We start from the raw sequence: 144,179 nt of genomic DNA on the forward strand, positions 1-144,179 counted from the left end.
GTATTCATACAGTACTGAAAGTACTGCCTAACTTAACTTGCCATTTGTACTTTATGAGGATGAAATGTTAAGTACTGCATAACCACTTTTCTGGATTTGTCCAAACCTGCCATAAAACAGTACTTATTGACAGAAGCACAAAAAGTTTAACACACATCCTACTTTCTACTAAATTAGCCAATCGTAATGGTATGATTACTGAATGTATTGAGGCGGACACTACAGTGAATCTATTTCAGGCCCTCAGTGTTTGTGGAGGCTTGGAGAGGAACATGCACATCAATAAAGTCTGTACTAAACAAAAGCTCAGCTGTTTCCTAAATTAGCCGAATCGTGGCGTTTTCCCTGAGGCGGCAGGAATCATCAATGATTTCTTGGTAAGTGATGAGTTACTGTAGATGTGGATAGTTTACAGCAGCATGACCGTCACTTCGTTTTCTGATCCGCTGCAGGATACGGCAGACGATGAGTCGCATTTCTGAAAACTTGATGACGGTCCTGAATGATTTATGTGGTTTTGAAAACGTTCCTGTCCTGCCTGTCACCCCGAACCGACCACACGAGGGCACCAGCTTTATGAAATACACCCCGCTAATGTGTTGCGTCAACAAAGCGAGGCACCTCAGCTGAAGCATCGCTCTGTCATCTCCTCAGTGCTGTGCCCCTAACCTTCAGGATGTGCGTTTGAAGTCTGAGGGATGTGTGGGCTCATAGAAGGAATTGCTGATCAAGTGTGCTTTTAAAGTGCATCAGAACTGCGCAGCCGGCCTGCATCTTCTCGCCTCGTGCGTGCGCTAGTGTGCGTGTGTGTGTGCGCGTGTGTGTTCTTGTCTCTACAGAAGCTGCACGAGTCGCCCTTGAGAAATCTTGAACAAATATTTCTCTCTCCCCTCTCACACCCACACACAATTATGCATGCTTCACAAAATGTACTCGTGAAACTCCATAAAACATACAAATGAAATCCGCTGCCGGCTTTAACTTCTGTTCCACGCTTCACCCACTGGAGCTGATCAACAAGTGACGAATAACTTCAGTCCCCCGCTAATTTGTGGCAACACAAAAAGAGCAGTGGAAAATATTAATTTGCGAACTAATTACTTTCATTTCTTAATCAATCTCAACACATTTCTTGTGAGCACGCGTCATCTCCGGGCTCCCTGCGTGCCTACACCCTCGACACTTGGTCATTTGCATTTTGAGTGCATACTGTAGATAAAAAATGAAGTCACTTGAGACTTAATGGAAGAAGATGAAGTTCTGCTGCTGGATTAGATTTATAAAAAAAAAGAAAAGTGACAGCAAAGTTAAGTTTGTGGAGTATCAGTAAAGACATCTCAGGATAACTTGAGCTGATATTGTTGGTCTGGGTGTGTGGGCTCGTGTGGGCCTCGGGGACTAAAATAAGCTGGCTCTAATCAATAGTAGACTTGACTCATCATTAGCTTGCCATTCCTGCACTCTTGCTGATGTGAATACCAAATTCCCAGCTCTGTGTGTTTGGGCTATCATTTACCGTGGCACATTGTCAACGTTTTCACAAGTTTGGCTGGGAAAAAACTCTGCTGCCGTCAATTTAATGTTCTCCCAAGGTGTCTCATCAGTGCAGCCCGGTACACAGAAACTAAAAATCCTAAGACAGAATGCATTCACTTTTCCGCAGTCATGATTACCATAAATCTCAAGCCAAGGTGCTGTGGTGATATAGTGAGCCATTAGAGATATGACAAATACATTCATTAGCTTCCTTACAGTACCTCAGCTCCATGCTGCTACTCCCTGGGGGAAGTATGAATAACTTTGTTGTTGCCTCTAAAGGCAGTGGTATCGACCCCCCCGGGGGGTTCCAGAGGAATTGGATGATTGAGAAAGATGGATCGACATGTCTCACCTTCAAGTACTATTCTTGGCCTATTGATTATGATTATGACAAATGTCTGACAGGCGAGGGTTGTCTCACCTACGGGTCAGAAAGATAAAGAACAGCTGGGAAGACTTTTGGAATGGAAATCTGTGCCAGCTGCAAACTTGTGTGTGCAGTTTGTCAATTTAGAGCAAAAATAAATCAATTTTTACTCAAGGCTTACAAAGTTGCCTTGGTGAATTAATTCAGTGAGATATAGGTGACACGGTTGCTACTAGTCTTAGCTTAGCATACAGCAGCCATTGAAAAACCTGTGTGTATATGTAAGTGTTTATGTCAGAGTGGATGGTTCAGTCAGATCTATTGAATGATGCGCATCATGCAAAATGGAAAAATTGATTTTAAAAAGGGGTGAGAGGGATGAGGGACTGCAATGAGTACTTACATCACACACTTTTTATCGACAGCCTGCGATGCAACAAGCACAAACTTTGATCAACAACCGCCGTTAAAAAGCCACAGGGAGGCTTGAGCTCATTCAAAACTCTGCAGCTCAGCTATGAACCAGAACCAGGAGAAGAGAGCACATTAGTCGAGTTTTAGCTCTGCACTGGCTTCCTGTAACAAACAAAGTTTATTTTAAGTCTTTGTATACAAAGCCCTTAATGGGCTACCACCAAGCTACATTTCTACTTTTCCCTTGTTCACCGTTTGCCTTCAAGAACACTGATCATCTGCTGCTGGTTTATTGGAGGTTCCCAGCAGCAGCTGAAAGAAAATCGGGGATGCAGCCTTTGTCAATTACGCCCCAAAGCTTTGGAACACACTACCTATAGATACCAGGGAAGCCAGCACTAAAGAAAGCTGAAAACTCACTTCAGCTTTCAACTAGCTGTGACTTTCCTGAAACAGGCCTGAAACTTTTCACTTGCTTCGTACTTAAGCACTGCTGCACTTCTTTTAAATTGTTGTGTTTTGCTTGATTTTATGCACTTTGTTTTATAACTATTATTCTGTGGTTTCACTTTCCATCTTATGTCCTTCATGCATGTTCGTTCTATGTTTTCTAATGTGATTTCTTTGGTGTGAAGCACTTTGAGCTGCATTGTATGAAAGGTGCTGTACAAATACAGTTTATCATTATTATTATTAGCTCTCCTGCTAAAGCCTCCCTCTTATTTAACCTACAGAACAAACAGACATCTTGACCTCAGCTTGTTGAACGAGCGACTGAACAAACATTAGCAGGGTAAAACTGCACTGCCAACATCAGCTTGCAAGCTATACAGCTAAGCTAATAAGCTAGCTGCTCAGCTGCAGCGCAACTGCATTTAAACCTGAAACAATCACTTAGGTACGTCTAGTTGCTGGTGTGGTCCTTACTCTTCAGCGCCACAGCTAACAACATGCTGTCTGTCACTGGCTTATAAACTACACCACAAGTTTGTTGACTTTGTTGTTCCTCTGCTGGAGTTCAGTACCGGTGCCCAGCCTGCCAGCTGCTGTCAATCAAACCCTGACACGGACACGACCCTCCAACCACTGGCATAGGAGAGGAGCTGCTTCTTCTTCTTGGAGGATTTATGGCAGTTGGCATTCATGATGCAGCTTTATTGCCACCCCCAGGTTTTACTCTCCCTCCTTATCCATTTTAAGGGGAAATACTATATTGTCCCCTTAGAGCCATCTCTCCAACCCAGTCATCCTTAGAAAACTAAATAAACATTTCCTTCCTTCTACACTTCCCCCACATTCTAATATACTTTCCACGTTGTCCTCTACCCGTCCTTTTTTCCAGAACTGTGCCATCATTTCTTGCACATCATGTGTTCATTTCCTACATGATATAAGCACTCAACTGTGTCAGCCTCATGACACTGATTGCAAAGTTGAATGTTTTCCTGTGATGAAAAGTGTACTTTAAAGGTCGCTGTGCCTAATTCTCAGCCTGCTTATTATAACTTGCTCTCTGCTTAATAGCAAAGCAGCATCTCCCCAAAAAGGATAAAAAAAAATAAAATACTGCCGATAAATACAGAACCATGAACATTATTTTTTATTGCCAAGGGATGACTGACTGAAATGTGATTTCAGTAGGACTTGAAGCACCTTTAAGGTGGGAAAATCATATTATTTCTCACTGCATCACACATATATATTAGTGCTGTCAATCGATTAAAATATTTAATTGCAATTGATCTCATGAATATCATAGTTAACTCACAATTAATTGCAAATTAATCACACATCTTTTCAAGGGACTATTCTAAATGTCCCTTGAATTATCATTTTAATGCTCTTATCAACATGGAAAAGTGGATAGGCTTGCTTTGTGCAAATGTTTTTTACTAGAAAAAAACAACAACAACAACAACTAACCCTAACCCACATTTGAATGAATCAAATCTCACACAATTTAACACTGTCAATAAACAGATGACAAAAAAATAAATATTTACAAAAAAGCCCCTTCAACAACCCTTTCTAAGGGATCAAAACAGGGTGATACAAGATAAGGTTACAAAGAGCACATTATTGCAAACTAGGACTCAGGCTATAGTGCAGTTAAACCATGGCTTAAACTTTCCTTTCTTGAGTTTCCTTTGAACATAATAGCATCCATATGCCTCTGTGGAAAGCCATCCATTGTCGTCTGGTTTTGACAAGGAGGCGGCGGAGAATTTGCATTCGCCGTGTGTTTGGCCATCAAGTGGTATTTCAGACTGGATGTACTACGGTGATAACTCAGTTCACACCAACAATACACACAGATAACTTTGGTCTCGTCAGTCGACCCATCTGGCAACTTTTTGAAACTGAACTTTCCATTCAGACTCTTGTTTGCATCCATTTCGGCGTTTCGCGCTTGACATCCACACAAACTGCTAGCCTACTCTTTTACAGCTAGCAAGCAGGCAAGACCAAACACGTGCGTGGGGCATGCCTATTGTTTTGTTTCCAATTTACAACTGGATCCTGTAGTTTTTCTTACGTTACTAGCAGTGGCCACAGCTTATAAAAAACTACAAGTTCACTAGGTCACAAAGAGCGTTAATCTTGCGATAAAAAAACATGACGCCGTTAAAATTGATTTGCGTTGATATTTTTTGACAGCACTAATGTATGTATAATCCTGTCTGTTATGTTAGAACAGTTATTAGGAAAGTCCTCCTGATTACGTTGTTACCTAAGAGTCTCTGAAATGTTCTGATATTGTAAGCCCTATTTGATACATCAGGATATGCAACACAGATTAGCTGAACCATGGAGGCATTTGCGGAAACTGAACTATGAATAGTTCCTTTTTAAAGGTCAGTCACGCCTCATTTACAGAACATAATTGAATTATTTGCCAGGGGAATACATATGAATCTCTCATGAATGTCTAATTGATTTAAATTAGAAAGAAAAAAAAATGTACATTAACCTAAATGTGGATAGACAGAGGCCTTCGGAATAAACACATCCACTGAAACGGCTGATTGTGAGACGACGACAGTCAAAGAAAATCCAGGGTAGTTGCTGAGTGACAGCTTTTAGAAACAGCTGATGTACACAGACTGCTTCAATCTGTCCTAATGCAGAGCAGGCTGACAGCAAATTTGTCCCACCTAACCTGCTGCAGTAGCTGAGTGTAATGAGGGCGATGCCACCCCTGCTGTTACCGCCTTAATGTCAGAGACAATAAGGTTGACTGCCTGCAGTCATACTACTTCAGGTCACTGTCGACTTCCACTGCATTCAAAATGCCATTTTCTCCATTGCATTAACATTGCTAACAATACTGTGAATGAAGCAAACCACATGCTTAAACTTGCTCTGTTGACTTTGTAAAGAGAATAGTTCCACATTTTGAGAAATAAGCTTTCTTGGCAAGAAATAAGCAAGAAGATCGATACCATTCTCACATCTTTGCATTATGAAGCTGGAGCTGGGAGGTAATTAGCTTAGATTAGCGTAAAGATTGGAAGCAGAGGGAGGAAAAAAAATTAACCTGTTTTCTGTCCAGATACAACATCTTAATAAGCAAGCCTTTTGAAAGCCAGGCTGCTTTCAGTCTGTATGCTAATCTGAGCTAAGCTAATCGCTGCCAGCTCCAGCCTCACAGAGAAAGAGAAGCTCATTTCCTAAAGGGTTGAACTTTTCCTTTAAAAGGAATCCCACATGTTTACATGGACTACACTGTCGGTCACGGGCATACATGGATTCAAGGCTTTGTGGAACATGCGAGTATAAAATTACTTTCTCAGCAGCCTGAACACATCCCACACAATGGTTCTAAGTGATTTAATAAAAGTGCCATATTTCTTTTATCATGCTCTTTCTCCCTCAACCCTGGGAGCTCTTTCCTTGAAAGAATAGATCCAATCTGTTTTTACAATACCCACACCAAGGCCATGCCAGCCCTTGGCACAGATCAATCTCTGAGGCTTGAGCAGTAGAAAGTTAATCTGGTAGAAGGGCCTGTTTGTCTATGCCCCGACATACCTGGCTGTCAGTCAAAGATCTCGGTGCACCTGTCCTGACAGCTGTAGAAGCTAACATCCCGAATGGCCTTCCCAGGACCTGTCCACCATCATCCCTTTAGCATCCCATCGGACCAGAATTACTGAGACAAAACTGAAAGGTGACCCAGTATGTGACTGCTAATCTGCTGTGGGTTTTACATTTATATTTTACACACATATCCTGAGCAATTTACATTATGATCCAAAGCTTGTGTATGCAGCAAGGAGCACGCCACCAGTTACTTATGAGTCTGCCCATATATGTGATGCTCTGCTTTAACATTTAACATCTCTATTTTAAAGATGTGTCAGCAGTGTGCCTAGAAAGTAAGTCAAGTCCAACCCACAGAGGGGCGGATGAGCTCTGACTGGCCAGCTGTTCATGTCATATCAGAATTATTGTAATTACAAGTTCCAACTTCAATAGCATTCATGTTGCCATCTTAGCCATCATAACGACTCAGACACTGATTCTTCTGAAAGCTCAGACATCCGACTTAAAAATATGGAAGTGACTGAAAACCGGAGCAAACATGGAACGCCTTGCATCAGCCAAAGTTTGTGGTTCAGCAGTGTTTCCCACAGATCAAGGATCTATCTGTGGGGGGGGGGGGGGTGTTAAGATTAATAGATATACATAGTAATAACAGATATGAATAATAGCTTGTATTTAGTTTTTACTGGAGTATTTATTTAGTTTGTACTAGATATACAAGTATATTTACATTTATAGTGATGGAAGACTTGTCACTACTCCATGCGTTTCTTAAGCGTCTTTTATCGTTTTGATAATACCCCGTGAGGTCCGGAACCTACCTCCTCTTCAAGACGAGGTCTTTTCTTCTTTAGAAAATATTTTTCTATACTCATCTGTGTAAAGGAGTGAACATCCAAGTTAATTACTAATGAGCAGAGATTATGATTACGGCAGCAGCTCTGATGCCTGTCAGCTAACATACACTAACAGTTAATGTCTCTGCACATGTCTCAGCTTCCAGGTATGATACAGACACAGGCTGATATAACATAATGAGTTAGAGTTGTTCGGACCACTTTTGGGCTTATTTGACCACTTTGTACTGGCACGTCTTACCTTCGTCGTTCGAGCCAGGCCTCTTCCACCACGACTTTTTCTTCTGCGTCTTATTAATTTATAGGCGGCGTTAAGGGGCCTTCACATGATAAAGGCCCCTACACATGATCAGTGGTAAAAACGCTTTGCGCCGGCTGTCCCATTGTTTTCCTATGGAGAGAGCGCTGGCGCCCGACTAAGCGGCACCGCTACCCTCGGCGTGGCGCACCGCTCGGATCTGCCCCCTCCCGCTGCACTCAAAGTTCAAATTACTTGAACTTTGACCTCGTTTGCCGCTGACCTTTCAAAGCGCAACCAATAAGATAACAGCTCCAGGCAGCGTTTACGAACTACCGTTAAGCTAAATACAATGCTAACGTTAGCTTAGCTGTTTGTGTACGTTCGCTATTCCAGGCAGACACAGTGACTTCTGCGTCTGCCTGGAATAGCGACTACTACTACTACTACTACTACTACTACTACTACTACGCTACTGCAAAGGCCTTCTTTTGCGACAAACTCAGATACATTGTGTGTAATAATTTACAAACAACGATTAGCTTTCCGGAGTGAAAGGAAGTACTTGCGTTGCCTAGCAACAGTGAATCGCTCGCACTTGTTGATGACGTATACCTGAGCTCCGCCGCCTCCGCTCAGCGCCTCTGCGCCCTACCTGGCGGTGAGCGAAGAGCACATAATACATACCGCCACCCAGTGCGCCAGAATTGTAACGACACGCGACATTCTCAAAGCAAACAGTCCGGAGGCGAGGTCGAGTCAAAAGCCGAAAAATGTATTTGTGGCGGCTAAAATTTATTCGTGGCGGGCCGCCACAAATAAATGAACGTGTGGGAAACACTGTTCAGTGTAAGTAAACAATCCTGATACAGTGGGATTTTGACAATACACAGTATTTTAACCTCTCAGTCAGTTATCATACAATCTTCCTCAGGTGTAAGATTAAATAAAAACTTGCAACTCATGAACATGGGAACGTTTCCTATCATCCATCCCATAATCAGGGGGGCTGAACTTCATCCAACATCCAATAGTTGCTTAGACACTTCATTCAAAACAAATGTCAACCTCACAGGGGTGTTGGAGGAATGTCAGGAAATTGCCAAACTCATTAGGATTCATCACCTGGAAACCTTAAAAGTGTGCCATTAGATGCTGAGATATTTCATTGGATAAGAGGAAACTTTGACCCGCTGGTGGAACTAGATGAAAAATCAGGGGATCAATAAACTGAATGGGATTCATCATGGATACATCGCACAATATATCAGCACAATCCATCCGATATTTGTGGAGATATTACAGTCTGGACCAGTGGTGGGCTACCCTCAATCCCTCCTCCCACTGAATAATTTCCATAAAGTCCCTAACTTTATAAAATTACAGGGTCTTACCTTGGTGGTTACAAACATGGCGTATGTAAAGATATCTCTAATTTAGGCATTATTGTGTTACTGGGTCTTGTAATAGAGACCAGCCAGTCAATTTGGGAGTGATAGCAGCAGCACTGTTCAACAGACTTGCATTTAGATGAGCAGTGAGGAGCTGATGAGCAGATGACAACCCTACAATAGAGCTCGACAAGGTTTGAAAAGGCACAGACGAAGGCACTGCTGTCTTCTTCAGCTTACTGAAAGTAACAACAGCTGAGTCCAACAACAAACAAACGCACTATGTTAAGTGACTCTGTTTTCGAGGTGTTGTCATGTGTGGGCAGAACACCAAACCTGTAGCCAAACTGAAGCTAATAAAAAGGATGGATCGCTGAAACATGAGTCAATACAGAGTCAACAAGTCTGGGCTGTGACAGGTTTATTGAGCCCATTCATTCAGAGAGACGAAGCCTCAGCTGCTGTGCACACCGATAAGAGATGATTGCAGAGGAGCGCAGCCACATACAGAAATGCAAACCTGAACAAGCGGCATTGAAAATTAACAGAACTGGGGTGGCGCAATGGTGTGATGGACAAACATCTTTCTGTCTCTTCATCTGCATATCCCGCCATCTATCTCCATCTACCGTAATGACAGAATCTCAGTTTCCATAAATTCACAAGTACCCTGCTTCTCTTTCCTCTCACAGTGAAATATCTAAGACGAGCTCAGACGATAATTCCCGCCTCTGGGTTGAATAATTCTGTTTGCTGGACAAACAGACCAGAGTTTACAGTAGCTTTGATCATCCGTAACAGCTTGAGGGGATGCGACATTTATACTGCTCATTTTGTCGATAATTGCTGTTGGAGACATTATAGAGCAGCGCTGTGAAGAAAATGAGGGGAAGTGTTGGAAACGTGTCCAGCAATTTGGCTGCTGCTGTGCCCTTTTTTAATGTTTGCTTTTGATTTGTTCAAGAAGTGTAGTATATATCTCACTTTAGAGGTAGACTAGTAATTTGATTCCCACTGTGGCAACTCTTGCATTAAAAGTTATGCAGTATTTACTCTGTGAGTATATAACTGTCTCCAACTGTTATAATTCCATTAAAGTGAGGTCTCTGAAGAATCTTCGGCTGACACTTTTAATCTAATCATTGTTTACAAAAAGTGGATTGCCCTGTGGTTTCAAAAGCAGATGCAGACAAAATCTTGCCATTTTCAAGCACTATTTGAGAGTTTGTTGACAAGCTTGCTCAGAAAAGACAACTTTAGATTAGGAATGATCAAACATATGACACCTGCTCCGCCTCCATCATAATTACTATGACCACTGCCCAAGAATAAACCTTAATATGGGTTGTGACAAACTGCTTATGTTGTTGACTTGCTTAAAGGTGCAATATGAAAGAACTAGCCACCTGTTGAAGCCCACTCCAAACACACAGGGGGCAGCATATCACCCGAGTGACCGCTAATGTTTCCTCAGGGTACCACAGTACTTATTTCCCCTACAGCTTGTTCAGAAAATATAACTAAGTCACATGACACAACCAGTGTCTCAAAGGTTGCATGTCTAAATCCTGCATCCAGCCATACATGCAGATATATTCAGTAGATAGTTTTCGAGTATTGTATTGATGTTTAATGTTTTGCATTGACGGTTGAACATATAAAAGATAAACTGTAATTGATTTTTCTGGGGTAAATGAAGCAGGTTGAACACCTCCATCTATTTGAATATTCAGCTCATTTGTGTTATTATGTTTTTGATTTCTGTAAATGGGGGCACTGGGAGCAAAGAGGGTGAAGAATATCTGCTTTTTTGGTAAATATCCAGTCGGATTTTCAATCAAAAACAACTTCAACCTGAAAACAACAACATGATTTGTTAAAGTATCACGACAATGAAAGCACAATTTCCATTTTTACTCGCCTGGAAACAAACCCAATTATAAAGTGTGACATACAAAGAGAGGCCTCTGATGGAGGCTAAATCTAGTCTTGTTATACTCCTGCTTTAAATGTAAAGTCTAAGTGCTCCCTGCCACCAATAGCTGTTAACTTTAATGACTTCAATCACCACAGTTGACTTGTTTTAGAGACAGGCTGTGGCTCTATCTTCAAGTCAAACTGTTTCCACTGCCCTCAAACGTGCTCGGATTGCATGAGCGAACGCCTGACATGATCGAAACTGAATTGATGTTTAAAAGCAACTTCTTCCCTCAGTTAGGTCTGGCACAGGACCTGAAACTGCTTTTTAATAATAAGATTTCTCAGGAATGTCATTTTGCCTTTTTTCCCATCATCCGTCTTTAAGAGGAAAGATCTGTTTCCCTTCTCTACTCCTTCCCTGGTTTTCCTGATGCAACGTCTGTCTTTTGTGGCTGTCTTAATGCAGCAAGAAATGTCTGAATCCCACTTTAACACTCACTGATATGGTGATCTCCCACTCTTCACGGATTAGCTCACAGCTGTCAGGATGATTTGTAGCATCACATACTATAATCAAAATGCTCAAAAACATGCTTTGTATTTCAGAAAAAAGATCACACTTCCCTGGTGCTTAACATATCCTTTTATTCTAATCCTTTTGTGTTAGCAAAGCTGGACTGACAGCTAAAGTCATTCACACTGATGGTCAGCAGATGTTAATGTTTATACTGTAATAATGATAAATAAGGGTTCCCAGGGGATGCTCATGAAATGGCATCATGAAACGGTCCACAGTAATTATATTTCTCATTTGGATGATGGGTAGAAAATATTCCCTACGTGTTAAGTACAGCCTCTGTTTCATTTCTTTATACTATTTCACATCCAGCTTTCTAAATTAGTCTGAGTTCATTTCCTGTTGCGTTGTATAGAAGCATCAATAGCTGACAGGAAATAAATCACTGCAGCGGTGGTTTTCAGATCCTTTACTTCAGTAAAAGTATCAATACTGTACTATGGAAATACTTCACTACAAGTAAAAACCTGCTTTCAAAACCTTATTTACGTATGTGAGCATTAGCAGCACAATTAGAGTTTCAAAGTAAAAGTACTCATTATGCAGAAATATGGTCCCTGTCAGTGTTTTACTACATGACATTTTTTGATTGATAGTACTCCTGCATTAGTATGTATGTTGCATTTTTGCTGTAATAGCTTAAGGGTGTGCTCGTTTTAATTACTTTATGGACTGTTGTCTAGTTTAATCTATCTACAGTATATACAATAATGCATGAGTATGTTTACTCGCTGATCATGTGAGAACGGCAGAACCAAGCTCAGAAAAACAGCCACTTTCAGCTTTGTGACAATAGATTTTCCAGCTAAAAATCCAAAATCCAAAATCACTAAATCTGGAGATGTGTGGTTTTCACTGGCCAGGAAGGGAGTGAATCTGAAGAGTAGTAACTAAAGCTGTCAGAAGAATGCAGTGAAAAATAAACTAACTCTGGCATCCAAGGCATACCATGTGTCAGCTGAAAACTAGCATACCTGCCTTATCAAACTGCACCAAGTCGCCTATTTAAAACCAATTACTCACCTTGTATTGTTGCTAGCTTTAACCAAAAGCGCCTGCACCCAAACCCTCACTGCTTTACTCCTCTGTCTGCATGCATCCTGGAGCGTCTTTATTTATAAATCAATCCCTGCTGGGGTTCTATTATCTTTAACGCTCCCTGCATGTTGTTTGTCGTGTTGCTGTGTGTTTCATGCTGTTATGTTGTATTTCTTCTGTAGGGACCTTCTCCAAGAGTAGAGCAATGCTGAATTTGTTGACATTTTCAGTTAAATTTTGCATAATTCCTACTGAATTCCACCTGAAGTGAACACTGATAGAGCCAAAGCTGCAGTAATGTACAGAACAGTTCCTCAGTGTATCAGGCCATACTAAGTTACTGAACACACATATCACACTAACCTCTGTGGTGTCTGGAGTTGCTTCTCTTCAGTGAGGCATCTGATGTCAGGTGGATGTTAGCTGGTTGTCCAGGTTTGGGTCAGTGTAGGCTGGATCTGAGTCTCTGTAGAGTCAGTTTTGAGAAGGGACGCTCACAGTAGCAGGTCGTTGCTTTGCAGCTTGATGATTCCATGTTGTTGCACGTCAGCTGGCTAATTTCACTTGAGATGATTTCACATGAGAGTCGAGAAGCTGACTGGAGCTTGAGGATCAGCTCTGAGAGGTTCTTGGTGATGTCCACCATGAAGGCCAAATCACACAGACACTTGCTATCATTGAGTTTCCTTCAAGTTTTCCTTCATTTTTAAGAATTATTCCAGACATTTTGGAACAGCTTAACTTGTCTGACGCTAGCAGCTCCGCAGCTCCAACAAGGCACTTCTTCACAAATTCTCCTTCTGAATGAGGTTTTAGCTTGTTAGCTATTAGCTGGCTCACCACAAAACTCGCCTGCTTCACTCGGTCTCTGTCAGATGTTATGTGGTCTTGTCAAAGCTGCTTGTTGGGCCTCAAAACTCCGCAGAAGAGCGTTAACTTCATCCAAGCGCATTCGTCCTCGCAGCTAATCCTGTTAGCATGTCTGTATCTGTAATGCCGCTTGAGATTAGCCTTCCGTGTCACCGTGAGAAGCCGACAAACTAACCGAGGCACGCAGGCTTCTGTTTTATTTCAGCCAGAAATACGTCAACTGTTTGTTAATTAAAAATGAAAAAAACAAAACAAAACAAAACAAAAAAACTGTTAATTTCCGCTGGAAAGCGCGACACTTCAGTTCTACTTACGTTAACAGGCGCCATGGCCGCGCCATGGCTTAGTGACGTTATATTAACTGCCGCATGTGTTCTGTTCAGGGACCGCTCGGAAAAACGAAATTCTTTATTGCTGAAATAAAAACCCTCGGATTCACGAACATTCATGAATTGTCTCACAGGCCAGAACAAACTGTCTCGCCGGCGGCCCGAGGTTCTCCACCAATGCCTTAGAGGGCATTTTATCACATTTCCACTGAAGTGGCATCCCCTCACCTGTGTCCATCAGTGAACCTTGTCATCTATTGTATAACTGTCATGCTGTGCAAGACTTGCAGTGAGAGCAGTTCAATAATTACAGAATCAGGATTCAGTGCCTCTTGATGGTATAAGAAGCATTTGAGTTAATGCATGGGGGAGTCTTTGACATTGGTGCACTTCAGGGATCAATAACTCAGGAGATCCATATTGTGTTTCCTAAGGCATGGAGTTTCTGTGGCTGCTTTTCTGACCTTTGAGATGCTTCGTGTCTGGCTGACTGGCATTGATCTGACCTGGAGGAGAGTTTCAACACACAGCCCGGCACAGATTGAGCTGTGGCTGCTCAGTGCTCTTACAGCGGATATCAGTGTGTCCATATAAATGTGTGTGTGCATGTATATTTCTGTGTGTTGTGTGTAGTGTAGCAACACCTGGTCCGACGCTGTCACCTTTGGGCATCCAGCAGTGGATGGCTAAAAAAAGTCATGAAGGTCATGACACACTGTGCAGTCACACCTCGCCACAAAAAGGCTCCTGGATAAATCAACATCCACGAGTCAACAGACCGGTGCTGCAAAAAGTGTGAATCTTTACAAGGAGAGTTGAGCCTGTACTGAGCACTTATATGCTGTGAGCAGGGGGAAGACTCTGAACGCCACCTCACTTGTTTGCATTAGTTAGTGTCTTATTTGTCACATCACTCGCCCCAAAACATAGTTCACAATATTACGACCTTGGAAGATTAATTTTAGGACTCAGGGCTACGTTAAATTACTTGGAACCTTGCAAATGTTTCGCACCATAAAAAGATCTGCCTCCCTCATTAAACTTGTTTGGGTCAAATCTGGCTCCTTGAGAATTGTGTTTGCCTCATAATTAACTTCTGTTGTTGGATTTCAGCACGTCCACAAAATGTTATCTGAGAATCTCGTGGTTCACCACAGAATTCTTTCCCAGTTCTTCTCTTACTATCTGTTCATCTGGCATCCATTATCATATATTTAGCACAAGTCATTTCGGCTAAGGCGTGACATAATCTGACTTGTTTCCACAGCACATCAACTTGTTTGACTGAACTTTGAGTGCTTCTAGAATCAAATGAGAGGCTAATGTTATGTATTCTTGTTGGGTTTTATTCACAGTTATTTTGTATCTCAGTTTTCATGCATCTGAGTTAAGAGATTAGTCAAGCTAGTAAAAGGCTGACGATTAAAGGTCTAACTTTTCAGGCCTGGCTGCCAGTGGTTAATGATCCTGTTTTTACTGAGTGGGTTTATCACCTATAATTTGCACCGTTTATGCATCCTCTTACATTTTATGACAGACAGTTTTTTGAAGAAAAAGAAGAATAAAATAATGATGCCTCTGTCCGTCCTCATTATATTGTCATATTATCAAACTAAAGATTGATCTCTGCCGGGGCATTCAGGTTCATGTAACACAATGAAATGTATTGGAATTGATATTCAGCACAATGTAGTGCATGCATAGATTAAGTTACTTGAAACGCTGTGTAAAACCTAAAAAAAAATACAGAATGCAGTCATTTGCTGACATTTGTTACTGACAACAAAGTGTTCCTGAGCACATGTAGTAATATCCTTTGTACAATCATGTGTTCACAAAGTGTTGAACCATCCTCACTTGTGAATGACTGAGCCTTTCCAGGACGCCCCTTTCATACCCTGTTTACCTGTTGAATGTTGCTTGAAACATGTTGCTGCATCAAATTCAGAATAAGCAAATATTTACAAAAATCAGTGAAGCTGATGATGAAAACATTAAATATACTGACTTTGTGCTGTTTCAGTTGAGAATCTGACAAAAATGATTAGCACATTATGTTTTATTTATGTTTTACACGGCGTCCAATCTGTTTTGCTCAGTTATATGATATATATGTCAGCATTTTCAGCTGCCAGAAGGACAGCATAGAACATATTTTCAAAGACTTCACTTTATCATAATATGTAAACATAACATACAGAACATAATCCACCACTTTAGGCAAAAACTGCATTTATTTCTTTTTTCAGTATCTGACCAGTAAGATTTGGCCACAAACGTTTGAATTTTGTTGACTTCACTGTTCGCACTGCAAATGCTCTCTGCTCTTCTGTGTCAGTGTTTTCCTCATGATGGTATTCTCAGTCGATAAAATACGTTTATTGGCCTCACTCATGAATAAAGGGAAATATTGTATAAATCATGGTACGACTGACAGACCCTGACCTGCCCTGTGTCATTTTTTCCTACAAAATGCTAAAAAAAACATGTATTTTTGTATAATAACTGTCTCTGTCAATATAAGTACACATAATTTTTGCATTATTGTACATAATGGAATTTGTCCAGTAAACGTTCTTCACTAGAACCCACAGCCTGAAGCCGTTGTCATCAAGCACAAAGTGATATTTACGTCTCAAAGATGCCTTTCTGAAAGTAACCAGGAAACATCTCTTAATGCGATAAAAGCTCTGACAAAGAGTTGGAGTGATGTAAAACGAGAAAGGTCACAGAAAATTAGAAAAAATGTCTGTCACTTTGTCCCTTTAGAGGACGATGAAATAACTCTTTTTGTTGGCAGAGAAGCATTCAGTACGTTTACATGCATTCAAATATTGGGGTTATGGTCAATATTCCGGTTTCTGAAACATTCGGAATAACCTGTTTACAATGCCTAAGCAAACAGGGGTAATCAATTGGGATATCCTGATCAAAACTGATCCTGATCTTCTTCAGCTTCTTCTTCCTGTATCCAAAAACAACAACAACAACAGCAGCAGCACGGCGGATAATGAACAGCCTGGGGCTGGTGCCGACCCACCACGAGTACTTAACACTATTCTGTCTCACTTTCTTCATTCATGGAAGGCGAGAACGTGAAGAAATAGGAAATGGAGCCGGAGCCGTGCCATCCATATCCATGCTACCTGCACTCAAAAGACCAAGATTCCTTGCAAATAGAACATGCACAGAACACAAATTAATGTTCCGTTTGATGGGGATATTCCCCATATACATGACCAAATATTCGGGTTAGAAAAGGAGTAACCCAGGGGTTATATTTCGGTTTTCAAAAGGGTTATTGGTGTTTACATGGCTGTATGTTATTGCTGATATTCCAGTTATGAAAGGGTTACTTGACTGCATGTAAACGTAGTGACAGTCGCACTCAGGTCTGTGGATTTAAAGTGACAGTCGCACACACACAGGTGGCCAGAGAGCAAACACACCGAACCTGAGAACACAAACACGCAGAAAACTGACTTAGTGAAAACAATACTTTTATTTTGGTTATGTAGAACTTCTTATTTACACAAATGAAAGCTTATTAAAGTTATCTACTGCTGTCTGTATAAATGGATCTTCACCATTAATATAGCTAGAGAGGAGGAGAATGGGATGTTGTGCAGATACAAAATACACAGATATACAGTCACAGTAAAAATGCTATTAGGATAGCCAACATTCATGCACGAGAGCTGTTATCCTTACAGAACGTACCGCACTGAATAAGGCATACAAACTGTTGCTGAAGTTACAAAAAAGCCAAGATCTCAAAGCAGTAAGTCAAAGGCAGCCAGATTTACTGTTTTCTGAAGAACTTTAACTTAGTAATTCGAGATACTCTATGACCTGGATGGCTGAGAATCTTCATAGACACAAAAAAGCCAAGTACAGTAACTACACAGGTGCATTATGGTTCACCACATTTCTCGTTGTCTTGAACAAGGTCAAGTGCCACATGTTTGAAGGGAAAAGTACAAAGACAAATTGAAAGCTGAAAGGAGGCAGTGAAAGTCAGGAATAAATTAGCAGATGATGATGAATAAATGGCGAGGGAAAGAATGGGAACAAAACGAACAATTGGCGAGCACAGTCAAAATATGAATAAATTAGGGGTCATGAATAAATGCAGTTCTGAACGGGAAAACCATTACGATTATGAAGACTTCATTTTTGAAGAGCTTTCACTTCCGATGGAAAAGCATCAGCGATGACTTGAAGTTCACAGTTTTTTTAAGCTGCTGAGTAAAAGTGTTATTTAGTTGAATGCGCTACCTGCAATACAGCCTCATAATGCACCGAATTTACTTCTATTTTGTGCTGTCATTTCATTTTTTTTATAGAGAAAGTGTCACGTTTCCATATATCTTAATTGACATTCATATGAAAACAGGGAAAGAGCAAGATGGTAATTAAATTTGTATAAAATGGCCAAAACTAATCAGAGAAATAACATAAATAAATAAATAAAATTCATTAGAACATTCAGGCGCAACCATCCATTTTTCATGTACAGTATGTTCCTCTGCTTAAGCATCGTCCTCAGTTTTAATGATGTGGAAAAGTGTGACGTTAAACAGCACCTGGTGGCCATTGTTCCAGCCGTAGAGGGCGCGGTCTCTGGCGTTGTAGTCCAGCATAGACATGTGGAAGTACTGGTTATGAAAGGGAATGTCTGTATACTCGTACGTGGAGGTTTTAGTGGAGTAAGCGTAGTACACTTTGGCGCCGGTCAGATGGGAGTTAGTGATGTAGAGCGTCCCACAGATCATGAAAGACTCGCCGGCGTTCCTCTTCGAGTACTCTGTGTTCCACGTGTTGAGGATCTGGAGCGTGTCCGGGTTCAGCTGGCTGATGACGATGTTCCCAGCGTTCTGGTTGGTCGCGTACACGGCCCACAGGCCCAGCTCGTCCGCCATCAGGTCGATGTCCGAGAAGCCCCCCCAGGTGTAGGGGTACACGTTGTGGAAGCCCGCCGACTCCAGAGCCCTCTGGGTGACCACACGGCCCGTCTCGAAGCTGTACCTCACGATGATGTTGCTCTGCATCTTGTTGTAGTACAGGGAGCCGTTGTACACCACGTGGTTGGTGCCGGCCCATTTGAAAGGCAGGTTGTAGGTTCTCGACTCGACTCCCGACACAAAATCAGCGATGGATTTGAACTCTTTCACTATCTTGTTGTTGGTGTAACTGTCCATGTACCAGACCTGAGGACAAATAAACGCAGATAACAGTCCTGTGACGTTTAATTTACTTGAGGATATACACTCATTCAGACATGGGAGGAATCATACACGACCTAATCACCTGTAAAAGAATAAATGTCACCTGTATGAGAACATATCCATGAACAAGCGATAGGAAACAAGGTGTTAAATACAAAGGAGACACAAGAACAACCAGTGGCCACACATTTGTTGGAGACCAAACCTTCAATGATGGACTTTTATTCTCTTTTATTGGTATTGATAAGGTCAGACTGGAACAGAGGGAGGGGGACGTTAACTGCCCCAGGAAACAGGAAGAGACTTTTTGGATTTATAATCTGAGGATGCTGCATCCGAGAGGGATGAATGAGGATTTTAGTATTTGTGAGCCTTTATAGTTATTTAATAAAACAGTAGTTTTTTTTAATATTTCTTTAGGGGTTTAACATCCGCTGTGGAGTTTTCTCATCTGCTGCTAATGCAATGTTTTGAAAAGTAGGCCAAATCTGCGTTGCATTTGTACAGAATGCGTTTGTTTGCACCTGTTTGTGTGCAAGCAGGCGACTGACTCAATGCAAATTCCCGCCTCGTGCCGTTACGCTGAATGACAGTTGTTGATGATAACAGCCAGCAAGCGGCAAAGTGTCAGAGAAAGGCAGGAAAAGAAGGCTGAGCAGTCGTTAGGAGGCGCACACGGATGTAAACAAACTAAAAACACTAATTTCACTCAAAGAAAACCTTCAAAACAAAGAGACATATTTGTGTTCAAAGCTGTAAAGTGACTGACTCAATAAAGGTTTTTTCTCTGCTCTGACTGCGTCTTTAACTTCAAGAGTATCTGATCCTGGACTGTGAATGCAGCATTTCTTTTTGTGCTCGGAGAAATGGCTCTGCAAACACTCACAGGGAGGAAATGCATTAACATGTGCGTTCAGGTCTCAAGGACACACCTAATTTAGTTTGGTGAGTCAGGTCATGCCGAACGTTGTTTTTTGTACATTTGAAGCTTTTTTTTGAGGCTGTCTGTCGTTATATTTTATAACGTCATCACTCTAAAATGTTGTAAAATCCTCAATTTGAATGAAGTGATTCATCATGTTTTAACGTTTTGTAATGAAATCATCTTCTTCAACTCGTCAGTTTTGTCAACCTAAATACATTTAACACTTGTACGTATATATTTAGAGCTCTGATACAGCTGTCTGTCTCTCTCTCTCCTTCTCTCAACGTCCCGCCCACAGCGCTATCTGATTGGCTACATGTCACAAGTAAGAGCCTATCAGCACTGAAGGCTACGGTGCCAAAGAGCACAAGCACAGACTGGATCTGCTACAGCTGAAGTGTCTGGAAACACAACAATCTTATGATCTATTAAATATTAATTTAGAATTTGAATTATTATCATTATGAATGACGAAGCTTCGAACTAGCTCTGCTGGTTAGAAACACTGAATGGAAACAAAACGTGTCTTTACATGAAACCTCTATTCCTTGACTGCTTAATGGTAGTTTTTACTTGCTTGTTCTTTTATTTTGAAATGTCTGTGCAGCATCCTTCACATGCCAGCCGTTAATGTCCCTGGTGCTAACTGGATAACTGACCAATCCTCAGCCATCCTGTGGCATATGCAAGGGCTGAGCTTTTATCCATTCTGTCAAAATGCAGATGAAGGCCGTATGGGAAAAACATTAGGGAATGATATGCAAACTTTTCCAGTAACTCAGTTATTTTTCACATTCAGTCAAAAGAATCAAATCTCGGAACATCAAAATGTCCTGCAAGCGACATCGAGTTTTTCCGCTTGATCTCAGCAGTCAAGCGCAAAAAAAAAAGTTTTAGTGAGTATGATGTTGTAACTCAGCAACATCTAATCCCCCCCTGAACAACAGGAGGGAAGCAGTTGTATGTAAATCATTAAACCGCTCGCTGTTGCTTCAAAGGCTTGAAACATACAGCAAAGCACATTAACTCGGCTCACCCTGTTGTTTTTGGGAGACGCCTGTGGGTCAGTCATCCAGGCTCCGAATCTGGTCCCTGAAGTTTTCACTGTCAGCGGCCCAGTGATCTTCATTAGCTTGCCACATGCTGCGAAAACATCACACAGCTCTGGTCACGTACAGGACAAGCGCCACATGATAAAGCTACAGCCAGTGTTTTGATTGGAAAGCTGGAATGAACCACAAAGCGCAGGGTTACTTGAATGGCTGCGGCTCCTTTCAAAATATGGAAAAAAGTTGGAGATTTGGACATATGCCTCTCTCTGCTGGTATAGAAATAACCAGATGAACTGGCACAGCACAGCCAGTAAACTCCCCCCCTGTGTGCCAGAGCTGGGTTAACATTTACCCCACATGGTTTAATATTTGAAGTTCTTCAGCTGCACTTAATTCATCTCGCCAGACACTTTAATTGTGCCAAATGACAGTAGGCTATCACTTACACGCAAGCTCGCAAGCTCCCTATTAATTATTTAACTGCTATTTTTCCTAATCAATCAATGCTCATGCACAATGAATGCTTAAGTAATCATCTCAGACAGATTTCCAGCCACATCCCATTAGCATTCACGTGTTAGCTATTTACGCTGACACTTTGACAGGCTGCATCAGTGCTGATAACCTGGCAGTTGGCAAATTGGGGTTTAGTCATGCAAACCTTTATCAGAGGAGAAGCTGCTCTGGAGGCAGAATCGATCTAAGTGGATGAGCGAAGCCTCGGTGGGTGGAGCTAAGGAACCATGGTGGGGCCAAATGGCGATGAAGGAACTATTTTACCACCACCTTTGACCTCTAGCTTGGAAAGCCGCTCTCTCACTCTTCAAAAAGAGTCAAGCCTCATCATTATTTCTGCCTCCAGTTGCAGCTCTACTCTGTCCCCTCCTCTGTAGCTGCAAGAACAGCGCCAATGATCCCCCGTGCCATCACATAATCTGGGGTCAGCGTTTCTGTTGAGGACTTACTGAGTTTATTCATACAGTTGCGGAGCCGATTTTCCAGGTTTAACACCCTCTGCTGCAGCTCCTCGTAGTCGTAGGCTCCCATTTCCTCCTGGATGCCCATCAACACGCCAGACAGGTTCCTGATCTCCTCTTTGAACTGCGAGATGAGCTTGGCGTCCGTCTTGTATTGCTCCAGGACGGGGATGAGCGGCTGCAGGGACTCCATCTTCCCCTTCAGCTCCTAGAAAACACCAAGAATACACCGCTGCACAGATACCTGTCTTAAAAAATCTCCCAACCTGACAAGAAGAGTTCAGTTTGTTTCCAGTGCAGCTTTTTGACAGTGTCAACATCTTCAACTAAGGCAAATATATAATTTAAGAGAACCTCCTCCCTTTGGCACTTGCAGACAGATTAGAAATATATTGGTACAGCGATAACTACATCTTTTCATGCTCATGGGTTGATATTTACGAAATGGAGAAGTCGCCGTAGATTCTTCTTTCCCATATAATTTGGCATAATTTGGTTTTCTCGCATATTCACAGCAAAGATTGCATATCAAAAGTTAATCATTAGACAGAGAGCATGCAGAGCTGCGACTAAAGGAGGAGGGAGAGGCTCCACTCCAGACCCAAACAAATTTCACTGATGGATGATAACAGTAATGATAATTATAGTAACTGCTTTTATTAACTGTTATGCAATGCCAGTCTCAATTAAGACAGTGTCAAATTAAGTGGAAAATCTCTCTCCTCTGTGGCAAAGTCTCCACGTACATCAATACTGATACCTGTAAGGGCATTACGTGGTATCGGATTGAGAACTTTCCTATTTCTACCTTCACTTTTTTCAGTAAAGGCTGCTTTTAGTCATTTTTTAACCTTCAGCTGTTACTGATCACGCTGTAAAAAGTTAAACATTCTTCGCCAACACGCCGTTTTTAAGGGTTAAACAAATGAATAATGGAAACGCTTCATGTAACTAAAAGGACTTGTCACGCTCAATGATAAAGAGTTTTAAGACTCCATGCTAGATGCTGCTTTCACAGCCCGTCTGGCTTTTGAGGCGGTTTTGTCCTTGGCCAGGCGGTGGTGGACCTGTATTGATCTTATCAGCAATGAAAGTTTATCAATTCAGATGCTTCTCAGGTATCTTTAGAGGAGAACCTCTCCTGTGATGTTCCTCTGAAAGTTAAACATCAAACAAAAAATATACCTGAAAGTTCTTGTTGACGAGCGTCTTCCTGTCCGACTCGATCTGTCTGAACTTTGACCGCAGCCCTTTGATCTGGCTCTCCATTCTCATGATATACTGAAAGTCCCTCTGCGTCCGCAGGTTCAGCACCTCGATTGACTGCGACATGTTCTGCACCTTTTGAAAAAAACGAAACAGCGCGGCATTGATTTTTCCGTCCACGGCGTGATTAAAACGTCCCCCGTGTTCAGCCGCTCAGTAGCCTGCCATGCTCCGACTTCCCGAGGAAGAAATCAACATTTTGACCTCCAGCGTGATTGTCTTCTAACCATCCATGCGCGAGATGAGCAGAGCTTTGAATGGATTTAACACGGACATGGAACTGTCACGTGGCACTTTTCTCTCTCTCTTCTCAACATGTGCTTCACTTTATCAGATATACCTCCCGTTTTTAAATGTCATGCATAAACTCATGAATCTGCTCGGTGTGATGGCATACTTCAGACAAGGTATTTGACACAGAAACAAACAGCGCCTTTCTCTGCTTTAACAAAAGCTCTCTGGGTTTATGGGGCATCAGAACAAGAAGAAATGCGGCCCTTTCTCTCCTCTTTCTTTGGCTCTAATTGTAGCTAACCAACAGTATTGGAGCACATCACTAGCAAAGTGGCACAACACTCACACATTGTGTCCTGCATACTTTTCTGGCTCTGGTAGAGGGATCCTGAAATGGCCTCACTGAAGCCCTGAGGCAGCTTAGTACATTAGTGTCAAAGGCCCCAGTGAATGACAGAGAACACCCTTTGGCATACAACATTAAAATGTAGGCTAGAGAAATGCTTCCTTATATGGCATACTAATTGAGAAAAGTGACTCCGGTGCTGTGCTATTTATTTGTTTGTGGATAATGCATTAAATCACGACTGAAAAAAAAAAAAAAAACCCAAAAAACAATTTCATGAGGAATTAGGAGTCATGTTTCTACTTCGACTCACCATGCTGTTTTTGTGAGATCAGTTCAAAATGAACGATCCACAGGGGTAGATGTGGGGGGAAAAAGGGAAAATAAATCCTTAAAAATCTGATTTTCCAACAGAAATAACATTCTTAATCAAATGCTTAAAGCCTGGTGACGCTCCAAACATTAACAGCAGCCCTGAACGGTGAGTTGCAGAAAACAGGGGGCACTCCGGCTCTGTTAAGGTGAGATGGAGAGCGTTCTCATCTTTTACAAGCAACCATTCAGCTGATGTCATGCATGTAATATATGCAGAAGTGGAAAATAGGGTTATGGACCTGGTTGGTGCAATCTCTCAGCGGATTCGGGCAACAAAGGAGCATGAAAAACGATAGAAATCGATGTTATATGTCTATACGGGTTTAGGTGTGCTGGCTGCTTGCAGGGCGTCACAGCGAGTCTGCGTATTGTCATGAAAACAGAAATGTGTGCGGCTGCGAGCGCGTACCTTCTCCAGGAGCTGGCGGAGCTGTCTGCCTTTGGCATCTCTGGAGCACAGATTCTGTTCAGGTGCCACCACTGTGCAGATACAGCGCCCATCTGCATCCTGAGCCGAGCTGTACACCTGCCACCCCTCCTTTGGCCGGATGGTCTGCATACAGAAGCACAGTCGTGAAAACGCAGCCCACACACCGACAGACAGACACGCTAAGTAAATTCAACACAGATGATATCGCGCCCGTGAAATTGCAGCAAACGGCTGTTGTGTTTTCTTATTTTTTCCTCATGGGTCATCCATTCTTCTGCCTTGTGAACCCAAAGCTTTGACACCAACCAATTCCAGTGACTTATAAAAAAGTTCTTGCTTTGAAAGTGTTTTTGCTTTAAGATATTCCTCCACAGTATATGCTCTCCAGTGAATTTCCTCTTCAACAATAAATAGTGTTTCCTGGCCTTGATGAATAACCCGAGCGCTCGGTTTCTCCTCACTAGGCCTCGCAATGCCTCAACTGAGAGTCCTGCTGGGAGACACAGATAAACCTGATTTGTGGGAGCTTTTCCCGCTCTTTATTACATTCAATATGCTCCACAGCTCCAGAGTATAAAGCTTAAAGAACATAAAGTTATGCATCATAAGCCAACGCAGCATATTTTAATGCAGCACCATCAACTAATGTCGGAGTATACGCAGTAAAAACTGGTTTTGCTCTGAATGTTGCTCCTGAAGTGCTGGAAAAGTTGAAAGCTATCAGACACGCAAACAGCATCGGTATTTGAACAACGCTGCTGTTTACTGTCAGCATGGGAAATTAACACAAGCCTCCAGCCAAACACTGGCAACCTTTGACTGCGGATGGTAAATTTGTCTGCACTACCAGCATCTTTGGCAGACAACCAGCTCTTATTTGGATTGTGTTTTACATCCTAAAACTCGGCCCGGCTGGAGGATAACATGTGGAACACGTGAACTCTGGCTTCCGCCAGCGTTTCCGCGCTCGTGGATATGAAAGCGAAGCGTCCTGTTCTCGCAGCGCAGGCATCCTCCCCTTCTCACGCTCATCCTCGGCCATCAGTCTGAACAGCTTACAGAGCGTTTTGGAATCAGCCATGAACGATCACGTCCCCTCTGAGCAGCCGGCGACGTCACGCCAAGGAGAAAGCTCAGTCTTTGACTCATCATTTTCACCTACTGAGAGGCGGCTTGTTGTAGGTAAGACGTGAGCGTGCCACTTTATGAGTATCACTGCCTTAAAAAAAGCCCCTCTTTTAAGGATTAAACACTTAATTAGTGTTTTGCAATGCAAAATTTGTCTTATTTTCTATGACCTATTCCAGGTTTTACACACCCAACCTGTCTGCCACATCAGCTTTTTGCTTTCTTATCTTCAAATAAAAAAAAAATAACCCTCTGTGCTATCAATCTCCTGAGCTTTCATTCTCCTCCCCAGCACAACTCTCTTATGCCGCCGTTATCAGATTGTAAGAAAATTGTTTCAGGTATTATCAAAGCACTGCAGCTCTGATCTTTGTCCACCTGGCTATTGGTGGCTGGTAAAGTTTTTGATCTAGAAATTAAAGTGTGTTCTACTGATGCCCTGATGCGCCCTGATTATAGCATCGGATAAAAGCCGATTAATGTCACCTTTGCAATCTTGTCCTTCTTAATTCTGAGCCACCTCTGAACCTCTGAATGAACGACGGTGAAAAGCAGCAGGAGAAAAAAAGTGCTGTTGCATTCACATATCTGGAGGTCTTGTGGTACATTGTGGTTGTCTAAGAAATGATTAGAGATACTGGATGGCTTGGTGCACCATGACTGTCTCTGGAATCTGCCTCTCATGGCTGAAGGGGATAAAAGAGGAAGGAAAAAAACACCCTCGGCTCTTCTTCTTCTCCCTTACTCTGCTTTTGAAAGGCTCCTAAAGAGAAGCAAGTTCCACTAATCTGTTGAAACGGTCTTTCTCCTCTGTCTCTTGAGTGACGCACATCCTTTCCCCTCTTCTCACTCTCACATTTCCTCATATTAAAACGAGTCTGTAGCTCAGCCAAGCCAGATGCACTCTCCAGCGAGGCCTCTTTTCTTTGCGAGGAACTCTGCACAAAGAGTTTTTCTCTCATTAAATAATACAGACAGCTGCTTCCTCTTTTGTTTTTGCCGTTCATTTCGACTTTCTGACAGACCTCTGCACAGTTTCGAGCACCGACTCAGCCGGTAAACACTTCCTGCTTTTGTGAACAAATGAGAAACATTAATTCTGCACACCACTTTCAATCACGGCGAGGTGATAGTATGTGAGGACACTGCAATCAAGACACTGGCACAGGGACTGTGCTCTGCATGGGTGGGATGAACCTAATCGACCATTGTTCTTGTCCAAATGGCTTGGTGATCTGCAAGCTGCTCCTCCTAATTTGCGATAATGCCCCCGAATGCATTCCCATTTCGGAAGCTTAAACCAGGCAGGACGAATCGCATCACATTTAAAACACAGAATTAAGAAGGCGAATCAACGGAGAGAGCGAGCACTTATAATGCTACAAACCTGCATCAAACATTAATGATCATTCCAGTCAAAGTCAGTTTTACAGAGTGAGCGAGAGAGAGGATGAAGCTCTATCAAGACGTTCAGTGCAGCTCCTTCTGTCTGGGAGGGGGTCTGGATGTAATTCCCAGCAGGAATGTTTTTCTTTCTTTCTTTCTTTATTTTTAACAATGATTGAACTCTCCCTTAAAAGTGAGTTATAAGCCTGGCAATACTCCAGGATCAATATTACTGCTATGTGGTTGATGTAGGCAATAAACATGAGTGCTGGGAGGGTGTCTCCTCCTCTGCCACCACCTTAAACTCAGAATTTTGCTTTAGCGCAGATTATTTTTCACAAACATTTCTGCATATTTAGTGTGAATTAACCAGGCAGGCTGGAAACGGGCAATAATTCCCGGACACTGAAATGACTCATGTCTGTGTTGTTGGTCATCCAGCAGCCTGTGTGCAGTGCTCCACCCTAATTAATCCTAAATCAAGTGAAGTTTAAAACAAGGACACTGCATGGCACACTTGTTCCGTGCTGAACTTCATCCTCTTGTGTTGTAAGAGAAACAGGAAGGACTCACCGCTGAAGGGCAGTATCCGAACAGCAGCAGGAACAGCAGCGGGTTCAGGACCACGGACAGCGACCACATTCTGTCGGCTGCTACGACGTTTTCCCTCCTCCACCTCCTCCGCGACGGGGAACAACAATTTTCACGCAAGTTTCTGCCCGTGGGCTCGCGCCACCTCGTCCACTACGCGCTGGTAAAAACCATGGCTTCCTGGGGAGGAGGGGGGCACATCCATCCACTCGTCCCCGTTACGCATGCCATGTGGGCAGCGGGGAGAAACCTCGTCACTGCAAGGAGGAGAAAAGTTTGTGGACATGCACGCAGCGAAAATCCTCGCGGCGTTTCAGGCTACAGGGACGCTCCTTCGCGGAAATGACATCACCCAGCTGCCTCTCTGCACTTTTTTAAGGGATCCGGCTTGTTGGGCGCGAGGAGGAACCACCGGCAGCTGCGCGGTGACTAGAGTCGCAGCTGGCGGGATTCACCAAAAGACGGGAGACAGAGGCGCGAGACCCGCGCCGCCGCCGCTGCGTGTTTGTGCCGGAGTGCGCGCGCAGAGAGAGAGGGAGAGGGGAAAGAGCGCGAGAGGACAGATTGATAGCAAAGTGAAGCTTATTTACCTTTGCACACTAACAAGATTTTTATTCCATTTTGGTGAACTACTGAAGTGTTTTAGTGCAGATGTGACATTAAAGGCTCAGCCGAAACCATTTTCCATCTCACCCCACGTGGTGTTATATGGCAGCCTGTTTATGACCAAAAAAAAAGTAAAAACAGTAAGGAGTGATGAAAATAAACATAATCAAAGTAGGTCAAGTTGCTAAAATACATCAAAATATAGACTTTTTAGGTCAAAATATGCCACAAGTCAAAATTTTGAGTTGTTTTGATGTTCAGCAGCTGGAGCTCTGATTGGTTAGCAAGAGTCCTGGCCAATCAAAGCTCCTGCTGCAGCTTCTTCATTTAACTTTTTAATTTAGATTTTTTCCTTTCACTCATCATGCTGTTTAAATATCTTTACATCAAAGCCATCATGAAACAGAAAATAATTAGACCAGGAGATGGATGACGTGTAAGATGGTGTATGAATAACAAGCATAGAACAAAAAAAGTTAAATGTAAAGGATTTTTTTAAATTAATTTTACGATTCTATTTATTTAAGAAATAATAATTTAAAGACAGAATAGTGACAGGATTATTATTAACTGTCAAATTCAATTTCCCTTTTTTTCTATAATGTTACATTTTCACAATTTTCTGACTTAAATTGAGTATTTTCATTTTTCTCAGTCCTAACATATTTATTTCATTTTCTACCTTGAAAACTTTTAATATTAACTTGTAATATTACTAAAAAAGAAAAAAAAAAAAGAGTTGTTATAAATCTGGGCATTCAAAGACTTTGCTGTAGGCGTTTTTATTGGAACTCATTTTTTACAGAAAAAATAGTCCCTATGAAAGCTACTCACAGTAATGCCTGTGGATTACACAGAGTAAGAGGGCCACCCTGTCTGGAAATGAAATTCTTTTTAAAGCGGTGACCACTACAGACAAAATCCCATTTGGCTTCATTGTATTAGGATACTGTCAGATATCTCAAAAGCTCATGAGAGACCAAAACGTACTGCATAGCTAGATCGCATGTGAGACTTTCATATTTTGAGAGAAATTCCTGATTGCCAAGACCTCATTACCATACAGAAATCTAAAATCTGTCATGTCACTGAAACAAATGACACAGAGCTTTCTGTGGTAACATAACGTTCCTCTCCGGCCAAAGCCATTAGTCACATACTCTCGTGTGACACAATATTTTCAGTGCTTAAAATAAGTGATACGAGGTATTAAATAATGTGTGCAGTGCTCAATATGCATACAAATAGGGTTCACAGTTTGTGCAGGAGTATGAGACACATGGCTGTTTACTCAGCTTCGGTGCTCAAGCTGTTTTACCTCAGATGAGATTTATAAGAGACCACTGGCAAATTTTTTGTCTGAACATAAACCTTCAGACTTTGCTGTTTTGAAGTACGACTTGAAATATGTTGTGAAAAAAGTGCTTCAGGCTGCTTTTGTTTGACATTTATCTCATTTCTCCTTCGCATTTTTTTTCCCCCCACAGTTGTTCAAGAACGTTTTGCTGCAGCATTTGAAGAAGTGACTTTGATAATACTACATAACCATTGGAGAAAAAAGGTGGCAGTAAAACATCTGGATTCGTAGTCTTAAAAACATTAGTCATCAGTTTAGATATTGCGCCTTAGTGACAACAAACAGCAGCTTGTTAAATGGATATCTCTTTTGCAAACAAAATAGGTAGATTTTATCATTTATCTCGCCTTTGACTTATGCTTTCTTCACCTAAAGCGTTCTCGACTTGAGCCCGAGTCACGGCTTCTGTACTTTGACTGCCATTCAGACCTTTCCCTAGAGGATGGGCTCACTGCAGGAGTCACCTTCAGCAGAGTGGGAAGCTTTTTCACTTTGGTATGCCAATCAATGTTTCCCCTTTTCCGAGGAAAGTGGAGAGACTGCACTTTTTGTCTTTGCTTTTTTAAGCAGCGAAGGAGACAAGAGGATGCAAAGCGCTGTCAGGGTTGGTGAGCTGGGGCACATGTTTGCTTCCACGCATGGGGTGGGTGAGGCGGTCAGCTTTGCAGAGTCTCTGGGCACTTCAGGCAATGCTAATGCAAGAACACAGCTAATATAAACGGGAGACCCGAGGAGCAGGGGTGTCTCCAGGCTCTCTCCAGATCAGCAGTCTGCAGCAGGTTGGGATGAGGTGATGGGTTGGGCAATGAAGCACAGTACTGTTGGAGCTTTTCCCAGAGAAACTGTTTGAACAGGGAATACTTAAACTCAAGGAGTGCCTCTGACAGGAGAGGGAGACAGAAGTTTCTTGGCGTACTTGAACAAAGGGTTTTTGTAAGCCGTGACCTGCATTCCTGATGAGATTCTCTCCAGCAATAACAGTGGCTGCTGCCTGCTTTGTGGCTCAATCCAGTTCAAATTGGTTATGATATATGATGAGCACTGGGTATCTTTTCGCAGGTCCACATTCCTAATTGCTACAAAGAATCTCTTTGCTGAAGTAGTGGGGAAAAAATCAATATACTACTGAAAAACATTCATGCTGTAAACATAGCAGATGTGTCTGTAGGAATTCTGTCTTTTCAAGAAATATCAACAGAGAGAAGAAGCAATTATCTTGCTACAAAAGAGACTCCAGTCAATACAGGCTGTTTCTAGTGTTCCACTCCAAACAGCTGAAAATTACATGGTGTTAGTGATTATGAACAAGTCAGCTTTATCTTCCTTTATCCATGCTGGCACGTGTGCACTTGTTGTACATCCAGTATCTTTCCAGTCCGACAGAAGTTTTCTGCACTTGATCTCTAAGCAGTTCTGCTGAAGCAGTTAAAGGGCCTTGGTCAAGAGCTGCTTGAAGTCAATTAGCTTTCTAGATTTTGCTCCCATCTGTCAGGATATTAATACACCTGTGGGGAACATTCCACAGGTAAACAGGCTCATTGGTAGCAGGTGATAGTGTCATGATTGGGTATGAAAGGGGCATCCTGGAAAGATTCAGTCACTCACAAGCAAGGATGGAGCGAGGTTCATCACTTTGTGAACACATGATTGTGTAAAGGATATTAGTTGGGAACACTTCGTAAAACTGTTGTCATTAAACACAGTTTGCAAATGATTCTGATTTTATTTATTTTTTGCATGTTTTTGGAATCAGGGGTGTAACACGACTGTCTGATTGTAAAGTCCTTTTGCAGCCAGTTCATGTTTTGTAATTGGGCTAATCAAATAAAATAATCTCGACCTAAAAATAGGTAAGAGTTAAATTCAACACTATTTCATACTGGAACTGGCATGTTAATGGTTGCTAACATTACTACCATACAACCTCTGTTGCGCTAGTTTTCTTTGAACATTAAATTGCTAGGCTAATTTTTACTAAACTACAGTTTTTTCTTCTTTTCTTAAAAATGTAAAGCCTATGAATTGCCCTTTATGAATGAAAGAAAAATGCACAGTAAAAGCCCTGATGTAACATTAACTTATATAAAATAGCGAACTTTCTCAGTTAGCTGCATTACTAGGCTATGCTAATGAGCTAAGCTAGCTTCATCTTCTAGCTAACCTAACAGGGTTGCCATACTGATGGTTAAACTTCCGATACATAACATTTTAGCTATTTTACTCAATTTCTGGATGTTACATTTAAGCTAGCAATTTAATTAGCCAATTCAATATTTAACGAACAATGAATGAGTGAACAGTAGAAAACATATGAAGTTATACTAAAACACTGCTTGTGCCACAAAAAGCAAATACAGGAAAGTATAGAAAGGGCTGTAATGGGCTATGAAAATAGTGAAAGCAGTATTTATGCCTGTAGAAGTGGTTTAGTCTATCTTTTGTTTGTGTTTTTTTTTTTTTGCCTTTACTGTTTCTTCTGATTTAAATCACCCAAATAAGATGAACCATAGACGCTAATTGTCTTATTGCCTTAAATGTGATTGTCTGTCTCTCCATGTTAGTCCTCAGACAGAGTGGAAACTTTTCAGGGTGCTCTCTTGTCCTCTGGCTTAATTCATGCTGCAGCAGGGTCCAGCCTTTCATGACCCTGCCAAATGCATAAGAATAGTGGATGGAGGATTTAACAGTTGCACAGTAGAGAATAAAAAAAAACTCCCCTGTTTTCTCTTTTCTTTGGAAGCTGCTTCTCATCAGATGTGACTACAGCCCACGGCAGCCCTGGAGTTTTGACAGAAATTTTTAGGCATGTTGACCAAAGTGGGCGTCCCAACAGATCGGCTGTGACTAGCTGGGTTTAGGCATAGGTTTGCAGTGGGTAAGCTTAGAGTAAGCAAGCAGCCCCTTACCCCAGCAACATCCTACTGTTGGATTGCAGTCTTTTTTCTTCCTTTCCTTATTTTGATTCTGCAGCCATTTTCACCTAACAGCAAAACATGTTGTTCTGCCTTCGACGATGAAAAACAGGTGGCCGTGTATTAATTCAAAAAAACAAGGGAAAACAAAAACATGACTGGCCATCAGCCCAAGCACAATCGTCAGGAACACAAACTTAATGATTACTCATCACCATATGTGCTCCCCCTGACCAAAACATAATGGCGGCATTCAGGTTTAAGAAGTACACACAGCTCCACGAACAGATGCAATGATTCACACAACAGAAGGAAAAACAGTTTTGGAATTTGTGCAGAAAGCCAAAACGAAACAGATCTCACCAAAGTCAAATAGTTGTTTTCTGCATGGAGGTTGAAAACATTGCTGAGACATGCGGGATGACAAGGCTGAGAGATGGAGGTTTGTTTATGTGAGTATTGTTGTTGCCAATGAAAATAAATAGAGATTTGCATGTTGTTCACTACCAAGATTCAAAATACAGACAACTGATTCTGAATGATATGTCTGCCACAACAAAGGTCTCCTGTTACATCAAGGATTGCTTAAAGGTGAAATTCCAATCAAGTGACTTGAAACACGCAGGCCTAGTTTTTATTGAAGATGTCTAATATGCGCCTATTTCCAACCTGCTTCATATCAATATGACGAAATGGACACAAAACTCACATAGGTCCTGCGAAATATGAAAATATAACTATAGTGGCTTGGAAAATAGTGATGTGGGCCACTGAATTTGATGCAAGTGGCATCCAAACACAAGTTAATCCCCATAGACCCCCATATTAGAATTAGCAGAAATAAACATATTTACAGCTTGGTGCAGAAACCACCAAGTGTCCCTGTTCATGACTGATAAATTATGCCAGGGCTTAAAGTTCATCATGGGCATGGCTCCTTTGAGTGACAACCAGCAACCAGGCGTCATTCATCCTGCCTCAGCTCCACACACGCTCCACCTCTTTGTCCATTTTTGGATTAGCTGGGAGTTGGCGCCAAGATGGCAACAAAGGAGACAAAAATTAGCTAGCGTGCTTTTTCCTAATTGTGAAAAGCGATAGATTCAAAGGCCTTTTGTTGTAACGGGTTGGTTTAGGATCCAGTTACAGTACCACCAGCACACCAGTTGCTTTCACTGACTTTGATCTCAGGCGTGACAGAGAGGGATAAGAAGTAGTACAGATCAATGTCCAGTTCGGAACTATTAAGAGTCTCCTGAAATGTTTGGCGAGCCAACAGTCACAGACAGGCAGAGATCCAGGAAGTGCAGGACTAAACACCGAGACACTGAAAGCAGAAGAGAGAACAGAAGATCAGGTGAAGGCAGGCAGGTCCGGTAACGAGAGATCAGTCCGATAATGAACACTGGAGAGTCTTCATGATGCAAAGATCAATGTGGCACTGAGTGTTAGTTTGGCAGAGCAGCTTAAAAATTCCACTGATTGAATGAAGATCAGGTGGGCGAACCAGTGGGCGTGGCTGGCAAGAGGAGTGACAGTGGAAAAGTACTGCCTGCTCAGGTGAGCAGGTGAGAGAAAATGTAAGCAGGTACGAGGCTGAGACATGCTGTGACATTTTATGATGTTAGCTTATTATTAAACTTTGTGTACGGCTTGTCAGCGGCTGTCCTTCATTACTTTTGATGCTATGACAGTATATAAAGCCTGCCATAACATGTTCATGGAGTTGTCACGACAGATCTTTATAGACAAGTGGTCACAGAACAAAGGTCATGGACATTTAGAAATAGTTTGAACATGTTTTTGAGCCTTTTAATCATCAGAGGTATTCGTGTGGTCATAGTTTTATCACTATTCTCAAAGATGAATCAGAGCTGAGTGTTGAAGGCCAAAATCGTCTGCAGCTAAAAAAATTATTAGAATAGCTCCATGCACTTTCATGGTGAAATCATTTTAAGATTTGCCTTTTTATTCTAACACTAAAACTTCTAAAAGGAAAAAAAAGTCATATTTCATTCACCATCATTACAGGAAGACATGCACAAAAAACATGGCGGATTTCTTTGTTGTTACCGTTTTTGAAGTGATGGAAAGTCATCGTCACTGCTCCCTAACATCTACTCTGTAAAATCTATCCCGCGGATTACATCCTTCATTATCATAAATGTAATCTGTTCCCTCACGCTCGCCGCTGCTGAAATGACAAACTCCCCTGTGAAGAAAAGATAATTACGGTCAATTTGCATTTGTTGTGGACTCTTCAGCAGCACAGACAAGCACTCTGTGAGCTGTTATTATACATGATTATGTAGTAAATAACGCCTCATGAAAGCGAATCATTTCACTGTAAAGATGGAGGAAATCACACACAACACGGAGATCCGAGAACACAAGCCAATCTCTACTGTATGTCTGCGTGTGGATAAATTGATGTGAAGTAATTGTTTGATATATATGTAAATTGCTGGGTGGCAGCGTCTCAGAAGTGTGAAAGCTTTCGTGGTTGTGATGCTTTCAATTGAGGTAAATGCTGCACAGAGTTTTCACCTTAAATCCGTCAATAGAACATCAGCAACTGATGTCTGACATGTGGTCTGGCTGTAGAAAAGCCAGTGGTGCAGTCAGGAAGCCTACCCAGCCTGGGGAGCGCTGTCGTCATCCAGTGCTGGCACGCGAGGTGTCAGCGAGCACTGTGTGCATTTTGGCTCGATACACTGCTTCTAGGGACTCAATTCGCTATGAATGTATATAATTGTAATCTGTAAGTGAATGCAAACGATTGCAGTGTGCATTTGGCAAAGCACCAAACATTTATTTCAGTTGTACATAGGTTGTAAACATAGTGTAATTACACAGGTTTGAAAGCGGCTCTGAAGTCTATGCTATCATAGCTTTAGGCTAAAGAGGTGGAGATGCAAACAGATGTTGATCAAAGTCAAATCTGAGTCAGAGAAAGAAACTCGATATCTGGAGATCACAGCGTCCGGGCTCAGCGGAATCAATCACATGAGCCCAGAACCGCTAATCCTCCCGGTGTTAAATTATCATGGCGAAGGAAGGTAATATGTATAAAAGAAGGGCAGAATCACAAAAAAGAGCGCTGATCATTTCCAACAATACAGACATTCAACCCGACATTTTTCAGAATCCAGTTTTAATATTTTTGAATGAACAATTCAAGGCACATGAAAACATTTTGTTCATTGTTACAAAGAAGAAGATCAACAGGGCTTTTCAATTTGACAAACATAGAAATATTTTTCTAAGTAAGTTAACACCACAAATAATATTCAAACTTGATTGGGTCATCAAGATATCGACAGGGTTGAACAGCCACACTGAGGTACAGTATAACATCTGGGTGACTAAAGGTGGGAAGAATAAGCCCTTTCTTACAATACTTATATTACTATCTCACTTTATTATGGCTTAATATCCTGATGGGCATACCGACCGGTATGTCTGAAAAAGACAAAATGCTTTTAGAGTTAGGCGTTGTGTTCCAGTTTGGTTTGCTCTCATAAAAATCAAATATTGAAAGTTATATTATTTACAAAAGGATTATTTTATACTTACAAATTGGAATGTTTTCAAAAGACATTATACTTCTTTGCAAATTTGTCCTCAACACACGTCAAATATATTCATTGGATTTATTTCTATATAGTTTACCAAATATTTATTTAAACTTTACGAGCTGGGGCACATGCAAGTCTTTAAGAGTGGATTCGGAAAGGAACAATATTGTACAAAATAATAATAATAATTACAGTTTTATCAAAAAGCACTTTTTGTAGCACCTTGAGTGTTTTGTGATTCTGCACAAAAGCACCTCTGTGGTTGTATTCAGAGCAGCACCTGGAGCATCCAGAGAGGGAGGCGCGGTGGGAGGGAGGGGAAGGACGAGGGAGGGTGGGGCTTGGGGTGAGTGGATCCTCTCTCTGCTGCTGAAAGTGCGCCACTGTCCGCCACGGCATCAAATGTCCTTTTCCTGATGTCACTCCCATTTCTACATGTAAGTTAAAGTCAGGTGATTCTGGCCCTACAAGGGCGAGGAGTAGTTTCCCCCGGTCAGCGCTTTCATGACAGGGCCGAGGGGTGCTCTTCTTCTCCGGGCTTGGGTGGATCTTCTCGGCAAACACAGGTTTCTGCTTGGCGGGGAGAGAAGGCAAAGGTTGCGGGATCTCAGCGTGTGGGTGGTAATATGTACCCTCTGACCCTGTCCTTCAGCGGGGAGTCGGGGCGTGTCTAGCCGAGGAAACAGACGGGGCCGACCTCGAAGCCAAACCTCTGGTTGGATTCCCCAAAGTCATTCAGCATGACGTCAATGATGGGCAACTGGTCGATGCGGGGAGTGTTGATCTCCAGCACTGTCTTTGAGTAGCCCTGCTTCAACTGCGGACACAAAGGGCAGACAGGAAGACGCTGTTTCAAAGTACGGCTCAGAAAGTGTTTTCAAATGTTTAATAAAGAGGACTTTTAGAAGAAGCGCCGCAATCACCTTGAAGAAGCAGGTGCAGAAAATGGAAGAATGGATGAACAGATTAAACAATATCTAAGGCTTCCCTTTGATTAATGTTATCATTGTTGTAATCGACAACAGGATTGATAAACAGCTTTTCAGATTTGGTGCTTTTCTCTTCTTTGTATCATTTTAAATTCAACATCTGGGAGTTTTGGAAAGAATCAAATAATCCATCAAATGAAATCATCATGGGCTGTGGAGAATTGTTATAGGCATTTTTCACTATTTTCTAACCAAATAATCGTCTGTTAAAGTGCCCCAACTGCCCTTAAATCAACCAAAAACTCTGAATAAATATCATAGACTTTCCACTAGGGCTGCAGCTAATGCTTGTTTTCACAAGCGATTTAATTAATGAGAGATTCAATCCATAAAATATCATAAAATAGTAAAAACTTTTCCTCATAGTGGCCTAGTTTTCTTCACATAGCTTGGAGGGTCTGACCAAGATTCAAAAAAGTAAAGATTTTCTTTTCAATATAATAAAAATCCAGCAAATATTCACATTTGAGAAGGTGGAAACAGTGAATATTTGTTGTTTTAAACCATCAGTGATCAAACAAAAAGATACATTTTCTGTGCATCAACTAATCAGTTAATCATTTCAGCTGCACTTCCACATTCAGTAAAAACCCTTAAATTCTGAAAATCTACAGCAGATAAACTGCACATGCTTTCTAAATCAAAATCAGCCCCTGATCCTTTGATTCTTCTGGTCTGTACCTGTCTAAACTTTGCTGAATGACGTTCGTCTGCAACAGTCTACATATTTTGTAAGGATTAATGGGATTTGCTGGGATTTAGGCACAAAGTTTAACTGCAAACTGAAAGTCAGAAAATGAGTGTTTACCGAGCAGCTGTCCATCAGCGGCTTGATGAAGGGATTATTGTCGTAGGACATCTCCTCGTCGTTGGAGCCCAGGAAGCGCAGCGCCTTGTCGTAGTTGTCGGCCTTGGCGTCGTACCAGGCAACGGACTGATGGCAAATGTAGGTGAAGTTCTGCCGTGCCGAGGAGCTGAGCAGCTTCAGGAAGGTCATCTGCACTGTGTTGATGGTGTTTTCCGCCATGTCAACGTAGTTCAACTGGGGCAGATAGATGGAGAGGAAGGCAAAGGGAATGAGAGGGGGGAAAGAGGGGGTTTGAAATGGAGAGGAGCGATGAGGAGGTGAAGAGGAAATGAAGAAAAGGCAGGGGGGGAAGGTAAAGGTGGGAGACGTATGGCAAAGGAGCGTTAATGTAAATGAGACAAAGTGATAGAGCAGCAAAATTGAGAAACTTATCTCAGGACGTCTGCTGGGAGTTAATAGGAAAGCAAATAAGTGAATAAAAAGCGAGTTGACTCACAATTTTGCCTCGTTTAAATTCACTGAACCATGAACCTGGAGCCTCCTTGGGCCAGTTGGATATTCTAACCTGAAATTAAAAAGAAACAAACAAGTTAATGACAATTAGAGGAGCTTAAAAGACGTCACTGTGGCACCAGCTGCACACAGATCTTAGTTAAATAGCTGCAAACAGCTCCTGCATGTTTTTTAACCTCGCAGAGTTTCATCAATATGTTGATTTGAAGAGTCTTTAAATCGCCATTACCATAAAACACCGTTTGACTCGGGCCTGATGCTGTATCTAAAAAATGTCAGCACCTGCCCATTACTTACCCCTGCGGATTTCTTATCTGGGTAGATGCACGTTTCTCCGCCTGCTGTGAAGTTGCAGAACACTTTGATGGCGTCTCCAATGCAGCCCTGGTTTGGATCAATCCAGTATTCACCTGAGAAACAAACACGGGAGTGAGACAGAGCTGAGACAGAGGTATGAGGTACAGCTTTGGACGTCTGCTGCTTGTATTTGATGTTCACATCATCCTGGACAAGAGGTTAACGCTGCTGTTTGTTCTGGCTGAAGCTGCAGCATTTAGTTGTTTCATCTGTCAGACGAAAATAATTTCAGAATAAAACTATTTTTTGAAATCAGGAAAGTATAGTACAATATATCAGTCAAGCAAATAACAATGCAATCAGCTGCTGTAACAAAAGAATTGAAATCCTGTGTAACATTGTAATTTATTAAAATTTTATTACAATCACATCTGGCTTCCTCTATAGACACCTGACACCTCATAGAAATAATAATAATAAACTTTGAACTTTACCACAAAGAGCTCTTTCACTTTACTGCCTTTGCTAATGTGTACATGAAGTATCCCTTTTTTCAACCCTGATTAGAGCCTGCAGACTTTCAAGCAGGCTGAACAACCTCCAGACTTTCGACAGGCCATCTTGTAAGCAGCCTGAGAGGCAAAACCCAGGGCAGAGTAGTACTGTAAAATCACTTTGTGCTGTTTGTAAAGCTGGATTGCTGCGAGCTCGTGGTGGTAACTGACAGCGAGCAACATTTTTATCAACTCCTCCCTTTCTTCAGGGTTTTGGCAGCTGGACAGAAAGAAGACGCTGCTCGGAGAGATTTTAGCGAGCAAGTCGTGGCGAAGCTGTTAACGTAGGAGGGGAAACACACTTAGAAATGACATGGAAATTCCTATCACTGATGCAAAGCGTAGAATATTGAGAAACACTTGACCTATGCTCTATGTTTTCCGTTTGTTACGCCTACACCTGAAGGCCTATTATTGACGAATTCTGCCTCATTAAAACTCAGATAAACACCGTCTCCATCCTACCGTCTGGGTAGTCAGGCTGGCTCAGGTGCAGGTCGTTGCAGGTCCTGGCAGGATTGTCCTGGGTGCCCATGGGGAACTTCATGCGCTCGATGTCCTGTTTCAGGTTGTTCAGGGATCCAAAGACGTCCTCCATTCCCTCCATGCCGTAGTCTGGCATTGCCTCGTCTCCCTGCATCTCCGCCTGCCGCCTGGTCTTTCTGGCAGCCTGCTGCATGGGCAGCGGCTGGATCACGTCACCGGGTGGACCCTGCAACACGGAGGTCGAGGTCAAGTACATTTTTGCAACTGATACATATTCATCAAAACCCAAAGATGTTCAGTTTACAATGATGCAAAGCAGAAAAAACAGCTTATTCTCATATTTCAGAGGCTGCTATCGGCAAATGTCTATCTTGACTATTTATCGCTAATCAATCAGTTCATTTTCTGACGAATCGACTAATCGCTCAATTGTTTCATCTCTGAGTGAGTGAGTAATGCTGTAGTTAATGCACATTTAGAGCAGTCTTAAAGTGTGATGTGTTTGGTACATTAAAATTAAAGACAATGAACAGGTAACTTACGGGTGGTCCAGGTGGTCCCACCAGGCCAGGGTCTCCCTTCTGACCTTGTGAACCCTGACAGAAAACAAGGTATCATGGACATAATTAAGAAGGAACCGATTCTCATGACACACATAATGAGCAACGAATGACGGCAAAACACTGAAAAGGATGAAAACACAACTTACATTTGATCCCTTGGATCCTTTTTGTCCTTGAGGGCCCTGATGAAAAAGAAACACGAGGAGATTAACAACAGTCACGACGGAACAAAGTGGAGAAAATACATGTTTGATCAACGAGAATGAAACTTACAGAAATACCCGGGGGACCAGGAGGGCCGAGAGGACCGTGGGACCCAGAAGCACCCTTATAACAGACAGCAGATGAAAGCATTGAATACATGAGAGAGATGATATTTAATAGATGTGCTTGTCCAACATGTCTTGCAGTTAGAGCTGAAAGATAAGGTTGAAATACTGGTTGATATGTATTTCTGCACGGCGAAATCATCTAAAATAAGCAAACCGACATTCAATGCAATGAACTGGACTCCCCTGTTTAATGTAAAAAGAGCTTACTGTCTTAGTTTCTGTTTAAACATGAAAGATTCACACGCCTATGGAGAGCATATTTTCAGACAGCATATTCTGCCTGACACAGAGACTGACTTACAGGATCACCCTTGCCTCCTGCAGTACCCTGAGGTCCGGGCAAACCTCTGTCTCCTTTCTCTCCAGGCTCCCCAGGAGGCCCGATCAGACCAATTAGACCTGGATGACCCTGGAACAGGCAGAGAGGGGAGGAAAGAACAAAAAATGAGACAAAAGTGTTGAAATAAATTCAGAGAACACAACAATATTTGTACTAATTATCCGTTTGACAAAAAGCAATTTTCAGATCTACTAAAGTGTAATTTCTGTTCATTCATCACCTGCGGAAAATGAAGGCAGTTTTTCAGCGAAAAAATAACATGCAAATTCACCTGAAAGTTTACGCACAATGTCTGGCCAGCGGACCTCACTACTGTCTTATTTCTGCCTATGAATAATTAGTGTGTTTATAGTGGCCGTCATATTTAACAATGGTGGTCTGTCTCTGCACCTGCTGCTGGGCAGAGTTATGACCATCTGCTTCTGACTGCTGCATCCTGGCATTAAACCAATAGCCATTAGAAAGATGATATTATTGGACTTATACATATTCATTCAGTGCATTAAATCACTGCGAAAGCTCCTCGCACAGCTGAACCTTTCTTCATCTCACTGGGAGAGAGCGAACAAAGAGATAGAGGCAATAGGCCTAGATGTTTGCTCACTGTGGAAACTTCAGATAAGGGCATAAGCAGATATGAGAAATATACAATAAAGCTATTTGAGATTAGCATCGTAATAACGTTTTACCTTCTCTCCCTTGTATCCAGAATCACCTTTCATACCAGGAAGTCCAGGGGGTCCCTGTGGAGGGAAAGAAGCAGACTGTCAAGCATAATGTGAAATGGATTCACATTATTTTACGGTGAGAGCCATCACAGATCTCTGCATTCACGGTGACTATCCTGCATTTATCCCGCAGAGGAAGAGCAACAACTGCTCTGAGCAACACTTCAGGGGCGCAACTAACGAACATTTTGTCCATAAAATGTCAGCTGACATGTTTTATCTGCACAACAGTGCAAAAAACAGGGCTGTTTAATTTACACTCAAATATGAAAGCATCAAGTTCCCTCACTTAAGATGAAATATTGCTAATCAATTTTCTGCTGATTGGCTGATTGATTTATTGGCTAATCGTTGCAGCTCTAAAATACTGGTGTATTATACCATAAAAACACACTCTCCTTCAGATGAGTCATTTCTGTGTCATTTACTGGCTGAAAAGCAAACTTCTTTAACAAGGCGTGGGCAGGCAGCGCTGCAGTATCAGCAGTCAGCACATTTTTTGACTTATATACAGTAAGTGCAGCGAAATGTTTTCAGTCAGGAGATCAGAGGACGTGTCTTACAATAGGTCCAGGAGGGCCGTCCTGGCCAGAAGAACCAGGGAGTCCTTGTTCCCCCTGAAAACAAAGAAAAAATAATTACAGAGGTTGGTGAATAACACGGGAATAATTCAAATATTAGATATAAACTAAACTGTGTATTTTAAGAACCATATTAGAATAGATGTTTTAATACAAGAGTAGTTGAGCTGACATGACTTGATGTGAGGGCGCTTTCACACCTGTAGTTCGGCTCATCTGGTCCAGGTTAAAGGGTGAAAAATGGTGCTTTTTAGCTCTGGTTCGGCTGGACTTTTTACGAACAAACCAGAAAGAGTAAACGTGAAGCGATACGGGCTGACAGGTGACTCATACTCATCTCTTGATTGGACAGTTTTGCAGAGTGTCATCCAGTCAAGTTTATTCATTTTAATGCCTCTGATGTGGACATTTATGCTTTTTGAGGACAGAAAGAAATAATTGATTGTAAGCACTATTAGTATTGTAAGACTGCAGATCGACTCGTGTTACGAATAATAACTAACACGAGAAGGAGGCTCATTACTGTGGGATCGCTGTCATGCACTTTGAATGAACTGACAAAGCACACAGAGAAGGATACAAGCACAGCAGTTTTAACAGCTTTGCTATTAATCCGGGAAAATACCCGCACTGATATATGTGTTACCAATCGATTTGCATAAATATATACATGGATTACACAGGTCAATTATGAGATCACTTCCTGAACAGATTTTACTATCAGCAGATGTTTTTATTTGTAGTTTAGCTTTTGAAATTGTGCTAAAATCACATATCTGCTAACATTAAATGCTGTGGTTGGTTCTTTCCCCCTTGACAGTAGACCAGGATCCAGCTTTTCAAGTTTTACCAAACCCAACAGGTTAGATGTGAAAGCACCCTGAAACACAACAATCTGTACTCACAACAGGGCCGGGGATTCCACGCAGTCCCTCAGGACCGGCCTTTCCGGGAGGTCCCTGAGGTCCCACAGGTCCAGTTTTCCCAACAGGTCCCTCTGCTCCAGCTTCTCCCTGTGAAGCATTTGCACAAAATAACACTTAGCAGAGTTTTTTTTATAAAGAAAAGAAAGTGACATTTACAAGCAGTTTCTTACTTTCCTTGAATGCTACCAAGCTCACTGAATGCATTCCTCAAAAAACACTTGAAGAGGTGATTTTTTGACACTCTTTGTGCATGTATGTACGTCCTTGTGCAGCTGATATAAACAAACACGGAGCTCGCTCTTGAAACTTGCTCCGCAGGGCTGCAAGTGGTCAAAACCTCCACACGTTACTGTAAACTCTGATAGTTTGCGATGCGGACGGTCTTTGCGCCTTATGTGTTTGGATGAACGTCAAATATTCATGTCTCTCCACAGTGAACCCAAGACCTTCATCCAACGTGATAATTAAAGCATCTGAAAGTCAAATTGTTCAATGTATTGCAATGTTTTCCTTCCACGAAACCTCAGACTGGAAGGATTCAAGGATTTGCCACATTGAAGCAGATCTCGACTGTCGTCTCTGAGCGGGAACATCGAGTTTGTATGTATTGAAGTTCCAGAGATGTCATATCGACTAGGCTCATAGGAGGAGGGGATTAAATTGTTCTGACAACCAATTAGGCCTGGATTTGACACTCTAGGATCACCACGCAGGCTTTGTCTTGTCTCCATCAAATCAACTCTAATCCCTTACCTCCATGTGAATAAAATGTGCTCTTTGTGTGTGTCTGCGTGACAGTCTGAGAGATGGAGGACGACAAAGAACAAAGGGACGCGCGAGGCTGTGTCTGAGATTTGTCAGGTTTTCTGTCGGTGCATCGCTCTGAACTGAATGATCTGGAGACAAACAATTTCTTTAAGGCTTACAAAGACTGTTCCTATTCGATGCTCCTCAACCGCGCAAACACTAGCATGTTGTGGATTTTGACAAAGCAATCAAATCCACTGGAACTAGTCTCAGACACCCCGCTGCTGCTGCTTCTGTGAGACTCATTCAGCAATTTTTACAAACATACGGGAATCTGAGGGGAGCTATTAAAGGAGAGGGTTTGAATCGGTGTTACTTTGCCCTTTATGTCTACTGCACATCTATCATCCCGGACGTTTCATTCAATTTGGCCAGGCTGCAAAGTCCGGCAGCCACGTGCGGAGGCAAGAAAAGCCGTACAGATCTGAATATTTCACCTAACTTAGAGGCTCCCTATGCTGCTCTTTTCTATGTTGTTTATCTCGACCAGTGGTGTTACGAGACACGCTGCAATGTCCCAGCAAGGACAGTTAAGAGGAAGGTGCAAGTTAAACATGGACGTAAACAATGCTGGATTTAAAATACTCCAAAAAAAACTGGCTTTGTAAATGTTTTATGGGGAAGGAAATGCACTCGACATGTTTGTTTAAGCTCGCAGACACACAATGCGTTTTGACTCAGACTGTATAGAAAACTCCACAAGGCCCCTTTTTATCCCTAAATGTGAAATTTTAGCACCAGAGAAAACTTCATGTCGAAATTGAAATATTTTACTTGTTATCCTTCAGGTACATCAATTCCTACAAAGTTTCTGGGAAATAATTCTACACTTTGGCACGAATTATTAGGAAAATAGCAATGTCCCTCAAAGAACAGCTCCATTTAAACACGTAAATATTCATTAATTATTGGGAAGTTTATTCACCATACTGTGCCTGAAGACAAATTTCACATTTTGGCAGTTTCAGCTGAGCTGCTGAGCGCTGACTCTCAAGGTTATACAGCAAATAATTAGAGGTACTTTAATAATTGGACACGAAGTGATTGAACACACTCTATTTTCCCTATAATTAATTAATTACATATAAATGCATATATATTTTATATACATATGCTATTAACATGGAAAACCAATGATTTAAATGAAGTGAGTTTGTTTGAATTCACCTCTTTGACACTTTCAGAAAGTAATTTTAAAGTTCTGGAATCTAAAAAGTGTAATAAATTGATCAGGAAAGTTCAGCTGACAGAGCGTAAGCTGATTGGACAAAAGGTGTGAACAAAGTCACCGAGGCTCGACTGGCTATCCTCAGCATGTGCTTTATGTCCCAAGAGTGATCTATACATCAACAATCTGACCTGAGCGTCTGAATAATTTGACTTGACTTACAGCTGTTTGAATCACTGGTGTTTACATTTCACACTGAGTATTTAGTTGCTTATAAGATTTCCATAAAGACCTTTTTTTGCGTCCATTTAATTATCCCACCCTCATCCCAGCAAGAATGACTTGTACAACTTCATCAGCTGATGCTAACGGTGAAGTCAGGCGGTTGAAAAAATTACCTTGGATCCCTTCTCTCCTTGTCTGCCCTCTTTACCTGCTCGTCCAACAGGACCCTGAACAGAACAGCAAAAAATACAGACACAGTTTAGCACATGAGTACATCAAATATATAAATATATCACTGTAATTAACAAACTTGACTGCACTCCCTCATGTCAAAACCTTTCACACAGACCTGTTCAAGAGGACAGAAAACGGCTAATTATTCTCTAAAAGGGAAATTAGCCAACATTCCCTCACACGCAATAGCCTCATGTATATGTTGCACTAATTGTCCAGCTGATGCATGCTCCGACCTTGAGTCTTTTTAAAGAGGGAGCCTGACGCAGGGCCAGACAACATCAGTGCGAGCAAATTGCCCTACATTCTAAACATACTGAGCTAAAAGCACATCAGCGTTTTCACCAAACAGCCTCTGGTCAGGACCTTGTAAGTGGGCTGTCATTTGCCATTAGAAACCATAATCAAACAGACCAAACAAAAGCCACCGGTCTTCAATGTAGGTTATGAGCTCTGGCATCCGTGTATGTGCATTAGTGAATGTGCGTATGTGTGTGTACGCGGGCATGCGTGTGTGCGTGTGTGTGTGCACCCGTGCGTGCATGTGTGCTAATGTCGTCAAGCGGCTACATGCATCAACGAGCACCAAACCTGAGTCAATTTCGGAGAGATATTGGGAGGGAGACCAGCCCAGAATTACCTTGGTGAAGGATGAAAAATCATATCGCAAAGTCCATTAATATGGACATGGAACTGGACTCTAATTTGCTCTGTGGCCTATGTCGCCTGGACGCCATCCCTTGGAATACAAATTGTGGTACGCTTTACCGTACTACTGTTTTTAAAATGTACGATCAACCGTCTCATCCTTCGTTTCAATTCAAGCTGCAGAACTGGAGGAAAACATGCAAACTAAAGAGCCTTAACAAGGAATATTTCAGGCAGTGAAGCACCACCACAGGTAGATATTGTTTTAATTTAGAAGACTTTTTATCTCTTTTATCTCTGCTGATGATCATCTTCTGTCCTACAACGTGCACGGTATCTGACCACACGCTGTGCGGTCAGGATAAGCTTGAGAAATTAACGTGTTTAAAGCCACAACAGGCAATATTGGAATCATATTTTGAAATCAGGGAAATGGCAGAGCAGCACACAGCTTCTTTCTCTTCACAGTGGTGGAAGAAGCATTCAGATCCTGAACTTATATAAAAGTTCTCCAACAAAATGACCCCTGTGACTGATAGTATACTTTTTCCTCTTTGGGCCTCAAACAGCGAGCAACACAAACCCGTGTGAGAAGTTTAGAGGAGAAATGTCTCTTTGGTGGAACCGCTGACGGCTGGTTAAATCTTTAGCAATCAATGCAGAGTATTACATAAGCTTTGACGGTTGTGTAACATCAGACTGAACTGAAAAGTGACTACTAACTACAGCTGTCAAACAAATGCACAGAGTGAAAAGCAAAAGTAGAAAGTGGCATAAAATGACTTCAGATGTGTTCAATATTTAAGGTAAATATAACAGTAATTTTCTATCGCAACACAAAACAGTGTTCATCACAGCTACACTTCTGCAACATGCAAGAGCTGTTTATGTGCTGACTGTGATGTTTGCATTAATATAGAGCAGAGGTGGCGGCTGAGATGGTTGATACTGATGCTCTGGAGGAAAAGACTGTCTCTGCTGAAGTACACAAAAGTGAAATAATTCACTTTAAGCATCAACGTCTCTATTCTCTGCTGCCACACTGAGCCAGCCGTTCATACAGTACATGAATGGCATGCTTTATTGCTCACTGTAAAACATTATCACAGTAAATGGAAGGCATCGTAAAAAATGCTACGCTACTGAAATGAAATAATATCAACTCAAGTCCGATGTGGCAGAGAGGGCATCGAGTGCCAGAAATTAAAGTGACAAGTTAATTTCCTGACATTAGCAGCGGCAGCGGTCCTGCTGCTTTCACATTACTGCAAGTCAAACTCACAATATGTCAATATTCTCTTACAGGATGATCTCTATCTGCAATTACTGCCTATTCCAGACACTCGGTGTAACTAATGGCCATCATTTCCTGTCAAACACGTGCATATTAATTCAAAACCCAAACATATAGTGCTATCATAAATGTGCATCATGCTCCAGTGGGTAATAACCCGGAGCCTGTCGGAGCATTGCTCATCTAAAAATAGAGAACATCTCGAGAGCTTCGCACAATCTCATGGATCATTTTGGAAGTGTACTCACCCTTTTGCCAGGAGGTCCTGGTACTCCAGCCTCACCAGATGGACCTGCAGGGCCCTAAATCAGAGGAGAGAGAACACTTGACTTCAAGAAACCTGAGGAGTTTTGTTACATCATGAGATTTTGTAAAAGAAAAGATCATTAGATGCTGCATGTAGCCTCAGCAAATACAAATTCTGCATCCTCGGGTTATCGTACACATGAAGGGATTAATGCTGCTGCATTCATGCACATCATTGTGTACATGGGAAATAATTTTTAGTGGCTAAATGTGAGCAATTGATCATTTTGAGTTCATCACGTCGGACTTACAGGCTGCCCGGCCTCTCCATCATCTCCTTTGTCACCTGCTAAACCGTCAAGGCCCTAAATAAAATAAAACATGAGAACATTAGTCAGCTTGTATACTTCACATCTCACTGTATATCAAAGAAAAATATACATAGATAATGTGGCATTTTTAGTGCTTTTGCTTCCAACTGTTACAGGTATTTAGTCACGGTTAAAGCTACACAAGGATCATTAATTCAGCACATATTCACTGAATGGTATAAAATCCTAAACGTGAACACAAAATCCACTGAGGGATAAATGTAGCACTTACAGCAGCACCGGGCTCACCGGGGGGACCAGGGTCTCCTGGGAAGCCGACAGGACCCTGCAGACAGATCCAGACATGAAGACTGAGCTCGGCTCAGATATTTGACATCACATCAACAACAATTCTGCCAGGCAGACTGAGAAATATGACACTATGATTCTGCCGCTGACAGCTGCAGTAATGCATCAGTCATGACTGTGTGTGTGACAGTGCGGCTGACATACAGGGTTACCCTTGGGACCGTCATCTCCAGGGGGTCCGCGGCCACCGGCGGGTCCAGCAGCTCCGGGTGGGCCGGTTTCTCCCTTCTCGCCAATCTCTCCTCTGGGGCCCTGAGGAAAAATGCATCACAGGCTTGTCACATTGAGGACCACATGAGGACCATCCAGCCTCTTTGATTCGTGTTATCAAATCTGTCACTCCGACTGGCACCAGAACGGCACCAAACTGGCTCAAAGTTTGGAGCAGAAAAAAGAAAGTAAAGCTTTAAACTGTTCAGATCATTTGCTCCAGAGGTTCGTCTTAAAAAAAACAAATCGATCACACCGAATAGTCTTTGAAAATGTCATTTTTTGCTCTAGTAATAGCAGCAATGCTGTCTTAAAGTGTTGGCTATGACTCAGAGCAGCAGTTGGAGCATAATTACAAGCCCAGAATCGTTAGTTGGTCCATTAGAGCAAAGCGCGTCTCTAGTCGATGCCAGCGTGGCACCTTTGGAATTGACCTCGATGTGATGTGCAACACTGGCTCTATCTGTCACTGTAAACAGATAGGCGGCAGCAGACGGATACGTCAATACAGCCTGATGGACTCAAGGAGGGCGACTGGCTCGTAGCCATTACTCAGGTGAGGCCTCCCTGGTCTACTCAACCAATGTCGACTGCTTACCCTGGACTAACAGCACGGCTCTGAACTGAGATATTATCAGGATGCCTGCTGTCATGATTCATACCAGAAATTGAAAAGCAGGAAAACACGGGATGCTGTGTTATGTGGATTGATGCGTGCAATGCTCATGTAAATCAATGTTAAAGACATTTTGAGGAAGTGAACTTTCTGTCATTTAACAATACTTTTGGAGACATTAAAGAACAAAATGTTACTGTGAAGAACTCCATGTTATTGCAATGCTTTTCCAACACAAATCAACTCCTGGGATATTTTGACTTCTGCATCTAATAGCAGCCTCGAACAGGAGGTTAGATTAATGACACCGCCGACAGCGGAGGTGCCCAAACGTGGCTGAGCTAATTATCTGCTGAAAAGCCCTCAGGTTGCTGGCACTGCTGCACATCAGCCTACAGTCATATGGAGGTAAAATAGACAGAGGTGGAACAGCCCCCACAGCTGATTTGTCAAACAACAAACATAACTTAATTAGCTTCACTCACAGATGAGCAGACAGTCACAGTTACACACGGGACGAATCGTCCACAGAGGCGCGTGGCTGGACTGTATGTCATGCTACTTGCCGTGCATCTTAAGTGCTGTTGACGTGTGTGTAACCGTGACATTGCCTTGTTTTTGAAAATGAGACATGCTTTCTTAAATGAGATGATAGGTACTTTAGCATGATAGCATACTTACTGCGATACCAGGCTCTCCATGTGGTCCCGGGTTGCCAGCCTCACCAGTTTCTCCCTGTTGTGACACAGGGAAAATGCAGATTGATATGTTAAAATGTGGATCATCCGGGTAGTGTTATCAGATGGCTAGCTTGTATTGGTCGCCAGCTCAGTACTTTTGAGGCAAAACGTGTTGGTTCTTACCTTCTCACCAACACCTCCCATTGCACCAATGCCACCAGGAGGACCTTGTGCACCCTTTGGATAAATCACAATGAGGACAAGATGGGGATTATTCACAGAAATTAAGAGTCATGCAAGAAAAATATGTGTTTTTTGACAAAATTTGAATTTTTAAAATTGACTGTGACTCAAGCCTTGTCAGAAAGAAATAAAACAAAGAAATTCAGACTTACGCTGGCTCCGCTGTTACCCTGAGGACCTCTGGGGCCAGGAGGACCAGGTGGACCCTGTCAGCAAAAACAAACGTCCTGCTCAGTATAGAATAACGACAATAAGGTTTTCTATGTGTTGCACAAGGTAAAACGAGTGTATGCTCGGCCACAATAAATCCAAATGAATCACATTGTTGTGTTTTTAAAGAACCTGAATCGGAATCAGAGTTTTGTTCCAGCTGTCAAGACAGCACAATGAAGATGGCAACAAAAGAGAAAAATAATATTAGCTGGTTGAAGATTAAACATTATACATAAAAGGGCAGAAAAACATTACATGTAATTAACTTCACAGACACAAAGCAAGCTTATGTGTGATGAACAGCTAAACAATAGGGCAAAGAAGACTGTTGAAACATGCAGAATACGTACGTGTGTCTTCAGTACAGTGAGTCATTTTTAATATGCGGTCTGATAATATATCTTCCATTTAAAATAATGCGTTTCCAAAACACAGCAGCCAGACAAAGATGAGCAGCAGCAGCAGCAGAAATAAATCAATCAAAGCAGATTTGATTATCTTCAGAAACATCTCTGACTATCTGCTTTTGCTCTGTTTGAAGACACCTGCTGTGTTATAGAAACGGAGGCTGTGACTGATCACTAAACCTGTGCGTGGCATCTTGGCAATACTCACTAAGGCCTGGGCCAAGTATATAATACCACATTCTCCTGCAACCACTGAGCTCACCCTTTAGTGCTATATTGAGAGCATTTCAGTCTAACTATACTAAAGAAATTAATCCATGTGAGTAGATAAAAACTTGCTGCAGAGCCTTCAGGTTTCACAACAGAAATGTTTGTGTCAATACATCTTCCACAGACTTCAAAAACATCTGTCAAGTGGCTGGTGGAGTTGCCAAACTCAGCCACCAGCCAAAACTTCAGAACAATCAACACAATTTCCCACCTCACCGGGCTGTACGTGAAAACAATGCGAATCGCTCTAACAGAGGAAAGTCACAGAAGGAGCTAAGCTCACCATCGCTCCGACGTCTCCATTCTCTCCCTTCTCACCGGGAGGGCCTGGCAAACCCTGCGAAGAAGATGAGAATGCTTCAGAACAAAGGAAAGGGTCATGTGAGGCAGCACCGGAGACACGACTGCACATTAAAAAGAATCCACAGACAGGTGCATAAATACATTTCTTCTGCTCATTAGCAGGCCTTTTCAGATGATGTGCGTTGCATAGTGAGCTTTAGGATGTAATGTGATGGAGACTGCATTAATACAAGCAGAACCCCTGATTGTAAACACACAATTAGTCAAAAAGGACACCTACTGTAATTAAAAGGGTATGGGAGGCTTGGGTATAATCAGCCTGTGTAAATTACAGGGTGGGAGCTCCATCCATCTATGTCCACAGGAAGGTGGAAACAAAGGGGACAGCACAGGCGGGGTGTATTATCCAGTTTTGGGATTCAATCATGTTTGACTAAAACAGTTTGAATACAACTTGTGTGACGGTGCAAGGTATCAGCGACGGAAATGAAGGAGCTCTCACCTGCTATTGTTGCTCATTGTCTATCTGCATAATTGGAGTTATTATTTGTTGTGCTAGTTAGGCTCTGATGATGGAGCGTGCATAATCAATAGGTTTGCGGAAAGCAGCACGAATGATAAGTTGCTGTGAAATCGGAGTGGCGTGGACATCGATCACCGAGATCACATGTGTGTAGTTTCAGCCCTATTTCGTTGATTTACTGTACCTTTGCAGCGGCAGAGAAGGCTACTTCATAACAGATTCTGAGTGGAATTTTAGTCACGGTAATAAAACATGAGAGCAATAAGAATGGAAAAATAAATAAAAAATTAAATTCATGTATAATGTTTGGGTGTGACGTCCTATTGATCAATGTTCTGACAGTTTAAAGGCTGGAAAGAGGAGGCGAACTTTAGGGCTGCATGATGAGAAAAATAAAAAATCATATTACCATTATTGTGACAGATAATGTACAATTGTGACATAATTCATGGTTAGAAGAACGAGCCTTTGGAGGATGCCCCTTTCTTATCCAATCACCTGTTATTGTAAGACGAACATGCACACACATAAATCCACACAAAGCACACATCAGAGCAAATCAACACGTTTACTTATGATCTGGCATTTCCCTCTGTTTTCCACACTAGCCTGGAACTATAAGGACACTCTGGTGCAATCAAATCTGATATTTGCTGTCATCTACGTCCACATGTTAACCTCTCCATCTGACGAATTCAGCGAGGACTCCAGTGTGCCACAGCAAACACGGCGGCAGACGATGGAAGCCTTTCAAACCGAAGCCATTCATTCCCCACAGTCAAAAATCATTAATGCTACAGATAATTGCATTGAAGAGCTGAGCTCGCAGTGGCTGCTGCCATCTATTGAAGGGCAGCTTAGCCAAACATAATTAAAAGAGTGGAGATGGAGTGCATCATGCCCAATTAAAAGCCAATTGCACTTAATAACAACATTATCTGGCCCTATTGACCAGCAGGGCTTCGCTCTAATTTCATCCTCACTAAGTCCTTGGATAATTGACTTTGAGATATTCTAAAATGTCCAGTTTCTTCATTCATTTCCACCAAAGCAACTTTCTTTAACTTTGACTTAAATGAACTGACGCTTTGCTCTTTTGCTCCTCTTTCAGTCTGTTGCAGTTTTCAGGAAAAGGGAGCTGAACAGCACAAAGTAGAGTGAGGGGCAGTAGTCACGTAGAGCTTAGTCTTAATCTTAGCATTTCATCCTTATGGGACACCAAAGATCTGGTAAAAGCAGAATATGCTGTATACAGTTCAGTTAGTTTCCTAAAGTAAGTTTTCCCAAGTAGCAAAAACTGTGAGCCAAAGTGGCAGATTCAAGAAAATAATAATAATGCTAAAAGAGCAACAATGTCAGTGAAGTGACAGCAATATCTACCTAAAGTTAGCTAACATTAGCTACTGGATATAGCACACCAAGAGAGGATGCATCTGCAAAAGCCCCAGAGTGCATTGCACTGAGGAAGGCTGCTTTTCATTGGCAAGAGGAAGAATATGGATCATCTCTTCTTAAAAGTTACACAGAATCAGTTTAATACTGAAATTGGGTGCTATACTCTGTGCATGATTCCAAGAAAAACACTCTCTATGAATCAATGATGTACAACCATTAAAAATGAGATAAATAGCCGCAGATCAATGTGTGTTGAAGTGGAAAATAAAACTGCGGGTCATTTATCGATAAAAGCCCTCGAACATCACTCTTCTCCACAGCCTTTAATATGCACAGTCCATGTTTGTGGAGGCAGGATGTACCGGCGGTTAGGCCATTTGCAGGGTCACAGGTCTGATACCAGACACAACAAATGTCTGCATCTTTGTATCAAAAGCAAAACCTTGAACAAAACTCTGCCTGCTTACCTGCTTCAGACATGGAGCCCCTTTTCTCTAAACCCTCCAGGAAATGAATACTGCATGTGCGTTGTAATACGTCTATAATGAGACGTGTCTGCAGAGGATAAATTAATTTATACTACTCATTGATTAAAATATCCGATCAAATATAGGCTACCACAGCAGCTGGTCTCTTATTTGGGCCTGGGAGCACTGCAGGGAAGCGGTTTACTGCATGATAATGATGCAGTCTGAGTGGAAAACCAGCGGCCGTTTCCCCTCCACCATTAACACCACGGCAAAATGCCAAATGCAAAATGTTAGCGATGGTGATGGATTTTTAGCACTGTCTATGTTAAGGAAAGTCCTTGAGGGGGGGAAAAAGCATTATTTGCCCAGGAGCAACACAAAGTGTTATTAGGAGCCGAGGCTGCATTAATAAATTATGCTCTGTTTTGATGTAATGTAAATGATGTAAGGAGAGATGAAATGTTGTCGGTTTAAGGGGTGTGGAGGAACTCATTCTGCTCGGGCTGGCTTTGACAGAGGGAGAGCGATGTGCATACCTACTAGGCTGCGTTCAACGTGATCTGGTTCTCATGTGTTCAGAGGGTGAGAGAGAGAGACATCATGTGTGCGTAAAAAGAGATTCAGCGTGGACTCACCTGCAGTCCGATGGGTCCTGGTAGACCGGGGAATCCTCTGGGTCCTTCGTCTCCTTTCTGGCCAAACATACCCTGCTGTCCTCTTGGTCCAGACTCTCCATCACTGCCCTGTAGGAGGTCAAAGATCATTAAATCCAAATATCTTTATTCTGATCCCAATTAGCCGAAGCCTCAGGTCCACAAACACTGGTATCTGTGCGGAGTTTCTCCTCTGGGATTTCTTTGTCCTCTTAATCCCTTTCAAGGTTGTGGCGCATATTTAAGCGCACGTGGTAGAGGGTGAGTTGATGCCCATATTTAAACACAGATTAGGACAGACATTTACCTCAATGCCTTTTCTGAAGGTCTTTTCATGGCAATTTCGTCCATCCATCAATTCTCTACACAGTCATGAGGGGGCTGGATCTGTTCCCAGCATGCACCCAGGACAGGTCAACAGTCTATCTCAGGGCTAACGCACAACCAGACATTTGCACTCGCACACCATTTAGAGTTCAGAGTCAGCCTGCAAATCTTTTGAGCCGCTAAAGCCTATTTGAGCGTTTGGAGGAAAATGCAAATGCAAAACAAAAAAAAGGTGCAAAGGTGAGGCAGTTCTAGCCGCTGATCCACCGTGCTGCTGGTCGACCTGGGAAAGCAGCAGCCAGATTACCAGAGCTCCTCATCGGGGAGTGCAGGATACGGTACAGTACAGCCACGGGGTTATGGTAAAGAGGGTATGTGAAAGATGCTGACTTCATCTGTGAAGTCAGAGGTGCACAGGGCTACAGAGGATATAAAGGGGAGACTACAGGGAAGGAGTGAAGTGCTGACAAACTGGGAGTTTTCAGTTCAAACACATGTCAGCACTTGAAAGTGCTTGTGGAGCTCTCGCTGAGCCCTGGGACATGTACTGTAGGCAGCCTTGGGCGCTGGTACTGAATGCAGAACAGTTTAGAGGGAAATGCTTGGTGATTACAGGTAGCGTGAGTAAAGCTTTGAACTGACGAGACGAGGTGGACTAAAGTTAACTTCAACCAACACAAAGTCACAAATTTGACTGGCCCAGCGGCTCCTCAGGGACACCGGAAGCAGAATTATGAGCGGCTGTCGAGTTCACCGTGTGCACAACTCACTCCACTATTTCATGCTGTTTTTCTTTTTGGTTTTGAAAATTAAATTACAGTTAATTATTATTAATTTGTTTACAACAGAACTCAGTCATCCATGATTTGGACAACACAGTTTGGAAAATCCAGCGTGTCCCTGATCGGATATCCAGCAAAGCAAATTCACACAGGGGCGCACTAGTCTGTTACTGTCATGACTGACTTCTGTGTAAAGTCATGACAGGTTTGTATATTTGTTATATGCTGCAGTTAAATCCCCCACTGACAAATTAGATTCTGAAAAACCGTTTTCTGGGTGAAAGCTGGAAGAGAGAAGAAACTGCAAACACACGCGAGCATTCAACACACGCTGAAGTTCTAATTAGTGAAACGCTTTCTTCAGGGTTTCAATCATCAAGTCTATAATTACTTGTTCTAAAACTTCCACAAACTGTGGCCGTTCACTTTTCAAGACTGCGTCTACCTGAAATTTGAAGTGCAGCTGATTATAATTGTAATAACTGAATGAGATATGATTCAGCACAGACATGTGAATCGCGCCTGTGGGTTTGATAGATGCTTACGTCTGGAGGCACGTGTCATTCATGACTCATCTGATGTGCATCCAGCTTAAAATATGTTTAGATTGTCCCTAAAGAAACTAAAATAGTCTATTTTGGGACGTTTGTTTGCCTCGTGTTATTTTAGATATGCTAAGATGGCTTCATCATGCCAAACATATCTGTCTCTACAGTTTGTTTTAGCGCTGTGTTGGTGCTGGAGAGAGATCTGGCTGAACCCATTATTATTCTGAAAAAAAACAAACAAACAGTGGCTTGTTTGTGTTTCTTTAAACCAATCACAGCCGTCTTGGGTGGCGCTAAGGCCAGGATGCCACAAAGGTGCCCTTGAAAAAACAGTGCAGAGGTGGAACTTATTCTGGTGGGATATTTGCACACAGGGAGGCGAGCCCTGCCGTTAAAATGGCTAACCCAGCCGGTCTGCCTTTTTGCACCGCCCAAATCTTCATCAAAACTTTCCATTTTCAGCGTGAAGGCTGGTTTTTTGGAGATTGTTATTGTAACGGTAACATGCAGATAACTGAAAGGGAGACGAACGGCAACTGAAATAGCCGACTTCCTTTGAGTCAGACTACCTGCCAAGTGACATTTCAAAAACTGCTCTTATGCAACATTTATGTCTTTTTATCAGATTATGCCGAATACAAAAACATACTTTGCTCGTCGCAAAGGAACTTAACCCCATCCTGATGAGGATCAATAACGCCCTGCCATCACTGCAGCTGCTAGACTTTAGCTTCATCTTAAGACAATGCTGCAGACTGAGCTGTTGAAACCTTGTTAGGCCTGAGCTGAAAAAGAAATTGGATCATTCATTTTCCCTACAAACACCACCATTTTTCCTGGATTGAGAGAGGGGTGGAGAGTATCAAAATTGATAACAGCATTAGGACTTGAAAGATAATAAAAACGGCAGATTATGTTGAAACTACACAGCGCGAGTCAGGCCTCAGTTATGAAGATATGAATACACATGAGCAGACTGACTCACCAGGACAAACAACTGTTAAATAATTTGTTATTCAGCTTGGGTGCACTACCTGCTCGCGGCAATCCGTCTCACCAGGTCTATTGTAGCCCCCACAGAGCCCTGCAGATGCTGAATTTTTGCTAGAATGGTTGTTAAGGCCTGATAATTTACAGCAATGAGCTGTTAGTTGCCCTCGGGCCATCAGCTATTGTAGAAACAGGACTGTTCCTGTTGTGTTAATGAGACGGATGAGCAGAGGATGTTCTGCAGCAGCATTTTCAGCTAGGTGCCACATGAGGTAAAACATGGAAGTGACTGATGGGTTGATGCATCATTGTAGTTTGGGGGGGTCACAAGTTGACAATCGCCTGGCTGCTGAATAGCTTTTCACTAAACTATGAGCTGTTAACAACAGCGATGACAAAACTCTTTGTGGGGGACGCTGATGTTAATAATTTGCCTCAAGTAAAAGCTGTGATTAAAATTAAATTTGTGTAACTTTACAGTGATAAAAAGATTGGGATTCTTAAATGAATGCAACAAGCAACACTGCTTGGATAATGTACTTCCGTCCCGGCTGGAACAGAACAAAATTTTTGCCAATCCAGTGAATAAGACGTCGTTTTTTAAATCAGGTTTACCTTGTTGTAACAGGGGTCTCCAAATACGCGCCATTAAGAGCCAAATGTTCTGTTTTCCAGTTTATCTAAATACTGTACCATCTCATTTACATGATTATCACTCCATCAGCCAGAGATGGCAAAGGAAAAATACAAAACCTGCAGAGTGCACGTTGCTCTCTGCAGAACACGGTAGGAAACTTCAAAATAACAGGCCGTGCTGCACAAAGAGATACGATTCTGACACTGACACTGCGATAACAGTTAAAATCTACTATTGAGAGAAAAGCACTTATGTTTTCAAGGCATCTGAAATGTTCCAAACCAAAGGTACAAATTCAGTGTCTGCTAAATGAAGGCTGGAAACATTTTTGAAAAGCTCTCCTTTCTTTGCAGGTTTTAGTCCTGTATATGGCATCCGTTAACAAAAGTGAGCTGAGAGGGGAAAGAGGGAGATACTCACAGCTGGTCCAGGAGCTCCGACCACACCCTGAAGACCGCTTGGGCCTGGTGGACCCTAAAAACACAAGGAAGATTTATTGTTCACTGGGATCCACATTAGTTGCTGGCAGGTCCGTAAGAAAATAAAACCCATACGGTCAACAATGTTTTCATAATGAAGATTAAAAATCAAATTCCATCAAAACCACACATAGAAAAACATTAAAATGAAGAGAACAAGTTCTGTTCTAATTGCAGTCTGACTCTGAGTAAACACAAGATAAACCTGCTGTTTCCACTTACACCAGAGATTAGTGGAAGTTAATGAAAACAATTGCACGCTAAAGCTGTTTGCCTACGAACCGGCTGTGCAGCCCAAGGAAGGAAAATATATTTCAATATTTCATTTAATTTAAGTGATGCTTTTGATGAGTAAAACCAAAGTCAACTGAAAAATACACGTGTTTAAAACGAGGACAGAGCACACTGGTATTTTTATTGGAAACTAAGTAACCATTTAGGAAACACAGCAGCACTTCGGTTAATATTTCATACGCTGCAGACTGTTTGGGGTAAGATAACCTCGGATGAGTCATCACTAAGTAACCTGTGGTTTTTGATTTATTCAGCTCATACGAGAATTCAGCAGCTAAGATTAGTGCGTGTTGCTCAATTAGCGTGGATTATCATTCACAACTCACTGCCTTATGTAAAAAGTAAAAGACAGAGGAAGAGAGAGAGAGAGAGAGGGAAAAAAAAAGACTCACAAGTTCACCCTTGTCTCCTTTGCTTCCCTTCTGTCCAGGTCCGCCAACTTCTCCCTGTGGTGCAATACAAACAGCAGAGCTCACATCTCTCCTTTCCATCTTAAAAGGCTCCCTTGTTTTGTCAGTTCAATATCTTTAAATGTCACCTTTACCACAATCAAGCAGTAAATATTTCTCAAGAGATTCTAATTTGATTGGCCCACAAAGACCTTGGTCGAGGGTTTGCAATTAATTGATTGGCTCTCTTGACTTGATTGACAAAACGGCGTGATGGACAACGTGACTTGGATCGGAGAGGCGTGAAGGTTACAACATGAAGCTGCAGACGTGCGCTTCAGTGGATCAGCCGTGGATTTGCTGGCCTGAGGGTGAACAGGTAAGCGATGGCTACTCCAGTTTGTGTTCAGAAGAGTTTTAATGATTCCAGTTTGTTGCTTTACTGAATGCAACAATCTGATAATAGTTCCCGTCATTGTAGGCTCAAGGCTAAGCTAATTTAAAACGTAATTGGTATTAAATGTTGTGTTTTCTGTATGTATGCTCTTTACATTTAGACATGACATTGCAGCCTGTGTGAACTATCCACTGTGTGTCATTACAGCAATAAAGCATGAAGTATGAAGGTGAGCCAAACAGTGCATCCTCACATTTCTTGGCACATTTCGTAGATACTGACAGCTGCAGTCATGTGCTGTATTCTATGATGCTCCCATTGTATTTTTGTATTGTGCTGCAGAAAACTTTGGAGTTGAACTACATCGTTCTGATCTCATTAGGATGGAGCTGATGGTTACAGATGTCGAAGCAGAACTCTGTCTGATCTCCACCTGTTTTGCTTTCAACGAGTGCAGAAAGAGCTTTTGTTTTAAACATAACTGACTCTCTGGGGTTGATAATTAAATAAAGTGTTCGCATCTTTACTCCACCTTGTCACCGTCCTCTCCAGGGGGACCCTGAGGACCAGCGGGACCAGGAAGACCAACAGGACCTTGAACGCCATCGCGGCCGGCAGGCCCCATGGGGCCTTTCTCTCCCTAAACAGAAAGAAATGTTGCATTACCAACACCAAAGACGTGTTCGACAGAGTGGGAACTGGACAGAAATACTTACAGGACCACCCTTTTCTCCAGCAGGGCCAGGTGGTCCTTGGGGTCCATTGCGTCCCGTCAGACCGATAGGACCTCCAGGGCCAGCAGCACCTCTCTCTCCAGGTGAACCCTGTAACCAGAGAACAAAGACCCATCAGTCATTGCTGCATTGCGTGGCAGCCAACTAGAGAAGTCAATTTCCTGCCGAAAAGGTGTGAAACTGCTGAAAGCCGCAGACGAGCGTGCTTGGTTAGACCTGAAGCACCTCATTAGAAAGGCTGCCCTAATTAAGAACACTTTCAAGGACTACCTTTTCCACAGACGTCAGCCAATATAACGTGAAGTTTCCTACACGTATCAGAATGAGTAAGCCTCGTTGTTTTCATTTGTTTTTCCTGTTTCACACAATAATTCCCATTTAAAAAAAAAAAGAAAGACTTCATGATTTCATGTGCCCACACACTCCACCCAAGGACACCACTCATTAAAGAGCAAATGTTCCTTCTGCAACATGCACACAATAGAGTATTTAGAATATAGCTTTTATATTTGTTTCTATTTTTATTGTATTGCTGTAAAAAGCTGCAACAACAGTGATGAAGTAACCTGCCAACGTACACAGAATGTCCTTTCTCCTCAAAACAATGAAGGCAGAACACATAGTTTGATGACATTGTCTCCGTTATTAAGCGACCACCTAGCCGATGCGAATCTATCTATTGATGTAACTACAAGTACAACACAATATATAACACGAGTGTTGTTGTTTTTGGACATTTTAATGCAGAAATGTTACACATTAAATAAAATCATAAGAACAATAATAAAACTACACTGACCCTGCTGTCGACTTCAGAGCGTCACTCTGTGCCGACGAACTCTTGTCTCACTAAAAGGATTCAGCTGCTTGCCTCTGCCAAGGCCTTATGGGAGGTCTTTCCTTTCTTTCGAGCATCAGCACGTCTTATTACCCTGCTCTTCACTACTCCCAGGTGGATGCTCATCACTGTGTAGGTGGCCCAAATCACGTAAACTGCAACCACATCTTTGATCAGCACTTCATTACAGCATCCTCCTACCCGGGGAAGGTCTCAGGCTGCTTTCAAATACAACACGTGCATGTGTACGAGCCAGAGATTCACCCTGATTCGCACACAAACACGCACAATGATTGGGCTGCTGATGTGAGCTGCCACCTGGCACTCATATGCCTGGCCCATTTCATGACACACACACACACACACAGCTCCAAACTGTCATCTCCAGCCTGCCAACCTGCCCACCAGGACAGTCACACACACGCGCAATCACACACAAGTTTGCATGACTCATATCTGCTTCCCCCCATCTCATTTTGCCCGTGTCTTTTCTCCCACACACGTGATTCTCTGGCTAGAAATCAAAACTGCGACACAAAAACATGCACACATCCAAAGTTTGTGACTCAACTTGTCGCATTCTTTCGTTCTGTTCTGTGTTTTTTTTATTTCCCTTTCTTGGTTCGTCTCACACAAGGCACACAACCCTCTAAAAGGAGGATGAAATAGCAACGCACACACACACACACACCACTCACAGACTTTCCCACAGCAGCTCAATCTCTGGCAGGAAATCGATGGAGGAAAATATCAGATCTCTTGTGTGCGTGGGCATTGCACACCGGCCTCTTTTTCAAGGAGTTTTTCAAACACTACCAAAACAGTCTATCACATGTTTTCAGCCAATGGCTCACTTTCAAGCCAATTTAAGAAAACTATCTCATTTCGCAGTGGAAATGGTTTCACTCATTCAGAGAACGCCCTTCTTCTCGCTTTCATCATCTTTTCATCCGTGCTCTGCATATCCGCTGTCATCTAATCTGGTGTTGCTCTGTCGCTGGCGAACAGGGGCAATTATCGGGAGCCTGCGTTTAACGCTTGAACAAAATGTCAGACAGTTCAAAGCTGCCTGTCAGTCAGCTTTCTGTACAGATTCACCACCGGAGCTCCCGAGGCTTTTCATAGCATATATTGCTAACTGAGGGGCTCAGAGACAAAGGCAGGAAAAAAGTGCCCCACTTATTTATGGATTATCCTGCCATTCGTGCTCCTTTTCAGGGTCCTAAACTACGTGAAAGCAATGCATCTTCATGCATGTCGCATCTACGGGGACTTCCTTCACTGTGATCAAGAGCGAATCAGTGATGCAGATGATGCAACATAATAATCACTGAGAAAAACATCCCAAGTCTTTTAAGTCTGATTATTAATTGAGTGAAAAGTTTCTCGAAAAGTAGCGGCCATGAAAAAATAGCACGGGTGCAGAACGAGGCACGAACAGTTTCTACAATAACAACTAAATGGGTGAGGAAAACATCTCAGATCAATCAAGTTACCGGGATGAAAGTAGCTGTTGTTCAATTAGGCAATTAAGCGATGATTAGGCCGTGCTTCAAAGTGACGCTGACACACGGCACCAGTTAACTTCACGCCTAAGAATATCTCTCAGCTGGTCTCAAAAGCACAATAAATCAAGCAGCAAATTGCTTTTTATCAAACCCTCAGCACACAGTTTCACGAGCCTCTTATTTTAAACTGCTAAAAATGAATCTTCATAAAACTGAAATGTTATCTTCTCCTGTAAATATATATAGAAAAGAAAACAGAAACACAATAAACTGAAATCTAGATTTTTAAGTAAATGTGTTGCATGATGTTGTTTTTATCAATGCAACTGAGTGAACAAAGAAAACACATTGAAAAATGGCATTTAACCCTGCCGTGTATATTCATATTGACATGTTTTGAACTGTATTGTGTCCCTCTACACTGTAGTGTACATTACACTGGAGAACGGCGTGTGCAGCCTCGCTCTCCGCGAGCACAAGTCACTTCTCGCTGCATCTCTGTGGCAGAAGAGATGAGGTAACCATAGTAACAGGCTACTTACGATGGGGCCGGGGGGACCCTGAGGCCCTTCTCCTCCCTTTAAGCCAGCTGGACCCTGAAAGCAGAGGACAGGAGAGGGTTAGATCTCATTCACAGCGGGCCGCCACTCAATGCCATTCAAAGAGCGGTAATCACAGCTGTCAAATGGGCCTTTAAATGTTACCGTGTGCGCGTGTGCGTGCGCGCATGTGTATGTGTAGATATGCGTATACACGTGTATGTGTGTATGGATGGCCTGCATCCAGAAAGGCATACAGTAACTTTGAATGTGTGCTCAATACAGAGTCAAAAAGGAAGAACTTGTTTTTGGATAGAAGCGATGATGCTACCAAAGGTCCACTTTCCTTTCAGATTGACACACATGAAAGTAAAGGGCATATATGTGCTTTCTTTGTGTTATTAGGCCCCAATTAACTGAGGCAGCAGGTCATTAAAGGGTCAGTTTGCCCAGAATAGAAAACACATATATTCGCACGCCTTACAGATAGCTTTGGTTTTATTTGTTCAGGTCCTGCTTTGTAAGTCTCGAATGTTTCTTCTGTCATTTTTGAGGTGAATGGGAGCAGCACAGAGTTCTTTACGATTAATTTCCATATTAAACTTCTTGACGTGTCACTTTTTTAAGGCTGTGAGCACCACAAGCTAAATCCTATTCACATCCATTGTGTTGGGGTGAAATCCCAGAGACAGGCATCTTGAAATTTCAGCACATAAAACCAAAAAAAGGTGAGCGAGGAAAGACACTTTTGGGGGAAAGAGGTGACGCAAACCTTTAAGCAGTCAGGTAATACTGAATACATTCTGTTAATGGGGTTGGTAGATGGGAGTTCAGTCACTGGATTTATCTAAAATTGCCAAACTCAGAAAATAAATCACATAATAATGATAACAATTTAATGATGCAGCACAGACATACTCATTAATAAAATACCAAGATTTCAAAACATTTACTTAGGCTGCAGTTCAACTCCACCAGAGAAAAACTGGCGATTACTTAATAAATTATGATACAGCCTAATCTGTAGGCATATTTACATTACTAATGCAAAAGGAGCCATTAAACGAGCTTCAAAGCAAATGAAAATGGGCCGATAAGGTTCTGAAGCCCGCGGTGGGCCACGAGTTCAGGTACAGTCCATCTATCTCTGGACGCCCGTCATCTCCTGGAGATCCCGGCCCTTGAATGGCAACGCCTGTGCTGCTGAATCGCAGCGCCAGGAGGCTGAGATTGCATATGGAAAACACAGTTCACTAGAGGCAGTAAAGACTTTCATTATAATAACTAATTTACAGACTCCGACAGAGCCAGCGGGTGCAGACGCTGCCAAGCAGGCTCTCCAGCTCCCCGGCTTCCACATTTCACCACGGTGCATTAGAAGGCTGGAAGGATCTTTCTTTACCGGACACACAAAAAGTTATTTATTGGCTCATATATTGCCACTGTGCCTTTCCTCAAGACTGAAAGATGGGATTAAGAGTGTGTGTGTGTGTATGTGTGAATCTCTCTACGTCTGTCGAGAAGAGGAAAATAAATCTGTGTGTGTGTGTGCTCGCACTCTCTCAGCAAACATGAGATTAAATTTATTGTTCCTGCTCATACAACAGGTGCACACGCTCATGTATGTTTGAGCCTGTGTTATTGGATGCCACCACTTTAAGAGCGAGTGGGAGGCTGTGTTTGCTCTTGTAGTGTGTGTGTGTGCGCGCGTGTGCGTGTGTGTGCGTGAGTGTGTGTGTGCTGCCGTTATGAAGAGAAAGCCATCCCTCTGCACACATGGGACAAACATAACGGTGGTAATAAGTCTGGGCAGTGCTGTCGTGCGCTCTCTTAATGGTCAGCCTTGAAATGAGCTTCAGCCTCAGTCCCTCAAGCTGATCCTCAGTCAGCCTTATAACAGCCATCCGCTTTCACCTTGAACTTTTTCTCACCCACGCCCAGCTCTTTTGAGAATTAATTCGGGTTACTCAGCAGGCTCAGAGTGCATGTGATGCACTCACAAAGTCGTGGGTTTGAATCAGGCTTTGATTGAGAGCAAAACAGGAATTTCCTATCGAAGAAAAAAATCTGCAACCAGTGCAGCTCTCGATGCGGAATTAAAGATGTTCAGCTGATCACAGAGACATTCTGCGGTTAAAATACCAAATTGCCAAAGCCACACCGACAACAGACTAGAACCTACTCCAACCTTGCTGAGATTAATGACGAAAAAACATGTCAATATTGTGCCTGGCTCGGTCCTCTGTGTTACTTCTGTGCAAACCAGGTCTGCACCCTTCAGTCTGGACCGCTGCCAGGCCTGACATTTGGTTTAACAGCAGGTAGTTAGCCTGGTAATTGGAGTTCGGAGCTAAATTCAACCGGGTGTGTGCTCAGGATGGGGGATGACACACTTTGCATGTGTGTGGTTGCATGTGTCAACGTGTGGGTGGTCTGCGCGTTACCATGGCCCCTGGAAGACCTCTTGCCCCCTGGAAGCCCCTCAGGCCAGCAGGCCCTGCCTTTCCACTATGACCGTGAGGACCTGGATCGCCCTACAGAGGGAGGAAAAATAACATCCACTTAACTGACATCCGATATACCGTCAGCTAATCATTAAACACAGAACTGCTGCGGGTGAAAACAATGAGCGGGGCTGAGTCCGCGAGAGTGGCAGAGGAGAGTCAGAGAAAAACAATTAAAGTGATTGATCTGTTTGATAAAAAGCTGGAATTATACTGTATTGTGCGGGAACAAAAGCAAGTGATTAAGAAGTGAAGGCACAAAAGGACAGATGTGCCGTTTTTTCACAAACAAGCATCAAAGCAATAAAGAAGACTAGAATACACCAGATTTTAAACAAAAGCGCCACGTCTATCTTTTAATTGCTGAACCGTCGAGCCTCAATTTTCCTAAACACCACTGGACCATTATTTCAGATTGTAAAACTGATAAACTGGAGGAAGACATCCTCTTCAGTTCCTCTGCAAAAATGTGTTCAATTTTTAATCCTTTGAACCCATTCAGGTTTAACAATAGTGCAGTTTGGTTACAGTGGAAATAAAATCAAATAAAATCTTAAAGACCTTGAAAAAGTGTCTTAAAAACAACTTCTTACTGACATGTGAAGTGTTAAAAGACTTAATTTCAATTAACACAAGTACACTTGCAACCTTGCAACTTCAAGTGTTATTGCAGTTTGATGTTTAATTATAAGATAACTGTATGCAAAGTGTATTTCTCTTTTTAGACTCATATGAGAATAAATCTGTTCAGGTAAAATCCAAAGTGTAGTTCAGCTGTAAGATAGAGGTGGTCCTCTTTTATGGCATGATACCTGCAACTGCGTATGGCTGGTGCATTTTGCTTCTGTAGCACAGAAAACACATACTCATTTACCTTTCCACCCTCCTTTCCAGCAGCTCCAGGTAGACCCTGCTCACCAGGTGGACCTGGAGAGCCTGGGTGTCCTCGCTCTCCGCTGGGTCCTGTCTCTCCAGTTGGGCCCTGTCAGGGACAACAGAGACATATGAAGGAAAACGCTCTCTGAAACATGTGTCCTAAAAATTATGCGATATGGAGACAGTCGTGGTGCTGAAGTTGTTTAAGATATCACATATTTGATCCTACATTTTCACATACTTGTGCTTTTTTGCCAATGCAAATGGAAGTCTTAATGAGATGGAATAATTTATTTTCAGCCCACGCTTCAAGACTTTCAACAGACAGGAGATCTCACTGAAGGCATCCAAAATTCTTATCAAAACCATTTGATGCATCCTGATTGCTTTCGGGACTGTTTTTCAGGATTCAGCTGTTGTTACAGGTACATTTCAGCGTCTCCAGCTCTCTCAGCAGCACACACAGATTAAGTGAGGAGGTGGATGGGAACTGTTGCAGTGCTCTGTGCTGTATATCTACCTGTGGTCCAACCACCCCTCCGGGTCCTGGAGGTCCTGTCTTTCCTTGGAAACCCTGCAAGGGAAAGCAGATACAGCTGACTGAACACAGGGAGGGTTATATAGTATGCACTGTTTGCTTTGTGCTATACAGTACACAAAGGGTCTGAGCCACATTCTTAATGTGGTGACATCTTTTGTTTGTCACTAACGAAGTAATACCAGTAGAAATACTCATTATGCAGCAGAACAGAGTGTTACAGTAATATATTATTGGCCTCTTAATGATGAATTCATGTGCATACAGCCTTTTATTGGAATTGGTCAAGCTAGTTTAATCCGTTAGGGATTGAAAATAGACTAAATATCTTGGATGGAAAGTTTTTGCAGTAAAAAAATAAACACAATAAACATGTAGAGCTTTACTTAGCTCAATTAAATTCACTCCAACTTAACTGACATTGAAATAAAGAGCGTGCACAACAGATTATGAGCATTTATTTGCTCTAAAAATGCAGTTTTGGACATGTAATTAAAGAGATGCATAAAAACACGTACTATGGAATCTAATCGGTAGTTAGGTTTCAGTCTAAACGTGTTGCAAATGTTAACTGAATTTTGAGAAAGTCATCAAAAGGAAATGCTTGTTTCCACCCACTTCTGTGACGTGATTATTAGGAGTTGGTTTACTAAGAGAGAAGGAGTACGCGGAGCCAATTCTTCAGTAGGAAAAAACCATTACACCACTGGAGAAGAAGAGGCGGACAAGACGACGCGGTGGATGGAAATGTGACGTTTCTGTTTCTTTTATGTATTAATGTGAGAAAGGTGACATCAGATCTGTGTGAAGCGTCTCCTTCTTCTTCTCTTGGAGTGGAAACAGCTGATGAGTCATGTGAGTTAAATGTTCTTTACATCAGAACTTCTTGAAAAAAGGTGTTTCCATCGCCCATTTAGCGGATTTGCTCTTTTCCAAACCGGGCAAAAACCACCTCAAGGGAAGGTAAAAACTTTTTTGGGGAAATTGACTTCTTTCAAATTTTGCTGTTTCCATCAACCTTTCCTAATGAAATACCTCAAAATGTGCATAAAAACACGTTTATGGTACGATCAAATAATCAGTCATCTTGGCTGAAATAAGTGACCATCAGCTGTTATGAGTATGTACTAAATCAGCTCAGCATATTCCATTTTCTGTTACTGGTGCTTTACTTTCAGCCTAAGAACACAATTTGTATGCAATTTCAGTTTTCCTCCTCCTCGGCTCACTTTTTTTTTTCCTACAACCTATCTGAGAGACTGAGTGGGGAGTGAGTGGGCACTGATGCATGATGTTCAGGGTCATATGGCACAACACAATGCATTCACGGACGAAACTACCCACTCACCGTCTCTCCCCTCTGTCCAGGATGGCCGGGCAGCCCGTCTTTTCCTGGCGGGCCCTGGGGGTGAACAGGTGTATAATAGACAGTTCATAAAAGACATAAGGTCGTAAGTGTGTATTAATATTTGAAAAGCTTATATGGAAAGTGTCAACGTGGGTTTGTTGTGGACGGCGCTAACTCACAGACACTTTGACAGCAGCTACTTACATTGGGTCCTTTAGGTCCGGGGAAACCGACGGGTCCCTGTGGTCCTTGAGGTCCCTTAAATGGAAAGAAAATGAATGAGTGAGTAGTGCGAAGAATGGATAAGAAGCACAACACAACTTGAAGCAGTCATTGGTATTTAATTACATTTTAGATGTCAAATCCAGCTTTCTTACCGCATTTCTATTATAGATGCATTTTTATTATAACTGTTAATGATTTTATGTCACTTTAAGCTTGATGAGTACACAGAATTGGGTCCCTTCAGGTAAATTAAGGATACATTTATAATTGTGAATTCAAAGCTGCTAACCAGCAGCTACTGTAGAGCACATATGCCTCTTGTTTTAATTCTGATCTGGTAAATGAAGCTAAATAAAGCTCTAATTCACTTTGAGTCATGAGTCAAACTCAACGCACCTGATGTGTCACCAACTCAGTGCACGAAACTTCAACATTTCAAGAGGCTCTGATCAAACAATATCTGATACTAACCCTCTCTCCTGGCGGGCCAGGAGGTCCATCATTGCCTGAGGTGCCCTGAGGAGAAAGTAAAGGCACAGAGAAACATTGTCAAAACTGTCAAAGTGTGAAGTGTGAATAAAATCCATGTGAAGCACTGACAGTGAGGTTATACAGCAAGCCTGTTTGCACATGCACATTTCAATTTTGGCAAGAAGAATTATGTTTAATATGACTGTTTGGATTTTTACAATTTTACATGATTCAACAGAGCCAAAGCGATGTGTATCTTGTGCAGCATGTGAGCAAATTAGCCTGTTAATTTCTACTGTTTCTGTGCTGTAACAAAGCAGGTAGATGTTACATTCAAAGCATTCTATTTGTTCTCTTGAGCATGTAGACACATTCACATTGGCCCAGCCGTTATAAAGTGACTCTGGCTCTCACCTTTGCACCTGGCTTTCCTGTTGGTCCTCTAGCACCGCGGCCACCACGTGGACCCTAAAACACAGTATATAAAACAATTCAGTGATTGGAGGAAGAGCATTTTCAGTGCTTTGTTGAGTATCAGAAAACACAACAAACAATAAAAACGCAGAAAGTGATCGTATAAAAGGCTGGTAATCAACGTCCAGCACCTTCCCCACCCATCTGATCCAAAGGACTAGAGGAACAAGCCCGTGCAGAATGACACAGAGGAAGATTTTTTTTATTTGAACACAATAAATCATTTATGTGGAGGGCTGGGGCTGAGCTGGCAGACAGCTGAAATGCCTACCGTTGGGCCTCGTTGCCCTCTGGGGCCTGCTTTGCCAGCGGTTCCCTGAGAAAGAAAAACAAAAGCTTTGATTTAGGACAAAATCATTCCTTGTACCATCAGCAGATGTGAGTGCTTTTTTCATCTCTTCTCAGAAGTTTGAGCTAAAGCAATTCTATAATAGCAAATACACTCAAACATCAGACAGACGCAAACGCTGAGGGGGTTTGAGTGAGGGATGAAACAGAAGCATCGGAGCATCTTTGGGCAAAAATAAATAATCAAATTGTTGCGGTAAGTGGTTACCCACAGGCACTTGACAGCTTGAACTACCTGTCAGTTGTAGAACGCCGGGGCCAGGGGTGTCTGGCTCTCAGTGTCTGCCTGAGAGCAAAGACGAGCGCGTCTCGTCAATAACACCCCTCCCCACCATTCTGCAGCCCTCAGCCGTCATCTGCACCTTGCACATCTGCAGAAGGCTTTAAACGTGGCTGTTCAAAGGCCTCATTTCAGATCTTGTTTTAATTGATATGTTTTACTCTTGTTATTTCCTCCGGAGTGTAATGATTCCTCTGTATTCTGACGTTTAGCTGTCATTTATAAAGGCTGATAGATGTGTACCCCTCTTTTATAGTTAGACAGCTTATTTGCATTCGTCAATCCTCCCGTTGATTGCTAAATCCTGATGACGCTATTGTTTTGTTTGGGGATGTTTTTCAAGCTTGTCAGTCCATATTAAGGGAAATCTTAATGCTAAGACGTATGAAGATATTTCAGCAATTGTGTGTCTCAAACTTTGGGATGAGCTGGAACCACCTGATCGCCAGATATCAGCAGATATGGCTGATTGGCTGAAAATAGCTGGTTGCTACAAATGGTAATATACACATCCAAAGTGACATTTTAGGGGCTCATTAATAAACCTTAATGCTCCTTAAACTGTTATTCTGTACACATGACAGCTACTGCACGTCCGATTGCTCCTCTGTTGCTCGTCCTGAGGTTTCTTCCATTTTTTACTGTTTTATGGGAGTTTTTCTTTATCCGGATGAAGGGTTTAAGTACAGAGGGTGTCATACAGACTGTAAAGGCCTTTGAGGCCAATTTGTGGTGTTGAGCCACACAAACAAAACTGACTTTACTTGTGAATGATATACAAGTCGCTGTCTCTCAAGAGTTATTATACACTTTAGACAAATGGCTCTAAATGGATCTTAAATGAAAAATTAATGATAATTTTTACCAAAAGTGACCATCCTGCATTTCAATATTCTAATCTACACTTAATCCATCTGCACACAGTGACGTCATGTCTTTAATAGGTCCGAGAATGGATTTTTTGGCTCACCCTCGCCCCTTTCTCGCCGTTCGCCCCGGCGAATCCAAGGAAGCCGTTGGAGCCCTGCAAGACAAGTAAAAAAAAAAGTTAGAGACAGAAAGAAGTGACAGAAGGGGGACTATATTAGAGAGCCGGAGGGTATAAAATAAGAGATGTCTGTGTCCAGTAACAATGTGACAGAGAAAATATCACCAGTCCTTCTGTGCTTTACTGACCACGGCTAATTATCTGAGAAACCGTGAAGTCCGAACATAAGTACTGCCATACCAGGCAGAAGGTTGTTATCATATGGCTGCAGTTTCTAGTGAAAGTTCCCATAGATAATGACAGCCTCCTTTTAAAGCTTAACAGGAGCCCAAAGGGAAAGTCTGGCCCTCGCCACTTAGAGGCTTTCTGACACACAGACAGAGGTGCTGCTAGGTTGTTAGCACAGTTAGGGAGCAAAACAGGAAGATAAAAAAGTCTGTGTGAGCAAATAAAGACAAAGGAAGGGGAAACAGCAGATCCCCCTTGATACCCATCAGCAATTTGGTTATTGGACTTTCGCAGGCTGTGCCCTCTGATAGTGGCGGTGGTGCCAGTCAAACAAATACTAGGAGGGAAAATCACTGTTGGGTGAATAAAGGGAGTACCAAGCAGCTTACCAATACAGCCTGACTCTATGCAGCATTAGGTAGTGTAAATATATATCAAACCAGTTCAAGTTCAATATTTCTTTGTCTCTTCTGCTCTACAAGGTCATGTGCAAGCCGGGGTGTTTTCGAGTTTAAAACGTCCTCTGATGCAATGCACATCTATAGTGCTCATTACCGCTCACATGCATATGTATACGAGGCATAATACTGAGCAGTATGAGCAAGGGCAGCACAACAAGGCGGCGTGGGCAGAATTGCAAGAGGTAAACAGCACCGGCATTGTGGAGACAGCAGGAAGGGAGATCTATGCTGCTTAATTTGTTTTTCACAGAGGTGCAGTTATGGTAAACTGAAAGGAGAGCTGGTACTGGACAAGCCTGACTTGCGCCACAGAGATAAGACAGTCCACTGAAGCTGTTGCTAATGGCATGCAGAATTAACGGTGTGGGAAAGCTGTTAACAGAGAGTGATGGGGTGAAGCAGCCAAAAACACAGCCAGTGGAGGGATTCGAGCACGAGCCGATCGACGGGGATAAAGGCTACAAATGGGCCAGGACTTTGACCCTGAACCTACTCACGAGGACAATGTGACAGTTTATAACGCCGATGTTTCAGTGCAATGGGAACATATGTGAGCAGCACTTGATCGCTTCACTTCTATGAATCAGTTTCAGAGAAAAGCAAAGCTGCTGTTAAATATAAAGTACCTATCGAGAGAGCAAATGTCAGCAGATGGCCGAGGAGTGCTCCTTCACAAAGGAGGAATCATACAGGTGAGGTTAATAAAACAGCTGCTCCCCAAGACCCCAAGAAGAGAGACAGAGAGAGGGTCCACTTGTGCTTTGCTTCCAGATCCAAAAAAATACAAAAGGCATACTGCTTTGCAAAAATTAAATTAAAAAATTACAGTTTGATCACAAAGCAAAGTACAAGTCTGACTCCTCTTCCTTCTTTCTGTTATTGTGGTCTCAAGTAAGCTTCATGCTTTGTTTTAACGTTGAGTGAATGTCACACATTTTAAATGCTTGTTATCTCTCTGCTGCTTTTACAAAGAGAACTTCAAATGCAGCAGACTATGGCACAGTTCATATACTGTGCCTTCATTGTCTCTACAAAAAAACGTTTTTTGAAGTATATAGTCTAGAAAGAAGAGCTCATCCTGGCCTCCACTGGGAACCTTTGAGGGCAGCCTTTGTTTAAAATTACTTCTAGATACAAACAAAGAAATAACCTTTGTGTTTTTGCTATCTTTGCTTTTACAGCATACTTTCACGACATATTTATAACACTGATTCCACTAGTGGGAAGAGTAAAACGTCCAGTAATTAAAATAGATGCAAATTACTGGACAGAATACTGTGCAGTGTAATTATGACTCTGCAGCTCGTATCGTCCAGGTCTCTTATTTAATCTGTGTGCCGCGCTCAGCCCAGATCCTGCTGACATTAACAGACAGAGCGGGAGACTTGCCTATGTGGACGATGCGAGAGTAGGTGTATCTGACCCGTCATATCGGTGCCAAGCTGTCAGCGCTGACAGCAGCATGGAGGAACCAGCTGCAGCAGCACATCTCGATAGTGGAGCTGAGGCACAGCGGTCAGCGCTACAGTGCAATGAATGCCAAGACTGTTAGACAATGCCTGGAAGAGTGTAAGGAGGGAGGACAGCTGATGACTCCAGCAGGTGACCGTGCCACTTAGGCTCGCTGTAAGAGCTGTGGCCAGAGTACAGTGGGTGTCTGCATGGGTTTGTGTGAGTAAGTGTTCGTCAGCAGGTCTTAGAAAGAAAGCAAGTTTAGATAACTGCAGGCTCACATACTGAAGACAAATATGGATAGAAGGTTTTGTGGTGTTCAGTAAACATTTACATACAGTATGCATACACACAAATTCATCATGTGCACACATATAGCACAGCGGCTTCACTGGAAGGCAGTGTAGTGAGCAGCGATTGCCTTGCTGCTGGCAAACGTCTCCTCTGCTGAACTTCCATTAACCAATATGCTGAACACCTAGAGCCGGCCCTGACCTCTGACCCTCGGTGGAGTGGGGGCTCGCACGGTGAGAATTTCTCTGCATTGATCAGTAGAGTGCATTATTACTCTCATCACACACCTTGGGGCCTTGTCTGCCAGGGTACCCAGGCAATCCAGGGAGTCCAAGTTTTCCCTAGAAAGGAGCAAAGACAAGAAAACAAAGACGATGAATTCTCATTGTGTGTCACCAGAGACATCGTTGGAGACTGCAGTAAAGTTCACAGAAGTGTTGCAAAAAGCAATAAACTTATAACCATAAAGTTTTACTTCTAGAGTGGGAAATATTTTAATGCCATGTTTATGAACATGACATCATCTGTGCAGAGGCCTCGTCTGCTTTTAATCCCAAATGTGAATTCACTTTGGTTGTTTTCGACAGTGCATTGGTCATTAAGAAGGACACGGGATGTGATGTAAGTTGAATATTCTTATTTTTATCTTCTATTTCTGTTATGAATCCAATACTTCTGACTCTTCTATTGTACTGTTGTACTAACATAAAGCAAATCAGGATGAGGGAAATGCATAATTAGCATTGAAAGGGGAATTAAATTACAGTTTGTATTTGCACCAGGTGGGATTAGCTCATCTGTGTTGCAAAATCATGTAAAATTACAGAAAAACTTGCCTATTAACTCTTGAGCTGCAAGTAATTTCAGCAAGTTTCCCTTTTTTACATAATTTTGAATAATATTTTAAGCGTTTTCCATCTGCAGATGCTGAGATCAGAATTACTCTGATCATTACTGTGCTTTTATGATGCCATTTCAGCCCCAGAATGGACTAATCGAAGCCTATTTACTGAACAAGAAAACAGCTCATTGATCAAATCTCTGCTAAAGCTTTCGTAAACTATTGTCTTCAATGTCATCACTACTACAGTAATCCTTTAATCTGAACTGCAAAGATCTTGTTGTGTCCTTTAATACTTGTATTTGTTCGAGTATAAGTACTGCAGCACCACAAAGCAAGATGCTCTGTGGCGAGATCAAAGCTCCGTGGAGAAATGTTGGCAACATAAGGCCAATTAAATGGGACTGTTGTAGAGCTGAAGGGCAGTGGAGAACATCTTATCAGGACAGCTGTAAATCTATAGTAAACTACTCTCTTCAGACTGCTTTCTCTCTACTTCATTATAGGCACCTGTAAGGAAAGAGCTATCTTGACCCTGGTCTAGTTTTTAACAGCACTGAAACAGACCTTGCTACATCTCTTCATACATGAGTGTTTACTGATGTACGTTGCAACCTTTTATCACCCTGTAAAGCATCAGAATTAGATTTGTATGTAATTATCACTTTCAATGAAACCGGAACTTGAGCTTGAACTTCAGTATGTCAATAAAACACATCACTCAAAATAGAAATACACAGTTTTACAGTTCAGGCTTTTCATTATTTACCTTCTCTCCGGCTAATCCTATGGGACCGGCTTCTCCGTTGGGTCCTGACTTGCCCTTGGGGCCCTCGGGGCCGTCTTCTCCTCTGGTTCCCTGCACACCACTCTCACCCTTGATGCAACGAAAGCAAACGTAAAGTGTGTCATTATCTTTACCGCCCTATCACTCTCTGTGACTGCAAACATCAGTATTCTCTTTAGAGGTGATGATTCACCTTGTCGCCCTTGAGACCCATGTCACCTTTGAAGCCAGGGAATCCATCCTCTCCCTGAAGATGAAAGAGATGAAAAAGATCATTGTTTAGAGCTCAGTGTTTTATCTGGTATCACAGAAGCAAATCTGTCAGATTCCTGTAAAATAGGTCACATCTAAAATACTTTAAACAGCTAAAAAGAGGAATACTGATGGACCACTTGGGGGACAAAGTCATAGAGAAACTTTCACATCATCATCATGTAACTTAATGTGATCCAATCTGTGCCGTTAATTTTTCTCATAGGAAGCTTCAAATTCCTCAGTTTTTGTTCACATTGTCAGAGAGGTAATAAATCTATTTTACATTTATTTCTGAGGTTGTAGCAGCTGGTGGTGTTGTACTGGAGTGTGCTATATTGAGCAGTGTTTCTAATATTCTGCTATAAAATTTTTGAAACACCTCTAAATATCCAGTCCAGTTCAACACCACTGCACCACCACACAAAGCACAACCTCAATAATAAACATGTAGTCAAATTAATACCTCTCTGACAGTGCCAACAAAAACTGAACATTATTATCTTTGTACAGGCAGAAGTGATGGCAGAGCTGTAGTGCTGGATCACATTAGATTGTAGTGTACCTAATAAAGTGGCCAGTCAGTATACGGCGTTACTGGCAGTCAGAAGTATGAGGACTCCTTTGGATAGTTTAATACTGACACCTAGTGGTCACTTAACTGAGGCATTCGCTTACTCAGTTTTGCACTGTCTCTGTTTCTCTGTGCTGTTCTACTGACATCTGGTGGTTGAAATTGAGAATACAGTCTTCTGTCTCTTCCCAGGCTCTGTTGTCATTGGTTCATGACAGCTGTGTTCTCCACATTGCATACTGATGCCAATTTTGGGCCATATTTTTATGCATGCAACCACTTCGATTCTAAATCATAACACCATAAAACGTGATAAGCATGTAACACAATCTGTAACTTGGGATTGGTAAAATACTTGTCTTCTGGATTTTATGAGCTTTTGACAACACGTTCAGAATTTTCAGGTCATCTCTGAAGAGTTTCAGCTTCCTCAAAGCTGACAGGAAAATGGATTCAGTGACTCTGAGGCAGCAACAGGCTGAGCTCAGCCACCGCGATCCAAGAAAACAATGGCAACACATCGGTCTCCACTGAAACCTCCTGACAAACAGCATCATTCTGGTTTAATGTTCCACACTCCATTACAGCTGAGTGGCATGAGGATTTAACTGCCAGCCTGATGGGCCTTAGAGAGTTTTTCCACTTGCTGGATTCCCGGGAAGCCTCATTTGAGACGGAATTGCAAGTCTCCATTTTTAGAGAGAGGGCATCTGTCAATCATGCTGAGGAAGAAGAGGAGCCTGCTTACCTTTTCTCCTTTGCCACCTTTAAGGCCTCTAATTCCCTCAGCACCCTGACAAAGGAGGAAAAATAGAGTCAGGATGAGAATGAGAAAATGGAAATTCATCATGGCAGGGTGGCACTGTATGACTAAGATAGTGCTTACTTTCACGCCGCGAGGTCCAGGGTAGCCGATGGATCCCATAGGACCAGGAGGACCCTGGAAGATTGAAAAAAGTGTCATGAGCTGTGAATCAACCTTTACTGCAACGTGTCTTTGTTCAACAGTGATTCCTCGAGCAGCTATTGGACAAAGTCATGCATATGAAAGCAAAGTTAATCAACAGCGTCATCTTCTGTGGTGCGCAGCTCATTGCAGTCTAGCACAGAGAACAACAAGGTGGCAAACACAGAAAATCACAAGATTAGCTAAGCACAGGAAAGACTGAGCAAGGCAATTCAGAGTGTTCTATTTCTGCTACCGCTTTACAGATATTATCTAAATTGTGTGGTTATATTAAACCTCGCCCTAGTGGCACACAATGCAGGCCAAACAAATGCTAAATCTAATTATTTGCAAGGTCCGCCCGACCCAGGCTTCTCCCTGAGCAGTGACATGTTTGATGAATCTTGTGCACGCTTTCCGGCAAAATCCAAATTAACCACTCATACTTACAGCTGCTCCTTTCTCGCCTGCAGGACCTTCTTTTCCAGGGTGACCCTGTGAAAGAACAGATTCAGTTCATCAGCAGCTGATTGTGTAGGTTGTATGTATTTTGACTGAAAGACATAAAAATGAAAAAGGAGTGAGGTGCTTTACTTACAGGGGGGCCATCAGCACCAGCAAGGCCATGCAAACCTTGTTTACCTTGAGGCCCCTACAAAGAGAGAGCAATAAAAAGGAAGTGAAATAGACAGACAGACAGATAGTGGAGAGGTGCGTGCATGCACACACCCCGTCTATGACAGGATTATGAAGGCTGCCAAAAGTTCATCTGCTTGAAATACTATTAAATATCCACAAAACCACTAAGAAAATACTTTCAGTTAGACAAAGTAAGTGCTTATGCAGCAGTAGTCTTATGGTAATATGCATACAGTGTGTGTGTGTGTGCACGCGCGCGCGCGCGTGTGTGTGTGTGTGTGTGTGTGTGTGTGTGTGTGTGTGTGTGTGTGTGTGTGTGTGTGTGTGTGTTTTAGCCTTCAGAGAAGCCAGTAAAGGCCTTTAAGCCTCAGACAGCAGCAGATCTGCAGAATCACTTATGAGGTCCTGACTGATTCACTTATCGCTGCAGCAGAGCTGAGCTGCTGTGGGAGGACTGAAGGAATCACTGGGCTCCCTCTTTACTTACTTTTTCACCAGGTGGCCCGATTGGACCTTGAGGACCAATAAGACCCTGAAAGACAATTAAGACAGGTCTGTTATTAGAGCAGTCATTTTCAATAACCAGGCGTACATGATTCTGACAGAAAATGAAGCGGTGCGTTTGGGGGATATTTTGACGGTGTCCTGTATTTGTAATGTGCTTATTTTGTAATGCATTCTTCTTCTTCCTCGTACAATTTGATTTTTCTTGCTGAACTACTTCATCCTGCTCAGCCAGATACGTTCAGACAGTGTATGTTCATTCAGCCGTGCAAAGCGAAGTTCTTTGTTCTTTCCTACAAGTCACGCATCTTGCAGACTTCTTGAAAATTTGCGCCATGTAGAATAAAAAAAAGCTATAAACAGTTAAAATAAGCGAGCCTTGTTATTTTTCTATGGGCCAATGCCTTCCCTGGAAGGCATCAATCTGCCTCTGGCCAGGTATAACTAAAATGAAGTTATTTATTCAACCTGTATACCATCAGGACAGGTCCCTGCTAATACTTTCCAGTGGAATGACGCCATCCTGTCCGTGCTGTGAGCGTCAGTGGGACTGAAAATCTTACCTGGCAGTGGTCATTTTGCCCTGGCTACAATGTTGGGTGTACTGTTTTGTATTAAAGATGACTCCAAAATGGAATATTTTTCACCGTGCCACCAACTGGACAAAGTAATTGGGTTAAGTGCAATCAAATCAGTACAATATGTCTCATCTCAGCAGGACAGAGAGGATGTTTTTCTGCTTCGTAGCCGCAGAGAAACAATGTTGGTGAACACTTGTGAAGTTCTTTGCTCTGTTTTGGTGTTAGTTTTGTGGAATGCCCCATAGAGAGACTGTGACTTCTGGAGTGAGGGATGGAGAGACAGAAGAAAAGGACAGGAGAGCAAAAGAAAAATGTGTCCACGATGGTTTGATTGGTTTGATGGGAGTTCAGAGCTCTTCCTGCTGCACAGTGGATATGAGGATGGAGCATTAAAAGGACAGACTGAGGCAGAGAGATGACAAGAGAGGGATGAAGAGTTTGGGGAAGAGAGGAGACAAAGTGGAACACAGCAGGAGAGATGAAGTGATCAGACGTAGCATAGAGATGGATACAGGGAGAGAGAGAGGAAAGAGGAGAAACTTACATGTGGACCAGGCAGGCCCTGTTGTCCGGGAGGCCCTGGCTCTCCTTGTGGACCCTGTTCATCACAAAGACAAAGAGGATGCAATCAATTTTCTAATTGCTGCAAGTGATTCCATTTATTTATTCCATTGTTTGCTTTCGATCTGTGAAATTACTGAAAAAGAAACAACATTGCCAAAGAATTCAGACTGTGCTGGCAACGAGGAGCAAACCTTAAAAAGCCCCGTGGTGCTGTGGTTCTGGCTTAGATGAAAACTCTGGGTGACCTTGCTTGGATATATTGGTTGAATTTATCCAATCTATGTCAAGAATGTGAAACAAAAAGGTACAAATGTTGGGGAGAAATGCGATACACTGGCTCATAAAGTGGAGCTGCCTGTGTTCTGGCCTTATCCAAAGTTATGTTCCTATCAAAGCCAGCCCTAAAAACTGGTGGCTGGGCAGAATTTAAGTTTGGCTATGAAATACAGCTTTCTCTAAATACATGCTGTGGGGCTACACAGCCATCTTGGTATGGATTAAGGCTAATAGGACAAACCGGAATGACGAGTTGTTTGGTATCCCTGCTGAGATTTGGTGTGTCACAAACCAAACACATACAAAAAGAGACAAGACCCCTGTGAGGCAATCTGCTGCAGCTGTTACAACAAACACTAAATACAAACGCTGGATTCAGTGAAGTTTAGGTTGCCTGACTGATCGTCTGCAGGGCCTTGAGTGCAGAATGTAAAGCTGGGAATTCATTGAAATGCAGTCAGTCAGGCATTTGGGTTCCTCACTCGTAAAGGATGTCTTAAAGACATCCATATGTTAGAGGCCGGTGTGAGTGCCAGACGGGTTTCGAAGCCCTTTGGGAAGCTCTACTACTGTGGATACTTTGATTTGATTTTCGAAATCAATACCAACTTTAAGGGAATTAATAAGAAACACAATGTATTCCTATTGTTTTGTGTCCCTCCAACAGCTGCTTGTTTCTCCGGCTCGGTGATTCAGTGACCACAGACAACGAGTGGGCTCGTCCAGCTGTCCCGACCAATGATATGTTACCCTCAGTCAAACATCCCACTGAGACCCTCCGGGAAGCTGAATGTGCGATGGGACCACGCACAGACTGGCCTTCCTGTTCCTTTGCTTATCAAAACTTGAGGCCTCTTCATCATGGCCTATCCAGTCCACAGACTTTGCAGTTCAAGGAAAAGCTCTAACAGCTTTTGTAGGACTCCCCCTACCTCCATCTACTATCTCTCATCAGCAGATGACCTATGACCTCCATTCTTGTCATGTTACACAAGCCTAAAAGGTCACTGACCTGCAATCAGCCTCAAGCCAAATTACATACTGATTACTAATATGCTCTCTTTGGGACCTGATTATCCACCAAAACACATATTTCTCACCATGTTTCCTTTGGGACCAGCTTGTCCATCAAGTCCAGGGAGACCCTAAAGAGACCAGAATTGGACAGTGAATCTTATTGAGCTGGATCACGACTTTTGAGTAGTGTCAGAATGAAGTGATATGGGAGGTGTGCTTACACGCTGTCCTGCGGGACCTGGAGACCCTCTGGGGCCGAGCAAACCTCGAGGACCCTGCCAATCAAGACAAACATGAGTTAAAGAAAATTCTGCAAAATAATACCTAAACATATCAGCATTTGTGCGAGTTTGTAGGCAGGCAATAAAAAGCTAGCATAATGTACGGAACGTTAGGTGCACTGAAAAGCCGTAAAACTGTTTTGACTTGAGTGTAAAGAGCTAAAATACTGACCCCTTGTGATCACATATGGTAACTGCAGCTGCAGAACAGTCATGAAAGTTGTTCCTTATCTCAACAGCTTAAGTTATGCACTTAAAATCACTGCACTTACTGCGCTCTTTCATCGTACGGTTGGTATATGTGATGAAATGCCGTGCAACTATTTCTTTAAAAGGACAATGTTATTTTGGGTATGACGGGGAGGAACTATTTCTCATGCAGCTACGTGGTCCATTTGAACTGAGCTAAGCAGCATATGGCAATTTCTCATGGGTCATGACAGAACAACACGTTTCCCAGTTCTATTTTCTGATCTATTATTCAGAGCCGTTCTGTCTTGGCAAGGTCGAGATTACAAATGCAGTGGTCCTTGCAGACAGGAATGTCCTTACAGCTCCAAGACAAGAGGAGGGCAAGGCTGTGGATTGAAATAATTGCCAGAATGAATGTAGAAGGAATGAGGGGATGGTGCTTGTAGTAGCACAGGAAGTTAGAGGCCTGATGATGATATATTCATCATATTCTTATCTTTGTCCTGATGTAATAAGATGCAAGTGAACAATCCTGCCCAACTGCGTCATCAGATAATAATAAATACACTTACACTCTCTCCAGCCACACCTCTCTGTCCAACCTGGCCATCTTCACCCTTTGGATAGAAAGAGAAAGAGTGTGTTACAAATGAGAACGGAGTAATGTTTAAGACTTTTGGAAACAAGAGTAAGCTTTGTCGTGACTGATGTGCTACTTACTCTTGGGCCATCCTCTCCTGGAGGTCCCGGAGAACCTGTAGGACCTTGTTCTCCCTGGAGGGAAAAGATCACAGGAAAGGAATATCAACAAAGAGGGGGAGTGGCAGGTCACAAGGGAGTCCACATGCTTGATCCCTGCTGCCAAGAGAGCAAAAAAAATCTCCAATGTTTACTTCCCAAAAAAATATGATATGGGTCAAAAATTCAGAAAACATAGAGGGACGATGTTGAAAAGTCAAAGGCAACAAAAAGGGCAACTGGAGTGCCTTTCATCTACAGTAAGCATCGTCACCACAATCTATGGTTTCTACTATTCATAGTGCTCTATATGGACTGGCCTACCTCTGCCGGCCCTGTAATTACTCAGTATAGGATAAGGCCTGACTCCCTGTCTAGAAATACCCCTCTGTGATCTCTCTCCTCTCTTTCGGCTCTCTACACGGGCCTAAATTGTGCAGAAACCAAACGCAGCGCTCCTTGTCCGCCTCCAGGTCTGGTTAAGTGGTTCTGGAGTCGGTCCCACCTCGTAGAAGTGGGTCAAACGCCCTAATGAGTTCCACTGGTTGAGAATACATATCTGTCAACATGAGATGGATGGGAGGTGGCCTTTGAGCTACCAATCAGCCCCGATGCTGCTGTAAGGACAGGGTACAGAGCGGCGCTGACTGTGATCAATGAGGATCAAGGTCTAGAAATAAGAGACTGGAGAATCTTATTTTTGGACACAGATAGAAGCCTTTAATGATGCATGCTCTCCGACCTTGTTCAGTCACCAAACCCAAAACTCTCTCTCCATACTTACTCTGTGTCCTTTTTCTCCAGGAAGACCAGGCAGGCCGTCAAAACCTCTGTCACCCTGAAACACACAGCCACAAATGGTTCGTTCTGTCAATCTCCTCAGCACAGCACTTTCAACACATCCCAAAGGCACTCAGTGGTTTGATGGAAAACCTGGGGTGTACTTTACCTTGGGTCCTGCCTCTCCTGGCATTCCTCGAGCTCCATCAGCTCCATTACGACCCTGAAGAACACGTAAATATCATGTCAGGCTACATGGAAATCCCATTAGAAAAATAGTCAATTATCTTGTATGGCTTTAGAGAATAAACAGAGGAAAGATGCAATAATTTTTCTAACTAGTTTACAGTTAAATAAACATGACTTTATGAATTTACACAACGTGAAGAGACGATTATTGGGTGCAGCTGACTTATTTGAAAAAAAGCCATGTTTGAAACTAAACGGGCTCGTCTCTTTGGGCACTGCAGCATTGATCCTCGCACTCTTGTCAGCGTGAAATATTGGAAATTTGGGAATTTAAACTTAATCTCCCGTTGCAACACAGCGCTGATCGGGAGGGGATGAATCATTATAAAGTAATGAAATGTGAAAAGCTGGTTGATCCTGGTTGGAAAGAACTCTTACCCTCTTTCCTGGTTTCCCTGGTGGACCAGTTGCACCCTGAAGACCTCTGGGTCCCTGTGAGGAAAACATACGAATGAGACACTGAAGACTAAAATATTATTTAAGTTACGATTTCTTTATGCTGAGATGCACACAGGTGAACAAATTATGCTTATTGCACAAATCAAGGAGTTTGACCAAATGAACACAGATTCCTTGTGTCAATTCTCACCTGTGGTCCAGAATCACCGCTGTCACCTTTAAGTCCAGGAGCACCAGGACTTCCCTATTAAAATATATACACAGGTTAAATGAATAACATGTTTGCACAGAAGCCAAATACTGTATTTAGTCATCTGATCATTTGGCAAATCCAAACACACTAAATATAAGATTTAAAACTTGGATTTTATGAACACACAACAGAAAGACATCCTGGATGATCTTTCCACGTGTACAAAACCCCTCCAGTATCCTAGAAGTGTGGGATAGGTGCAACATTCATGTGTTGTGTGGAAGAAACTCCCAAAGAAGAGAACGTGTGGCAGGTGATCCTGAAGCTATCATAAATAATCCGCCCTATGTGCAGAAACAGTTTTTGCATTCGTCTTTTATCAGTCACTCAAGCTGCATATCATACGTCGATGGAATAAAATCAAATGTGCTCACAGTCAGAGAGGGAGGAGGGTGGTGTGCGAGTGTGTGCATGCATGTAAGGAGTGTGTTTTAGGAAATGATAAAATCTTGAAGTTGAAGCCTTCACAGGAAGAAGCGCTAATCATTAAATGTGTTTTCCATTTCATTTTCATTTCAACTGTGAAACGAACGGATGTTACATTAAGCACATCAATGCTGTGGATGCGTCTGCATGCAGATGGTTTTCAAAAGCTACTCACCAGAGGACCAGATCTTCCTGCCATGCCCGCTGGCCCCGGAGGACCTCTCATAGCCAGCTGTGGATCAGACAAAAACAACACGTAAACCGCCGGTCAGCTCACAGTGTCAGCACTCTTGCGTTTATACCCGTCTACACCAACTGAATGCGCTGAAACACAGTATTACCTCTTCTATCACAAGGAGTTAGGATAATGTATGTTTTACATTAGGAGTGCAGCCATGTTCTCTTTGCAGTCAGCTTATTAGCATCCAGTGATCTTCAGAATCGGAGAATCAGAATGAGGCTTATTGCTAAGTAGGATTTCACATGCGAGGAATCTGACTTGGTGTTTTGGTGCATAACAGACGTATCAGGAAAACAGATAAAGAGAAAGTAAGAAGAAAGTAAGTAAGTAAGAAAAATATTATAAAATATGTACACAACATGATTTAAATGAACAACATATGAGCCCCTGTTTTTAGTCTGATGGAGATACTTTCAACGGACAGAAACTCGTTAACATAAGTTGCTCTTATTTTCCTTTTTTTATTCTCAAAAGACCATCATGTGCAAATTCTTGTTTGATTCATTCATTCAACTGACTGAGCTTAATACTGAAAGGAATAAAAACTGAAGGAAACACTAACTTGGGTATAGCATGGAGCCTTACAATGTGCAAACTTTACTTTGTTCTTGTTCAGGGTTTACCACTCTGGTATTTGTTCCGGTTCATGGTTGACCACAGGCTTACACTGCCAAAAAGGTTGCCTGGGATTTATTTGCAGCCTGATTATTGAATGAGTGAATTTGCTAAAACCAAAGGCGATCAATTCATGCCCTGTGCTACGCTGAGGACTGAAACACACACATCAGGTTGCGTGCATGCTTTGTGGTTGCTAATTGCATCTCCAGAGTGCAAACAGGTTAAAGAGAATTCAGCAAGTTCAAAAATGTCTCCCTTCAATTCCCTTTACATTTTGAAGACCTTACAACTCCTGCCATGTTTTTTTCTGTTTCCTGCCTCGGGCCAAACCTCTGGCATAAAAGACACACACAGAAAGGTGACAAGTGCTTTCAAGACATTACTAAACACCAGATCACCAGTTTTGACAGCCCTCCTGCTCCACAGAGCGTTGTGAACGTGTGAATATTCAGTGTTTGTGCAACTTAACGATTTTCATGTGGCCTACTATAGATCACACCTTGCTTACTGCCACATAATTCAACCTGTTTTTCAACAGTGCTGCGGCTATCCGGACCCCTGAGTGAGTGTGAACATCTGGTGTGGCTCTATATACTACCTAACCTGACCCAGCTCCATATTTTTGAATTTAGACAGTTTATAGGATGAGGGGGACTTCCTCCATTCATTATTTAGTACACTTTCTGGGACATTTAAATGCTTTCTTTTAAAACTTGGAGCACAGTATTTCTTATGAATTAAAATCTGAGTCGTATATCAGCCCTTTCGGAGCATTCAGTCGAAGTTAAAGGCAGCAAATGAGAGTAAACTGAGACACAGAAAATCAAAATAAATGTCTAAACCGAGGAGCGTATTTGGCACTGATACTCACCCTGGCCTGAGACAGGATGGCCTGAGCCTGAGCTTCCTGGGCTGAAACCACAGGTCCCTTGTGTGATTCACCGCCCGCACGGAACTGTCAACCACAACACCAAAAAGAAACACAATTAAAAACAAATGGACTCGCTCCTTTTCACAGAGTGCGACATCTAATGGACTCCTATGGTGAGTGTGTTCACATCTTTCTTTTTTTGTTCAACCTATAAAGCTGTCACCATGCCACACACATACAATCGCACATGCATGGCTTACAAGCACACACGGTCATGTTTCCATCACTTTTGGGGACATTACATAGACTTACATTCATTTCCTGGAGACTTGCCCTAACCATAACCATAACCACTACTTGTCTGACCCTAACCGTTACGCTAACCTTAACCTCATTCTAACCTTCACACAAGTCTGCATTGTGTCCCTACAAGTAAGGCAAGTCCCCACAATGTGACTGTGAGAACAGATTTATGTCCCCACAACGTGAGTAATACATGGGCACACATCACACACACACACACAAATATGTGTCACAAGCCTTTCAAAGCCTCAGTCACTGGTTCCACTCCATTGCGCTGGCTGACATTTACAAGGTAAGTGATTTGTAATCCAAAGAAAATAAGGTTGTGATCCTTTGGCCTGCTGCTGAAGCCATGAGGTGAACTTACTAAATGAAGCAGGTTGACGGGCAAGTGCCTGAAATGAAGCGTGTACAGTATGTGAGGGGAACGAGGCCGACAGCCCAGTGGGCTTGTGGAAGGCAGCAGGACTTACTGGAAGCATCAGAATGGTACCTGGAGGCCCAGGGACACCGTCTGAGCCAGGAAGACCAGGACGGCCTGGAGGACCCTGGAGAATCAGAGGAGAGAGAGAGTTGGTTCAAAGTGCACACACATCATGTCTCGATGTGAATGTGAAATCAATAAGAAAACCAAAAAACGTGTACTACAATTAACTACAATAATGCTATTCTTCGTCCTCAAAGTATTGAACTTGATTCATCAGTTATTGTTTTGTTAACCTGTGTGCTGGTATTTAACATTGCCAGGAATAACTAATAGATGTGGCTAATAAGCAAGTCACATATTTTCCCATGGGATAACATGGTTATTTCTCTATAATCCCTTCCAGGTGCTCTGCAAATTAAAATACGAAAAAGAATGACAACAATTCGAGTGGGAAGATACTTCACTACATCGTTGTTGCTTATTTCAAATTGATAATTTACTAATCCTACTGAGAGGAATAAGACAGAGGATTCAATCATGTGAAAAGATGAAGAATGGATTTTTTTCTGGCCTTGGCATATTGATGGCAGGAGAGCACTGACTTTATAATAAGACTAGGAATCCACAGCCGTGGCCATGTGATGCTACAATGCTCACTATATTTCAGAAAGCACGACTGTTTGATGGGTGATTAGTGGAAAGTTTGATTGCTATGGACATTCTTAATTTGCCAATGGGTCGGACCATAATAGAGATTACACTGTTATGCAAATTAAAAAGGATTTCTTCTTATTTACAGTGGCTATTTTGGGACATCTCAGGCTAACTGAGGCTAACTGACAGACCTTTATCAGTCTTAGCTGTGTTTTGTCTGGCTTGCGTGACCTTTGTCAGCCTTCACGTGTATTTCTCATTGTAATCTACACTTTTGCAGTTAAATTGGACAATATGTCCAAAAGTTGATGTTGAGATATTTTGACAGCCATGCTGCTAAGTTTAGCTAAAAACTACTTAAAAGCAAACTAATTGCATTCAAATTGCTCATATTAAATAATATGAATAGACAATTAAATTAGAACAGAGAATAAGCTGAGCAAAAAACTACAAAAATCTACAAATCAGGACAAAGTAGTAGCCAGAGTTTCCAGAGAAACCAGTCCATTTAGCAGTCTTGTCATGTGCAGCAATCTCAGGCTGCTGGCTCAAATTGATGCCATGTGTTCCCATCTGCCTTTTCCCAGAGGTGGTAAACACTCTCCAGCCACTGCTGTTATAGTAAGCAGAGCGACATCTAGCGCTAATGATGGTCCTGTATGGCTGGGAAAGTGCTGTTTGAGTGGAAAGGAGGGAGACCATGATTATGCGAGAAATGAGCCGATCAAACGTTGAGTCTAGGCGGATACTGCGCAACGGAAAACCACAAGACTACAGAAACGAGTCACTTTTAATCCCGCTGTCAATCTTTAGCAAGACTGCTTCTCAGGGGAGGAAACGAAGGGGGGGTTTGGACTAACAAAATGTTTTCTGATCAGCTGTGGAACAATAAGCCTTTTGTATGGGCTGCTAGTCACACTGGAGGAGGCGTGTTAGGGTTGGTTTTTTGTTAGCAATTAAAGGGTTAACCTCCAGAGACAGAATACGTAGATGTGCTAAAAGGGTGATGAAAGAAGGGTGCGGGGCAATCGCCACATTTGGGAAAAACAAGCTGAGAGATCCAGCCTTCTGGAGGAGACAGGCACTTATTCTGTATCATCCAATCAATCAAATAAATGACTGGAATCCCACAGCGCTGGGAAAAAGGGTTTGAGAAAATTTAGGCTTCTACATATTTTATAGCAAACTCCTTGAACTCCTCCTCACAAGTCCTGTAGCATGTCAACACAGCTGTTTCTCAGAACTTTGTTGGTATATTGACAGTTTATGGGCATCTAATTTCCCTGCACCACTCCTTGCTAATCCCCCCTACTGCTGCAGTAGCAAGCTGCGTCCAATTGTATTATTCATTCCATGGCATTGAGACTATACTTCACTGCTTTCCAGCAAAGCAGAACCCATACAGGGGCGTTTATATATATGCTGACTCCCATAATTCCACAAGTAAGATGAATGGCTAAGGTTAAAGTATCAGTACATTCTGTATGAATTATAGCCTGAAAAAACATGTGTTTTGGTTGACAATTTAAATTAATTGGTACAAATATGTTTTATCCTTCTTTTTGGTAAAATAAAAACAGTTTTTAAACTCTAAATGTTCACGAGGAGTTGGGAATGAGTGACAGCACTTCTCAGAAACATCTGTAATCAGCTGTGAAATGAGGCCAGGCTTTTACTCACCCTCTCACCATGATCTCCTGGGGGACCTGGGGGACCCTGCAATCCTGGGGTACCAGGAGTACCCTGAGATCGCACACACAGACATACATACACTTAGCATATTATATCCCAATATGCTGCTAACCAGCGTTCCCACCACAGTCAGTCCAGTACTTCACATGCCAACAAAGACAGAAGCAAAGACGCGGGTTCAAAAAGAAATAAGCCTCAAAATTAAATAGCCCCCAACCCCCCTTCTTTCTCTCAGTCACACACACACACACAGATGTACACACGTTCATGCACAAATACACATTTCAACTGTCTCTCCCAACTCAAGCTTCACTGGCGATCAGGGCTGATGCTCTTTCCATAAAGACATTTTTTCCCTCTTTAGCTGTTCTCCATCTGTGGAAAGCAGACAGGAGTGTGGGAGAACGTGATACTCACTGCTTGGCCGGGGGCTCCTTGGGGTCCTTCTATAAGCATCCCCTGAAAAAGGAAAAAGTGGATACAGTAGCATTATGGGGCAGTGTACAAATCCACAGGCGATGGAGAATGGGGGGGGGGGCAGCGTGTGCTTTGCGTTTGAGGCTGAGGAGTTAACTTCTAGCTTCAAGTTCAAGAAGTTAAGAGATCGTCGACTATCTGGTGTTCTGTTCTATAATGTGTGTGTGGTCAAAGGTCTGGATGGGAGTCTGTGGTGGCACAGATGGTATGGGAGGAGAAACCTTAACTACAGCTGCTATTTCAGTAGGCTGTAGTGGCAAACTCTATAGGATGGCACTTTAAAGAACTGATGAAGTGTGGCACAGTGTTTTGTGTGTGGCCATATGGGCCAAAGTAATGTGCTAAGCCTCATTAGGAGGGAAGAAAGTCTTGGTTGCACCTACTTCAGTGAAATAAACATCGCCAAGTGAAATAAAGGAATATACATAAATATTGATCCAAATCAGATATGAAAGGGATATCTGCTCTTTCATACGTTCAAGAGAACAGATGAAAGAAAACATATGTTTCCCAGAAACTATGCAGAGAATCTGATTTCGGACTTTTATAGACTTGTAAATCATCGTGCGCAACTGTTGGAAAGTCTCAGCTGATAAGAAAGCCTGTCACTAAGTTTAAAATATGACACTTGTCTGAACATTTTCTTGGCTAAAATAACAGACCAAGCAAGAATCAGACAGAACCAGACTATTTTTCTGGCTAGCTAGTCCAGATAGCTAAACAGCTAACAAGCTAGCTAACAAGCTAACTGGATAGATAGGAGGTTGCTTGCTAGCTATTTACCAACTAGCTAACCTGCTGAAGTTATAACTAAATATACTGTTTTATCTTGAAGTGTGAACCCATTCCTATATACATTATATATATATATATATATTTCTAATACATTATTTCATTTGGGGATTTTGTGAATGTTACTTTCAACATTTGAATGTGGTAGATTTTCACTTACTGGCTCAATGACAGCAGGTTCACCCTTCTCTCCTTTTTCTCCCAGGTAACTGTGACCTCCACTCACCTGCAGACATAATACAGACCAGGTGAGCTTTTCACACAGTAACAGGTTAGGTTGAAAATGCAGAGCAACGATGGTACCAAAATGGAAAAACTGAAGCCAATGAGCAGCAGATGTCTCATCGTGTTGGGTGTCTTCTTCTTTTAAGAGGTTGCTTAAAACACCAATGAAAATGTTAAAAATAGTCATTAAAATGCTGACTAGTGTTCTGCATGCTTCAAAAGATTTAGATAGTATTCAAAGGCGAAAAGAACTTTTTTTCTTCCTGCTGGAAAAACAAACCTCAGGAATAATTTAGGAAGAAGCTATAATTTAGACTATGGTCTGACTCCTATTTATTAAGCTTCCTTAAAGCCAGGAACTGCAAAAAAGACCCCAACTGTGCACAACTGCAGAGGTCGTTACCTGACACTATCCATACAATGACTTCACATGAGAAGAATTCACAAACCACCTACACTGTCTCCAAAAACCACAAGATTGTACAATTTAGCCTGAAGAGGAAACTCTTTTTGAGAAAGTCATGGAGCAGGGCTGCGGTGTCCTGAGATCCGAGAGTGGAGTGCACTAATAGAGTGGTTCAGATTAACCCCAGGCAGCCATATCTCAAGCCAACATCCAGACAGGGACCGTGTCACTTCCTGCCTCTGAGAATCTGGATCCTGAGGCAAGGAAGGGGGCTGGAAACTAGCCATGACAGACACTGGCTCAGCACATATTTCTGTCTGCTTTTATATATTGAACTAGATCATTTAATGAAAAAACATTTGCAAAGACTTAGTTTGTCATCAGGTAATCCAAACAGATCATTGCTGAGATAACCAGGGAGGATGTCTTTGATAAACAGCAAAGGTCGCTGAGGCCAAGAGGTTATGGAGGGCGTGTCTGTACTGACAGCTGGGCCGACATCTGTTTATCTGCAGGAGACTTAGATAGACAAGGTGTGTGTTTGTGTTTGTGGGTGTGTTTGTGTTCGCCGCATGTGCATGCAGAATGCTCCAAGCTATAACCTGATACCATTAGAAACAATAAACAAAAAGGGCAACGCAAATAACCCATCAAACAAACGCCACCAGCATCTTTTCCATCTTTCCACATTCCTGACCACCATCTCCATACTCCCTCCCCCCGACCATCACTCCTAACCACTCCAGCACTTACACTGCTCTCTCTGATGTTGGTCTCCGCTGGAACACCAGGACCAAACTCTTCCTCATATGCTGCAGATGTGGGCTTGGCATCAGTGGGGCCATAATCGCCATAATCGCCATAATCGTACGGCTTCTCAATAAACTCCTTGTTGTCATACTCCTTCAGGTCGTACTCCTTAAACTCATACACGTCTGTGGCAGGATCCACCTTCTCTTGGGTGTCCACAGAGGCAGCAGTTTCCACAGCAACAGTGGGGTCCACCCCGACCTGTTCCACACCGGTGATGTAATCATCCACTATTTCCCCGTCGTAGTTCTGGGATCAATCCAGGCATCGCAAACAGGGGGAAGGGGTTGTCAAGATGGGAAGGAACATGGAGGTTTGGTTAGAGAAAAGAAACCATGTGAACAGTTTGAATGATTCACATGTTTGTTGTGGCATGATTCACAGTAAGGGCAATGGTATTTAGCACTACTCCAAAATTATTGGACACCAACTAAGTGAAATTCCTCTTTTTCAAAATGTTCAGCTTAGTTGTGCACAAATCAATGTGTCTAATATGGGACAGCATCCAAAACTCAACATATGTGAAATTCCACATATGTTTAGTCAGCAGGCACAAGATTTAGTCATCTTTTACAGGAATGTGAGATGACCCAGACACAATGATGTTTTAAAACAGTCACAATATGGAAAAAATAAAGAAATACAGTACATATATGGTAAAGTAATTAAATCATAGTCAAGAGGTTAAATGCAAATGTTTACACAAAGAAACATTTCAAGAACTATTAAAAACCCAATGAAGTGAAAATCAGAGCTGAGCGTGATTGATTGACTGACAGTGTCTTGAGGGAGATTGCAGAGAAAATATCAAGGCCTCTCATGCACACGTGTTTCAGCTTTCACTGCAAAAACTCGCAAAAGTTATTCACTTCATGGGATTTCATCATAGTTCAAGATTTGGCAGAATGATTAGAGGTTAAACTTTCTATGACAGTGCTTCCATGTTTTAAACAGTTAATGAATCGGGTACCTTTTTAAAGATTTACATGAGCTGAGCTTAAACCCTACTAGTAAATCACTCGCAAAATAATCTCTCATTTTATTCCACAACTGGGCATCTAACAAACCACAATCCATGGCTAAAGCCAGGTGAGACTTCAGCAGCATGCTGAACCAGCAGAAGATGCAGAAATAATATAACTTTAGGGCTTCAGCCATCCACTGACAACACAATACTGCAACACCCGTTTATTAAAGGCATCCACCAGTAGTATTTTGTGTATTGAGTTAGATCTATGAAGAGTACGACCCTGTGACAGTGTCTTAAAGTTGTCCAGTCCGTCACAGTCCTCAGTAATCAGCAGTGTTCCAACGTGGGACGGCATACGTATGTTTACTTTCAGTGGTTAGGGCTCTGGCCTGTCAGTTTAATAAGTCTCAAGCTGACTGAAGCTACACAATGCACCTTAAAGTACCTCACAATGCAATAGGCAGACATTTGGCTGGCGGAGCACATGGGCGTATTGTTCTAGTTTAACCCCCAAATGTTCCTCATTATGTTGTGTTTTATGTGATGGTTTAGCACAAATTAAGACAGGATCTGCCAAATTCAGGATATGGCAGTAACATAGGGGGATGCGTCTGTCTACTGATTTTCCATTGGTTACGGCTCATTAAATGACAAAATTTTCCTGCGTCAGTCTTTATCCGGGTTCCAGACTGTTTGATGGAGGTGGTTTTTCGTGGAAATCAAGGAGTAGAGTGAGCAGTTTGTCCTTAGTGAGGCCTTGTTGGAGTTCAACCTCCAAAGACGATTGTAAAAATATGTTTTGTTGTTCGTGACGCCCAAGCATTTTTTTTTGTTTAATTTCCTTTTAAGCCAGTGATCATTTAAATAGGAATTTGAACGAATTCTTCTGTGGTTCAGCCCTCTCTGATTCACAGAAATCAATAATGATTCGACTAAAGTAATTCCACATTTTAAGACCAAATGAGATTGTTAAACAACTACTAACAATCTACAACTCTTACCATGTTATGCTGTAAATGACTTTGTCATTTCGTATTGTAGTTCACTACAGTGACCAAACATCTTTCCTATTCATGCTTCATATCTCCTTATGAAGACAATTATTAAGTCTTGATCTTTGTAAAAATAAAAATATTTAAAAAGTCACCTGGCCTTGTCCCGCAGTCTCAGTGGGAGTTTCAGGCTGATTTCCGTCCACTGTGGTGTAGTCATACTCACCCGTGTAGTAGTCTTCACCCACATTTGTCTGAAATCAGGCATGAACAGCACACAGGGAAAACATTACATATCTGAGAGGGGAAGGTCAGGTTATGTTTAAGAGTTTTTGGTAATTCACATAATTCACAGCAAGAACATGATGATTGTAAGGGTGATATGACTATAGGACCTTCAAAACAAGTGTTATAATAATCATGGCCTGTTTGAAAGTGGGGTACAAAAATGTTAAATTATGAAATCAAACTTATGGCAGACATCAAACATGCTGATAAAATAGGAAAGGGGAGGAGAAAAAAGGAGAAAGAGAAGTGAAGATGAATATGAGGGACAGGCGATGGATAATGGAGCTCAAGTGCTTGTATAGGTGTTATTCATGGAAAAGCCATGAGAACAATGTTAGTCATGTGTTACCTCGACCTTGGCTCCTTCTGTTGGGGGAGCGTCAGTGGTTAACTCTCCTTCAATGTAGTCATAGAGTTCACCATATTCATAGTTGTACTGTAAGGAAAAGGGGGAAGGGGTGGGGGTGGGGGGTGGGTCAATTAATTAGTATAATCATGTAAATAAGGCAGCAGAATGTCTAAAAGACATACTGTGCATTATTTACATGGCATGTAAGAGCATGTCAACTATTTGTAAACATGTAAACCATCATGCTATTTTATAAATAACATGGTCAAATGCTGAAAATGTTACATCCATATTAGAAAACTGAACAATTTTGCATATGGATGGCAACAGCAATCCTTGCTTCCCTCCCATCCAAACCCCCTGAGAGCCCACATGATGAAAGGTTCATGTGTGTAACCAAGCAAACAGTAATTAAGATTCTTGTTTGCTTCCAACAGGATGTTGGAGGGTTAATGTGATGCCAGTAAAAACTTATCTGCTTCTACCACTTAATTCTGGAAGCCAACAATGGCCTCAGGTTTTCATTAATTGGCCCTTTAAAACAGAAACCTTAAGGTGGCCTGACTCGCATTGCATATTCGTAAATTATGGGGAACATACAGAAAACAGTAGCAGGAGGAAAAAACACTGAATAATTAAATCAGTGTCTGTGACAACAATATGTCACCTTAGTATTTTTCAAACAAAGCATTCCACCAAGTTACTATGTGGTATCTTTTGTGTAGTGATATTACTTTAAAACAGTAGTTCTCTGTTGATTTCTGGCAAGCCCACGTTCAGAAGCTAAAAAATGTTAACGCCATAATTTTTTTTGTTAAAAGTTGATTTAATTGAAGTGAAGATCGACACCATAGACCACAGCACAATATATACAAAAAGATGGATGACGCATCCCCACTTCCTGTGCAGTGAAGATCAGGGTTTGAAGCCGCTGTACTGAGGTCCCGCCTATACACCCGGCTCAATGGGCGAGCACACCAGCTGTCAATCATGATGTCACAACCCCTTTTTTTCTTGGATCAGATAACTAATTAAAGCCAAACTTAGCAGAAAAATGAACACTTGAGAACCACTACTTGGTTTGACATATGGGTACGTACACAAGACTTAAATGAGAAGATTGATAGCACTCTCACACCATGCCAATAAGCTCAGAGAAAGTTAGCTTAGCTTAGCATAAAGACTGAATGTAGAGGGAACTGCAAGGCTGGCTCTATCTGAAGGGAAACAATGCAGCCTACAAGCACATCTAAATCTCAGTAATTGGCACCTAATCCATACAAAACCTGAAGTGTAAAAACATCAAGATGTGGTTTTACAGAGCTAGCTGTTTCCCCATGCTACCAATCCTTATGCTAAACTAGGCTAATCACTTCCTGGCTCCAGCTTCTTAGTGACCATACAGACATGAGAGTGGTTTCAATCTTCTCACCTAACTTTTGGCACGAAAGTGAATAAATGCATTCCCCAAAATGCAGCTATTCCTTTAAATCACCAATGCTGACAAGCATTTATTGGTGCAGTGCCCACAACCCATATAACACTATACAATTTAGCCACTTTAGCTTGATGTCAAAACCTTAAGATTCCTGCAGTTCTGCCATTTTCTTTTAGCTCCATCAACACTGTCAAAAAAAAGCAATGGCGATTAAGTTAACAGACCAGCCCCTGATATACATCGCTCTATCAGCGCAGGGATAAATATTATTCCCTGGATGACTGCTAAGCTCATAAAAATAATACAAGATCCATGGGCTGCTGCAATTCTGGCCTGGTGTCCGTTCAGTGGCCCAGAGAGGGAGGAGAGGTCACACAAGAGTGAAGCCGTGGCTAGACCAACTAGACTGACGGAGTGAAGAGGAGAGGGTCGGAGAGAAAGATAGAGCGCAAAGGAAGATTTATAAAGATTTATGGTGTTGAAGTGCTTGGCTGAGCTGAAGGCCTTCACCGCAGACTCGGATGAAAGGCGTAAATACTGAAGTGTGCTCATAAAAAAAGCTCCCCTTCCTCCTCCTGCATCACCCCCTCTTCCTCTTATAACCCAGCTGCAGACATGTGGCTGACGACTGCAAAGGCAGCGCGCTTCAGGTCAAGGAGCAACTTCAGAGGCTAAGGTCACATCCACACTCCCAGCTTTTGTAGAATTTTACAGGTTTGGGTTCAACGAGGGATAGAAGCTGAGACTTCGACGTGCACAAACAGGTTTTACAGTGAAAAAAAAATTGCTGTGAGATTTCAATTTCGACCACAGTAATTTGTTCTCTGGATGAAATATTTTTCAGCTGTGCAAGAGAAAAGCAATTCTGTAGAATACTGAGCTGGAATGTCGGAAAAACATTCCTGTTACAACTGTACAGAAACCAACAATGAATAAACCAGATTTACAATGTTCTTACATCCAAACTGCTCCCTGCTGTCTATTTAGAATTGACAAGCTCCTTGTCTTGGCGCTGAAGATTAACTTGGTGATGAAGCAATATTTTCCAGGACATGGTACCAACAGTACAGCCAAAATTTTCAAATAGAGAAATGGAGATTTTTTTCTTGAACCAAGGATCCAAAGTCTACTTTTCCAGGTACTGGGAGTCTAGCTGGGGAAGGAAAAGCTTAAATTTCCCTGGGAGTCTGGGCAGAGTCTGCAGAACTCGTTAGTGATATAAATCACGGGGCCACTCCAAAGTGGGCTTCGTGGCAGGGAAAAAGGAAAAGTTTCCAGTGTGAGCTCATCAGTTTTTTTCTGAAATACTGAAGGAAAAAGCCGACAAAAAGGCTTGAACTAGCAAAATAACAAAAAGGTGAAAAAAGAAAAGTGCGGCCCTGACACAAAGCACTGTATTTCAATTAAGAGATCTGGCTGAAGAGGCTACAAATGGTGTTGTGGAGCCAGATGCAATAAAATTTAAATGTCAGAAGATGAGTTCAAACTCAACAATCTATTTCAATATGTCAGCATGTTTCCAAGAGTAAAACACAGGCTAAAAAAAGAGACAGATTAGAGTTGACATAGAAACTCACAGTCTCTGTCAAAGTACGTCTTCCTGTTGGAATGTTTGTAAAAATGTTTTAAGATCATGCACATATTTTCTGATTTTTGTGGATTTCTGGCAGACTGAAAATGTACGATTCAAACCAGGTGAAATGATTTCTACGGTCACTGTTAGCTGCCACAGACAGAGAAAAGAATGTGGGTGGGGATACAGGGAAACATGACGCTAACGCTGCTAGCTGTTGCTTACTGTAGTCCTATCTGTGATTTCAGCACTACCTGTGCAACATTGTTAGTTACCCTGTTATTGGAATCACATGGTAATCATTTGGTAGATGTATGGTAATTAACCAAAAGCAGGACTCAGTGCTAACGTTAGCAAGTCTGGCTAACTAGCTTTTTCTTTCCCAGCTGGAGCTACAGCCTTGCTTGCTAGCGTCCACGTTCCAACTGGAATTCAAACTTAGCAGCATGATGCATCCTCCCAAGTATTTAATGTTATAAAGAGAGAGACACCTTAAATTGCTAATACTACATAACCAGGGTTGCTAACTGTCAAAGTTTTCACCTTTAGTCTCACACTTTCCCGCCACCCAACAATTCTCATGGCAAAACACTCCGACAGCAAAAGAGATGAACAGGTGGACGCATTACGGTCAAAGTCTGCCTGGTAAAGTAATGCTGAACCAACAAATGCTGGTTACGTAAGTTGTGGAAGGCCATGAAGTTCTCGGGCCTAGCAAAAACGGTCCTAAAATGTCAGTGAAGTGCTGCCGTGGCAAATGCCCATCGAGAGATTTCAAGCTTCAACTTTGCTTCTACAAATATGTCCAAAGTTTTATCCGCTTTGGAAAAAAATGGAGGCATATGCACTACGGCTGTAGTAGCCATCATTTTCATTTATTTACACAAAAAGTGAGGAGGATTCAAATTTGAGTTTGACTTTACGTCACCCTGTCTTTCATATTGATCCACTTAATTTTCATCCGTCCAAGCTGCCTTCTCTTACTTCATCTTCTGCTTCCTAACTTTTATGAACAACACCCAAGTCTGAAGGCGTCGTTCCAGACTCCTGTTATCATCCTTACTAAATCTCAAAGTCCAGCTCCCATATTCTCTCCCTCCCTGTTTCCCTCCCTCCTTTCCTCGCAACAGCTATTCCTCCCTCCCCCCCTTCTCTCTCCCAACTCTCTCTTGGTTTCTCCCTCCCTCTAGACAACTACTCCTCTTACCCGATCTCTACTGCTAAGTCCATCTTGCCTGCTTTCTCCCCCTTCAGATACTGACCTCGCCCTCAGGTTCCTGAGCCTGGGGGGTGTCGTGGTGGTTGGGGGTTTCACAGTCAGGGCTGTAGTGTTCACAGTAGTCATAGGCTGCCCTGGGGTCTGCCACTATCAGCAGCTGCTGGATGTCACCCTGTAAGAAGAGAAGAAGAAGAAAAGCAGGATGTCAGCAGAAGCCATGTCAACATATTTCACAGGCTGTAGAGTTTACCTCACTGTCGAGGGTTTTCATTCATCCTCCTGAATTTAACAGGGGGTCTGTTGGTTAATTAACAAAACTGTCAGTTTATGTTATGGACATCAGTTTTATTTATTTCAATTTCAGAGAAGTTTTTCCAGTTTGGTTGAGCAAATGGCTCCGAATACTACAACACCAAGGAGCCTTATCCGGTGCTGTTGTTGAGAAGAAGTCAGTCAGATGCAAGAATAAGAGCTGTAGACATACAGGACACTTTGTTATTGCAGCTGGGAGCAAAACGAGGCATCACGGTTGTGGAATTCACCCAAAATTGATCCAGAATCCAAAGTGGATGAATATATACGGTTTCTTGAAAGAATAATCTTAAGCTTCCAGTCACTGTTGCAGCACTAACTCATAACTGGATTTTAAAATCTTATTGGATATGAGTGGAAATGCTCATTGGGGCTTGTAATTGACCACTCTACACACATTTTTATTTCCATTTTTGACTTTTTGATGGAGCATTTTCTGACACAGTTACTGATCTTTGTTGACTGTAATTTGTTGTTGAATTTCATGCTCATTCACGCCTTGGACGTGCTCCAACTGTCACTCAGCTAACACTGCATATGCAGAAAATGGACGTGACTTTTATTTCCGGAGCCCTGACGCACAGAATAACTCCAGAGGCCACTCACGTTGTCCATTCTTTGTGTCCAAATAGAAACCAAATGTGGATGTAAAAGTATGCACCTAGTCCTCCTTGCTTGATTGCCCCAGGTTTGCACCAATGTGGCGATAATAAAATGTGACAATAAAACAACAAGGCGGATGCTGTACAGGACCACAGGCAGTAGTCTAATTACATATAACTGTATGGAATAAATCAAGGCTTTAGGGGCAGTCTGTAAGTTTTAAAAAAGAACTATAGTACAGTCCCCTCACTCAGCCATTAGGGACGGCAAGTCCCCTTACACAGCAGATAAATAACCAAGGTCTGTACTTATCTGAGGCCGTCTGTTTTTCATGAGCTTTTGGAAAAGGAAATTAGATCCCCGCTTCCAACCCGTCCATCAGCCAAAGGCTCTTTTTCCATGATCGTCTCAAAAGGAATTTCTAAACCAGGAACTGCTATGCCACTGATGTGGAGAATGTTATCTATATCGATCTACCATATGAGCACTCCAGCTGATCCTTTCTCAGAATCCACCAGGTAAGTAACAAAGAGGACAAATACATTGGGAAAGTGCTTTGGAAAGGTGAAATAAGGCTGCCATCAGGGTGGCCCCCATGAGAGGAAGCACATACATGCAGATTGCATTAAATTACAGGAGGCAACATCTGTACAAGCTTAGACCTCTGGAATACATTAGATATCCACCACCCCCATGCTCCTATCATAGGTGAGCAGAACATCTCATTTCCTTATTGTTGTTTGGGTTGTATTGAAGGACCCAAACAACAATCAAGAAGATATATGCTTAAATATTGCACACTGCTTCACTTTCCCAACTGTTAACTGTTGTGCCACTATAATTACTCACTTGCAGATCCCGTGAGAAAACACATGGATTTCATATACATGCATTATTTCACAGCATAACCTGTGTGGTGCTCTGTTACCATCCATCAGTCTCTATGAGGGATCAGGGGTGGAGAATCTCCACAGTTTACAGGATCTTGGAGTAAAATATAGCTCAGGTCTCATTAGTGAAAAGATCCCGCCCACATAGGTGGTGATAAAATGTGATAAAATTACACACTTCCAAACGGTAACGCCCATGATCTTAACCTTTCAAGCCTTGTCTGTGTCGGTTTATTGCTGGGGAGCAATCCAAGAGAACTGCAAAATGAAGAATTGTAACTGTAGAAATAAAAAATAATTGTAAAAGCAAACAGAAAAGTACAGTACATTTAATTGCATTTGTTCTCCCTCTGCTCAGCATCCACAGACCCCTAATTAAAATAGCAGTGGCCTAACAAAAACATGTGGGACCAAAAGGTTGTCAGTTCGATCCTGAGACTGCAGAATAAATCTCAGTGGGGGGAGGGAAAACAGCTCTTGAGCCAGGCATTTCATGCCCGGCTGTGGCCAGCAGATCAAATTGTGGTTGTACTGGGCAGCTTCCAGGCGTGAATGTGTGTGAGTGTGTGTGCGGCAGGCCGCATGAGCTTATTGAGCCTTCACTCACACGATCACCACGCACCTTCTGAACCTCCTATTACACCAAAAACTACAATGACAAACAGAAGGTCTCAAATGAAAGGCAGTCATTCAGCCACTGCATCCTCCATGTCCTCTTAATAATTTAGCACAAATGGATCCAAAGTCAATGCCAGAAACAGAGAGGACAGCTAAAAACAAAGACATATTGCATTTGGCAACGTCTCTGTCTGCTTCCTCCTCTGCCTTCCTGTGTGCATGGACATAAGAACTATGCCAATTTGTGTTCATTCGGGCTCAATCATTCACTTTAATTTTAAGCTTGGTTGTTTAAAAAGAAAATAAGGTGTACGCAGCAAGAATGTATTTACAACAACAAGAAAACAAGCAGGAGAGTCCAAGAACACCATGTCAAGAGACCACACACATTTAACCCACTTACACAGCCAGTCTGTGATTCAATCACTCCCATACTCCCCGATCGGCTTCTCCCTCACCGTTCCCCCCTCTCTTCTTTTGCCCTCTCTGTCTCCTTCGTCTGCATTTCGGTGCTTTTGTTGATGTTATTGTCTGGATTGTCTTGCACATCTCTCTGGCATCTGTTGAGGTTCCTCCTCAGAATTCCAGGAACGATCTACAGCAATGCCCCGGCTCTGCTCAGAGCTGGCACAGACACACATCTGTCTCGGCTACACTACAATCAATCCATTAATGGGTCTGCGTACGACGAGCATGTTAATACAATGCGTCTCGACACGTTAGCCTAACAACAACCGTTCGAGGGAGAGAAGGACAAACTGAAGTGGATGGGACTGGCTGATCAAAGACAAGAGAGGAGACTCCTTCTCGCCTTCATTTCACCCACAGGCAAAACCATATTAAGAGTATGGCTGTTTTTCTGTATTGGAAATAAACGCACCACTGGTTTTTCCTCAAGCACACAAGTTTCACATCTGATTTTAAGCTAAGAAATCAAAAACAGACAGCACTGGATTCTCCCTCTTCTGGGCTACCTTGGCGTCTGCTGTGAAGAGTATCCCTCCTGATGCACAGCCCACACCCACGAGGAACAGAAGTTACTTAAGGAAAATAACTGGCAGACAGATGATCACCTAATAGCAGGCGGTATTACAAGCTCCCAGCAGACCATGAAATCTGTCTTGGCATTGTTTTCTTGATAGGACGTCAAAAATAAGCTTCTGAATGCCACTCAGATGCCAATGCCAATCAGTCTCTGATTATGAGCCCATATTTTCTCATTCATAAGCAACAAAGCACATGACTGACCTCAGAAATCAAGACAAAACCTTGATTAGAAGCAGATTGCTCCTGCTAGACCCAGATCAGAGATGACAGGATGCAAAGGGGCTTTCCCCTCCTGTGTTTGTTGGATTAATTTTGGAGCATAAACAAAACTGTTGTTTGCCTTTGGCTCCAGAAAATTAAGACCACTTGATTTAGAAACTTTATCAGCATTAGGGTATTAATTTCTGGAGGGATATCAACTTCAATTTTGAACACATTTTGCCCTGAATTCAGCCTTACAGGCAAATCTTGTTCTCAAACTGCACTCAGATCCCACCTCTTTTGCAAAGGTTGGTAACACCTAGAACCATCCATGCTCTTACTTTAACCATGGCTCTAACACATTCTCCTTCAACTTAAAGCATTTGACTGGTACACCTTGTTTTGGGTAGAATAAAACCTGAGACCTATAGTACTCTTTGGAGGTAATGCAGCAGTATTTTTGCACTTATCTACATACATATGCACAGCCCATATCTGTGTTTGCACCTAAAGTGAACACATCAAAATCAGGGATTGCACAGCTATTTGCATGAGTTAATGTCAGAGTTTTAAATCATGGATGTAAATAAGTGTAAATAAACCAATTGCAAATAACAATAATCTATGATTGTTTTGATATTTAGTTAACTGTTTCAATCATTTTCAAGCAAGCATTTTCTAGTTTCAGCTTCTTAAATGAAAGGATTTGCCACTTTTCTCTGTTGTATATCACTGTAAATGGAATATCTTTGGGATTTTCGACAGCTGACTGGACCAAACAAGCTGTTTGAAGACATTATGTGGGGTCTGGAAAATTAAACCAGCCATTTTCACTACTTTCTGACATTTCACAGACAAAACAAATAGTTTCCACTAATGCTGACAGAACAACATATAAGTATTTAATTAGGCAGTTGTTGTTTGTGGCCAGGTGCAGCAGGCCGCTTAGCCTGTGGGAACAGCTGGGAGATATTAACGCACCTGGAATACACATTTGGAAATATTCACAGAGCATCTGCAGTTTGACCCAGTAAAAGACAAAGGCATACATGCAGAGGCTGGAGAACAAAAGGGTGCCATCACAAATTATATGTTTGTGTGATCAATTTAAACTTTACAGGCCTGCTTATTTAAGAAACAGCATCCACATCAGGGTTTTTCTCTGGGCTTAAAATGTTACTGCATAGAATCTCAGGAAGTTCCTTACTACTGAACATGACAGTACAGGACAGGTTAGTGTTTACATTTGCTTCTCCAGAAAAAAAGTACCAACTCAGGCTGATCTGCAGACCTTGCTGTAAAAACCTTTCACTTGAACTACCTTCTATTAGAGAAACAGTTCAAACAAAACCTTTAATGGTGTCAGTATGACCTTCCTGCCACACTGATCCTCCAGAGGCATCATCAGCCACATGCGGCCATACAGACTATGGCTGCTCAAATCAACTCTTACAGATGTTTCTGCTTTCAAAATGCTTATTGTGCAAACTGTGCAGTATCTTTTGTAGCCATAACGCACTTCTGTATTTTCCTTCTTTTATCTCTCGCATCCAGCTCTGCAAAAACGTAACACATGTATCATCTAAAGAGACTGCTTTTCCAAACTGTGGGATGGGATCACATCTTGAAAGAACAAATAGAGGGATGGAATTTCAAAACTGTACAAGGACAACAATTAACCACGAGGCAGAGGAGAGGAAAAATGTATAATACTCTCCAGATTTCTCCCACTGTTTTATCAAATGCAGCCGTTGTGGTCAGCGGAGGGACAACGTTTCCTTTCAAGCACTGGGGGCATACAACAGTATTGCACCCTTCGAATATTAAAACATTTCGCCTGCCAGTAGCTCACAAAACTGTTGAACTGTTTGAACCATCTGCTTGCTTGTCTTCACTCCTCTCTCTTTCTCTGTCTCCCTTTTTTTTTTCCTCGTTCTGCTCTTTTCCATCGGCACAAGTTTTTAAGAAGCACCTTGGGTCCATTACTTCCTGGCTGTGCTCGTACCAGTGAGTGAGGGTCACAGCACAAGGGGCTAAGAGGTCACATAGAGATGCAATTTGACAGAAACCTTCTCAGTCACAGCAACACTCAAACAAATATGAATTAATTACTATATTCCTTTTACACAACCCTAACCAAAACATTTTGTGACGGGTACTGGAGAGTGAAAAGTGACTGAGGCAGATGAGAAACAGTCAGACCATTTCTCTTCCTGCCAACTCCACCATAAACAATGATTCACTTTAAGGCTTTCAGCCCATCAGAGCCTTGTTCGAGTCCTCTGCCAAAGACTGTCCTGCTTGAGGGACAGCGTTTTGGAACAATCTACTATGCAGTAATGACAGACACATAAACAAACTATCTTCGCCTCCTTCTCCCCCGATTCTCCTCTCTCTCTCTCTCTCTCTCTCTCTCACACACACACACACACACACACTACACATTTTTATGCATGTGTATAATAACAGACACGTCAACATACACTCAGGCGCACTGCACAAACAAAGAATCCCACCCTACCCTTTAAAGTCTGAAGAAAGGATTTGCATAAAAATGAGAGATGATTCAAATATCTTGTGGCTTTATTTAAAAGAAGAAAAAGCAGAAGAAAGGGGAGGGGGGCATTTGGACGCCCGGTCAGTGAGCATATCTTTTAAACAGCTGTGCAATCTGAGCCAAGACTAAGCACACACTGATCATATTTTCCCCTAGCCTTCCCTCTTCCCTGTGCTTCCAGCTTTGACACCTGCTTATGCAATCTACTGCAGTAATGTAGCCATGTGCTCACAGCTCAAAGCTGTTTTAGTGAGAAAGCTCACAGCCAACCTCGTAATTAAAGTGTGCAATGGCTCCAAAGTTGTGAAGTTCAGGCTGGGTATGCTAAATAGCCACAATTTCTTAATCTGTTTGGTGTTGGATATTTTCTCATGGTTATAAATGTAGAATTCTTCAGATAACCCAACAGAAGAAAAGCTACAGTTATTTACCAGGATAAGTTTAGGTAGAATTAGATAACTGTGATGCTTATGTTGATGATCACGGCTATCTTTGCCTATAGCTACAGAGGGATTTACGAACATGTTTGAGCATCGTGAAAACATTAGGATCATCCTCTGGGCATCATGAATAATCATTGCAAATTTCACGGAAATCATTTCATCATTCCATGGAAGCAATTAACTTAAGATTATGTCATCATGGACAAAGTGTTCGAGGCAGCATTTTGACCCGACGATGCTGGAAAACGAAGGTCAGGGAACAGTAGAACGACAGGGAGCCAATCTCTGGGGACTCTAAATAAGATAAATCTTATTAAATCTAATGTGAAACAAATTGATCTGGCATTTTGAGAAAAAGGCAAATTGCCTTTTTTTTTTTTTTTTGCTGAGAATTAGATGAGATCGATACCACTCTCAGGTCCGTGTGTTAAGTATGGAGATGGAGACAGGGGGTAGTTAGCCTAGCTTAGCACAACAGCTGGAAGAAGGGACAAACAGATAGCCTGGCTCTCTCCACAGTTCAAAAATAGGCTAACAAAAACCTTCTTGTGTGTTTGTGTGTGTGTGGATATTTCATTTTATCCAAACACAGACAGAAATGTATACAATCTGACTGTTGTTGAGCAAGCACACAACTTTCCCTAAAACCACAACTTGTCATTTTTACATTTTTGTTTATGTACAAATTAAACAAATGAGATGCAAGACATGTCGCTCCTGCATTTTTCATGCTAAACTACGCTAACTGGCTCAAGCTCCATACTTAATGCACACACATAAGAGTGGTATCGTGGGAAGAATCACAAATCCACATTTTTGATTGAAGACGTAGTTTAGGTACACCAGCCTCTGTAAGTGCAAATACATTTCTATACATACAAGATTTTGTTTAAGTACTGTAGATAGTGCGGCCAGCACTGCTCCAAAAGTTTCCATAGCCTCCAAGGTATACTGATAGTACTACCTGAAACAGCTGTAGAATTTATGCCAAAGCATAATTCCATAAGAAACGAATTCGTAACAAACACATGGCTTTCATCTACCTTACAAACCTGTTTTTATCTATGGGAATATATCGGAATTAGCCAAAACCCTTGTGGCCAGTAAGAATTTTTGCCATTAGCAGTGCAAAGTGCCTACAGGTAGCCAGTTTGCAATCAACAACTCAAGTGTTATTAAACTTGAAGTGGAAATAATTACAGTTTAAGATATGGCTGCATGTCTAACTAGGCCATCACTGCAGTGCTATTGTGTGATACACTGATTAAAACCAACGTGCAAAAAGCCTCAACCATTGAAACAAAAGGACTCATTTTCCCTTCTCCAGGTTTTTAAAGGGAGAACAAAACAAATTAGTCTGCAATTCAACATCATTTAGAGTAATATATGTTCAAACAAAGAGCACTCACAAAAGCCAAATGGCTGGTCATAAATCACCATTGAAAGTAGAAAAGGCTCAGCTACTTTTATCCTCTCCACTCAACTCTTAATTACCCTAATTACAATCCCAACTCTAATGACTGCGCTTTCACTCTTATGTTCTTTACTGTTGGTCACTTTATAAAACTAAGCGACTATGGTTGTGCTCATTGTAAATGCCACATGTACAAAAATGTTTCTGTGATTTATATTGACCCTTCTTATCATGACCTAAAAATGTGTATACATTTTACTCTGTATATCCAGCAATGCCAAAAACCTATCATTGCAGAAAAGTGGGATCCCATTTTCTGTGGAAAGTCATCTCTGACCTGGAGGCAAACATTTTACAGACTGTTCTACTTAGCCAGCATTCCACATGCAGACAACAAAGAGAGGCTATTGTCTTTGGAGCTAGCATTCAGCCCACATTTTCCACTCAGCTAACAGCTACCTGTGCTAAACCTGGTAGCCTCTACCTCATAATCGCCAGCTCAGTAACCATACACTGAGCCGTGAATTATGATTCTGTGCTCTGATAGTTGAAGTCATTGAGGGAGCAATATGGTATCAATTCACAACTAGCTCCAAAATTCATACATCCCAAACAGCACACTGTCCAATATGAACAACTGAAGCCTATTAGACATTAGCCTTTCTTTTATTAAATAACTATTCAAACAAATAAAAACCAGTGTTGAGAGGAAAAAAGGACTTTGAACACCACACTGTGCAAGTAGCCTTCCACATTGCTCATGGCTCTTACCAAGTACACAAAGCCAATATTGTTGTTCTGGCCAATAAAATTCTCCATTTACTGTATGCACAAGTTAATGAAAGACAAATAAAATGTCTGGCCTTAAAGCATTTGGACTTAAAGTATTAGACATTGCACTAAAGTTGTCCCTTTTCACAATGGTAAAGTAGGCTCACTGAAAGTAACATTTCACAATGTGCTTTCAATTACATCCATATTTAAGCAGACCAGGGGAATTACTGTAACTCCCTGAAAACACAATTACTTCAATCCGGTGCTGAATATCTGCATTATATTTGTGAAAGACACTCTTGTGCAGATAATGGAAACAATGGTTGGACATCTTGAAGCAGAATCATACACACATTTTAGTGTCAGAAGTCAGTATCTGAGCATAAAGTTAGGCAAAAAGTGAGAATGGTTCTCTTCAAAGCTCAAAAATATGCCCACCAACACATTAAAAGCTCACTAATTATCATGTTGCATCTCATATGTTTAGTCTGCACACAAACAAAAATTGAAAAATAGTTTTATGGGAAATTCCTTGGCGGCCATGGCCGGGCACAGTGAGGCTGCTAATCTTTATGCTAACCCAAGCTAATCGCTTCCTGGCTCTGCTAACTTAAAACCTAAAACACAAAAATGTGAGTGGTGTCCTTTTCATCTCACTCTTGACAAAAAAGTCAATTTTCCAAAACAATTCCTTTAACCCAATTCACATCATACTCGCCGTAACACAGCTGGCCTAATCCAGGATTCAACATGGCCGCCTTACCTCAAAGACTTCCTCATCCAGGATTCTGGTGCCAAAGACAGTGATGCCTTCTGTGTTGATGATAGCCTGGTCGCTTCTGCCAAGCGGCCTGGTCAGCTTCTTCTTACAGTCCACAATGATGGTGACACTCTTCTTCTCCACGCTGAGAGCTACACGATGCCATCTGTTCAACAAAGGAGCAAAGAAGGAGGTCAGACTTAAAACCAGAGTGCTCTGCCACTTCCCGTCCTTTCAAGACAACCGCCTCAGTCTATGGTTAACGGAAGAGTTTGACATTTTTAGGAGCCACCAGCCAAATGCTGTTAAAACATGAAAGTGGTTGTTAGATTTCACATACAACGTAATGATTTACTACTGAGTGGCTGATGAATTTGAACATCTATTCATCAGTGGCTGGTAGATGGATAGCAGCCGATTAGCCTAGCTTAGCCTACTTTTAAGACTGGAAACAGGGAAAAACCTGGCTCTTGCTGAAATGCTAAAAATGCTAAAATCTGCCTTGCAATAGCATAAACCCATGAAGGTCAGCCAGCTGCTTCCCCTGTGTGTCCAGACTTTATGCTAATCTAATCAATTGCTTCAAACGTATAGTTTAGACATGTGAGTGATTTCAACTTTTCCTTTTAACCCTCAGCATGAAAGCAAGTAAGGGCTTTTTCCTTCGAATGTCTCCGGGTTCATGCCTTTGAGTACATGGGTAAATATATAGTACGTAGATTTGGTGATACAGTACAGTATGTCAGAGAGCTTCAGAAAAAGCCTCAGCAAACGCAGTGCATTTAAAAATCATACAAATATTTGATAAATCACTTGTTTGCCGTGGTTCATAAACACAGAGGCAGCTTTATTCATCTGCTTGGAATTTGGAAATTGCATTGCATTTCAGCTGTGTCAAAATGTCTAAATTACGCACTACTGCAAAGTACATATATAGCAAAATTGCAAATGAAAGTAATTATTGTACTGTATTGTTACACTGTAATTTTTTTCCCCTCATATATTTCATTACAGACAAACAACCACGCATGGAATCATTTCAAGGCATTTCTGTGAGCGTTTGCGCAAATGATTGATGACAACTTGTAACAATGATTTGTATCAGCATCACTGGACTGCTATGCAATTTATGAATGTCCTGCTTATTACTGCATATCAGTATACCACTGCTGTAAATAACGTGGAAAAGAAAAGACTGTCATCAGATTGCTGGCAGCAATTTATTTGCCAATACTGTCTGACTTGTTCCATATGGCACAGTGACTGAACAAACATAAGATGATAGTAAATCATCAGAGCTGTGTGTCAGTTTACCAGGATAAAAGAGTCAAGCATGTTCTGAGTGCTTGAGAAAATATGTCAAGCAGATTGGTTTTGTTTAGCGTAAAATATAACCTATAATTTTAGATAAAGTGCTCTGCTTATGAGCCAATCACAGCAGCTTCACAACAGATTTTCAATTCAACACTGAAAATGGGGCACAGAAAAGCAAACAATGAGGGCAGGCAAAAATCTACCACCCACATCTGACCTCCAACGTGTTCAAACCCTCTTGAGCAGCAGTCAGTCACTTACTTGCCGTCAGCAAGGTTGATGGAGCGGAACAGGGGGTACTCCTCCGGGGCAGGTTTGCCATGCTGGTCCTCATACAGGAAGACGGGGCCACGGCCCACCTCCACGCCGAGCTGCTGGATGCCTTGCTGGTTGTACACGGACAGCAGGAAGGACTGGAGGCCGGCCTTGGGCTTGATGGTAAACAGGATGGAGAAATCTTCTGGGAAAACTCCCCCTGAAGGTGGAATAAGCAGCAGGCATGTAGGTTGGTATGTTAGTCAAAACCAATGGATATGTAGTTACAAAATCTGGGTAAATACACATTTTTGTCAGAGGTTTTACAGCATTGCTCTGCCTCAGATTCATGCAATTACACACATGGGAGCTGCCCAGTATAACCACAGTATTTTCAATTAAATTCAATTAAAGAACTCTTGTGGGAATGCTGGGTCAGGAATTTTTTCTTCATTTCTGAGGATGTCGCAGAAACGGTTTATTGTTAAAGGAGTAGTTTGACATTTTGGTAAAAATGCTTATTCTTGCTGAAAGTTAGATGAGAAGATTGATACCAGCCCCTTGTCTCCACAGCAAATATGAAGCTACCGCCAGCAGACAGTGAACTTTTTGTACAGATTAAACAAACAAGATGTTAATTAGTCACCTTTAGTGGTTTTGGTAGATGGATGGTTTTACTTCTGGACCTCTTTATGCTAAGCTACGGTCAACTGGGTGGTGGCAGCAGCTTCATATTTAGGATAGAGATACAATGAGAGTGATTTCAGTCTTTTCACCCAACCCTCCCAAAAATATCAAACTCTTCCTTGACATTTAATGTAGCTTTCCTTTCTAGAGCTAACTTGCAGAAACTATGAAGCTACAGCCTTGAAAGGGGAGCTTTTAATTGGTCTTTGAGAATAATTTGCATTAAATACAAAGAGGAAATAGAACACAGACTCGATTCCCCCTTATCTTTTACACGCCTATGTCAATAGAAGGGCAATTGTATTGTAATGAGTAAATTGAATAATAGCAAGTTTATTAGATGTCTAACTTTCTCTCCTCACTTTAAACAGACTGTCTAGACAACAGGACCTGGAACAGCGTTTATTAAGAAAGCTGAAAGAAACCTTGGCACCCCCTGAAAGGACTCAACAGTGGTGATGTAGCCACATTAATTTTACAAGAGCTGTAAATACTCAAACAAATGTCATATTTTTAAAACCTTAATAGCTCGGTTCAATGAAAAAATAACTAATCCTGATCAAATAAAAAGTCCAGTTAGTCTGACTGAGGACATTTTGACACTTTGCTTCCATGGCACCTCCAAAGTCTCACCTCTCAAGCTTCATTATATTCTTCAAATTTCCGTTACTAAAAGTGTCAGGTGTGCAGGCGGTCAAAGCCAAAAATCACAGAAATTTAGCTCCAATGCATCACACTATTTTGAACTATTTTTTGTTCTTTGAAATCAAGCCAAATTAAAAAAGAAAAATCCCACGTACTGCACAGACTGGGACAATTTATTTAACAGCACTCAGTTACTAATAAATTTCCACACACTTTCTTGCCAAGTTAGTTTTGAGTAAGTAAGCAACTGGGGTCTATTTCTACTCTTTGCCCCAGCAATAAAAAATTAACAGGCCTCAAATGGATGTGAACTTTATTGATATACAGTATATCATAACGCAATGCATTTGTGCTTAAATACAGCTATTTCAGCTGCAAGGAAAGCAACTAGCAAGACTGGAAAGAACTGGCAAATATTACATTTACATAAGTCAACATTGGTTTTCTACTACTATCAGTAATGACATAGGTCTTCTACAGTTCATCATTCAATCTTCATATAAGCGGATAAGTAGTAATTAGTGTAAGAAAGCAGCAAACCAGATGGTTATACAGTCAAATGGCTTTTGTGTTTCTCTGAGTGGACTCCTTCCTAGTAAAATAAATATGGCTTTATTCCTCACACACAGCCTGGCGGCAGGCTTTGAGTCAGGCAACGTTCACTATGAAATCCCTGCTAGATTTCAGTACATGAGCCAAATACAGCACACTGGAGTCTGCCAGCAATCAAACTCGAAGACAGATACTTTATTGACAAGATCAGTCCACAAAACATCAAAAGAAATATTCCTCCCATTGATTTGTTGCAATAAATCGTGGGTTGCCCTGAAATATCAAATAACAAAAAAATCTGGTGTTGCTCTTTTTACTTGAGTCATATGTTTACTTGATATTTAATATGCCGTGTGTTGAGTGACTCTCATCCCCCATGGGCTCAGCTGCGGCCTACTGAAAAACACCAACGCCCTCATGGGCATTTTCTAGAGAACAATTGCTAAAAGTCTGCACAGCATTTTAGAAGACAGGTGTCTGCAGTGAAGGGTTTCATTACAGACACTCGGTACAACATTGCTATTTCATTGTGAAATTGAAAAATGTTAAAGATGCTTTTATTTTGCCATTAAGTGGTTCAAGACAGTCAATAAAAGCAGCAGTTACATTTTCTTCTAAACATGTATTTGTTTGAGTAGGCATAATTTCTTGAGCCATGCTAGAGGCATTGCTCTACATTTGTGTCCAACACTTTGGTTTATGTCCAAAAACCTGCAAAGCTCATGACATTCCCATCTGCCACTGTTTGTTTAGTGCTAATTAGCAAATGATAGCAAGCTAAAATGCTAAACTGAGATGAACAACTACAACATTACACCTGTTTAACAGCATGTTAACACTGTGATGTTAGCATTTAGTTTAAAGCCCTGCTGAGGCTAAGTACAGCGTCACGTTGCTGCTAGCAGCTGCAGACTCTCAGTCCTGTTTGAAGGCCATTTTACAATGAGACTGTGTATGTGTTCCTGAGTAAAAGCTGCTTTTGAAAGCAAAAACAGAACAAAATATGATGAACTTCCACTCTGAGATCCTTTAATTTCATGAAATTTGCCCCAAACAATTCGGGCGAAGCTGCCTGGTTCAGCTTCAGCATGAATGCTTGTAATCTGTGGGGGGATGCAGAGAGGTTACCTGGGAAGAGCTGTTTGGTTGGAGCGCTGATCTGAGCATTCTTTCCCACTCGGTAAGCGACGTCGGGCTTGGATCCTCTCCGGACTGTGCAGAAGCCTGTTGTTTTCCGTACTCCTTCAGGAGAGCTCTGGAAGTCTAAAACCTTCAGTACATCGACTGGATCCGCTGTGGAGGCAGAACGAAGAATTGATTACATTAGCCAGTGATACCTGATGAGCAAAATGTCAGAACATCTGCACAGAAATAAGTTATTTGTGGAATAAATCTATCCAAAGCTCCAAAGTGCTGAGTCAGCATTCCCCACATGAGGAACCTTTTGGGTGGGACACTCCAAAAGCTTTGAAAATATGACATAAATAAAAGTAATAAAAACATAAAACAATCAAGTTAATATAACAATCAAGATGATGTATGAGATTATAGAAGAACATACTTTTTACTACAACGTATTATTAGCCTACATGTTGTAAAAACTTCATGAATTTTGCTGGATACTATAAGCATATTTCAGCTGTTAACAGAGGATCTAATAGGGCCTGGCACTTTGATGATAAGTCAACATTACACCCTTTGCCTTTGCAGGGACTGTTGGCCAAAACTGTCAGTTCAAGCATTCGTTCGTTTATGAGCTACCTTGGCAGAGGAGCAGTAAAAATGTTAGGAACCATTCAGCAGACATAATTGGCCCCCTCCTCGCCTCCACTGTTACCCCCACAGCCAAAAGCCACAGCATCTATGGGCTGATAAAACTCATTGCTGTTGATCACTGGCTCTTAGGCGTAAGGAGAGCGCAGAGGGGGGCAGCTTTACAAGCTTCTCAACCCTACTAGACTCTTTCTATCAATGGACCTGGAGCTCAGGGGTGAAACTACTGTGCAGGGCAGCCATAAACACTGTTTCTCATTTCTTCTCTCTCCTGTGATTGTCTAACTGTTTTTCTGTTAAACTCCCATCCCTCCCCCTCCCAGAGGCACATCATCAGTTGAACAGTGATTATGGGAAAGCCTAATACGGTCTGCTTTAAGGCTAGTGTATAAACAGGAGTGTTGACGTACAGCGCAGTGATTTAATGCATGTCTGCCTGAGGTTGCATTGACTTAAAAATATGTAGTAAGAGCAGCTCATTAATTCAAGGTCTTTATGGGCTTTTGGGGTACTGCAATACAGATTTGATGGTGAGAAAAGTCTAAGTTTGAACAAATTTTTAAATTCCGTCTTATATTGTGTGACTGTGACTGTTTAGCTCTTACAGCAGGTTATTATGTGTCTGTACTTGGCGGCATCACCTTAAGGACTAAATTCATTATAAAACACACACATAGATATGATATTTTGACATTGCTATCTGTCTCCAGATTTATGATTTATTAGGTCATACTGTTTTTTTAAAAAAAAACACAAAAACAATAAATCTTTATACAAACTTCTTTATTGTTTACTGTCTTGGGGTTTTGTCATGTGACCAGTATAAATAAAGAGTGGAACATTTTTATAGCTAAAAAAAATCTACTTATCGGTGCTCTCTAGTGGTCAAAGTATGTAAGAAATGTAAGACAACAATTTTAAGTTATCGGATGAAGTATACACGCGTCAATATGCTAACTATAAGCTAATATCGGCTTTGCCAATCCACCAGTTTGGCTCTAATGTTTATAAGCAGCGTTGATTTTCAACCAAAATCTTTTTCGCAACTTGTAACTTTAGTCGAAGTCACAGTTAAAGGATGACGGCAATTGTTAATACATAGTGTAAGAGTAATAACAGTAGAGAAGAGATATGAAGAGAAGAAAGTGATTAATATCAGTCACAGAGCAGGATGTTTTTAAAGTTAGCTAACATTTGCCACTCTAAGCTTCTGCTCATACCGGATCAAATAAGGCTGCAGCAGCGAAGCCCCGGAGATCAACTTTTCAACGCGATGCATCGTCTTTTAAAAGTCATACTCTCGCTTTAAATAAGCAGTCATGAGCAAAACCTGATTTATTATGCCCTATTCATGTTTGTGAGGGGTCTCTAAATTAAAGTTTTAATTGCTAATAATATGCGGCCATTTACAAAAAATGAAGGATCAAACACTTTCTCGCCATAACTGTTGCAACACTTGCCGTCTTCAAATTTAATGACGTTCACCACATGTAATAACATCTCTGTGCTGTTGCGCTGTTAATATGCTGAAGTGAATACAAAGGCTTTAAGGCCGCACATTAATACTGCAGTATGTATTAGCCTGATGAAAAATCTACAACTAAGAAGTGAGTATTAAAACCTGACAGAGGTCCAACGCAGAAAATAAAAGGAATAACAGTTAAATCTGCGCTCCAAACCAAACTCGGTGCAACCCAAGTATTAAATGCTACTTGTTTAGCTGTTCCCAAAACCACAGCAGCAAAAAACCAGCACAGCCCTGTCCAGACATCACACCACTCATTTGTCTTTTCAGTGAGTCAAGAGGCAGGATGTGTCATCCTCTACAAAGGCCCAGCAATGATAAACAATGTCTGAATGTTCAGCTGGGAAGATAAAGCCTTTAAGGAATGGCAGATAACAGGCTTAATGCGAAAGCTCCCTTCCCTGAAAAAAAAGAGCTCCATGTGTTTGATAACAGCTTGAAACCATTGTGGGAAAATTATTTAAAGGGATCAGACAGACGGCTTTCTTAAAATTCACAACGGAGGAAATCTCCTCATCTGCCTCATAATCCTTGGTGAAACTGTGCGAACCAGGAAGAGAGTTTGGTCAAGAGATACAGATGAACCAACAGAGCAAATATTAGTGGTGAGGATTTTATTTAAAGCAATATAACGTAAAGGAATAGTGTTAAAAACCATTTTATTTCCAGCATCAAACAATATGTGGACCTAAATTGTGTAAATCTGTATTTTCATCACACTTTTCTGTCGTGGCTCTTAGCTAAACATTTCAGCATCAATTTATAATGAAAGCTCCAGGAATTCTATAATAAAAATATACTCCACTGACACTTTCTGTTTTTCGAAGTCATGTGGCATGTGAGGCCAGGAAGTGCTGATTGTGCAGTTCCTGTTCGCTTTTAGTGATCAGAAGGGGGTCTGATGGGTGGAGCTACGAGTTCACATGCTGAACCCATTATGCACTGGCACCACTCCCTGTACACCCCCAACTAAAACATACATGAGACTAAACTGAGCAGGCCCCATCCCTGTAGCTACTTCTCCTATGACCAGAAAAATAACAGCCTGAGTGGTGAATCAAACCCGCCTGATTCGAGCACATGCTCAGCGGTCGCGTCTCAAGTTTGAGCTCATTTGAAGCCCTGCAGATCGACTCTGAAGTGATGGAAAGGCCTGAGGTCACTTCTGCTGATACGGGTCCAGATCATTTGAAGCCACAGTTCATGAATTTAAACGGTTAAGAGTTTAACCGTCAAACAGGCTGCAAAGGCGGGACGCACGGAAGCAAGAGTAGAATTTTTTTTTTTTATTAATATTTTATTTCCATTAAATTCAGTCCCACAGTGACTTTTATCAGCTGAGGGAGAGATGGAGTAAAAAGGCTTTACGACTGACACTGCGCACTGAGTAATTCAACAGACACAGGGTTCGTTTTGTCCTTAACTGACTGACTTCTGACTCAAACAGAGACAGAATAAAATACAAATGTGAGGTACCGAATGCCAAGTTTTAAACCTCACACCAAATGCCTCATAAAAAAGAAAATAGTCTGTGGCTCTTCTGAATATTGTCCCAAGTACAGAGCTACTGTTTTTTAAAGAAAGCTTGGACTAAAGGTCTCTTTGTGAGTTTCAGAATGCCTTTCTGCATTACTGCATACCTCAAGGCCTCATATATTCCAGATGTGCTGAATTGGCCAGGAACCCCCCCTCCACCTCTCCACACCCACCCACCCGCACCCCCGACTCTTCAGCCCCTCTCCTTCCACAACCATGGCTTCACAGAAGCCCTGAAAAACAGGCAATATCCCAAAACCATTAAAGACCCCAAATGAATAGGCACAGCCTCTTAAAAGCGTTTCGGTCGTGCTGAAGCTCGAGCCAGCACGCTACACCCTCAACACAACTTGAAAAGAAGACTCCCATCCTTCTACCTTTAAGAAGAAATAAACCATATTCTAATGATAAGGATGAAAACCACAAGAGAGAGAAGACAGCTCTCCCGTGCTAAAGGTACCCGTCTAGCCACAGTCTTGTCTGAGGGGTAATTTGTCAGTCTCTCTGATTTTTAATGACACATCTTCCTGACTGCTGTCAGGGACTTGTGATATACTATCTGCAATGTTAACAAGCTACTAACATGACAAAGGAGTGTGATCTTCCTTGAGGCCGTAAAGCATGCCGTGACATGAGAAACCCTTTAGAATCATTAAAGCAATTTCACCAGGAGACCCCTCATGCATTAAAATACCATTTTCAGCTGAACAGGAGAGAATTCCAGCCCTCCATGGCTCGTAACTCATCAGAGCCATACAGCTTGATGTTTAAGTTTAGACTTGTGATTAACTTTTAAGTCTGTGACATTCTGACTTCATGTGTCTGTGGCCCTGCGGTGGTGCAGCAGCATCTTTTCTGTGTCACTGCCATCTACTGAGAGCTGGCAGCAAAGGCAGCAATTAAAGTACATTGGAAAGCCTGTAAATGTTTGCTAGCACATCATGCAATTATGGTTAGTTTAAATATCAGTCAGAGTGAAGAAAGATGGGCAATGGGCAATCATGCCGCTGTGGTATTTGCTTTCATGATCTTTTCATTTTTTGGGAGTTCTCTGCAATTTGCCCTCTGTTGAATGATTTCTTCATGTATCACTGGATTTACAGTAAAAATTATGGTTAAAAGCCGGGCGGGACTTAAGACAGGAAATGCAGTACATTACACAAATGACCAACTACTGTATACAAGCATCTGATTAAAATGTGATTAAAGTGATACAAAATATAACATTTTAAAGAACTTCATTCATGTCAGTATTATGGGTTGGATACAATAAGTCAAGCATTTAAATAGCTGCATACTAGCAGATCTGATGTCAAAATCACAAATATTAAAAAGGCAACATGCATCCAAGCAGACACACAGCTTTGACACAGACACACAAATTCATTTTTGCTGAAGCCACAGAATACTTTGGACGTCTCTTTGACTTCACAGACAAAGGAAAATAAAGGAGAAGTTAATGTGACCCACATATGTGCTTTTAAAGCAAAGAAAATACTCCACTTTTTTTTTTCTTTTTTCCATCAACGCCCCTTCTTGGACTTAGAGGGAGCCCGGATAATGTGGAAAGATGGTGATCCTTCAGGCCAGAATATGAATTTCAGCCCCAGAGTTGCACAATGTTGAGCCCAGCGTATATCTATAAACTCTCAAACATTCATCACAAAACCTAGACGTTTAAAGTGTTCAGTGTGTTCGAGTAAACCGTGTTGACAGCTGTCTGATTGTGACATCAGTAAAGCAGCTGACAGCATATTATACAAAATAAGACAAATTTTCTGGCTTTTGCGAATTCTATTTAAATATTAAGTTCTCAGTTTAGTGATACTGTGGAAAAACTTTATGTACTATATGTGGATTACTGGTCATGTCGCCAAAAGTCGTGCGTAAAAGTTATGCGTAAAACCTGAAGTGGTGAAGTGGAACCCAAACGCAGAAAGAACGTTTTTCTATTACAACACTGGCTTCCAAAATTAAAAAGCAGAGTGTAAATTACAACAATATATTCACCGCAAATAAGTGTCATCATTGCCCACTGGTAATTTTCAAGCCGCTTTTTACGCGGACCACCGGAGTATTTGTATTGAGGAAACTGTCAGTCTCCCCTCTGTGACCACACCTGGATGGCAGACTTTGCCTTCTTACGGACTCAGAGGAACGTGAGAGAGAGCAGCATCTCCGCGTGTTTGTGCCGAGAATAAAACTTATCCAGCATGAATTTCGGCACTGTGTACGGTAAGTAGTCTATATAGTTAAAGTTTAAGGCGAGCTCCAGGGTAACCAATCAAAGTCATCACCTAAACTGTGACATAAATGACGTTAATAAGGCCCTTTAAAAGATACTGGAAATTTGGACGCAGGTGCAGTCATATGATGATAATTCCTAATTTTGTGTCACCCAACAATAAACTTTAAAAAAAACAACGACCGTCCGTCATCATCATAAGATAAATTGCCAGGAATATAATAACACTCATAATGTATCACCTGTTCTGTTGGATACGGTGGAAAAGTCTACTGAGGAAATGCAAAGTTTGGTAATCTGAGTTATGGTGACTTTGCTAGCCAGCGATCTGCTAAACTGGAGCTGATGGCCAGTCGCTGGCTACCAGCTAAGCCTCCTGTCACCACTGGGCTGGACGCCAGCCTATAGGACGCACTCACGCTGTCCGGGATGCCCTCTCCCCAGGAGTCTAGGAAGATGCAGCCTCTTACCTGCTCTGACATCGGCAGCTTGTAGAATTAAAAGTAACGAGACCGCAGCGGTAAGCGTTGAATCCCATAGCCACCTTTTCGTTTTCCACCTGGTGGTCCACTTATGCATCTCCATGGTAAGCGCCCGGGGCTGTTCAGAAAACGAGCGACTTCTAATAAAAATTCGGTCCCTCGACTATCCACGAAATTGTGCTTACACTACAGCGCCATGTGTGAAAGTATGAAGATCCCTCTCACAGCCAGACTGGGCCCTTCAGATCCGCTCCCCCTTAAGCCCAGCTCTCAGACTGATGGTACAGGGCTCTCATGAAAAAAGCGCACACCACTCTTTTCCCCGAGAGTTGCGCACCGTCAGGAGGCTGGACAAACGCCCTAACACTGAACCTGAACCGACCGTAAGATACTGACACTGGAAAATCGTCCGTTCATCAAATCACCAGTCGGGAAAGTTGTCTCGGGACCCGCCCCCTGTGCTTTAGAAGAGGTCTGAGCAGCATCAAGCGGAGCATCTCTACAGCCCAGTGGTGCCTAATTACAGGACACAGTGCAGCATCCCAGACAGATACTACCAAACACGGTTCTCAAGGTTAAGGACAAAGATTCAAAGGAGCAACAAATAAAGGAAATTGCCATAACTTTCCTTTAAAGAAATAAGCTTATACGAGCATGGAGCAGCAGGAGAGGCACTAAACTAAATGCAACACATTAAATGCAAATTAAGCAGTGGGGTGGAGCTGTTCAGACGTTTCCTGAAAGCCTAAGAATGCGAGAAGAGTTTGAATAGCATCTCCATGAGCCAACGGCTAATATAAAAGCTTCAATGGCCAAAATTAAATGTTTTCCAGACTTGAGGAGTTTCCTCAAGGACTCTTTAGATTTTTTTTTTTTTTTTTTTTTTTGGACAGCAGGGCTCCTGAGGCCTGAAAATAATTAATGGTTAAAGATGACTGGAACAAAGAATGGAAGCACAGGTGGTAGCTATAGAGTCCTCCCCTTGGTTTGGTTTTCCCTGTGTATCGATGAAAGACGGGTTTAACAGTGCAATGGCAGCCATTCTCGCACAAATGCAAAACACATTTTGGAAAATTTGTCATTGTTTATGTTTTTTATCACAATGCAGAAATGACAAGCACAGGCTCAACAGATATTTGGTATCTTGAGGTAAAGATTCACAAATGCCCGGTGCAGGTGTGGCTAATTAAAAACGAATAGTTTGGATAATGTATAATAGGGATTAAGAATAGCAGATCAATGGCTACAAGCCTGGAATTCCTCTCAAAATAAGGTCGAATGCTGTTGTGCGTGTAAGTGTGGCTTTGATCAGTTGTTTTAGAGTCCATGCTTTGCAACACTAGCGGTCAGATTTATTGGGGCCATGCAATTTTTAGACATTTCTTTGCCCAGAGTAATTTGCTGAGCATATTTCTACTCAAACTCATCTGGTTGCAGCTTTGTAAAACCACAGTTTTCTACTCTGGGCCACTAAGCAGCTCCAATGGATGAAAGAACATGACTTGCTCATGAGCACTTCAGTAGCAGCTAGTGACTTAAGCTGAAAATTGAATTGACAGCTAGTGTTGAACAAGACTAAGAGTCTACAGCCATGTATTGTGAGGTTGGTGCTTTGAGCCAAATGCTAACAGTGGCATGCTAACATTGCACTGACATGGCTAACATGCTGCACTTGCATTAGGGTGTCTGTCATTTGTTTTGCAGGTATTAAATCATAAACAGAAGCACTGGAGAAATACAAATTTGACTTCAGGGCGCTAGAGGAAAAGTCATTATTATTGTTCATCATGAGGAGGACTTGAATGTCTGAGCCAAAATTCACGGCAATCCATCCAGTTTTTCCAAGAGGTTTCAACAGAGTTGTTAGGATACATCATCTATGATCCATGGAAATTCTTCCATCCAGGAGATGCTGTGATATTCCACAGGACAAGTGAAAAATTAGCCGCTGGAGGAAAAGTCAGGGGATCACTGAAGTCAGTAGGCTTCATCCTCCGGGGACCATGGAAGTCTGCACAACATTTTATGGTAGTCCATCCAATAGTTATTGATATATGAGGGGTTTGGGAGTGTGCAGATCAAGACAGAGATACAATACCAATGCATTGAAAATTCACTGTGTGTTACAAAGATTTTTTGGCACTTTTGCCGCAAATTCTTTGGATGAAATTACCCACCATGCTATATGTTTTTCAATCACACTCCAAAAGGAAATATGAGCAGAAAGGGGTCACTCATAAAAATGTTAGATGGGATAAAATGAGCCCTGTGGCTAATTTTGTGATGTTGGATTGTCTGAATTGTTTAAATTATTGATCTATGACCCGATGTGATGACCTTGCGCTCGCTCAGCAACTTTCTTGAGAGCAGCCTGGCTGTGCACCTCGGTTTTCTGGCCGATGGTTGGCCTTTCTTTTTTTTTTTTTCATGTCATTTAAGGTTGTTTGGCAGAAAATGTCAGACAACTTCTTGTTCATGTTGCTTCCTGGGATGGGCGCCCAAAATGTTTGGTTTAATCTGACGAGCCCTCCTGTGTTGGCAGAGAGGAAATCTGCACAAGCAAAACTAAAGTCTTGTCTTTCAAACAGGACTCGGATAGCCGACAAAATCTACTGAGAGGCTTCCAGTGGCTCCTTATAGATTCTTGTTTCATGGGACAGTCTACAATTTTCGAGACTTGTCTTTAGAGCTGCCCTCTTTGTAGCTGAAAGCATATGATTACAACTGATGCATTTACTGCCAATGTGTACCAAGACATTGTATAATTATTCTATATTAAGTCTCTACTTCTTACACGGTTCAGCCCAGAGCAGCTATAAAAACAAAAATGTCTAGAAAATGTTGCCCAGTGCCTGTTTTTCTATTTGCAGTTTTTAATCTGAGTGCTTTCAAGTTTCAGAATAAAATTCTTCTCACTGCTTTCCAGAAACAGCAGACTGACACACCTCTCTGCAGAGTTACAGTCACTTGAGTTCAGGAGTTTTACTTTAAGAATAAAAGTTCTCTCTCCACAGTATTTCTGTATGTCTGTACATTTATTATGATTTGTGATGCTTTTGAAACACTATACTGTTTCCAGGAAACATCTTCCAAAGAGAAATATGGCAGCCTATCCTCATGACACTCATTATAAAACCTCCTAGATGGCTCTTTTCATTTGCTTCCTCCACACAGCAGCCAGTAACCCTGGAGCACATAGAAATTCAGTAGGTGCTCAAAGTTACTTCACCTGGATGACAGGGAGCCCTTGAACACATGTCCCTAGTTGAATGATGGTTCCCTTCATCAATATGCCTAAACAGCGGCAGGAAGAACAAAGTTTCAAGCGGGTCTTGTGAACTCAGCCGTCCTCTGCCAGATCACAAGGAGATCTAACCTCAAGAGATCCCGTCGCTATGAATTATCCAGCTACTGTAGAAGGCCGTGTGTGGCTGGCTGAGGGTGGAGAGGGATGCACACTAGACGCTGCCGACCACATAACCACTGAGCGGAATGTATGTTTGTCTGAGCTTATTATAGGTGTACGTGGTACCCAGACAGCCTCACCTAGCAGGAGCTCGCAAGGACGTGGGAAGGGATGCTTTCACTTTTGAAAGTTTGTAAGGTCGCCTAGCTTTACATTGCGAAGTCATTGTTTTCTGTAGGCTACTACACACAGATGTACAGTTGTGCATACAGGAGAAAAGAAACAGCCGACACAGCAACATCTGAAGAGACAGCGTTATTGGCTCTTGTATTAATCAATAAATCATATCAGAAAATAAACAGTCAGCCCAATCTGTCCATGACAGTAGACGTAATTCGGCAACAATTCCAATGCAGGTTTCTTTCCTACACAATATGCACACTTTCTTTGTTAGAGTCTGTGTCTATACAGAAGCAGAAGGACGTGCACAAGTATTATTAAAGGTTTAAATGACTAAAGCATAAGGAAAGAATAACAAGACTATTTACAGCCACTAGTGACTCCTTAGGTACAGCAGTGCTTTCGAGATGTTATATATGCTAACATTAGCATGATAACAATGCATGATTCACAATGCTAACATGTTAATGTTTGGAAGGATAGTGTTTATCATGTTCACCATCTTAGCATAGCATGTAAGCAAGCTAACGCTTGGCAAGAATATAATTTCTGCAGGCATTTGGTTAATTAAGAAAATTAGATTTAAATTTTGACCTGTTCTCACGAGAGGAAAAGTCAGGAGAAGCTATTACAATTCATCCTGAGGAAGAGATGAATGCCAAATTTCATGGCAATCCTTTTGATAGCTGTTGAGACATTTTAATAAAGTCTAATTGTCTTTAGTAGAGGAAAAGTCAGAGACTCATCGATGTGAGTGGGATTCATCCTTTGGGGGCCATGGATATCTGTACTAAATGTCATGGTTATCCACGCAATAGTTAAAGAGATATTTCAGTAAGGATCAAAGTGGTGGACCCTTCCTGTAGCCACATTGCCAGCATTACAAATATACACAGATTAAGAGGTACTACACGAGATCAGAGTGTTATAAACACCTCAAGAGAGGACAAACTCTGAACACATTAGCTGCAATAATAAACTGAGTGCTCAGAGTACACAAACAGTTCAACTTGATAAAAACAAAGCTGCCTGATAAGAGGTTTAATTTCTTCAGAGCAGCGCAGAGGTAGGCCTGTATAGTTGCAAAAGCAGAGATCGGATATCAGTGTACTCAACCTCCAACTGTACCAGAGGAGTGACATAGATGAAAAGTGGCCATCCTATTTTCATGTTTCTTGTCAAGTCTGCGTGATGAATGGCTTTCCCCTCAGCAGTGAACTGAGTGTTATGGCGAGTTAAGTGAAGAGGTCTGTGATAATCTAAACATGCCCCAAGCATCTCGTATTTCATGAGCCAAAGTCTCCCTGAGCTCTGTCTCCAGTCGTCGGCAGTTAAAGCTGATAGCGGAGAGAGACTGGCTGAAACCGAATGTGGCGGCTCGCAAAGACATCTAGGCACAGACAAAACCTATCACTAAGTCACATCCCGTTATCATACCCAGTTTACATACTGATGGTGGGTCTTCAGCTTTGGACTAGAACAACAAATAAGCGAGATAAAGTCTAAAAGAGACAGGAAAGACACTGCAAACGATGAGAGAAAAGAGCAAAAAGCAAAGACAAAGCAAAGAAGTTGGCAGATGAAGACACTCACTTTGTACACTGAAGATGCTTGAACTCATGAACCTTATTGGATTTAGAGCACTTTGGGAGTTGCTGTTTTTATATGCCAGTAATGTTTCTCATTACTCTTGTTTGTTGTGGTCAAGCATAAATCTGTGTGTCATCGTTGATTCTCTGCATACAAAAAAAAATAAAAAATTAATTCAGCTTTCTGCATTCTGCTTCACTGACATTTATACAATAGCAATTGCACTATAGAGACTATGAGACTATTCTCACAAACATTCCTGCTTGTGCAGCTGATGATCAGTCTGTAAAAAGGGATGGAAGTCTGGGAATCAGGCAAAGTCTGAGGTGGTAAACAATAAATCACAAAATCTGTTAAATCACCACATGTGAATGCAACTCAGCAACACCCAGTCCTCCTTAAAGTTACTTTAATCTGTGTTTCTTACATCTAATCAAATAACAACATGTAACATCAATTATCGGTTCTGCTGAACTCGTTTGTCTGTCTTTTCATTGGTTTGTTTTAAATGACTGGCAACTTTATTGTACTGATCAATCTCACAGTTCTCAACATCTGCCACTTTCAGCCAATCAGCTCCGATAAACCCTCTGTATTCTAATGGCTGACAATGACTGTCACATAGACCATAAGTATAATTAGGACCTAGCTGGTGACAGTTAGCAATTAGCCAGTCAGACACCTGGAGACCAGAAACACAACTCCAATGTCCTCTGTGTCTGGTTGAGGAGGCACTTGTTTGTGAACATCTTGTGACAACTAGTGCTTAGCATCTAACTGGTGACCAGCTATTAAATTAAATCACCTTACTGTTCTGAAGGCCCACCTGTGGGCTGTAGGAGCATTTCTCACTATATTTTTCTTCCCATCTACTGCCACAAATGCTACATTTACGTTTATACATCGATAGAAAGTAACGAGTTTCCCCTGAATGGATTCATATAAACCAATACAAGATATAATCACAAGAGGCACAATAAATGCCAACAGCGGACAAGCAACCCCTTTTAAAACTGATACAATATTGAGGCAGCTCACCAATTATGTCTGTCAGGAATCCACAGATGGATAACACTACAGTAAAAACAGTCTGGTAACATCGACAAAGATCCAGACAATTCACTGCAGCAATAACAAAAATATAGCCAAAATATACTTATAAATTGTTAAAAAGTTATTTCATTGTGTCAAACTTCACTTAGCTCCTGCTGCCAACCAGTAGCACTGACAGTGATTCTTACTGCTGGGGATGAAAGTTCAGCGCTACCTTTCAAAAAACACCAAAACCATGCATGTACTATGGATGGTTCAAGAACAGCTATCAATTTACTTTGGGCATGCTTTGGATAGGTGTTTTTTGGCTAATTTTTCGGGACTGGTAACTAGCTTTTAAAGTTACTCCAACACCTAGCAGGCAAAGCGATCTGATATTTTTCTCTGCAATTGGTGGAGACCAAACCAGAGCATAAAAGGAGTGAGAATGTTGGACTTTGGCAGCCATAAAGTGCTCTGTGTCTGGTTGAGTGAACGGTTGTTTGCTAACATGTCATGCACAGCCGATAAAATGTGTGTGAGTAGGATATGTTCAGGTTTTTTCACGTCTATTTCAATACTTTATTCACATATATAAACGCACATTTAAAGGAATTACTGGTCAGAATAAGCAGTCCTCTTCTACATACTGGCAAACAAATTATGCCTTCCTAACCTGACTGTAGTGGAAACTATGGGGGCTAAATCCAAAAACCTAATTCTGTGCAAAAATGCTTTCTGAAGTTCTTCTGAAGCTTATATGACCCTTGAGACGTCTATGTTAGTTAGATCAATTTTCTAAAGTTTTTTTTCCAGCTCAGCAAGGAAGCCATTCAGAGAGGAGAATTTCATTCAGTTTTCACATGCACACATGGGCATGAATATGTATGTATTAAATGATATTGTGTCGAATTTTCTTTTAAACAAACAAAGTTTTGTTTTAATTCACTGTTTTTCACCAAAACATCAAGGCTTCACAAACAACGCTGAGCGCATTTCTCATGAAACATTTGGAAAGCCGATGTATACAGTATTTTGAAACCTGCATTGTTTACAGTCATGTTTGTTTGTTAGCATTCCTCTTCTTCTTTCCAGCCTTTCCTGGCAAGCTGCACATTACTGTCAGTCACTGGAAGAGCATGAATAGCATGGCCTTCAACCGCGTCCTCCTGTGTATGTCAGTGCTGCCTTTTTTGTGTGCATTCATCAAAACATTTCCATGTTGCACTGCAAGTGATCAGAAGCCCCACAAGGTACCTAAACTTGAAGAAAAAAATAGAATCTGCAGTGCTGTTCAAGCTTAGTGGGGATGTTATAACGTTCAGGAAGAGGATTATCCTTTCCACTGTTTTTCTGATGACTGTCCAGATAGTCTGGCAGGAGTGGGAGTTTATGCTAGAATTAAAGGCATTGTTAACAGTTAAGTGACTAAGCAAATGTCTGTTGGTTAGCTTTTTATTGCAAAGGTATATTCCTTCTGACATCTTAATGAGTGGGTATGAAAGCAGGGTTTTCAGTCATAAAAAAAGAGTCAAACAGGAGAGTCATTTTCCAACCAGCCATCACCCCTTTGAGACACCAGTTTCACACAAATGCATATAGGCATATTTACTCAGTCCAGCTGTGTGCATTGAGCTATATTTGTCTAATTTTACCTTGTTTTTAACAGTCCTTGAAGCTGTTTGGACACATACTCTTACAACTATGAGCCAGTAGCAGTTTAAGTTCCAGGTGTCCTCTCAAATCAGCCTGAAAACCTGCCTTGGCTTGTCATTCTCATGAGCAGATAGCCATTATTTTTATTGTGCGAATAAATAAGAGGAAAGTATGACGAAAATGAACGAAAATAAGAGTACAAACACAGCTTTAACTAATAAATAAGCAACTGAATATCAGCTAACATCAGCTAAACTGGCACAATGTGGACTATTTATCAAGCGAATGGTGGATATGGGATTGTAAATCATCACATGGTTTAGCCTGCTCCAAGTAAAGAGGAAAAAGGACTGAAACTAGGTGACAAGTAATGGAGAGATTATTGGGAGTGCTGTTGTAATCATTTCTTTAGTGATCCTGCTGTCAATGAAAACCTGACCTGGCTCTAGGGATGGCAATGCTGCTCTGTTTGCAGCAGGTTTATGTTTCACCAGCAATATCTCAACATCTCCTTGACGGATTGCCATGAAATGTTCTACAGACATTCAAGGCTCTCAGATGATGCACCGTGATAACTTAAGATCCCCTGACCTTTGATCTAGTGTCACCATGAGGTTGACATTTATGGTTTGTTGTTGTTGTGGAGTGAAATGAAGACTGCGTAGAAGTTTTCATCTAGCGCCACCCTCAGGTCAAACGTATCACCAGTTTATGACCAAATACTTGCAAAACTAATGACACTGTTTAGTTTCGTTGTGTGCTATTAGGAAATTTTAGCATGCCTACATGCTAAACCAAGATGGTGAACATTATATCTGTTTAACAACAACATGTTAGCCAAAGCACAGCCTCACAAACCTTCTAGCATGACTCTAGACTTGTATCCCTAAATGCGACCAGGCATCTCTGTTCTGCTCCATGGAAAATATGCACACGTCTGTTTTTGATGGACGATGTGTCAAGCTGCACAGGAGAGCAGACACAGGAACGGTGTAAAGAATCTGGTAAATTTACAGGAAGCTTACTTACCTTGGGTAGAACCACAAATACCAAATCAGCAAAATCTGAGCAAGTCAACAAAATCAGCCAGGCAAAAGGCTTGACTTTGTGCCCGTTGGGGCTTACGCAAAGCAAAATGCGTTGAATACACAACATGCCTAGTGGAATCTCAGTGTTAGGTTTGTTCATTGACATGAAATGCATAATCATCATTATAATCACACTTTTACCTTTGTACGCTGAGGCATGTTCTTTGACAGCTTTTATCTTTCTAAGTGAAATCTTTGCCAGGTCACTCTTCGTTTATCCTCAGAGTGATGACATGTTGAAAAGAAGTTGAATAAAATATAACAGAAAAAATGTGGGTCATGGTGGATCCCAAGGATTGGAGCTGGCATCTGAGAAGTCCTTTAAACATCAAGAATTTAAATTGTGACTTGGCTTCCCAATTACACACCCTGGATTACATGTTTTTCTGCTTATTCACGTCTTGAAGGGCTATCCAGCTCTAAATGTGTTAGGAAAATGTTGCGGATAAAGGATAAAACTAAAAAACAAGAAAAGAAAGTTGCACTTTTTATGATCCTGGCTTAAAGCTGTTTCTGTAATCTTAGTGTTGCTGTAATCAGTTGATTTGTGGTTAGTTAATTTAATCTGTTCTTATTTGAATTTAGTGTGTCATACATGACTAATGTCTATGGCTAATGAAGACTATCAAATACACTGATAAAAATGATAAAAACACTCTACAATCAAGGCCAAACGATTCAGATTCAGATCTGTGGCCAACAGACAATGTCACCATACCTCAAAACAAAAAGTGGCATCAATACAAACCACATTGGCTTTGTTCCTTGATTACGCCTGTGTGTGCGCCTGTGAAGACCAAAGACACAACTGTGGCTGGAGATATGGAAAAACAGATGAAACAGATTATAGAGTACTGCACTCATATCAACCACAACACCGAGAACATGAATGGGCCATTTTGTTCCACTTGCAACAAGGCCCTGACTGTATCTTCCATCGATGGCACCGTAACAATGCTTTGCTTGAATAGAGGACCATAAAACTTGGTCGATGAGTAATTTTGGTAGATAGCCTACATGAACTGATCTCTGTGGCCAGGAGTTGTTAATGTATTCCCTCCAATCATGAGTGTCACCATCATTTAAACTGACAGTTACAGTGGAAAAGGTAAAAGCAGTAGCAGCAGTAACTCACTATTTTCCATGTTCATCACCTCCTACAGTGTATGGATTGGGTGATTTCCAACATGGTGGTTTTGGGTTACAGTAACCCACAGCTGGATGGAGCGTTGTTTCCACGGTGCTGGTAAGCTGCGGTGCCTATGCGTCCCTCCGCAAGCTTCTGCAACAAGCCAATCAAAAGCCATCATTCTTAAAGGCAGAACTGGAGTGGAAAAGTAGTGGAAAAAGAGGTTAACATTACTATTTTAAAAGTTCTTTTTTTTCCCTTTGTGTTATTGGAGCATTGTGCAGAGGCGGTAGCACCTTATTATTGATGCTGAGTCAAGCAGTAAACACATACTGACATATAAAGCTGACATGGCAAACTAGTTAGCAGCTGTTTGAGTCATATTTTTGGCAAAATATGACATTCACTTTCCTTTCAGTTCTGTTGGTATTTAAATGAATATTTGAGGGTTTGGTAGCTCCTATAAGCCTGTTATTCTGTGTTGATTTTGGGGACAATCCTGCCCAGAGTTTTAGAACTACACTTCCCATAATTTGGGAGCTTTATAATGTTGGCAAACTGACACTGAAAAGTTGGCTGAATTAGCTGTGAGCAGTTTCTGTTTGCAGTGTATCAGTGGATGTACAGACAGCTATGACTGGATTACTGACGCCAAAGATAATTTATAAACGTGATGATTCTCAGGCAAAACTGGAGTTATAAGGTGATTTTTAAGCAGATTTACAGACATTTATTCAAAGGTAATGGTAACCTGTTCTCTTCCCCCATGCAGAATCTTTGCATCATTTCTCTCCTTCCTCCGCCTCTACTGCACAAGTCTCTAACGTCCCCCTGGGGAGACATCAGTTTGAAAACCTCTGCCAACTCATGAAAGAAATATCTGGATCTTTAGCAGCTAAAGGCTCCACTATGTTCACCAGGTGGTCGCTAACGTTGTCAGTGTGCTGGGCAGGTAGTGTTCAATGGATTTAGCTGGGCTTTTGGGCTCAAAACAGCGGGTGATGTGTGTGGTTGAAAATGAAGCTGCTGAGATTAGTGAGAGTGAACCAAAACAATGATTTTAAAGATGCTAAAATACTCTGCAGAGTTGGGTGGTATTTCTCTGTGGGTTCATCACCTAAAACAACGCCTTTCAGATAAGTAGTCTTGTAAACCATTGTTAACATAAGAACATTGATTATGGCAGCTTCAAAGAAATGCATTCATATCTTTATCTCAGCTACCATAATGCCTTAAACTGTGCTCTTAATGAGAGAGGTTGGCACCACCCAGAAGTCTTTATTCTATGTCCAACATCTGGCTGTCAAAGAATGCCTAATCCTGGCTGTAAGGAAAGGAAGCTGCTGGGTGGACCTGCAATAACATAAAAGACCATTATGAACATTTTTGAGTGACGTTGATCCATTGCGTTTTCCAAGGGAGGCACTTAACACTTCTCTGAGTAAGACAGACTCAGAGGAGGCAGAGCAGCTGGGTTTACATTTGTAGTAATGGATGCATTTTGGTCTCAGATGCATACAGTAACGCCATAACAAGGCGCTGGGAAGTGAGGCTGCAGCAAAACCTCATGGGTGCTGCCGATTACTGAAAAATTCAAGTACTAAGTGAGTGACTGTGGGTGGAGGGGGTGGGAGCGTGTATGCTCATGCATGCACGTGCATGTATGCTTGTTGCCTGTGCACCCGCACAAAGCCGATAGGGAGAGCAGCATGTCTGGAATCATTTAAACAGAGCGAGAACACATTCCTGCACGTGGAATCATTCCTCCCAATAGGAGAGTCATTGTTTCCAAAGACAGCTTTGCTATTGCCATGATTCAGGTAGCATTTTTTCCTATATATTTAATTTTTCCTGTCAGTCATACAGGTCTTTAGAAAAATGCCAGGAGTGGATCCAGGAGGAAGATGTGATTGTTCTGATCTTGGAATTGTGAATGATGACTCAATTTGTGGAGACAGTGCACTGTATGTATAATGTCACACCTTTGTACATTATGGACAGATGGTTTCATGACATGTTGCAGAGTGTTGGGCATATACTGTAAGAAACAGAACATCAGCACTGTTATTAATCAACAAAGCACAAATAGATGAAGGCAAATCATTTTTAGGTTATTAAAGAATGAGGCTGTTGTTATTGCACATATTTTTCTTTTTTATTGTTAACAAATCCTACAAAAACACCAAAACCAAAAATGCATCTGTGACACTCAATTCCATTGGTCCATAGTGAATCTTTAAAAACACGTCACAAAGTCAGTATATAATTTCATCCTCTTTTAAAAGGCTCAGTACTTTTGTAAAACAGCTGGTTTACAGCTGAGTAAGTGCAGCAGTGCATTGGTTGGGGATTACTTTCAGCGGAGGATTAATACGCATTTGGTGCTCGACTGAGTTTTTACAGCAGCAGGAAGGTGTGCGTGGGGATCGATTCAAAATAAACCACAGCGCCTGTGTTTATCATAATGAATGAACATGTCACAAAGTGCAGTAGCGTGACAGAAAATACTTGCTAGTGGGATCAATTAATTTTTGCTTTTCATGGGAAGTGTTGACAATGAGAAAAGATAGAGAATATCGCAGGAATCGTCACCTTTAAAATGTTGGTATTTCAGTAAGATTTCGTAGTTAAAGCATGAAACCGTAAAGCACAATCCTATAATCTGCTGATATCATTATCACAGAACACAATCATCTCACCACAGTGACTCTTAAATTAACTGGCAAATGAAGCCAAAAAGTTTGCTTCACCAGTTACTGTATGTCTTGTCTTTTTCATTGTTAAATCTTACAATTTCTTACCAAAATTACCATGTATAACTGATAAAATTGTTTCCATTTGTGTGCCAGTTTACGATTATGCCAAGCTGTTTATAAGACACCACAGTGTACACAAGCGTGTCCACAGTGAATGCCATGATGGTTCATCATGTGCAGTCATTCAGGAACATTTTATGAATGTATTAACCTTGTCATGAAATCTGAATTTAAACCACCCAAAAGATTCCTGTCAAACCTCAAAGCGGCTTTGAAGCCTGGCGACTCGATGCACCAGTGCGTGGCCCGGCGTCTGAGAGCTGTAGTAAATGGGCAGTGACTCATACCAGTCAAATGTATGGCTCTCCCTGTGGTGGCACAGGCGGCCAGCCACATAGTTGCCTGTGGTGAAGGCCGCTGCACAGGCAGCACTGGAATAGAAGTTTATTACTGGCCACCAAGTAAAGCCCTGCTCAGCAAATTGATACCTTGGAACAAATATAACGTAGAAAATCACATATACGCATAAACTGTGAAGCAAACGCACACCCATCCACGACTGCTCTCGAGGATGGAGATGCACACACACACAACACAGAGATGCGCACGCACAAAGTTAAAGGCTGTACTTTGAAAGTTCCTGTTTAGGTGTAAGTGGGTGAGAAATGTGGGCACATTGTTCAGTCTCCAAGAAAAGTTTCTATAGTTCAGCGAGGAGAGAAGCCGAAAATAGGATTTCAGATTGAAGGTTTGAAGGAAAGAGTCCTTTGTGCACACAACAAAAGAGACAGAGGTGATATACGTGTGAGGGAATCTTCTACTTTTATATTCAGCATATGGCATAATTCACCTGGGAGCAACTATTTTCTGTTTTTCAGGGCAAAAACAGAAATCCCAGTGTTTCATTGAGAGCTCTTACTCCTTTGACAAATGTGACGGAGGCCCCGTCAGCCTGCGATCATCTCAGCGTAATTGAAGCCATGATCACTTCAATGCCTTATAGCTGCAGCTATGTTACGGAAACCACTGTTACCCACATTTGCCAATACTGGGTGGTTTTGTCAGACAAGCTCCAGATATGCGCTACACACACTTAATAACGGTCTGGGCTTAGGTTTGGCTCCAGACGTTTGGCCCAAGCTCGATCACACTCAATAAAGAAGCGAATACAACTGACTGACAGACCGCTTTTATTGCACCAATCAGAGCTTCAGACGAAACGGAAGCTCTGATAAGTTGAAAAACTGATTTGTGATAAAGTCTGTGAAATTCTGCTGAACACACCCCTGAGAACAACCTCCGGTGTGTAAACGCTGGCCGACGATTTGAGTCATAAAAATGTTTCAGTGAAGTTATTTTGTGTACTGGCATGACTGAACGGGGTGTTGATGAGGCTATAACACTGCCAGCATCCTCTATTTTTTGCATTGTTGCTGCGAGGACTGCAGTGGTGAGAGAAATATTTAGATCTTTTACTTAAAGGCACAGGATTTTCCTAAAAAACTGTTAACCATCAATTACCTCCAGAAGTGTGTGGCAGTGTAGCGTTTGCTGACGTCAGGTCATTTCTGGGCTGCAACCTTTGGGCAGTGGGTGTGTAGCCCCCAGCTAAATACAGTGAGCAGGTCAAGACTTTAAAAAGGTAGCAGCCAGGTGCCAAAACGTGAGAGGAAACTACAAAAATGATGCTGAAAACTTTCAAGAAGCAGTAACAGACAATAGCTGCATCATATACCTTTAAGTAATCTGATTTACACAGACAGACTGTGCCTGCTGGGTTACATTTCTGTACATTATAGGCTAATTAAAGTCATCGTGTCTGAGAATTTGCAGGTATTAAAGACTTAAGTAGTAGACTGATTGTGACTAAAGATCTTAAAATTTGATTCTTTTTAATAGCCATGCTAGAAGCATAATGGCTATAATGATGGCAATGTCTCTGTCTGTCTGTCTGTCTGTCTGTCTGTCTGTCTGTCTGTCTGTCTGTCTGTCTGTCTGTCTGTCTGTCTGTCTTTGGTCCAGACAAATATGTAAAGTACTGGATGCATCCTGATGTCTGAGTTTTCCTCTGGCACCATCATGAAGTTTGTGATTGTGGTTTAAAGCTAAATGCCTGGACCAATATTGAATAGAGTGCCATGAAAGACCTTCTATTTAGCGCCACCATCTGGTCAAATTTCCAATATGTCCAATACTTTAGTGTCTGACCAAATACCTGAAAAAACAATAGTGTATTAGCGACTGTTAGCATGGTAACACGATAAAGGTAGTGAAAACAGTCCTGCAGTTGGGATTTTTTTTTTTTTTTTTTTTTTTTTTACATATTTATAAGCCTGATCTTACTTTTTGTACATGAAACATTAATCTGTAAGGTTAAAGAGAAAGTAAAATATCTCCCTCTGAAATGTTGTGGTGTAGGAGTATAAAGTGGCTCATGTCTAAGTGGCAGTTAAGTATAATGTTGACGAAATGTGCTTAGTTATCTTTCATCACTGGAGAAAACAAGAGACTGAAATGCTAAGGCTCGTCACTCAAGATTTGTTGACTTAAGTAAGTGCAAAAATTGTAATGCACAGATAGAGACAGACAGAGACACGCCACCGTAATCATCACTCTTATAATTCAGAGTTTATGGCAGCAAAGCAAAGTGAAATAGAAACTGAGAGCCAGGAGGAGAAACTGAGGAATCTCAGGCAAAAGCTCTCTCCTCTTTAAGCTTTAAGAGTCAATAAACTTGCTGCCCACTTCCAGGCTGCACTGATGGAGTCGCAGGACACAAAATTACTTTCTTTCCCCTCCTCCTGCTTGAGGAGGTGAGCTTAATTTGGAGCTAAGGGTTTTTCTAATTGTTGGTTTGTCTGCTGAACAACTTGGCTGTCATTCAGCAAATCCTTAGAGAGACCCCTAGTGTTGGAGACTTACAAGTGCACTCACAAGTGTGGAATTCATGGTCGTCTGTGACTGCGGGATGAGCAGATAATAGACACCCAGGATCAGGCTGGACGGGGTGGATCTCATTCAGCTGCAAGCTCTCGCAACTCTGGAGGTTCTAATTTGATTTGGCTGGAAGTGGATTTTTCCAGAATGCCTCATGGAAACGCTCCAACATTAACTTCCTGGATATTCTACAGGGCCTCTACATCTACATTCATTCTCATTGCCAAATGGTGCTCTGGCCAGCTTTATGGTGCTGCTGTGTATTTGTCAGGGTATTATAGAAATATGGAAATCCATGCAGAGGAAGAAGAAACAGCAGCAAAGGCTTGAAGAAAGTACGAGCAAGAAAAACAGTGAGCGTGTTTCCTTTGTCACGATTATCAGATATAAAGATTGTTAGATGATTAATGCTAGTCAAACAGCGGGACTGAGAAAAACATGCAAGGCTGACTTATAGCACTGGTTGCCAACCTGGGGGGCAGGGCCCCTAGAGGGACTCACAAGATCAATCTGAGGGGTCACAAGATGGTTAAAACAGAAAAAACTTTAAAGGCTGCTTATTTTCTCTGCAACCTTCGCTTTTTCTCTTCTACTGTTAATGACTGGATAATGTGAGCTGTACTTCATCCAGGCGGACATGCTGTTTTCAGGTTAAAATAATTCAGTTAATTCAATTTTTTTTCTCTGAGGATTGATTTGTCAGTTCTGGGTGAAGTCATGTTGAGTTACAGTGCGCTCCTGTTTTGAAATAAAGTCATAATGAGTTAAAAGTGGAATTGAGTGCTGATCATGTGATCGAAGCCACATGAGGTTGGTGTGTTGGGAAATTTCCCAGCATGCACTGGGGCAATAGATACAATGAAACCAAACATCCGCCCTCTGTCAGTGAAAACTTTACTGCCCCTCCTGAACACACACTTCCAGGAAGAGTTTCATCACTTTGTGAGCCACAAACAAAGTTACTGAATGAAAGCCAGCGATACAGTGTGTGTCAGGTTTCTCACTGAGCGGTGAGTGTCGGTTTGTGTAATCATGGCAGGTGTAATGTCACAAAAACACTGAACTAACAAAGGAATCAACTGATTTGTGATGTAGAATTAAATGAGTGAATTGTCGTAACTGCACTGTGATATTTGGGCGTCACTCTGCAGAATGATGCATGTTTTCATGTTCATCTGCTGATCGTTAAATATCTGCACTTCCACAAGTGCGACGTGGAAACCTTTCTTTTCATTATCATTTGTCCACAGTATCAATGTGCCTTATTTCCAGGCCCACTGATACTGCCTCACTGTTTTTCACATGAAAAACTGGGTTAAACGTCTTACAATATGGAAAGGGGATGTGCTGTATTACTCCACCCCCTTGTCTCTCACTCGTCTGCCTCCTCTCCCCCTCTTCCTCCCTGTTTCTCCCTCTGTCTCTCTAAGAAAGAGGACATTGTTTCTTAATTAGTACACCATGTGTTTGGAACACACAGGACTGAGGGAGGTACAATGTAGGAGAGATTAATACAACCCCCCCAAAAAATGCTGGACGTGGTGTCAACCATAAATTTAAACAGAATGCAATCGTTTGCACATGGGTTGCATTTATCGACAGCGGTTTTATGAAGCGTTCCTGAGCCCATGCAGTAACATCCTTTATCCAATCATGTGTTCACAAAGAGGTGAACCTCGCTCCATCCTCGCTTGTGAACGACTGAGCCTTTCCAGGATGCCCCTTTCATACCCAATCATGACACTATCACCTGTTACCAATCAACCTGTTCACCTGTGGAATGATCCAAACAGGTGTTTTTGGAGCATTCCACATCTTTCCCAGTCTTTAGTTGCTCCTTCCCAACTTGTTTGAAACGTGCTGCTGCATCAAAATCAGAATAAGCAGATATTTACAAAAATCAATGAAGCCAATGAGGGAAAACATTAAATACATTGTTTTTGTACTGTTTTCAGTTGAGTATTTGTGGTAAAGGATTAGCAAATTATCACATTCGGCTTTATTTATGTCCCAACTGTTTGGAACTGAGCTTGTAGCTGCGGATATCTCCCACACAGGCCATCAATTAGGAGTTACAAGTATTTACACTATGAAACTTCCTGTGTTGCTCTGTGTGAAGTAGATCATGAGCTGGGAATATTCACTTTTGAAGTTTAGTGCTCTGTTTTTGTGGCTGATATGAGAGGCAAAATAAAGTCATACAGAGCAAGTCTGTGTTGCGAAAGACTTTTTTTAATATAAGACAAGATCTACTGACCCACTTTCTCCCAGTCCCCCACATATGTGTGTGTCTGTGTCTATGCCATTGCCTCGCACAGAGGTAGTTCTTGGCTACTGTTATGGCAGCGAGCTCCGAGAAGCAGCCAGCTGAAGACAGGAGCTTGGACATATCTGGCGAATCTTGGACTACACGGTTTACGACCAAAAACAAATAAAGTCTGCAGAGGACGAACAACGGGTGCTCGGCGTGTTTATGCAAAAGCTCATTAGTATGAGATCGGGTCGAGGTTTACAGCCAGCCTCTTCCCTCTCCGTGCCAACTATACAACCTGTGATTATTCCTCTATAAGTATAAGCCTGAGACCTACAGCACTGCGTCTTCGCCTTTAAAGACTTGCTGCTATTTTTTCTTGAGGGAGAGGAGTGTTTTAAGAGATGATTTCAGTGCTGTAATGCTACCTCCTGCGCCTCAGACAGACATCTGTCCCGCACATTGCTGCAGCTTAGCGAGGATGTTCATCATCTGCTGAGCTTTTTGAGGTGCGGCTTGGTTGCCAGTTAAATCAATTTCCATACAGCAAAATATTCGATACTCAAACAGCAGTGGTCCCTCATGCTCACTTTATGTTTAGTGGACTCTGGTGTCTGTTGAAATCACCAGGCGAACTGGAGATAGCCAGCAGAGTGAGATTGAGGGGATACTGGAGGACATGTTTGGGGCCGATGTGAGCTGAGGCGGGGCTCTCGCATGTGTCTGATCAAAGCAAGGCTGATGTTGTGTTGTTTGAAAGATGCCTGCCGGCTCAAACCCATCACCAAGCCTCCTCTCATGTTCCTTCCTTCTGGCTGTGGAGAAGCAGAGCACTGCGAAACAAAGGTTGAGCTCTGTATCTCAAAGCCAGCAGTGATATGGAAAAGGCTGTCAGGTGTGGGAGAGTGTCAAAGGGATTATTGCTGCTCCCTGAGAATTCACAGATTTTTTTTTTCTTAAAGCAAAAGTGACTTATCTTAAGCTTGAATTCATTCATGCTTCCCTCGTACATGTTTTAGAAATTGTTCCTAAAATCAATAAAGTAGATTTATCATAACTTCTTGCCCAGCCATTGCATTTCTTAGAAATTCCAGCTGAAGGAAATCGCAGAAAACGAAGGTTAGTGGGTGGATTCAAGTCTTTCCCAAAGGCCCTACAGCTGAAACTCTGCACCCTTCAATTCTCTGTTATTGTAGTATAAAAGGTAACAAATGTCTGAGGAGGAGAAACTACAAACATTTCAGGAGTACAGGGGAGCTCGGGAATTTTCCTCACAGTAAAACTGTTGCTCAGCTTATGACCATGAAAGCAAAGCTCTCATTTCCCGCTGACTACTGTGAAAGAGGATCATAAAATTGACTCCATCTGTAATTTTATGGTGAACTTTCCAGTCACCAGCAGCACAACGGCATTCCCTCTATTAAGTTCTATTAAAATTCACTCGAAGGCATGCATTGCATAGCATGTCTTTGGGGTAAAGTTCGCTCCTTGTGGATAGCTGTTCACATGTGTGTCTCTTTTAAAGTCTTAAATGAAGCAAATTTGGTGGCAGTGAAGAGAGACTGTATGCAAATCATGGCATGACTTGGAATTGAACACACATTACCATGGGTATTTGACTTAGGCTTATGTTTCTGAACCTCTTCTTGCATTTGTTTTATACTTTTTAAATTCAATTTTAGTAATGAATTCATATTTTTGTAAATGAAGATTGGTTTACATGTCATGGGGAGTACTACAGCTTTCTGAATTCTGAGAAAAAAACCCTGATGATGTCCTCAGAGTTGTCTAGACTTGGCTTTGAGGCGACGGCTTCATGCAGCCCGACCTCACCCTGTTATTACGAGTCATATTTACGTTTACTGTGAGGAACTGGGGCGGCATGGTGACACAGCAGGTAGTGCATGTGCCTCACAGCAAGAAGGTCGCTGGTTCGATCCCCGGGCGGGGCCTTTCTGTGTGAAGTTTGCATGTTCTTCCCGTGCGTACTCCGGCTTCTTCCCACAGACCAAAAACATGCTCATTAGTTTAATTGGTGACTCTAAATTGCCCTTTGGTGTGAGTGTGAGCGTGAATGGTTGTCTGTCTTTGTATGTGCCATGCGATTGACTGGCAACCGGTCCAGGGTGTACCCTGCCTCTCGCCCGTTGTCATCTGGGATAGGCTCCAGCCCCCTGCAACCCCGAAAGGGATAGGCGGTATAGAAAATGGATGGATGGATGTGAGGAACTGCCCCCTAGTGGCCGTAGTAATTATGACGAGAGCAAAGGATGAAGTCAGGTGATGCAGTGTAAAGAGCAAGAAAGTCTGCATATGTAGGGGGTCAAACAAACACAGGACCTTCAGCCAGGAGACAGTTGTTCATGTCCGTTGAGAGGTCATCATTGACATTTTCATAAACTTAAGCAATGTACTTAAGTTACATAAGTAACAGTACAACACAGTAATGTCAGCGACGTTAACCAATCCATGATCTTTTCATAGAACTAACCAAGTAGTTTTGATGCCTAAACTTAAGGAAACTGTGATTGTTTTATCGGGTTAATCATCTGATGACGAAGGTCTGGAATGACAAAGGCCCGGATCAACCGAAACCAAAGCAAACAGTGACATTTGGTTATGTTAACGTGATGATGAAGGCACAGCACAGGTATCCCATATACTCTAAATATATACCAATGGTTGTGTTAGAAGAAATGTAAGATCCAGGCAAGCTTTGTTCATATACGAGCAAACAATCAGTTTAAGTCACTATATTTCAGTCCCTGCTGCTTCACCATTTTCTTATTTTCTCAAACAACCTTCTGGAAGAGCAATAATAACTCCCTGGAGAATCCCTTTAAGGTGGCTACAGCCATTACTTTTAGATAAAAAGCGCATTACATCTCTCTGTATTTGAAAACTCATTGTGATGACGTGACGCAGAACGATCACCAGGTGCGATGCTCATTGCTTTTCTAGTTTCCCCACTTTCCCCACACGTTTCTGTTTTGGCTCACTCTCGCTCTCAGCCTTGTTTTCAACTATGGCAGGAAGCTCTATTTTAGTGAATAAAAAAAACCCATAGCACACTACCTGCTCAGCACCAAACAACAGACAGGAAAGGTTAGGGACTAGCAGGTGATCAAAGTGGAGTATTTAGCAGCTAAAGAGACAGATGTTCCCCTCAGGAGTTGAAAAGAGAAGATGAGGATAAAAGGAGTGAGAATATTGGATTTACATTCACCAGGTGGGCAAACACCGGATCCTCAATGAATTATATATATACCGAATAATTCTATTTATTTATCGATTTATTTATTTTATTCCAGACATGTCTTTTCCTGCTTAAAGTCGGGAGACTAAACAGTGAGACTCACTGACACGAATAATTTGTGAAACGCTGTAATGTGTATTGTCAAGATTACTGTCTACATGTGTCTCTTTAATGTCTCAATGTGAGAAGCATGTGTCTCCACAAGAAGTGTCTTCTCAGGCTGGATGGAGAGCATATGTGTGTGAGAAAGAGCGGCTGAGAGAGCATCTGATTCCACGACTTGTCTAAAAATGTCAAGGTGTTTGAGTTCATGTCGGCAAATGCGTGCCTGTGTGTGTGTGCGCGCGTGTGTGTGTGTGTATTAGCTAGTTTCAGAGCGTGAACCTCTCCTGGGGGACTTCCGCTGCTGCTGTTATTCTGTGCAGTGAGATGGAAAGCTTTCCCCAACATCTGCACAACATATCATCATGGCAAGAAAAAGGAGGATGCTGGGCTGAAGCTCTGCTTTGGAAGCGCCCCTGGATTTGACTTTATGGGACTTTTTTCCTCGCCGATATGCCCACTTCAGTTGAGGAAACCTGAAAACCTCCCAAAATGCGATTCATTTATTGACAAAAACCGTAAAGGGAAAAATGTGGTGACACACTTCTTGTCAGAGCAAGAAACACTTGTTAGTACACTTGATGGCATTACTGGGATCATTAAAAAGCCATGCAAAGTTAGGGGCAGTAAATTTTTGCAGTACCCAGTGTAGTGACAAATGCTCTACATCACACTATGTTACCAGGCCATAAATGTGGTGAGAGCTTTCATTTGACGCCTCTTCATCCATGTGGATTTTTATGCTTCCAAAACCAGTGAGTGATGCAGCTTTGTGTTGAACGCAACCCTGCTTGCTTTGTGTCTGCAGCACCATTTACAGCAGTAACACTGGTTGAACTCTGCACGCTTTTATCCAGCATGCCGAGTGCTATCTGTTCACTGACAGCTCTCAGACCTGAGCTGTCTGAGAGAGCGAGCTGAGGTGTGAGAAGACGAGGCACATACAGCTTCTTATCCTTCCATCGGCTGCCTTTTTTTTTCCCTTTAGGTTTTTTTTTACTCCCCCTTCTCTTTTTCCACTCGCTCCCTCTGTGTTTTCCCTCATTTGCCCTGAACTACAGCAGCGCCCCCCTTCACCATCTCGTGCACTCTCTCTAACTTTCCTCATTTGTCGTCAGCCAGCACCGCACACCCACCCCTCATTCTTCTTCCTTCTCTTTTACTCCTAACCTGCTGACCCCCTTTTCTTTTATCTCTCGCTCACTTTCTCCAGCCAACCCTCCCACCTCCCCCCTTTTCCTATGACTCTCCCACTTTCCCATGACAGAACCAAGGGCGGGAATCAAGTGACCGGCTTCTCTCCTTTCACCTGCTCTTGGAGCTCGAGCTGTGAAAGGAAGCTTTGTCCCCAAAAACCCTTCATCGCCTCTGGAGGTATGTCCTGTGTTGTCCGTACAGGAAAGGTCTTTGGTCTGACTGGAATTTTTGGGGCCCATGGGAAAATGTGAGTGAGTTAGGGCCTTAACTTTCCTGACATCTCCTCCCACAGAGCATGCTGCGTCATCGGGATAAACCTCATGCCAGGAATCCAGAAGAAACCTTAAAGTGGTTAAATGGATATTTTTATAATAACGCTGTATCAAATGACCACATGAAGACTATGTGACACCGCTGGTAGTGACACAGAGAATCATCACCCAAATCTGCAGCTCCTCTCGGCTTTATGGAGCGAGATTCACCTTGTTATTTATCTGACTAGTCCCCAACTCTACTCTTTTGGTTCATTTATGATTGATCTCACCTGTTTTCAGCAAAAAAGCTCCAGAAACCTCCTGCACACAACTTGCTGAGCACCAAATGGCACACAGACACCGTTAGCGACATGCTGGCTGGTGAACACGGTGGAGCATTTAGCAACTAGAGAGCCAGATGTTTCCTTCAGGGGTTGTTTGAGACCAAAAGCAGATGAATTACGATGTTGTTATGTGTCGGCTGAATGTGTAAATAAGCAACTGTTTGCTGAGAAGTTCACCACATCAACTTAGACATGTCAATGTTGTGGTGACAACGTTTCTGCTGCCCCAAAGTGGCCAAAAAACGTTATTGCAGATTTAAAGACTGAATGAAGAGGATTCTCCTGAAAAACAATGTCCAGACTCAGAGAAGTATGAGAACTGATAAGGTTTTATGAATACCAATGCCATTATCGGTACGCTTAAAAAGGTTTTCGGCACCAACATAGCTGTTTTATTGTCTCTGAGTGTGAACAGTGTTTTCATCCCTGTGCATCAAGCATTAAAGGGTTCTGCTGGCGAGGAGCAGACGTGCATGTGGAGCTGGCTGTAGCCTGAGAGCTAGCTGTAGCAACAGTCTGTCATCACCTGTCTATTTGTACAGCACTCGTTTTCATCTAGGTTTTCTTAGTCAAATGATCTACTAAGCCTGCCTGCATGGTGCTAATGTTATAAAAACAGAGGATATTTACCCTCAGTATCGGACGTGCTGCTTGGTGGTGAAGCAGTGGCAGTGTTAAATAAATAGCATTTCCGGAATTTAAGCCCATGTTGCATGAAATTACTTGAAATTATCATGCACAGACATCACAACTAGCACTGTTGTCATCTTTCTTCGTGAAATGAAGCCACACTCTGGACTGTTTCTTCCTCTCCGCCATGAATCCTTTTCCAGCAGTTTTCCAGCAGTGTCGACACGAGTTTGATGACGTGCTTTGCAAAGGCCAACTGCCAGAAAAAACATCAATAAAAGCAATTGATAAGCTGGATGGATCAAACTATTTCCCATCCTGAGACTGTCATCACTTATGACCCACTAGAAGTGCGTGTCAGTGTTTTCTTATTTTGCTTTGTTTGGGAGGTTTCTGGGCATCTGGCTTTGGGCAGTGGTTGTGTAGCCACCAGCCATTAACAGCACACAAAGGGCAGGACTCTATAAAAATAATAAGACAAAACACATATGAGCTGGTTTTGAGATGTGCATGGCTTTACCTCACTTCAAACACATGATGACGTCAGGTAATTTCATATTTAATAATTTAATCAGCTATGTGAAGCTTTTACTGCCCAGATAAAGACCTATCCAATACAGTTTCTGATGCTTCCGAGTGTGTGTTGGTCTGATTTTGTCTGGACTACGGCTTCAGAGAACAGCGCTGCTACTGTTAACAGAGCATCACAACCGAAGAACAAAACCTGCACTGTAGAATTAGATCCTTATCCCTTTAGTCCTTATGTGTCAACACTTGCCAACTGCGCCGAGATGAGTTATTAGTGAGCGTTTCCACCACGAATGTGTCAGGGCCCCTTCACTTTTACAAGCCGGCGACCCACAGACTCACTGGGGGGAGCGATCCGGAACGAAACCCAGTAAGGCAGGTCAGATGTCTGTTTGACACACTCTCCGCAGGGGGGACGGGAGGGGCAGGAGCTGGGTCAGATAGTAAGCAGGTGGGATGAGGCGTGATGAGGCACACCAGGCTTTATTTACAAAAGCTTTGGGTGCACACAAACCAACAGTCTGTATGGCATTTACTGCCCTTTTTTACACAATTCCCCCGCAGGGACACAGGGACAGACGTTTTTATGTTGTTAGCTGAGGAAGCTGAACCCTCTTCATATTGCTCTGCTGCAGTCATGTTGTACTTGTTGAGCCACAATGCAGGATGCATTCAATAATGCAGAAGATATTGTTCACAAGACTCCTCCCAATCATATGATACATCAATAGCTACTTAATGATTTTATATTATGAACAATGAAATGACACCTACATACCAGTACATACACATTTTATGATACTCACGAAAGGGAAAGATGTTGTTATAGGACATTGGATTAATACAAAATCATATACAGTCTGTGTATACTGTGAATGTTTTAAATGGAGCAGTTTCTGTCAAGAACCATTGGGGGAGCTATTGTTATATGAAAGTACTTCCCATCACTGTTACGACACGCTGCACAGAGTTATATAGTAGCTGACATGAGACTGGCAGTGATCATGTAACAGTGGCATGAGGAGGCTCTCAGGACCGTTAATGTGAATTAGCATCATTTTAACCGCTTGCTGGGACTGGCTTTATTCATCATTTCCTGGAGTCTGACATACGCTGCTGTATGTGTAAGAATACTACCAATAAATGTTTTGTTTTTCTTTTCTTCTGGCTGCGCTGAAACAAAATATTTCATTGCAATGATACAGAATTTCTAAATTGATGTCTCACATATAAAATC

The 144,179-nt window shown here is 42.0% G+C and overlaps 2 protein-coding genes across 3 annotated transcripts; both read right to left on the reverse strand.

Annotated features, from left to right (window-relative positions):
• Positions 1–17,070: 17,070 nt before the first annotated feature.
• On the reverse strand, positions 17,071–28,034 carry LOC139339350 (noelin-3-like). Its single transcript, XM_070974919.1, has 6 exons — positions 27,508–28,034; positions 24,400–24,543; positions 22,955–23,110; positions 21,758–21,977; positions 20,777–20,883; positions 17,071–18,797 (listed from the first exon to the last, which is right to left on the reverse strand). The coding sequence occupies exons 1-6, from the start codon at positions 27,574–27,576 to the stop codon at positions 18,120–18,122; spliced, it is 1,374 nt and encodes a 457-aa protein (XP_070831020.1). The 5' UTR covers positions 27,577–28,034; the 3' UTR covers positions 17,071–18,119.
• A 7,242-nt stretch (positions 28,035–35,276) lies between these two features.
• Positions 35,277–118,959, reverse strand: LOC139339253 (collagen alpha-1(XI) chain-like). Of its 2 annotated transcripts, XM_070974787.1 has the most exons (67): positions 118,595–118,959; positions 112,174–112,338; positions 109,168–109,381; positions 107,596–107,758; positions 98,017–98,145; positions 93,744–93,830; positions 93,262–93,360; positions 91,088–91,393; positions 89,864–89,929; positions 88,852–88,893; positions 88,423–88,485; positions 86,135–86,209; positions 85,359–85,442; positions 83,804–83,860; positions 83,140–83,193; positions 82,929–82,982; positions 82,471–82,524; positions 82,306–82,359; positions 81,504–81,557; positions 81,356–81,400; positions 80,532–80,585; positions 80,394–80,438; positions 78,998–79,051; positions 77,856–77,900; positions 77,328–77,381; positions 77,180–77,224; positions 76,670–76,723; positions 76,532–76,576; positions 75,151–75,204; positions 74,940–75,047; positions 73,617–73,670; positions 70,877–70,930; positions 69,550–69,594; positions 69,219–69,272; positions 68,805–68,849; positions 68,313–68,366; positions 68,109–68,162; positions 66,743–66,796; positions 66,221–66,328; positions 65,287–65,376; positions 62,846–62,899; positions 59,940–60,047; positions 59,756–59,863; positions 58,830–58,883; positions 58,085–58,138; positions 54,363–54,470; positions 51,320–51,373; positions 50,299–50,352; positions 50,087–50,140; positions 49,905–49,958; positions 48,542–48,649; positions 48,321–48,374; positions 48,029–48,082; positions 47,720–47,773; positions 45,469–45,522; positions 43,075–43,182; positions 42,152–42,205; positions 41,550–41,603; positions 40,822–40,929; positions 40,462–40,515; positions 40,335–40,370; positions 40,168–40,221; positions 39,605–39,851; positions 38,586–38,698; positions 38,272–38,340; positions 37,776–38,009; positions 35,277–36,795 (listed from the first exon to the last, which is right to left on the reverse strand). In XM_070974787.1, exons 1-67 carry the CDS (start codon positions 118,707–118,709, stop codon positions 36,649–36,651), a joined length of 5,454 nt encoding a protein of 1,817 aa, XP_070830888.1. In that variant the 5' UTR covers positions 118,710–118,959; the 3' UTR covers positions 35,277–36,648. The 2 variants fall into 2 exon arrangements, with proteins under 2 accessions (XP_070830888.1, XP_070830889.1); XM_070974788.1 differs by lacking the exon at positions 93,744–93,830.
• Between the last annotated feature and the right edge of the window lie 25,220 nt (positions 118,960–144,179).

Source organism: Chaetodon trifascialis, chromosome 11, assembly GCF_039877785.1.
Source record: "Chaetodon trifascialis isolate fChaTrf1 chromosome 11, fChaTrf1.hap1, whole genome shotgun sequence".
In the NCBI taxonomy this organism is placed as follows: domain Eukaryota; kingdom Metazoa; phylum Chordata; class Actinopteri; order Chaetodontiformes; family Chaetodontidae; genus Chaetodon; species Chaetodon trifascialis.

What these genes read in the sequence shown, in the direction of transcription:
- LOC139339350 (XM_070974919.1), bottom strand. Translation starts at nt 27,576, where the DNA reads ATGTGGTCGCTGTCCGTGGTCCTGAACCCGCTGCTGTTCCTGCTGCTG. An exon ending in CAACTGTATGAATAAACTCA is followed by an intron (nt 20,884 to 21,757) that starts GTAAGTCCTCAA and finishes ATGTTTTCGCAG; the next exon opens with CATGTGGCAAGCTAATGAAG. An exon ending in CGTCTCCCAAAAACAACAGG is followed by an intron (nt 18,798 to 20,776) that starts GTGAGCCGAGTT and finishes ATTTGTCCTCAG; the next exon opens with GTCTGGTACATGGACAGTTA.
- LOC139339253 (XM_070974787.1), bottom strand. Translation starts at nt 118,709, where the DNA reads ATGGAGATGCATAAGTGGACCACCAGGTGGAAAACGAAAAGGTGGCTA. An exon ending in CTGGCAGACAAGGCCCCAAG is followed by an intron (nt 70,931 to 73,616) that starts GTGTGTGATGAG and finishes CTTGTCTTGCAG; the next exon opens with GGCTCCAACGGCTTCCTTGG. An exon ending in CCAGCCTGACTACCCAGACG is followed by an intron (nt 38,699 to 39,604) that starts GTAGGATGGAGA and finishes TTTGTTTCTCAG; the next exon opens with GTGAATACTGGATTGATCCA.